The sequence below is a fragment of the Ranitomeya imitator genome, chromosome 9, assembly GCF_032444005.1.
Source record: "Ranitomeya imitator isolate aRanImi1 chromosome 9, aRanImi1.pri, whole genome shotgun sequence".
In the NCBI taxonomy this organism is placed as follows: domain Eukaryota; kingdom Metazoa; phylum Chordata; class Amphibia; order Anura; family Dendrobatidae; genus Ranitomeya; species Ranitomeya imitator.
In genome coordinates this window covers 53893675-54037853 of record NC_091290.1, presented here as the reverse complement: position 1 = coordinate 54037853, position 144179 = coordinate 53893675, and the positions used below count along the sequence as shown (strand labels likewise).

The 144179-nt window shown below is 44.2% G+C and overlaps 1 protein-coding gene across 1 annotated transcript; it reads left to right on the top strand.

The window, feature by feature from the left end:
- Positions 1 to 47322: 47322 nt before the first annotated feature.
- Positions 47323 to 113241, top strand: LOC138648615 (putative per-hexamer repeat protein 5). Its single transcript, XM_069738403.1, has 3 exons — positions 47323 to 47788; positions 77164 to 78042; positions 112157 to 113241. The coding sequence occupies exons 1-3, from the start codon at positions 47323 to 47325 to the stop codon at positions 113239 to 113241; spliced, it is 2430 nt and encodes an 809-aa protein (XP_069594504.1).
- The last annotated feature ends 30938 nt before the right edge of the window (positions 113242 to 144179 follow it).

Below are 144179 nucleotides of genomic sequence, written 5' to 3'. Positions count from 1 at the left end.
GCTGGGCAGAGGAGATGCTGGACACAGGGGCAGAATGCTGGACAAAGGGGCTGAAAGCTGGGCAGAGGAGATGCTGGACAAAGGGGCAGAAAGCTGGACACAGGGGCAGAGGAGATGCTGGACAAAGGGGCAGAAAGCTGGACACAGGGGCAGAGGAGATGCTGGACACGGGGGCAGAATGCTGGACAAAGGGGCAGAAAGCTGGGCAGAGGAGATGCTGGACACAGGGGCAGAATGTTGCACAAAGGGGCAGAAAGCTGGACACAGGGGCAAAGGAGATGCTGGACACGGGGGCAGAATCCTGGACAAAGGGGCAGAAAGCTGGGCAGAGGAGATGCTGGACACAGGGGCAGAATGCTGGACAAAGGGGCAGAAAGCTGGGCAGAGGAGATGCTGGACACGGGCAGAATGCTGGACAAAGGGGCAGAAAGCTGGACACAGGGGCAGAGGAGATGCTGGACACAGGGGCAGAATGCTGGACAAAGGGGCAGAAAGCTGGACACAGGGGCAGAGGAGGTGCTGGACACAGGGGCAAAATGCTGGACAAAGAGGCAGAAAGCTGGGCAGAAGAGATGCTGGACACAGGGGCAGAATGCTGGACAAAGGGGCAGAAAGCTGGGCAGAGGAGATGCTGGACACAGGGGCAAAATGCTGGACAAAAGGGCAGAAAGCTGGACACAGGGGCAGAGGAGATGCTGGACACAGGGGCAGAAAGCTGGACAAAGGGGCAGAAAGCTGGACAAAGGGGCAGAAAGCTGGACATGGGCAGAAAGCTGGACACGGGGGCAGAAAGCTGGACACGGGGGCAGAATGCTGGACACGGGGGCAGTATGCTGGACACGGGGGCAGTATGCTGGACACGGGGGCAGTTTGCTAGACACGGGACAGAATGCTGGACACGGGGGCAGAATGGAGATACGGGGCATGATTGGAGACAGGGGGCAGGATGAAAAACATGGCGGCATGACTGCAGACAGATGGGGCAGGATTGAAAACAGATGGGGCAAGATTGGAAACAGATGGGGCAGAATGGAGACACAGGGGGCATGATTGCAGACATGGGGGCATGATTGGAGACGGGGTAGAATGGTGATACGGGCATGATTGGAGACACTGGGGGCAGGATTGGAAACAGATGGGGCAGGATCATGGGGCAGGATGGATACGTTGGAGACAGATGGGGCAGGATGGGGAGATCATATGGGGCAGGATGGATACTCATTAGGGCAGGATGGGAGAACATATGGCTGATGCCAGGAATGAGACACACGGGGGCTAGGATGGCGAATATTATTACTATAGGGGCTAATTAAGGGATATTATTACTGCAGTGATGTATTTATTTTATTTTTTGAGTATACTGTTTTAAATGGGGGGGTGGTCCTGTTACTGTGTAGAGTGATACTATGTTGCCTTTTTCATGTGTAATGTAGAAGTTGGGAAAATTAAGTAATGTGTTCTGCAAGCGGAGCTCTAAATAACTGTGTTATTTCCTGCAGAGACAAGGCCTGGCTGGATGAAGTGATGGCGATCTCTTCTGGATGAAAGATGAAGGACTTCACCTAGAGACGTCACTGGTGAGTCAGTGTTACCTATACACTGACACTATACACTGTATACTATATACAGAGCTCCTGTGTACAATGCCACCAGTGATCACTGTATTACCTATACACTATATACAGAGCTCCTGTGTATAATGTCACCAGTGATCACTGTATAGCCTCTACACAGACACTGTATACTAAGTACAGATCTCCTGTGAATACTGGCACTTATGGTGATAGTATTGTGGGGTGTTTTTTTTATTACTGATCAGTATTGTAGTATTCAGTCACTATGTGGTGGTAATATGTGGTCTGGTCATGGTGTTGTGGTATTTGTTCCTTGTATTTGATATTATTCGGTCACTGTGGTGGTAATATGTCATCTGGTCATGGTGTGGCGGTATTTGTGCCTTGTAGATAGTATTATAGGTCACTGTGGTGATATGGTGTCTGGTCATGGTGCTGTGGTATTTGTTCCTTGCATGTGGTATTAAAAATAATAAAAATAAACCTAAATTGTATTGCATATATTAACAAATATTTAATAGGTTACAGTAGAGTAGGGCCCGGCCAAAAGTGTCTACCTTGTCATTTTGGTGGCTTAAAAAATCTTTTGGCCAAAACAAAAGCTGCTGGCTATGTATGTGATCTGGTGATGGGAACTGTCAATGTGTAATAGGTGAGAAGTGGAGATTTTCCAAGAGAGAGCGGTGGGACTGCGGCTAGTTCGAGGGGTGGAGCGTGGAGGCGGGGCTATGGTGGAGCCTGGGCGGAGTCTCAAGGGGGCCCCGAATATTTTGCCAGTATGGGGCACTGAAATTTCTAGTGGCAGCCCTGATAGCTTGTGATATAGAAGAAGAAGAGCTGCGCTTACAAGATAGAGCCGTGGGACTGGAGCAGTGCTAAAAAATGGTGAAACGTTGGAGGATGAGTATATAATTGGAGCAGGGGACTTTCCCCCTAAAGCATCACTCCAGTGGTGAAAAAAGAAGCTCCGCTGGAGTGCTGCTTTAATAATTTAATAATAAGTAATTTATTATTATAGTTATTAACGGCTTGGAATAAATGTCTAAAGTCACTTTATGGGAGCTCCTGCTGTCATGAGACACCAACCAATATCACTGGTGTTATCAGGCGGTTGTGCGACCCTGTTTGCTGTGTGCACGTGTCGACTAGAAAGGTTTGGCTTCTCTCAATAAAAGAGAATTGAGAGAAGCCGAGAGAGTGTCACATGACTGCCTGATGACATCAATCAGCGATGCTGGGGCCATTGCTACGGTACATGTGGGGACTCAGAGGACATTATTAACCCCTTACCAACCGCCGATACGCCTATTAACGGCGGCAGTTAAGGGTACTTAAGCCACAGCGTGTGGAGAAAGTGTATAGCGCCCTCCAGAGTCGGAATTTCTCCAGGGTCTCGGTTGCCATGGGTAGCCAAGACACCAGAGAACATGATTCGGGTCAGTTTTTACCGATCTTGGGATTGTGATAGCCGTTATTAACTGTATGATGGCGACCACAAAAAAAGTGCGATTTGCCATTTAATTTCTCTGTCCTCTGATATGATCACACATCAGAGGACAGAGAAATAGGGTCCCCAATCCCCTCGATACTTACCAGTGTCTTTCGATGTCCCTGGGTTCCCTTGCTTCACCCCACGGCAGCTGGCATCTTCTTCCGGTAAGAAAATTGCGGGCTCATGCGCAGTGCGCCCACCAAGATCCGCCGGCCGGCACCTGGCAACAATAGGAAGATTTTTCCTATTGGATCATTTTGGTCACTGTGATAGAACCTATCACAGTGATCAAAATAACAAAAATAGTAAATAACACCCCCCCTTTATCACCCCCTTAGTTAGGGAAAAATAATAAAATATATTTATTTCCATTTTCCCATTAAGGTTAGGGTTGGGGCTAAAGTTAGGGTTGAGGCTAAAGTTAAGGTATGTTTCCATGTAGCGTATTTGCTGCAGATTGGACGCTGCGTACAGCCACAGCTTCCAATCCACAGCATCCAGATGTTACAGCATAGTGGATGGGATTTTATGAAATCCCATATCCACTATGCGTACAAACACGCAGGTGGTAAACATGCATATACGCACGTGCGGCGCGTCTAGACCGCAGCATGTCTATTTATCTTGTGGAGATGCAAGATAAATAGCACCGTTCTATGTATAGGATGCGGTGATTTGGTTGTGACCAGAGTTGTGATTAAGGTTATAGTTAGGGTTGGGATTAGGGTTAGGAGTGTGTTGGAGTTAGGGTTGTGATTAGGGTTATGGTTAGGGTTGGATTAGGGTTATGGGTGCATTGGAGTTAGGGTTGGAGTTAGAATTGGGAGGTTTCTACTGTTTAAGTACATCAGGGAGTCTCCAAATGTGACATGGCGCCACCATTGATTCCAGACAATTTTGGGGTTCAAAAAGTCAAATGGTCCTTCTGAGCTCTGCCGTGCGCCCAAACAGTGGATTACCCCCATATATGGGGCATCGACGTACTCCAAACAAAATTGCACAACAACTATGATGGTCTAATTTCTCCTGTTACCCTTGTGAAAATAAAAATTTTGGGGTGAAAAGATCATTTTTGTGGAAAAAATAGGATTTTTTTTAATTTTCACAGCTCTACGTTATAAACTTCTGTGAAGCACATGGGGATTCAAAGTGCTCATCATACATCTAGATAAGTTCCTTAAGGGGTCTAGTTTCCAAAATGGTGTCACTTGTGGGGTTTCCACTGTTTAGGCACATCAGGGGCTCTCCAAACGCTACATGGCATCCGTTCTCATTTCCAGCCAATTCTGCATTGAAAAAGTCAAACAGCGCTCCTTACCTTCCAAGCTCTGCCGTGCACCCAAACAGTGGATTACCCTCACATATGGGGTATCGGCTTATTCAGGAGAAATTCCACCCAAAAAATTGTGGTTCACTTTCTCTTTTGACACTTGTGAACATAAAAAAATTGGTTCTGAAAAAAAATGTTTGTAAAAAAAAGTTAAATGTTCATTTTTTCCTTCCATATTGCTTCAGTTCCTGTGAAGCACATAAAGGGTTAATAAACTTCTTGAATGTGGTTTTGAGCACCTTGAGGGGTGCAATTTTTAGAATGGTGTCACCTTGGAGTATTTTCAGTCATGTACACCCCTCAAAGTGACTTTAAGGGCCCCTTTCCACTTGTGTGAGAAAAAAACGGTCTGATTTACGGACCGAAAAAACGGATGTAACGTGTGCGATTGTCATGCGATTGTCATGCGAGTGTAATGCGATTTTTAATCGCATCATCTGTTTTTTACATCCGTTTTTTTTCTCTGCAACTATTATTATACAGTCATTTACAGGACTATTTACAGTGTTCTGTGCCACAGAATGGTAAGGTATCCGTAAAAAAAGGATGGAATACGGATGGTCCGTATTCCATGCGTTTTTTTTCTCGCACCCATTGACTTGCATTGGCGAGTCTCGTCCGAGACTCGCAGCAAATCGCAGCATGCTGCGATTTTTTTCTCAGTCCGATTTCGGCAGAGAAAAAAATCGCAGATGGAATGTCACCTATTAAATAACATTGGTCCGAGTGCAATCCGATTTTTTATCGGATTGCACTCGTCCGTTTTCCTCACGAGTGGAAAGGGGCCCTAAATGTGAGATGGTCCCAAAAAAAATGTTTTTGTAAATCTTGTTGTAAAAATGAAAAATCACTGGTCAACTTTTAACCCTTATAACTTCCTAACAGAAAAAATGTTGTTTGCAAAATTGTGCTGATGTAAAGTAGACATGTGGGAAATGTTATTTGTTAAGTATTTTGTGTGACATATCTCTCTTATTATAGGTCATAAAAATTTAAATTTTGAAAATTGCAAAACTTTAAAAATCTTCGCAATATTTCCGTTTTTTTCATAAATAAATGCAAGCAATATCGAAGAAATTTTACCACTAACAAGAAGTAAAATATGTCATGAAAAAAGAATCTCAGAATCAGCAGGATTTATTAAAGTTTCCCAGAGTTATGACAGTGATCAGAATTTTAAAAATTGGCCTAGTCATTAAGCTGCAAATTGGCTATGTCACTAAGGGGTTAAATGTGAAGTGGGCACTTAAGAAGTATTATTGTTTATAGGGGCACTAATACCGTAGCTATCAGGTGTAGAGGATACTGAACCGCGCTGTCAGTCACAGGTCGGGGAGCAGTTACAGCTCCTGCTCTCTATAAACAGAGCGGTGACTGATACCGTGCCTGCAGCGCACCTATGACTGGAAGAGCGAGGCTGCCGGGAGGAATAAGGTTAATTTCCTCCCGGCAGTGAACGTGAACTATTAGGCTATATGCTCATGATTTTTCCGCACCATTTTTGGATTTACTGCGGATTTCCTGTGTTTTTTTTGTGCGGATTTCACCTGCGGTTTTACACCTGCAGATTCCTATTGAGGAGCAGGTGTAAGGCTATGTGCACACGTTTGTATTAACACCAAGCAAATATCCCGAAAATATTTTTTATAAACAAGGACAAAAAACTCTAAAAATCATATCACTTCAGAAAAAATGATGGACATATAGAGTATAATCCTTAAAATTCAAGTTTTTATTAATGAAATACAGAATCACAATTTTGTTAAAAAATTAGAACTACTGGACACCACTCGTCCAGGGACAAAATGTGACCAGCACAACAATTAATGCCTTTTGTATAAATAAGCATAGCAGCAATTACTGTAATCCATCACCTATCAGATGACCCAATATATAATATAGACAATATAAGTCTATCAGTGCAACTCTATGTAAACATAGCAATCTTAAACCTGGTACATATAAAGTGCCTAGTGCATACTATCATATCCAGAATAGACCGCTAAAGTGCATAATCAAATTATAGTTAAGAGGTGCGCATGCGCCGTTACTACAGGATCGATGTGGGTGTTTCTGCGATTGCGCTTCACTTCCTAACAACGAACGGATGTGACTTATTATAGAGGCTTGGTATAGGAAGTCTTGACGAAACGTGCGTTGGGGCGGCAGGGATGACTTGTCACCAGCACATTGCCCGTTTATATCTTGTAAGTATGGCACTTTATATGTACCAGGTTTAAGATTGCTATGTTTACATAGAGTTGCACTGACTTATATTGTCTATATTATATATTGGGTCATCTGATAGGTGATGGATTAATTGCTGCTATGCTTATTTATGCAAAAGGCATTACCGTATTTTTTGCACTATAAGACGCACTTTTTCCCCCCAAAAAATGTGAGGAAAATGGGGGTGCGTCTTATAGTTGGAGTGCAGGCTTACCGGCAGTGGTGTGGCGGCGGCAGAGGTGCGGGGATGATGAGGCGCAGTGAGCGGTATGGTGTGAGCAGGGTCCCTTCCACAGGTCAGGTGACGCATCGGCCCGGTATCCAAGGTAAGCAGCAGAGCTGGGTGAATCATGACTTTATCGGTGGCGGCGGCCATCTTCCTGAGGCCGCGCGTGCACTGATGGAGTGCTCTGCTTCTCGGGGCTTCAGGAAAATGGCCGCGGGATGCCGCCCATGCGCAGATGGAGATCGCGGCGGCCATTTTCCTGAAGCCGAGATCTAAATCTGCGAACTTGGCTTCGGAAAATGGCCACCACGATCTCCATCTGCACACACGTGGCCTCCCGCGGCCATTTTCCTGAAGCACCGGGAAGCAGAGCACTCCATCTGTGCACATGTGGCCTCAGGAAGATAGCCGCCGCCATCGATAAAATCATGATTGACCCGGCTCTGCTGCTTACCTTGGATACAGGGCCGCTGCATCACCTCACCTTTGGAAGGGACCTTGCTCACGCCATACCGCTCACTACGCCTCATCATCCACGAACCTCTGCCGCCGCCACAGCACTGCTGCAATCCCCCCATGGACACCAGGCCGTGGCGTCACCCATCTAAACAGGAAGGGACCCTGCTCAGGTGCACGCCATATCGCCCACCGCATCACCGAATCTCTGCCGAAACCATGCCTCCTGTGACCCTGCTCTGCCACCGCCAGCCCCCAGGTAAAATACTGTAAATACTGTAAATTCGGACAATAAGACGGACCCCCATCTAATACAAAATCTTTTTTTCAGCAATTTTCACTCCAAATTTGGGGTGCGTCTTATGGTCCGAAAAATACGGGAATTGTTGTGCTGGTCACATTTTGTCCCTGGACGAGTGGTGTTCAGTAGTTCTAATTTTTTTAACAAAATTGTGATTCTGCATTTCATTAATAAAAACTTGAATTTTAAGGATTATACTTTATATGTGGTCTTTGTGCACCATTTTTTCTGAAGTGATATGTGCACACGCATTCCGCAATGCTGTGCTAATGCTGCGTATTTTTCCGTGGCGGAATCGCATCGCAGAAAGATATGCAGCATGCTCATTCTTTATGCATTCCGCACACACAGGAATGCATTGAAACGCTCACTTTACGCATGTGGCTATGCCCACCATATGTAAAGTGCGCGCTTCATGTGCGGTGGTACCCGGGTCTGGAGGAGAGGAGACTCTCCTCCAGGCCCTTGGGAACCATATTTCTGTTAAAAAAAAGAATTAAAATGAAAAATATTTATATACTTACCTTCCAATGGCCCCCGGAGTCCTCCCGGCTCTCAGCGACGCACACGGCGGCTTCCGTTCCTAGGGATGCATTGCGTGAAGGACCTGCATAGGCAGCATCAATAGTAAAAAGTTGGTCACACTTGTCAAGCACTATGTTTGACAATTGTGACCAACCTGTTAATCAGTTTTCAAAGCGATGCTACAGATCGCTTGGAAAACGCTAGTGTTTAGCGGGAAAATGCATGCCAATTCTGCATGCGCTATACCTGCGGCAGGGAATTGCAGAAACGCCGCGGAAATCTCCGCGGCAATTCTGCAACGTGTGCACATAGCCTAAAATGATGCGGAATCCGCACAAAGAATTGACATGCTGCAGAAAATACAACGCAGCATTTCCATGTGGTATTTTCCGCACCACGGGCACTGCGGATTTGGTTTTTCATAGGTTTACACGGTGCTGTCAACCGCATGGAAAACTGCTGTAAATCCACAGCGGCCACTCCGCTGCAGATCCACAGCCAAATCCACAACGTGTGCACATACACTTATACTGTGCTTTGGGGGAGCAGTGGGAACATCATTCTATGTATAAGGGAGCTATGCTAGACATCATACTGTATGTATGGGAGCTGCGGGCCCTTCATAATTTGTATAAGGGAGCTGTGGGCCCACCATACTGTGTATAGAGGAGCTGTGGGGGTATTATACTGTTTTTAAGTAGCAGTTGGATCATTATAGTGTGTACAGGGGAACTGTGGAGGAGACCATACTGTATGTATGGGAGCTGTGGGCCCATCACACTGTGTATAAGGCAGCTGTGGGCCCACCATACTGTGTATAGGGAAGCTGTGGGGGCTTTATACTGTGTATAAGGGAACAGGGGGACTGTGAGGGACATCATACTGTATGTACGGGAGCTGTAGACCCACCATACTGTGTATAAAGCAACTGTGGGCCCACCATACTGTGTATAGGGAAGCTGTGGGGGCTTTATACTGTGTATAAGGGAGCATTTGGCTCATTATACTTTGAACAGGGGAACTGTGGTGGGCATCATACTGTATGTACAGGAGCTGTGGGCCCACTATACTGTGTATAGGGGAGTTGTGGACTCATTATACTGTATATAGGGAAGCTGTGGGCCCACCAAACTGTGCATAGTGGAGTTGTACATCGGGGGGACTTAGGGGACATTATTAAATGTTAAATAGGCCCTTAAGCATTACTATTATAGGGGCACTCAGGGTGTTGTGACAATCAAAGTTGCATATTGGGTTTTATTACTTTTTAGGGACAAAATGTGGTGGGCACTAGCAAATTTATATTTTCTAGTGGGGAATTTTACTATCTAGAGTGTTGGCAGTATTATGTGGGGCGGTAAGAGGAGCCATTATTGTACCACACAGCATACGACACATACAGCAGCAGCGGCTCAGTATTGGGGCATCAGCAGAATGAGTAGTTTGGGCAGGTTGGCAATAGATGGGGACAGTGCTGGAAATGTAAAAAGTCAGATGTGTCTCTCTTGTAATCTCTGCAGACGAGTCCTGGCTGGAGAAGTTGTCATGTTGGTCTGGGCCAGATGGAAAAGATGGGAAAAGTGAACGACTCCATCAGAAAGAATGTCAGCGGGAAGTCACTATCTGCAACTGTGGTCACTATATGACGGTAATATCAGTGTTCATTTTTGTATATAGATTTATTTTCAATCACAGCGCGATCACCCGGTGATGTTCCCCTATACTCACTATTAAGGAGCGCCACTGCAGCTGTAGTCAGGATTATCTGGTGAGGGCCCCCACAAGCTGAAGCCCTAGCTACGCCTCTGAGTGTAATTAGCTACATATGAATTGATTACACCTTTATTCTGCTGTATTGTTGCTTGCTGTTAATGTAATCAACGCACTTTGGACTAAAACGGGCACATCAAATTCTGATCTTGGTAAATTCCCTCTTTGGTGTTTTATTACTTAATCTGTATTTTTTTCTAGTTATCTTTTAAAAGTTGCAAAACCAAACACTTGTAACACAACTAACGTACAGACCCCCACACCCATGTCTGCATTTCACATGCAAATGACGTATTTTCTTACCTTGGAGTTTGTGTTCCTTTCCATTTTAAACATTCACCTTTGTGATAGCATTAGCTTTTCCAAAAACATTCAGATTGTAAAGTCTCCAAGATAATATCTTTAAGGACAAAAAAAGACAATTTAATCACAAACTGAACAATCCGAATACCACATTCAATGTTACAATGTTATCTGCTCAGTTTAAGATTTCTGGGGTTTAAAAGATAAATGCAACATATACAGTAAAGTTTCCATTGTAGGCTAATGTTCCTGTTTTTAATGTTTGACCCTTCAGACACCAAGCTAGGACCCCTAAAGAGATATTTCCCAGATAGCAAGTCATGGGGTAGTAGGGTGGGGAATGTTCTGCTGTATTGGCACCAATTCCAATTACATGGTGTACACTGCTGTATTAGGAAATATTGGCCCAATTTAGCTCATGTAAATTTTTAATTTTCATGTTCCAAGGATTTAAAATAATGTGAAGCAAATGTGAGTTCAAAATGGTCCTTACATAATTAATTAATCTAGGCATGGGATCACTTCTGGGGGTTTAGAATACTTTGAGGCAGGGCCAGCGTCAGCAACCGGGCAAGTGCCGGGGCCCTGGCGAGACAGCGGGGCCCATTCAGGGTTGGCATTAGGGGCAGGCAGTTGCCTAGGGCCCTCGCTCCCCCAGGGGCCCTCAGCTAGCGGCACATCAGCAGCCACTATTTGGCCTCTGTGAGGCATGGGGACCCGCCTGTCGCCAGTGCCAACTCCCACACTGCCGCATTGAACTATACCGGCATCTGCCGGTAAAGTTCAAAGCAAATGATGGAGGAGAGAGCATCACCTGACACTCCCTCTCCCATCATTCCCCACTCTGCCTCTGACACTGCCGCTGCAGGTGCGCGATGACGTCATTGTGCACTCACTGTGTGTCAGGCAGTGCAGCAGCAGCCGCCGAGACTGGAACAGGGAGCAGCGTGGGCACGTTGAGAGGTGAGGAGTGTTTTTTTTTTGTAACTATAAGTGAGTACTGGACTATGGGGCCATTCTTGCTGTATACTACATGTCTGTGCTATATACTACATGGGCCGTGTTATATACTATGTGGCTGTGCTATATACTATATGGGCTGTTATATGCTACGTGGGCTGTGCTGTATACTACATGGCTGTTCTTTATACTACGTGGGCCGTGTTATATACTATGTGGCTGTGCTAGATACTATTTGGGCTGTTATATGCTACATGGGCTGTGCTATATACTACATGGCTGTTCTATATACTATGTGGGCTGTTATATACTACATGGCTGTGTTATATGCTACGTGGCTGTGCTATATACTATGTGGGCTGTGTTATATAATGTGGCTGTGCTATATACTATATGGGCTGTTATATGCTACGTGGGCTGTGCAATATACTACATTGCTGTGTTATATGCTACGTGGGCTGTTATATACTACCTGGCTGTGTTATATGCTACGTGGCTGTGCTATATACTACATGGCTGTGTTATATGCGATCATGAATCGTGGTATGTGTTAAAGGGGGTGGCCCAATGGGACTCTTTCGCCCGGGGCCCTCGAAAACCTGGAGCCGGCCCTGCTTTGAGGGTGCAGTTTGTAAAATGGGGTCGTATTTGAGGGTTTTCTAACATACAGAAAAGTCATTTCAAATGTGAACAGGTCCCATAAGGCTAGGTTCACATTGCGTTAGGGCAATCCGTTTAGCGCATAGGCTAACGGACTGCGCTAACGCAATGTCCCAAAAGGGATCGCGTTTGCCAATCCCGCTAACGCAGATGCCCGATCGGCGCTAGCGAGGAACGCGGCAAGCAGCATTCGAGGTCCGTCACTCGAATGATGGCACATTGCTAGCGCACGCCCGTTGTGCTTGCAATGGCGGCGTTAACGGACTACGTTACACCGCGTTATGCCGCGGTGTAACGTAGTCCGTTTAACGGGTTCACACAACGCAGTGTGAACCTAGCTAAAGAAAATAGTTTTGTACTTGTTGTAAGAAATTAAACTTACCACATGAAGTGACTCATATCAAATTTACAAAATAGGGACAGACCGTTGTGTCCATTAACCTCTTGCTGACATTGCCATTTTCCATTTTTGCGTTTCCTCTTTATCCTCTTTTTCTTCAGAGAGCCTTCACTTTTTTCTTAACATATACAACATGTGCCTATATGAAGGCTTGTTTTTTTTTTCTTTGTAATTTTGAATTACACCATTCATTTTATCATGTAACAGACTGGAAAGCGGGGAGAAAATTCCAAGTGCAACAAAACTAAGAAAAAAGTAGTACTCCACATTTGTGTTTGGGGGTTTCTATTTTTTTATGTACGATGTTTACTATATGGTAAAACGGACCTGGCAGTATGATGTTACTATGTAACCATTAGCGTCATTTACATTAGAATGGGATACCATTGTGTTTGCACAAGAGGGCGGAGCTATTACCAATCACTGACCCCTCCCCCAAATGTAGTGTCACCGTCCTACATAAAGAGGCCTCTTCCATCTGCTCCTCACTTCTTACCTGTAGTCATACAGCAGCAGGACCACAATGCAGGCCACTTACCTTCTCCTCCTCTGCTGCGTGACCCGCATATTGTCCGCTCCTGGTAAGTCCAGCTCCATTATGTGTATCTATCCTCTTGTCTTACAGCTTCTTAGAAGATGTAATGGTTATATCATAGTATTATATGCTCTAGTGGTGTAATCCTGTAAGAATAGAAATCCAGCATTAATTATACAACCCTATACACAATGTTCCATTATATGTATGTATTGCCAGACTTCTTATGGTGCATTCTGTGCGGATAAAATATCATTGTTCTCGGCAGCACATGTCCGTTCTACAAAGGATGATGTGCTGCTGAGAATGATTATTTTTATCTTTCAGCGCAGCTTTGACTGCATTGTCTGAATGCAACATAAAAATAATGGGCAAATGTAAGGCTGATCCAGGGGTGGCTGAAAAAAACAAAACAGAACCAGATAATTATTGGTTTTTATATGTGGTATTCTGGGACCCAGTGCTAATTTATAATGGGATCCCAAACTATTATGAGTGATACAAAGGGGCAGATTCATTAAGACTTGTGTGCTCAATGAAGTGTTCATTGGAGCACAATGTGCAAAACTCCTTCAGCCAAACAATTTGCATGCATCTTCTCATGTGTTTCATTTTTGCACCTTACTGGTAATGCGACTCCAGTCAGCGACTGCAGTAACCCTTCTGGCGTAAAAATCACCAGTACTTTTCGTTGACTTCATGGGCAGACATAGCTATACCCTGTCCTACAAAGAGTCCGTCCTAGCTTTGGCTATTTTTGCAGAGCTGATTCAAACTGGTTGGAAACCTCAAAATTTGGAAATTTTTGCTCAAAAACGTTGTGAGTTTTCAAGGAATTTTACACCAGAATTGTGGCATAAGACATTGATGAATCACCTCCTTAGTATTAGTCTCTTTACTAAGCAAAGTATTTAGCTATGAAAATTGTCTAAAACAAGTTGAAGATCACAAGAAAGCTTATATACAGTATATGTCCATGTACACTGGCTATAAGGCGGCATAAGGAACAGAATGGCTGGCTTCTTGCGTGTCTACCATGTTATCACATGCAGCATTGTGATACATTTACTGCAATAAGTGACATTTTCACAAACTAATAAATTCAATCTCTTCCAATATTCTGTTTTATAATCTATAATTTTTACAACATGAAGAATCCCGGCACATTGTATTCCTTAACACACACACAGGTGCTTTGAGACTAAACTGACTGTTATTTTTGCAGTTCTTTTTTTCTGCTGTTTAGTAATAAATTATGAAAGGATGCTAACTACCGATCTTATTTTTTTTTTTAGTTTTTGAAGGATCTGGATTAGGATCTGGCCAGGAATTTGGCATTGCCATCGCTCAAGATGAAGGATCTGGCATTGTAATCTCTCCACAAGAAGGATCTGGTGCAGTAATCGCTCAAGATGAAGGATCTGGCGTTGTAATCACTCCAGAAGAAGGATCTGGTGCAGTAATCGCTCAAGATGAAGGATCTGGCATTGTAATCATTCCAGAAGAAGGATCTGGTGCAGTAATCGCTCAAGATGAAGGATCTGGCGTTGTAATCACTCCAGAAGAAGGATCTGGTGCAGTAATCGCTCAAGATGAAGGATCTGGTGTTGTCATCACTCCAGAAGAAGGATCTGGTGCAGTAATCGCTCAAGATGAAGGATCTGGTATTGTCATCACTCCAGAAGAAGGATCTGGTGCAGTAATTGCTCAAGATGAAGGATCTGGCATTGTCATCACTCCAGAAGAAGGATCCGGTGCAGTAATTGCTCAAGATGAAGGATCTGGCATTGTAATCACTCCAGAAGAAGGATCTGGTGCAGTAATCACTCAAGATGAAGGATCTGGTATTGTCATCACTCCAGAAGAAGGATCTGGTGCAGTAATTGCTCAAGATGAAGGATCTGGCATTGTCATCACTCCAGAAGAAGGATCCGGTGCAGTAATTGCTCAAGATGAAGGATCTGGCATTGTAATCATTCCAGGAGAAGGATCAGGCTTCGGTTTTTTCTCTAAAAAATAACATCAGAAAATCTAATCTCATCCAGGAATTGTGGAGAAGCCCCATCTTATGTTTGTTCGTGTGATTTGTGCCTTTATGTGTTTTGTTTACATACCTAGTTCCACAAATCCTTTAAAAAATTGAAGTAATCCAATTTGCACTATAGTCATGCATTTGTCATGTGCCTTGTTTCAAGTCAACAGTTGAATGAGATTTACAGTAACTTGTATTTTTTTTTAAATAAAATATATATTTTATTTTATACAGCAGTGTAGTTTGCATGTATTGTATTACTGTATATACTTGTGTATAAGTTGACCAGAGTACAAGTCAAGGCACCTAATTTTGCCACGGAAAATTGGGAAAACTTGTTGACTCGAGTATAAACCGCGTATGCATTGTACCTTCATCCCTATCCTGGTGTGCATGGCTCCTCATCCCTGTCCTCCAATACATGGCTCTCCATCCCTGTATGCATAGCTCCTTATCCCCATCCTTGCATGTCCTTGTATGGTTCCCCATCCCTGTCCTTGTATGCATGGCTCCCCATCCCTGTCCTTGTATGTATGGTTCCCCATCCCTGTCCTTGTATACATGGCTCCCCATCCCTGTCCTTGTATGCATTGCTCCCCATCCCTGTCCTTGTATGCATGGTTCCTATGAAAAAAAACAACACATCCTACTTACCTTTTCTGTATGTCCCCTGCATCTCATCCGTGCCAGCAGCTCTTCAGGCCGAGCGATCACATGTCCCCGCTAATTAAGGTAGTGAATATTTACTCCATGCCTGTGGGAATGGAGATAGGTGAATATTCATTACCCTAATGAGCGGGGTATACAGCGATCGCTTGGCCTGAAGAGCTGCTTGCACCGGAACGAGCTGCATGCAGGGAAGGTAAGCAGGATGTGTACTGGAAGCCGGCGACTGCGGCTGTAACTGCGCGGTATAAGGGTGCCGTCACACTAGCCATATTTGGTCAGTATTTTACCTCAGTATTTGTAAGCCAAAATCAGGAATGGAATAAACAGAGGAAAAGTGTCATAGAAACATATGCACCACTTCTGCATTTATCACCCACTTCCGGTTTTGGCTTACAAATACTAATGTAAAATACTGACCAAATACTGCTAGTGTGACGGCAGCCTAAGAGAAATGAATATTTACTACCAGTGCAGTGAATATTCATTTCTCTTTAGCAGTGTGCACAGGCTTTAGCCACAGCTGCCGGCTCCTGTCTCTGTGACCCGCTGCTCCGCGGCTCCCCCTCCACCGCAGTCTTCTGGAACAATGACTCGTGTATAAGCCGAGGAGGACGTTTTCAGCACAAAAAAGTGCAGAAAAACTCTGCTTATCCACGACTATGTACGGAATATTAGAATGAGAAAATTAATTTTAAAAAATAGGGTCCGATTCAGCAATGCTTTAATGCCAGAAATCTGGCATTAATGCACAACTGAAGGCTGTGCAAAAGTTTTGCTACTTTTGGCATTTTTATGCCATTTCTACAAGGGTGGGCAATTCCACAGCCCGTCTTATTCGTGATATGATGTGGCTTTCCTTATGCTAGAAACCTTTCTCCAGGCTTCTCTGAGCACCTGAGTCTAACATGTCCCCTCATTAACTTGGACATGAACATCAGTTTTGAAGAATTGGGGTCATAATGTAAGATCTGCACTGTTGGTGATGCTATGAATACTACTAACACAACAATTACATAAAAAACTTAGCAAAACATCACACTAATGACATTAATCAAGGTTGGTATTTATAAGCCAGTCTTGATCCAGGGTCGGATTGGGTAAGATGCGCCAAATGCATTAAAAGGCACTAAAAACAATTTAACTATTGCAATAAAAACATAGTACCCTGCTAATTAGTCAAGATTGGCGTTTTATAAGCTAGTCTTATTCAAGGGTTTGCTTGCAGAAGATGCGCTAAATGTGTAAAGAAGCACTTGCTTTTAGCGAATTTGGCTCATCTTTCGCTTGCCAGAGTAATAAACTTACTCTAGTAATGGACCGGAATACACTTCTGCTATAATTTACACTACTTTCGGAAACTGCTTAATGAATCTGCACCTAAGAACTCGCTGTGGTTTAACAAAAAAATCTATCTAAAAAAAGGACAGGTTTAATATGGCACAGTGGTGCAGTCTTGTAATATGGCATCATTGCAAATGTATGGAGCTTTATTGTACTTACATATTCTAATTTACAAGGAGGTGTTCGTACCAACTTTTGCAATATTGTTTGGGGGGCAAGATCTGGAGAAAATCTTCACTACCTCTAATCCATTTGCCATTCATATGAAATGATTCCTACGTTCTATGGATTATTCCTGTATTGTGTGGGATGACACCTCAAATATTCCATGAATTCATGACATATTTTAATAATAAGCCGGTAAACGTGACATTGACAGGTAATATTGCTGGTAGGTCTATTGAATTTCTAGATGTGGAAATTGGGGTTCTGGGAGGTGCCATTCACACTAATTGTTATCGCAGACCCACTGCAACCAATTCATTGACATGATTTGACAGCCATCATTTTTATGAGTGAGATCATTAATAAATATGATAAAAAGCGACCCATTTCTAATGGATATTGCCATAAACAGACTAATAGTTAAGTTTAGCAGGAGTAAAAGGCAAGTTAACGCATACACAAAAAGAAGACTGGCTTATTAATTTTAAAAAACTTTACTGAAACAAAATTTTTAATGTAGACACAGCAACTACTGTGATTACCATATTTTGCAGACCAATACGTGAGTTGCCCCACGGGCCAGGGGTTACTCGATACCGGGTCCGGTACTTCACAGGGATGTGTCACGGTGGCTGCGACCCGGTCCATGGCCCAGGGCACCCATGTAAAAGGGAAAGGTCTTTAAAAGGAGAGAGTTTATGTTCGTGACGCCACCTGTGGTATTCGGTCAGGATGACCAATGCTGCTTTAGGGGGTCCGCTGGGGTGATGTTATGGCAGCTAGATGGTATACCTTCCCACAGGTGAAGTATATTCCCAGGGCTTCTCGGTGTGTAGATAGTGATATGGTGAGAGGTCCAGAGAAGAACCAGGACACAAGGATGCAGTCTCTTTACCTTTACTGAAGACTTCAGCATCCACAGTCCAGGGCACCAGATCACAGGGCAGGAAGAGAAGTCCGGGCAGTCCAGAGACAAGCAAATTCCCTTGGGTAAGTCAGGTGGGAGCCTACCACTCTGCGCTTTCTGTCTCTAAATCCCTGCTGCCACTAAGTGTCTCAACAAGGTCTTTTAATCATTCTGCTGTCCTAGGACAGGTACCTGTATGACAGGCAGCTCGGGCTGTGTGAACTGCGGTCTGTTCTCAGTGACTCCAGGCTCCTAGGTGCTGCTGTGCCACAGGTAATTATGGGAAAAGTCCTTGTAGAACAATACCCTCCGGTTCTGCTCTGTGTTTTATAATCCACAAAAGCCTCGGGCTCCCACTACCCGGATTCTTGCGCTGTTGCTCTTCAGAGGCCTGATCGTGGCCCCTTTGGAGCTTTCACTTCCCTCTGTGCTCCACTCCTGTCTGTCCTTGCACACAGACTCCTGCTACAAACTGAGCTGTCTCTGCCTCCAAACCAGGATCTTTATTCAGGGAAGCTGCCCTAAAACAGGGCTTGGAGCTCCCCCTCCTGCCCTGGAAGTGGAAGGTGTTGTGTGTGTAAACCTACGAAAGAAAATCTCACTTGTCTCCAGACATAGCACTATCCTCCACGTGAGGAAGATGGCACTACTTTGGTACCCAAACTCCTGGGGTGCCACATATGCATCGGACACAAATTTTGGTGAGAAAAATAGGAAAAAAACATTTTTGAATAAAATTGTGGTGAGTCTTATAGTCCAAATGTACAGTTACGGTAGCTTATCGGGGGGAATCGGCAGTGAAGCGGTGTCACATGAGGCAAGGTCACTGCTTGCTGCAGGAGCTAGGTGGTGACAGGAGCGGAGAGATGCTGCAGGCCCCAGGCTGGGAAAAAGAGGTGATCCAGCTGTGCAACGCTGCGGGCCGTGAAAATGGTCATCAAAGGCTGAGCATGCGCAGACTTGAATCCCGGAGCCATATCTCAATCTGCGTATGTGTTGCCTCTGGCGGTCATTTTACTGTAGCCAGCCACAAGGAAATCAATGGGGAGTGTGGGGACTTAGCTCACCGACATTTTTTGTGAGCTCAGGACCCACAACCTCACAATGACGAGTCAAACAATCCTCTAACCCGAGGCCCTCAGAATTGCCCCACTCCTGCTGCCAACCTCTTACAGCAGCGACCCTGTCTCCTGTTACACTCCTCCACAATAGCCACCACCCTGAGTAAGCTTGATTCGGCTTAAAAGATGCGCACCTTTTTTCCTCCCGATGGTTATGGTCTGCATGGGGCGCTATCAGGCTGCCAGATGCAGCAGTCAGAAGTGTCTCCCAGGCAGCTGCTCTCCACCCCTCCCACTGCCCCCGGATGGGATACTCTCTGCATTGGCTGTCAAGTTAGCAGCCGACTCAGAGGAGGTCTAAAACAGCAGCTTCCAGCATTCAATTGTACCCTCAACTTTTTTTCAAATACAGTTTCAGCCTTGGCTGCCAACATTTCTGGATAATGGCGGCATCAGCATCGTGATCAGGTCAGCTGATCACGTTGTTGATGTCAGTCCTGCATTGCCCAGGAGTAGAAGGTGAGTATGACAAGAGACAGAATGGGTAGGTAGGGGCGGGGGGCAAATGTGTGAAGTATAAGGGGGAATGTGTGAAGTATGGGTGGAGGAATTGTGTGAAGTATGGGGAGGTGGGAAAATATGTGAATGGACAGTATGGACCATGGGTTGGTGAGGTGGAATGAACACAGAGAGTAAGTATGACAAGAGACAGTATGGGCAAGAGGAAATGCGAGAAGAGACAATATGGGAGGAATGTGTAAGGGGTTAATTATGGACAATGGGGGAATTTATGAGGGGTAATTATGGTGGGAATGTGAGGGGACAATATGGGGGGAAAAGATTGTGAAGAGATAGTATAGGGGAAAAACGTGTGAGAGGGCACAATATAGAGATTGGGTAGCGTGGGGAAGCAGTATAGAGAGGGGATAGTATGGGGGACAGTTTAAGAGCACAGTATTGAAGGGACAGTGTGCAGTGGAGGATCTCAGGAGGGGCACAGTGTAAAGACTGTGCAGTATATGAGATACACGGAGTGAGGGGAAAGTGTGTTCCTCTTATGTGTGGGGGTCACTTTTTATGCAGGGAGCACAGTGATGGGCAATTATTCAGGGGCATAGTGTGTGACATATATTTTTATTCAAGAGCATTATAATGACACATAGTATTAAGGGCACCATGTCTGGATGTGCTGGAGAAGACTAGAGAAGATGGAAATCAGCAGAGACGAGCTGTATATGTGAAAAGTCATCATGGCATCTGGACCCGATGGAGAAGAAAAGAAGAATGACTTCTATAAGACTTCTATGTGTAAATGCTTATTTATTATATTGACTACATCTATTCAATTCTGTGTTTCCTATTTGGTCTGATGATGGCTGAAAAGTTATATCACTTTAAGACGGAAAATCAAAGGAACGAACTGTTTACCTAAAGGACATCATTTACTAGGATATGCACCCTGCGATAATACAGCCCCCAGCCCCACTTAAAACAAATCAACTTCTACAATAAATAGTTGAGTGACGTCAGGCTGCATAAGGATTGGAACAGCTGCAAAACATCTTTTCAAGGTATCAAAAGCCTCCTGGGCCAGACTGGACCATTTGTAAAAGCCCATCCCTTTCCTGGTCATATCCATCAGAGGTTTGGACACTACCGAAATGTTTCCATGATCTTTCGGTAGCAGTTGGCAAAACCCAAAAACCTTTGTATGGCTTTTACGTCCTCAGGATATTCCCAATCCAGTACCGCCCAGATCTTGCCGGATCCATGAGATAAAAATAACTCAGAAAATGGATCTCCTGAACTGAGAACATGCATTTCTCTGGTTTGACAAATAATTTATTGTCTCTGAGTATGGGAAGGACCTGCCTTACATGTTCCTCACTGGGGGGTGAGTGCGAGAAGATGGGTAATTGTGGGGGCTGAAGTGGGGGAGAGTTACAGTGCACTGAGGGTGAATGCGAGAGGATGGCTTATTGTGGGGCTGAAATGGCGACAGGATACTGGGGGTTAAATTTGAGAGGATGGAGTATTGTGGGGGCTTAAGTGGGGAAGGGGGACAGGGCACTGGGGGATGAATGTGAGAGGATGAGGGCATTGTGGGGGCTGATGTAAGGGAGGGGGACAGGGCACTCGGGGTGATTGTGAGAAGATGAAGGTATAGTGGTGCTGAAGTGTGGAATAGGGGACAGGGCACTGGAGGGTGAATGTGACACGATGGGGGTATTGTGGGGGCTGAAGTGAGGGAGGAGGGACAGGGCACTGGGGATTGAATGTGACATGATGGGGGTATTGTGGGGACTGAAGAGGGGGCGGAGACAGGGCACTGGAGGGTGAATGTGAGAGGATGAGGGTATAGAGGGGGGTGAAGTGGGGGAGGGGAGCAGGGCACTGTGGTGTCAATGTAAGAGGATATGGATATTGTGGGGGTTGAAGTGGAGGTGGAGGGGACAAGTCACTGGGGTGGTGATTATTATACTGTTTTGTTATGACATTATATCCAATCTGACATGTAATAGTTATTGTCTGGGAGGCTGGGTATGAGGAGGTCAGGGGCTTTTTATACATACCAGCTAGGTCTCTTACAAGTATTAGTGTAACAAGCCCCCACAGAGTAACCATGAGATGCATCACATTTAAAGCACCATTCCAGGCATTTTTATTTTTTCAAAGCCGGACTGTTGCTTAAATTACAAGACCTCTATGGACTATCTGATACTCACATTCCGTCATTTTCATATATTTTCTACACTGCTCCGGTCCGTCTCCTGCAGTTTGTGACCTGTCCACTGCTCCAGTGTTTCATGGACGTTGAGGAGGTCACTAATCAATGTTTATGAGAGCCTCATCCTGGCCTCGTTCTGGCCTCGTTCTGGCCTCATTCTCGCATTGTTCTGGCGTCGTTCTGTCTCAAACATACATTGATAGCTTGTGACATAGAAGAAGAAGAGCTGCGCTTACATGATAGAGCCGTGGGACTGGAGCGGTGCCAAAAAATGGTGAAACGCTGGAGGATGAGTATATAATTGGAGCAGGGGACTTTCCCCCTAAAGCATCACTCCAGTGGCGAAAAAAGAAACCCCGCTGGAGTGCTGCTTTAATAATTTAATAATAAGTAATTTATTATTATACAGTTATTAACGGCTTGGAATAAATGTCTACAGTCACTTTATGTGAGCTCCTGCTGTCATGAGACACCAACCAATATCACTGGTGTTATCAGGCGGTCGTGCGACCCTGTTTGCTGTCTGCACGTGTCGACTAGAAAGGTTTGGCTTCTCTCAATAAAAGAGAATTGAGAGAAGCCGAGAGAGTGTCACATGACTGCCTGATGACATCAGTCAGCGATGCTGGGGCCATTGCTAGTGTACATGTGGGGACTCAGAGGACATTATTAACCCCTTAACAACCGCCGATACGCCTTTTAACAGCGGTAGTTAAGGGTACTTAAGCCACAGCGTGTGGAAAAAGTGTATAGCGCCCTCCAGAGTCGGAATTTCTCCAGGGTCTCGGTTGCCAAGGCACCAGAGAACATGATTCGGGTCAGTTTTTACCGACCTTGGGATTGCGATAGCCGTTATTAACTGTATAATGGCGACCACAAAAAAAGTGCGATTTGCCATTTAATTTCTCTGTCCTCTGATGTGATCACACATCAGAGGACAGAGAAATAGGGTCCCCGATCCCCTCGATACTTACCAGTGTCTCCCGGTGTCCCTGGGTTCTCTTGCTTCACCCCACGGCAGCTGGCATCTTCTTCCGGTAAGAAAATGGCAGGCTCATGCGCAGTGCGCCCACCGAGATCTGCCGGCCGGCACCTGGCAACAATAGGAAGATTTTTCCTATTGGTTCATTTTGGTCACTGTGATAGAACCTATCACAGTGATCAAAATAACAAAAATAGTAAATAACACCCCCCATTTATCACCCTTTAGTTAGGGAAAAATAATAAAATATATTTATTTCCATTTTCCCATTAAGGTTAGAGTTGGGCTAAAGTGAGTTCAGCTAAAGTTACGGTTAGGGTTGGGGCTAAAGTTAGGTTACGGTTGGGGCTAAAGTTAAGGTATGTTTCCATGTAGCTTATTTGCTGCAGATTGGACGCTGCGTACAGCCACAGCTTCAAATCCGCAGCATCCAGATGTTACAGCATAGTGGATGGGATTTTATGAAATCCCATAACCACTATGCGTACAAACACGCAGGTGGTAAACATGCATATACGCATGTGCGGCGCGTCTTTATAGACTGCAGCATGTCTATTTATCTTGCAGAGACGCACAGTCTCCTCAAGATAAATAGCACCGTTCTATGTATAGGATGCGGTGATTCGTTTTGTGACTAGAGTTGTGATTAGGGTTATGGTTAGGGTTGGGATTAGGGTTAGGAGTGTGTTGGGGTTAGGGTTGTGATTAGGGTTATAGTTAGGGTTGGATTAGGGTTATGGGTGTATTGGAGTTAGGATTGGAGTTAGAATTGGGAGGTTTCTACTGTGTAAGTACATCAGGGAGTCTCCAAATGTAACATGGCGCCACCATTGATTCCAGCCAGTTTTGAGTTCAAAAAGTCAAATGGTCCTTCTGAGCTCTGCCGTGCGCCCAAACAGTGGATTACTCCCACATATGGGGCATCAGCGTACGCAGGACAAATTGCACAACAACTTTTGGGGTCCAATTTCTCTTGTTACCCTTGGGAAAATAAAAATTGGGGGCTAAAAAATTATTTTTGTGGGAAAAAAATTATTTTTTATTTTCACGGCTCTGCGCTATAAGCTTCTGTGACGCACTTGGGAGTTCAAAGCACTCACCACACTTCTAGATAAGCTCCTTGAGGGGTCTAGTTCCCAAAATGGGGTCACTTGTGGGGGATTTCTACTGCTTAGGCACATAAAGGGCTCTGCAAACGGAACATGACTATTCTATCAAAGTCTGCATTCCAAAACATCACTACTTCCCTTCCAAGCCCTGATGTGTGCCCAAACAGTAGTTTTCTCCCACAAATGGGGTATCGGCGTACACAGGACAAATTGCACAACAACTTTTGAGATCCAATTTCTCCTGTTACCTTTGTAAAATTAAAAATTTGTTGGTGAAAAGATCATTTTTGTGGAAAAAATATGATTTTTTATTTTCACGGCTCTACGTTATAAACTTCTGTGAAGCACTAGTTTCCAAAATGGGGTCACTTGTGGGGGGTTTCTACTGTTTAGGCACATCAAGGACTCTGCAAAGGCAACATGATGCCCACAGACCATTCCATCAAAGTCTGCATTTTAAAACGTCACTACTTCCCTTCCGAGCCCCGATGTGTGCCCAAACAGTGGTTCCCCTTCACATATGGGCTACCAGAGTACTCAGGACAAACTGGACAACAACTTTTGAGGTCCAATTTCTCCTGTTATCCTTTGTGAAAATAAAAAATTGCAGCTAAAAAATCATTTTTAAGGAAAAAAAAATATTTTCACAGCTCTGTGTTATAAACTTCTGTGAAGCACTTGGGAGTTCAAAGTGCTCACCACACATCTAGATTAGTTCCTTGAGAGGTCTAGTTTCCAAAATGGCATCACTTGTGGGGGGTTTCCACTGTATAGGCACATCAGGGGCTCTCCAAACGCGACATGGCGTCCGATCTCAATTCCAGTCAATTCTGCATTGAAAAAGTCAAACGGCGCTCCTTCCCTTCCGAACTCTGCTGTGCACCCAAACAGTGGTTTACTCCCACATATGGGGTATTGACGTACTCCGGAGAAATTGCACAACAACTATGATGGTCTAATTTCATCTGTTACCCTTCTGAAAATAAAAAATGTGGGGTGAAAAGATCATTTTTGTGGAAAAAATAGGATTTTTTATTTTCACAGCTCTACGTTATAAACTTCTGTGAAGCACTTGGGGATTCAAAGTGCTCATCATACACCTAGATAAGTTCCACTGTTTAGGCACATCAGAGGCTCTTTAAATGCTATATGGCATCCGTTCTCATTTCCAGCCAATTCTGCATTGAAAAAGTCAAACAGCGCTCCTTCCCTTCCAATCTCTGCCATGCACCCAAACAGTAGTTTACCCTCACATATGGGGTATCGGCTTATTAAGGAGAAATTTCACAACAAAATTGTGGTTAACTTTCTCTTTTGACACTTGTGAACATAAAAAAAATTGGTTCTGAAGAAAAATGTTAAATGTTCATTTTTTCCTTCCATATTGCTTCAGTTCCTGTGAAGCACATAAAGGGTTAATAAACTTCTTGAATGTGGTTTTGAGCACCTTGAGGGGTGCAATTTTTAGAATGTGTCCCTTTGGAGTATTTTCAGTCATGTATACCCCTGAAATTTTACCACTAACAAGAAGTACAATATGTCATGAAAAAAAAACCTCAGAATTAGCAGGATCTATTAAAGTTTTCCAGAGTTATGACAGTGATCAGAATTGTAAAAACTGGCCTAGTCATTAAGCTGCAAATTGGCTCTGTCACTAAGGGGTTAAATGTGAAGTGGGCACTTAAGAAGAATTATTGTTTATAGGGGCACTAATACCGTAGCTATCAGGTGTAGAGGATACTGAACCGCGCTGTTCAGTTACAGCTCCTGCTCTCTATAAACAGAGCGGTGACTGATACCGTGCCTGCAGCGCACCTATGACTGGAAGAGCGAGGCTGCCGGGAGGAATAAAGTTAATTTCCTCCTGCCAGTGAGCATGAACTATTAGGCTATGGGCTCATGTTGCGGATTCGTGTGCGGATTTTTCAGCACCATTTTTGGATTTACTGCGGATTTCCTGTGTTTTTTGTGTAGATTTCACCTGCGGTTTTACACCTGCAGATTCCTATTAAGGAGCAGGTGTAAGGCTATGTGCACACGTTTGTATTAACACCAAGCAAATATCCCAAAAAGATTTTTTATAAACAAGGACAAAAAACTCCAAAAATCATATCACTTCAGAAAAAAATGTTGCACATATAGAGTATAATCCTTAAAATTCAAGTTTTTATTAATGAAATACAGAATCACGATTTTGTTAAAAAATTAGAACTACTGGACACCACTTGTCCAGGGACAAAATGTGACCAGCACAACAATTAATGCCTTTTGTATAAATAAGCATAGCAGCAATTACTGTAATCCATCACCTATCAGATGACCCAATATATAATATAGACAATATAAGTCTATCAGTGCAACTCTATGTAAACATAGCAATCTTAAACCTGGTACACATAAAGTGCCTAGTGCATACTATCATATCCAGAATAGACCGCTAAAGTGCATAATCAAATTATAGTTAAGAGGTGCGCAAGCGCCGTTACTACAGGATCGATGTGGGTGTTTCTGCGATTGCGCTTCACTTCCTAACAACAAACGGATGTGACTTATTATAGAGGCTTTGTATAGCGTTCCTATTGGCCAGACTGTGTATAAATAGCCAAGACCCCCTCCCTAACTTACGCCTCCTGAGGAAGTCTTGATAAAACATGCGTTGGGGCGGCGGGGACAACTTGTCACCAGCACACTGCCCGCTTATATCTTGCAAGTATGGCACTTTATATGTACCAGGTTTAAGATTGCTATGTTTACATAGAGTTGCACTGTCTATATTATATATTGGGTCATCTGATAGGTGATGGATTAATTGCTGCTATGCTTATTTATACAAAAGAGATTACCGTATTTTTTGCACTATAAGATGCACTTTTCCCCAAAAAAAAAATATGAGGAAAATGGGGGGTGCGTCTTATAGTTGGAATGCAGGCTTACCGGCAGTGGTGTGGCGGCGGCAGAGGTGCGGTGGCGGCAGAGGTGCGGGGATGATGAGGCGCAGTGAGCAGTATGGTGTGAGCAGGGTCCCTTCCACAGTTGAGGTGATGCAGCAGCCCGGTATCCAAGGTAAGCAGCAGAGCTGGGTGAATCATGGCTTTATCGGTGGCGGCGGCCAGCTTCCTGAGGCCGCGCGTGCGCAGATGGAGTGCTCTGCTTCTCGGGGCTTCAGGAAAATGGCCGCGGGAGGCCGCACGTGCGCAGATGGAGATCGCGGTGGCCATTTTCCTGAAGCCGAGATCTAAATCTGCGAACTCGGCTTCAGGAAAATGGCCACCACGATCTCCATCTGCGCACTCGTGGCCTCCCGCGGCCATTTTCCTGAAGCCCCGGGAAGCAGAGCAATCCATCTGTGCACGCGCGGCCTCAGGAAGATAGCCAATGCCACCGATAAAGCCATTATTGACCCGGCTCTGCTGCTTACCTTGGATACCGGGCCGCTGCGTCATCTCACCTTTGGAAGGGACCCTGCTCACGCCATACCACTCACTGCACACTGCAGCGCTAAAACATGTAAACTTGAAAACACGAAATTTGAACTGCATTACTGCACTAGAAATATGAAAAATGAGAGCTTTTAGAGCATAAAAATGGCCAATTTTATGTGTACCTGGTAGCCCCTTTACGGCATCTCTCTTATACCAGGTCCTAAACTTGCCTTACCTCGCTGAGAATAAACGTCTCCATCTGAATGGGTACATGTGAAACCTCTTCTTAGACTAAAATTCTCTTTCTCTGTGGAGGGGTATTGGACCTGCTGTAATTAAAACACCTGAAGCTAGGAGGCGGAGTGCACGATCAGAAGGCTAAAGAATACATTTCAAAAACCTGACCGGCACATCCAAACATAGACTAAGTGTGAACAGGTGCTGAACCTAGAGTCGCCAACTCGTATATAGTTAAGTAAATAAGGCAGCACACTGCAGCGCTAAAACATGTAAACATGAAAACACGAAATTTGAACTGCATTACTGCACTAGAAATATGAAAAATGAGAGCTTTTAGCGCATAAAAATGGCCAATTTTATGTGTACCTGGTAGCCCCTTTACGGCATCTCTCTTATACCAGGTCCTAAACTTGCCTTACCTCGCTGAGAATAAACGTCTCCATCTGAATGGGTACATGTGAAACCTCTTCTTAGACTAAAATTCTCTCTCTCTGTGGAGGGGTATTGGACCTGCTGTAATTAAAACACCTGAAGCTAGGAGGCGGAGTGTACGATCAGAAGGCTAAACAATACATTTCAAAAACCTGACCGGCACATCCAAACATAGACTAAGTGTGAACAGGTGCTGAACCTAGAGTCGCCAACTAGTATATAGTTAAGTAAATAAGGCAGCACACTGCAGCGCTAAAACATGTAAACTTGAAAACACGAAATTTGAACTGCATTACTGCACTAGAAATATGAAAAATGAGAGCTTTTAGCGCATAAAAATGGCCAATTTTATGTGTACCTGGTAGCCCCTTTACGGCATCTCTCTTATACCAGGTCCTAAACTTGCCCTACCTCACTGAGAATAAACGTCTCCATCTGAATGGGTACATGTGAAACCTCTTCTTAGACTAAAATTCTCTCTCTCTGTGGAGGGGTATTGGACCTGCTGTAATTAAAACACCTGAAGCTAGGAGGCGGAATGCACGATCAGAAGGCTAAACAATACATTTCAAAAACCTGACCGGCACATCCAAACATAGACTAAGTGTGAACAGGTGCTGAACCTAGAGTCGCCAACTCGTATATAGTTAAGTAAATAAGGCAGCACACTGCAGCGCTAAAACATGTAAACTTGAAAACATGAAATTTGAACTGCATTACTGCACTAGAAATATGAAAAATGAGAGCTTTCAGAGCATAAAAATGGCCAATTTTATGTGTACCTGGTAGCCCCTTTACGGCATCTCTCTTATACCAGGTCCTAAACTTGCCTTACCTCGCTGAGAATAAACGTCTCCATCTGAATGGGTACATGTGAAACCTCTTCTTAGACTAAAATTCTCTTTCTCTGTGGAGGGGTATTGGACCTGCTGTAATTAAAACACCTGAAGCTAGGAGGCGGAGTGCACGATCAGAAGGCTAAACAATACATTTCAAAAACCTGACCGGCACATCCAAACATAGACTAAGTGTGAACAGGTGCTAAACCTAGAGTCGCCAACTCGTATATAGTTAAGTAAATAAGGCAGCACACTGCAGCGCTAAAACATGTAAACATGAAAACACGAAATTTGAACTGCATTACTGCACTAGAAATATGAAAAATGAGAGCTTTTAGAGCATAAAAATGGCCAATTTTATGTGTACCTGGTAGCCCCTTTACGGCATCTCTCTTATACCAGGTCCTAAACTTGCCTTACCTCGCTGAGAATAAACGTCTCCATCTGAATGGGTACATGTGAAACCTCTTCTTAGACTAAAATTCTCTCTCTCTGTGGAGGGGTATTGGACCTGCTGTAATTAAAACACCTGAAGCTAGGAGGCGGAGTGCACGATCAGAAGGCTAAAGAATACATTTCAAAAACCTGACCGGCACATCCAAACATAGACTAAGTGTGAACAGGTGCTGAACCTAGAGTCGCCAACTCTTATATCGTTAAGTAAATAAGGCAGCACACTGCAGCGCTAAAACATGTAAACTTGAAAACACGAAATTTGAACTGCATTACTGCACTAGAAATATGAAAAATGAGAGCTTTTAGCGCATAAAAATGGCCAATTTTATGTGTACCTGGTAGCCCCTTTACGGCATCTCTCTTATACCAGGTCCTAAACTTGCCCTACCTCACTGAGAATAAACGTCTCCATCTGAATGGGTACATGTGAAACCTCTTCTTAGACTAAAATTCTCTCTCTCTGTGGAGGGGTATTGGACCTGCTGTAATTAAAACACCTGAAGCTAGGAGGCGGAGTGTACGATCAGAAGGCTAAACAATACATTTCAAAAACCTGACCGGCACATCCAAACATAGACTAAGTGTGAACAGGTGCTGAACCTAGAGTCGCCAACTAGTATATAGTTAAGTAAATAAGGCAGCACACTGCAGCGCTAAAACATGTAAACTTGAAAACACGAAATTTGAACTGCATTACTGCACTAGAAATATGAAAAATGAGAGCTTTTAGCGCATAAAAATGGCCAATTTTATGTGTACCTGGTAGCCCCTTTACGGCATCTCTCTTATACCAGGTCCTAAACTTGCCCTACCTCACTGAGAATAAACGTCTCCATCTGAATGGGTACATGTGAAACCTCTTCTTAGACTAAAATTCTCTCTCTCTGTGGAGGGGTATTGGACCTGCTGTAATTAAAACACCTGAAGCTAGGAGGCGGAATGCACGATCAGAAGGCTAAACAATACATTTCAAAAACCTGACCGGCACATCCAAACATAGACTAAGTGTGAACAGGTGCTGAACCTAGAGTCTCCAACTCGTATATAGTTAAGTAAATAAGGCAGCACACTGCAGCGCTAAAACATGTAAACTTGAAAACATGAAATTTGAACTGCATTACTGCACTAGAAATATGAAAAATGAGAGCTTTTAGAGCATAAAAATGGCCAATTTTATGTGTACCTGGTAGCCCCTTTACGGCATCTCTCTTATACCAGGTCCTAAACTTGCCTTACCTCGCTGAGAATAAACGTCTCCATCTGAATGGGTACATGTGAAACCTCTTCTTAGACTAAAATTCTCTTTCTCTGTGGAGGGGTATTGGACCTGCTGTAATTAAAACACCTGAAGCTAGGAGGCGGAGTGCACGATCAGAAGGCTAAACAATACATTTCAAAAACCTGACCGGCACATCCAAACATAGACTAAGTGTGAACAGGTGCTAAACCTAGAGTCGCCAACTCGTATATAGTTAAGTAAATAAGGCAGCACACTGCAGCGCTAAAACATGTAAACATGAAAACACGAAATTTGAACTGCATTACTGCACTAGAAATATGAAAAATGAGAGCTTTTAGAGCATAAAAATGGCCAATTTTATGTGTACCTGGTAGCCCCTTTACGGCATCTCTCTTATACCAGGTCCTAAACTTGCCTTACCTCGCTGAGAATAAACGTCTCCATCTGAATGGGTACATGTGAAACCTCTTCTTAGACTAAAATTCTCTCTCTCTGTGGAGGGGTATTGGACCTGCTGTAATTAAAACACCTGAAGCTAGGAGGCGGAGTGCACGATCAGAAGGCTAAAGAATACATTTCAAAAACCTGACCGGCACATCCAAACATAGACTAAGTGTGAACAGGTGCTGAACCTAGAGTCGCCAACTCTTATATCGTTAAGTAAATAAGGCAGCACACTGCAGCGCTAAAACATGTAAACTTGAAAACACGAAATTTGAACTGCATTACTGCACTAGAAATATGAAAAATGAGAGCTTTTAGCGCATAAAAATGGCCAATTTTATGTGTACCTGGTAGCCCCTTTACGGCATCTTTCTTATACCAGGTCCTAAACTTGCCCTACCTCACTGAGAATAAACGTCTCCATCTGAATGGGTACATGTGAAACCTCTTCTTAGACTAAAATTCTCTCTCTCTGTGGAGGGGTATTGGACCTGCTGTAATTAAAACACCTGAAGCTAGGAGGCGGAGTTGTGGGCTCATTATACTGTATATAGGGAAGCTGTGGCCCACCAAACTGTGCATAGTGGAGTTGTACATCGGGGGGACTTAGGGGACATTATTAAATGTTAAATAGGCCCTTAACCATTATTTTTATAGGGGCACTCAGAGTGTTGTGACAATCAAAGTTGCATATTGGGTTTTATTACTTTTTAGGGACAAAATGTGGTGGGCACTCGCGAATTTATATTTTCTAGTGGGGAATTTTACTATATAGAGTGGTGGCAGTATTATGTGGGGCGGTAAGAGGAGCCATTATTGTACCACACAGCATACGACACATACAGCAGCAGCGGCTCAGTATTGGGGCATCAGCAGAATGAGTAGTTTGGGCAGGTTGGCAATAGATGGGGACAGTGCTGGAAATCTGAGAAGTCAGATGTGGCTCTCTTGTAATCTCTGCAGATGAGTCCTGGCTGGAGAAGTTGTCATGTTGGTCTGGGCCAGATGGAAAAGTTGGGAAAAGTGAACGACTCCATCAGAAAGAATGTCAGCTGAAAGTCACTATCTGCAACTGTGGTCACTATATGACGGTAATATCAGTGTTCATTTTTGTATATAGATTTATTTTCAATCACAGCGCGATCACCCGGTGATGTTCCCCTATACTCACTATTAAGGAGCGCCACTGCAGCTGTAGTCAGGATTATCTGGTGAGGGCCCCCCACAAGCTGAAGCCCTAGCTTCGCCTCTGAGTGTAATTAGCTACATATGAATTGATTACACCTTTATTCTGCTGTATTGTTGCTTGCTGTTAATGTAATCAACGCACTTTGGACTAAAACGGGCACATCAAATTCTGATCTTGGTAAATTCCCTCTTTGGTGTTTTATTACTTAATCTGTATTTTTTTTTTCTAGTTATCTTTTAAAAGTTGCAAAACCAAACACTTGTAACACAACTAACGTACAGACCCCCACACCCATGTCTGCATTTCACATGCAAATGACGTATTTTCTTACCTTGGAGTTTGTGTTCCTTTCAATTTTAAACATTCACCTTTGTGATAGCATTAGCTTTTCCAAAAACATTCAGATTGTAAAGTCTCCAAGATAATATCTTTAAGGACAAAAAAAATACAATTTAATCACAAACTGAACAATCCGAATACCACATTCAATGTTACAATGTTATCTGCTCAGTTTAAGATTTCTGGGGTTTAAAAGATAAATGCAACATATACAGTAAAGTTTCCATTGTAGGCTAATGTTCCTGTTTTTAATGTTTGACAATTCAGACACCAAAGCTAGGACCCCTAAAGAGATATTTCCCAGATAGTAAGTCATGGGGGTAGTAGGGTGGGGAAGGTTCTGCTGTATTGGCACCAATTCCAATTGCATGGTGTACACTGCTCTATTAGGAAATATTGGCCCAGTTTAGCTCATGTAAATTTTTAATTTTCATGTTCCAAGGATTTAAAATAATGTGAAGCAAATGTGAGTTCAAAATGGTCCTTACATAATTAATTAATCTAGGCATGGGATCACTTCTGGGGGTTTAGAATACTTTGAGGCAGGGCCAGCGTCAGCACCCGGGCAAGTGCTGGGGCCCTGGCGAGACAGGGGGGCCCATTCAGGGTCAGCATTAGGGGCAGGCAGCTGGCTAGGGCCATCGCTCCCCCAGGGGCCCTCAGCTAGCGGCACATCAGCAGCCACTATTTGGCCTCTGTGAGGCAGGGGGACCCGCCTGTCGCCAGCACCAACTCCCCCGCCGCCGCATTGAACTATACCGGCATCTGTCGGTGAAGTTCAAAGCAATGATGGAGGCGAGAGCGTCACCTGACGCTCCCTCTCCCATCATTCCCCACTCTGCCTCTGACACTGCCGCTGCGGGTGCGCGATAACGTCATTGCGCACTCACTGTGTGTCAGGCAGTGCAGCAGCAGCCACCGAGACTGGAGCAGGGAGCAGCGTGGGCACATTGAGAGGTGAGGAGTGTTTTTTTTTTTGTAACTATAAGTGAGTACTGGACTATGGGGCCATTCTTGCTGTATACTACATGTCTGTGCTATATACTACATGGGCCGTGTTATATACTATGTGGCTGTGCTATATACTATATGGGCAGTTATATGCTACGTGGGCTGTGCTGTATACTACATGGCTGTGTTATATGCTACGTGGGCCGTGTTATATACTATGTGGCTGTGCTATATACTATTTGGGCTGTTATATGCTACGTGGGCTGTGCTATATACTACGTGGGCTTTGTTATATAATGTGGCTGTGCTATATACTATATGGGCTGTTATATGCTACGTGGGCTGTGCGATATACTACATGGCTGTGTTATATGCTACGTGGGCTGTTATATACTACATGGCTGTGTTATATGCTACGTGGCTGTGCTATATACTACATGGCTGTGTTATATGCGATCATAAATCGTGGTATGAGACTCTTTCGCCCGGGGCCCCCAAAAACTGAGACTCTTTCGCCCGGGGCCCTCAAAAACCTGGAGCCGGCCCTGCTTTGAGGGTGCAGTTTGTAAAATGGGGTCATATTTGAGGGTTTTCTAACGTACAGAAAAGTCATTTCAAATGTGAACAGGTCCCATAAGGCTAGGTTCACATTGCATTAGGGCAATCCGTTTAGCGCATAGGCTAACGGACTGCGCTAACGCAATGTCCCAAAAGGGATCGCGTTTGCCAATCCCGCTAGCGCAGATGCCCGATCTGCGCTAGCGAGGAACGCGGCAAGCAGCATTCGAGGTCCGTCACTCAAATGACGGCACATCGCTAGCACACGCCCATTTTGGGTGTGCGCTAGCGATGCGTTCGCCATTGCAAGCAATGGCGGCGTTAACGGACTACGTTACACCGCGTTATGCCGCGCTGTAATGTAGTCCATTTAACGGGTTCACACAACGCAGTGTGAACCTAGCCTAAGAAAATAGTTTTGTACTTGTTATAAGAAATTAAACTTACCACATCAAGTGACTCATATCAAATTTACAAAATAGGGACAGATTGTTATGTCCATTAACCTCTTGCTGACATGGGCATTTTCCATTTTTGCGTTTCCTCTTTATCCTCTTTTTCTTCCGAGAGCCTTCACTTTTTTTCTTAACATATACAACATGTGCCTATATGAAGGCTTGTTTTTTTTTCTTTGTAGTTTTGAATTACACCATTCATTTTATCATGTAACAGACTGGAAAGCGGGGAGAAAATTCCAAGTGCAACAAAACTAAGAAAGAAGTAGTATTCCACATTTGTGTTTGGGGATTTCTAGTTTTTTATGTACCATGTTTACTATATGGTAAAACGGACCTGGCAGTATGATGTTACTATGTAACCATTATTGTCATTTACATTAGAGTGTGATAACATTGTGTTTGCACAAGAGGGTGGAGCTATTACCAATCACTGACCCCTCCCCCAAATGTAGTGTCACCATCCTATATAAAGAGGCCTCTTCCATCTGCTCCTCACTTCTTACCTGTAGCCATACAGCAGCAGGACCACAATGCAGGCCACTTACCTTCTCCTCCTCTGCTGCGTGACCCGCATATTGTCCGCTCCTGGTAAGTCCAGCTCCATTATGTGTATCTATCCTCTTGTCTTACAGCTTCTTAGTAGATGTAATATTTATACCATAGTATTATATGCTCTAGTGGTGTAATCCTGTAAGAATAGAAATCCAGCATCAATGTCTTCAATTAATTACACAACCCTATACACAATGTTCCATTATATGTATGTATTGCCAGACTTCTTATGGTGCATTCTGTGCGGATAAAATATCATTGTTCTCGGCAGCACATGTCCGTTCTACAAAGGATGATGTGCTGCTGAGAATGATTATTTTTATCTTTCAGCGCAGCTTTGACAGCATTGTCTGAATGCAACATAAAAATAAAGTGCAAATGTAAAGGTACCTTCACACTGAACGATATCGCTAGCGATCCGTGACATTGCAGCGTCCTGGATAGCGATATCGTTGAGTTTGAGAGGCAGCAGCGATCAGGATCCTGCTGTGATGTCGTTGGTCGGAGCAGAAAGTCCAGAACTTCATTTCGTCGCGGGATCTCCCGCAGACATCGCTGTATCGGTGTGTGTGACGCCGATTCAGCGATGTCTTCACTGATAACCAGGGTAAACATCTGGTTACTAAGCGCAGGGCCGCGCTTAGTAACCCGATGTTTACCCTGATTACCAACGTAAACGTAAAAAAAACCAAACACTACATACTTACATTCCGGTGTCTGTCCCCCGGCACTCTGCTTCTCTGCACTGTGTAAGCGCCGGCCGTAAAGCAGATTACAGCGGTGACGTCACCGCTGTGCTTTCCGGCTGGCGCTCACAGTCAGTGCAGAGAAGCACAGCGCCGGGGGACAGACACCGGAATGTAAGTATGTAGTGTTTTTTTTTTTACGTTTACGCTGGTAACCAGGGTAAACATCGGGTTACTAAGCGCGGCCCTGCGCTTAGTAACCCGATGTTTACCCTGGTTACCAGGGGACTTCGCATCGTTGGTCACTGGAGAGCTGTATGTGTGACAGCTCTCCAGCGACCACACAGCGACGCTGCAGCGATCGGGATTGTTGTCTAGATCGCTGCAGCGTCGCTAAATGTGACGGTACCTTTAGGCTGATCCAGGGGTGGCTGGAAAACAAAACAGAATGAGATAATTATTGGTTTTTATATGTCCTTATTCTGGGACCCAGTGCTAATTTATAATGGGATCCCAAACTATTATGAGTGATACAAAGGGGCAGATTCATTAAGACTTGTGTGCTCAATGAAGTGTTCATTGGAGCACAATGTGCAAAACTCCTTAAGCCAAACAATTTGCATACATCTTCTCTTGTGTTTGTTTCATTTTTGCGCCTTACTGGAAATGCGACTCCAGTCAGCAACTGCAGTAACCCTTCTGGCGTAAAAATCACCAGTACTTTTCGTTGACTTCATGGGCAGACATAGCTATACCCTGTCCTACAAAGAGTCCGTCCTAGCTTTGGCTATTTTTGCAGAGCTGATTCAAACTGGTTGGAAACCTCAAAATTTGGAAATTTTTGCTCAAAAACGTTGTGAGTTTTCAAGGAATTTTACACCAGTATTGTGGCATAAGATATTGATGAATCACCTCCTTAGTATTAGTCTCTTTACTAAGCAAAGTATTTAGCTATGAAAATTGTCTAAAACAAATTGAAGATCACAAGAAAGCTTATATACAGTATATGTCCATGTACACTGGCTATAAGGCGGCATAAGGAACAGAATGGCTGGCTTCTTGCGTGTCTACCATGTTATCACATGCAGCATTGTGATACATTTACTGCAATTAGTGACATTTTCACAAACTAATAAATTCAATCTCTTCCAATATTCTGTTTTATAATCTATAATTTTTACAACATGAAGAATCCCGGCACATTGTATTCCTTAACACACACACAGGTGCTTTGAGACTAAACTGACTGTTATTTTTGCAGTTATTTTTTTCTGCTGTTTAGTAATAAATTATGAAAGGATGCTAACTACCGATTTTATTTTTTTTTTTAGTTTTTGAAGGATCTGGATTAGGATCTGGCCAGGAATTTGGCATTGCCATCGCTCAAGATGAAGGATCTGGCATTGTAATCGTTCCACAAGAAGGATCTGGTGCAGTAATCGCTCAAGATGAAGGATCTGGCTTTGTAATTATTCCAGAAGAAGGATCTGGTGCAGTAATCGCTCAAGATGAAGGATCTGGCATTGTAATCATTCCAGAAGAAGGATCCGGTGCAGTAATTGCTCAAGACGAAGGATCTGGCGTTGTAATCACTCCAGAAGAAGGATCTGGTGCAGTAATCGCTCAAGATGAAGGATCTGGCATTGTAATCACTCCAGAAGAAGGATCTGGTGCAATAATTGGTCAAGATGAAGGATCTGGCATTGTAATCACTCCAGAAGAAGGATCTGGTGCAGTAATCGCTCAAGATGAAGGATCTGGTATTGTCATCACTCCAGAAGAAGGATCTGGTGCAGTAATCAGTCAAGATGAGGGATCTGGTATTGTCATCATTCCAGAAGAAGGATCTGGTGCAGTAATCGCTCAAGATGAAGGCTCTGGCATTGTAATCATTCCAGAAGAAGGATCTGGTGCAGTAATCGCTCAAGATGAAGGATCTGGCATTGTAATCATTCCAGAAGAAGGATCCGGTGCAGTAATCGCTCAAGATGAAGGATCTGGCATTGTAATCATTCCAGAAGAAGGATCTGGTGCAGTAATTGCTCAAGATGAAGGATCTGGCATTGTAATCACTCCAGAAGAAGGATCTGGTGCAGTAATCGCTCAAGATGAAGGATCTGGCATTGTAATAATTCCAGAAGAGGGATCTGGTGCAGTAATCGCTCAAGATGAAGGATCTGGCATTGTAATCATTCCAGAAGAAGGATCCGGTGCAGTAATCGGTCAAGATGAAGGATCTGGCATTGTAATCATTCCAGGAGAAGGATCAGGCTTCGGTTCTTTCTCTAAAAAATAACATCATAAAATCTAATCTCATCCAGGAATTGTGGAGAAGCCCCATCTTATGTTTGTTCGTGTGATTTGTGCTTTTATGTGTATTGTTTACATACCTAGTTCAACAAATCCTTTAAAAAATTGAAGTAATTCAATTTGCACTATAGTCATGCATTTGTCATTTGCCTTGTTTCCAGTCAACAGTTGAATGAGATTTACAGTAACTTGTATTTTTTGTAATAAATTATATCTTTTATTTTATACAGCAGTGTTTTTTGCATGAATTGTATGACTGTATATACTTGTGTATAAGTCGATAGTATAAGCCGAAGCACCTAATTTTGCCACAAAAAACTGGGAAAACTTATTAACTCGAGTATAAGCCAGGTATGCATTGTTCCCTCATCCCTCTTCTTGTATGCATGGCTCCCCATTCCGGTCCTTGTATGCTTGGCTCCCCGTCCCTGTATGCATGGTCCTTTATCTTCATCCTTGTATGCATGGTTGCTTATCCCCTGTCGTTGTATGCATGGCTCCTTATCCCCATCCTTGTATGCATGGCTCCCCATCCCTGTCCTTGTATGCATGGTTCCTATGAAAAAAAACCTACATCCTACTTACCTTCTCTGTGCACCCTGGCTGCATCTTGTTCCTTGTCAGCAGTTCTTCCTGCCGAGCGATCACATGTCCCCGCTCATTAAAATAATGAATATTCACTCCACGCCTATGGGAGTGGAGAGAGGAGAATATTCATAATCTTAATGAGCGAGGTACATATGATCACTCGGCCGGAAGAGCTGCTGGCACCGGGGAACGAGATGTAGAGAAGGTAAGAAGGATGTGTGCTTGATGCCGGCGACTGCGGCTCTAACTGTGTGCTATAAGAGAAATGAATGTTCACTAGCGCAGTGAATATTCATTTCTCTTAAGCAGTGGGCACAGGCTTTAGCTGCAGCCACTGGTTCCTGCCTCTGTGACCCGTTACTCTGCCACTCCCCCACCACCACTGTCTTCTGGGACAATGACTCGTGTATGAGCCGAGGGGGGTGCTTTCAGCACAAAACAATGTGCTGAAAAACTGTTTATACATGAGTATATATGGTAATATTAGAATAAGAAAATTAATTTAAAAAAAAATAGGCTCCGATTCATCAAGTCTTTATTGCCAGAAATCTAGTATTAAAACTTAGAAAAGTTGCAAAAATTTTTGCCCAACTGAACGTTGTGCAAAAGTTTTGCTACTTTTGGCATTTTTATGCCATTTCTACATGCTACAGCCAGTCTTATTCGTGATATGATGTGGCTTTCCTTATGCTAGAAACCTTTCTTCAGGCCTCTGGGTGCACCTGGGTCTCATGTGCCCCCTTATTAAGTCTGATGTGAATATCAGTTTAGAAGAATTGGGGTCATAATGTAGGATGTGCACTGTTGGTGATGCCATGAGTACTAATACAACAATTATTATTATTATTATAAATTTTTATAGCGCCATTTATTCCATGGCACTTTACACGTGAAAGAGGCAAATATAGACAAGTACAATAAACTTGAGCAAAACAAGGCACACACAAGTACAGGAGGAGAGAGAACCCTGCCCGCGAGGGCTCACAGTCTACAGGGGATGGGTGAGGATACACTAGGAGAGGGTTGAGTTGGCCGTGGGGCGGTTCAGCAGACTAAAGGTACCTTCACACATAACGATATTGTTAACGATATCGTTGCTATTTGTGACGTAGCAACGATATCGTTAATGAAATCGTTCTGTGTGACAGCGACCAACGATCAGGCCCCTGCTGGGAGATCGTTGGTCGCTGAACAAAGTCCAGAACTTTATTTCGTCGCTGGACTCCCTGGAGACATCGCTGGATCGGCGTGTGTGACACCGATCCAGCGATGTCTTCACTGGTAACCAGGGTAAACATCGGGTAACTAAGCGCAGGGCCGCGCTTAGTAACCCGATGTTTACCCTGGTTACCATGCTAAAAGTAAAAAAAAACAAACACTAGATACTTACCTACCGCTGTCTGTCCTCCAGCGCTGCGCTCTGCACTCCTCCTGTACTGGCTGTGAGCCGGAAAGCAGAGCGGTGACGTCACCGCTCTGCTTTCCGGCTCCCAGACAGTACAAGAGGAGAGCAGAGAAGCAGAGCGCAGCGCTGGAGGACAGACAGCGGTAGGTAAGTATGTAGTGTTTGTTTTTTTTTACTTTTAGCATGGTAACCAGGGTAAACATCGGGTTACTAAGCGCGGCCCTGCGCTTAGTTACCCGATGTTTACCCTGGTTACCGGCATCGTTGGTCGCTGGAGAGCGGTCTGTGTGACAGCTCTCCAGCGACCAAACAGCGACGCTGCAGCGATCAGGATCGTTGTCGGTATCGCTGCAGCGTCGCTAAATGTGAAGGGGCCTTAAGGATCACTGCAGGCTGTAGGCTTGTCGGAAGAGGTGGGTCTTCAGGTTCTTTTAACAATTACATTAAAATTAAATTACAATTACATTAAAAACCTAGAAAAACATTACACTAATGACATTAATCAAGGTTGGTGATTATAAGCCAGTCTTGATCCAGAGTCGGATTAGGTAAGATGCGCCAAATGCGTTAAAAGACACCAACAACAATTTAACTATTGCAAAAAGAACATGGTACCCTGCTAATTAGTCAAGATTGGCGTTTTATAATATAGTCTTGATCCAGGGACTGCTAGGAGAAGATGCACTAATTGCATAAAGAAGCATTTGCCTTTTAGTGAATTTGGCTCATCTTTCGGTCGCCAGATTAATAAACTTACTCTAGTAATGGACCGGAATACACTTCTGCTATAATTTACACTACTTTCAGAAACTGCCTAATTAACCCCTTAGTGAAAGAGCCATTTTGATACTTAATGACCGAGCCAATTTTTACAATTCTGACCACTGTCATTTTATGAGGTTATAACTCTGGAACGCTTTAACTGATCCCACTGATTCTGAGAATGTTTTTTCCTGACATATTGTACTTCATGATAGTAGTAACATTTCTTTGATATTACTTGTGATTATTAATAAAAAAAAAAAACAGAAATATGGCGAAAATGTTTAAAATTTTGCAATTTTCAAACTTTGAATTTTTATGCCCTTAAATCAGAGAGATATGTCACACAAAATAGTTAATAAATTTCATTTCTCAAATATCTACTTTACATCAGCACAATTTTAGAAACAACATTTTTTTTGTTAGGAAGTTATAAGGGTTAAAAGTTGACCAGCGATTTCTCATTTTTACAACAAAATTTACAAAACCATTTATTTTAGGGACCATCTCACATTTAGGCCGGGATCACACACATCGAGATACGGCCGAGTCTCGCAGGTTAAAACCAAGCTCTGGCACCGGCACTCCGGAGCGGACTATGCGGTCGCATAGCAATACATGGAGCCGCACGCTCCGCTCCGGAGTGCCGGTGCCAGAGCTTGTTTTTAACCTGCGAGACTCGGCTGTATCTCGCTGTAGTGTAACTCCGACCTTAAAGTCACTTTGAGGGGCGTACATGAAAGAAAATACCCAAACTTGACACCATTCTAAAAACTACACCCCTCAAGCTGCTTCAAACCAAATTCAAAAAGTTTATTAAACCTTGACGTGCTTCACAGCAACTAAAACAATGTGGAAGGAAAAAATGAACATTTAACTTTTTTTTGCAAACATTTTACTTCAGAACCAATTTTTTTTATTTTCACAAGGTTAAAAAGAAAAAATAAACCACAAAATGTGTTGTGCAATTTCTCCTGAATACGCCGATACCCCATATGTGGGGGTAAACCACTTTTTGGGCGCACGGCAGGGCTTGGAAGAGAAGGAGCGCCTTATGACTTTTTCAATGCAGAATTGGCTGGAATTGAGATGGGACGCCATGTCGCGTTTGGAGAGCCCCTGATGTGACTAAACAGTGGAAACCCCCACAAGTGACACCATTTTGGAAACAAAAACCATTAAGGAATTAATCTAGATGTGTGGTGAGCACTTTGAACCCCCAAGTGTTTCACAGAAATTTATAACATAGAGCCGTGAAAATAAAAAAATCCTTTTTCTTTCCTCAAAAATGATTTTTTAGCTTTCAATTTTTTATTTTCTCAAGGGTAACAGGAGAAATTGGACCACAAAATTTGTTGTCCAGTTTGTCCTGAGTACGCTGATACCTCATATGTGGGGGCGGAGACCACTGTTTGGGCATACATTGGGGCTTGGAAGGGAAGTAGTGACGTTTTAAAATGCAGACTTTGATAGAATGGTCTGCGGGCGTCATGTTGCATTTGCAGAGCTCCTGATGTGCCTAAACAGTAGAAACCCCCACAAGTGACCCCATTTTGGAAACTAGACCCCCCAAGGAACTCATCTAGATGTGTGGTGAGCACTTTGAACGCCCATGTGCTTCACAGAACTTTATAATGCAGAGCCGTGAAAATAAAAAATCCTTTTTTTCCTCAAAAATGATATTTTAGCTCGCAATTTATTTTCTCAAGGGTAACGGGAGAAATCGGACTACAAAATTTGTTGTCCAGTATGTCCTGAGAACGCTGATACCCCATATGTGGGGGGGGGGGGCACTGTTTGGGCACATGCCGGGTCTTGGAAGGGAAGTAGTGACGTTTTAAAATGCAGACTTTGATGGAATGGTCTGCGGGCGTCACGTTGCATTTGCAGAGCTCCTGATGTACCTAAACAGTCGAAACCCCCCACAAGTGACCGCATTTTGGAAACTAGACCCCCCAGAGAGCTTATCTAGATGTGTGGTGAGCACTATGAACCCCCAACTGCTTCACAGAAGTTTATAATGTAGTGCAATGAAAATTAAAAAAAAATATTTTTTCCACAAAAATTATCTTTTCACCCCCAGATTTTTACTTTCACAAGGGTAACAAGATAAATTGGACCCCAAAATTTATTGTGCAATTTATCCTGAGTACGCTAATACCTCATATGTGGGGGGAGACCACTGTTTGTGCACATGGCAGAGCTCGGAATGGAAGGCGCGCCATTTTGGAATGCAGACTTTGATAGAATGGTCTGTGGGCATTATGTTGCGTTTGCAGAGCCCCTGATGTACCTAAACAGTAGAAACCTCCCACAAGTGACCAGATTTTGGAAACTAGACCCCCCAAGGAACTTATATAGATGTGTGGTGAGCACTTTGAACACCCAAGTGCTTCACAGAACTTTATAATGCAGAGTCATGAAAATATATATGTATTTTATTTAAACAAAAAAATTTTTTAGCCCCCAATTTTTTATTTTTTACTTTTACAAGGTTAACGGGAGAAATTGGACCGCAAAATTTGTTGTCCAATTTGTTCTGAGTACGCTGGTACCCCATATGTGGGGGGACCACTGTTTGGGTACACATCAGGGCTCGGAAGGGAAGTAGTGACGTTTTAAAATGCAGACTTTGATGGAATGATTTGCGGGTGTCATATTGCAATTTCAGAGCCCCTGATGTACCTAAACAGTAGAAACCCCCCACAAGTGACCCTATTTTGGAAACTAGACCCCCCAAGGAACTTATCTAGATATGTGGTGAGCATTTTGAATGCCCAAGTGCTTCACAGAAGTTTGACGCAGAGCCATGAAAATAAAAAATAATTTTTTCCCCACAAAAATGATTTTTAGCCCCCAATTTTTTTATTTTCGCAAGGGTAAAAGGAGAAACTGGACCCCAAAAGTTGTTGTCCAATCAGTCCTGAGTACGCTGATAACCCCTAACGCTAATCCCAACCCAATCCATAACCCTAATCAAACCCCTAACCCCAAAACACCCCTAAGCCTAATCCCAACCCTAAAAATAACCCTAATCACAACCCTAACGCCAAGACACCCCTAACCCTAATCCCAACCCTAACCCTAATCAAATCCCTAAGCCCAATACACCCCTAATCATAATCTCAACCCTAACCTCCAACCTAACCCAAACCTAATCCTAATCCCAAACGTAACCCTAATGCCAACATTAACCCTAATACCAACCCTAACCCTAGTCCAAACCCTAATCCCAACCCTAAGGCTGTGTACACACGTTGCTGATTTTTTGCGTTTTTTTCGCGTTTTTTCGCTATATAAATGCTATAAAACCGCAAAAAAAACCAGCATACATTATGCATCCCATCATTTAGAATGAATTCCACAATTTTTGTGCACATGATACGCTTTTTTCCACGAAAAAAACGCATTGCGGTAAAAAAACGCAGCATGTTTATTAATTTTGCGGATTTTTTGTGGATTTCCCACTATATAATGCATTGGGAAATGTCCGGAAAAATCCGCAAAAAAATGCACCAAAAACGCAGTAAAAACGCGCAAAAATGCATGCAGATTTCTTGCAGAAAATTTCCGGTTTTTCTCAGGAAATTTCTGCAAGAAATCCTGAATGTGTGCACATAGCCTAACCCTGATCCCAACCCTAACCCTAACTTTAGCCCCAACCCTAACCCTAACTTTAGCCCCAACCCTAAACGTAACTTTAGCACCAACCCTAACCGTAACTTTAGCACCAACCCTAACCCTAACTTTAGCCCCAACCCTAACCTTAGCCCTAACCCGAACCCTAATTGGAAAATAGAAATACATACATTTTTCTTATTTTATCTTTTTTTCCTAACTAAGGGGGTGATTAAGGGGGGGGGGGTTATTTACTATTTTTTTATTTTGATCACTGTGATAGTATCTCACAGTGACCAAAATAAAACAAGAGGAAGAATCTACCTCTGTCGGCTGGCACATCACGGCGGGCGCACTGCGCATTCGCCCGCCATTTTCTTCCTGGAGGAAGAAGCCGGCGGCCAGGAGGGGACGCAGCAGGACCCAGGGACACCGGTAAGTATAACAGGGTCCCGAATCCCCCTATTTCTCTGTCCTCTGATTTGCGATCACATCAGAGGACAGAGAATGACACGCCACTTTTTTTTTTTCTCTTTCTGCGTTCGCCGGTAAACAGTTAATTACCGGCGATCGCAAAACAGGGGTCGGTAAAAACTGACCCCGATCATGTTCTTTGGGGTCTCGGCTACCCCCGGCAGCCAAGACCCGAAAGACCTGCCGGGTGCAGGCCGGCGGGCGCACTGCGCATGCGCCTGCCATTTTTTTGTGGAAAAAGATGGCGGCGCCCATTGGGAGCCACGAGGAGCATCGGGGGAGACGGGTGAGTACCGGGTGGCTATCAGGGACCCCATTTCTCTGTCCCCTGATGTGCGATCACATCATAGGACAGAGAAATTAAATCTGAAATCGCTTTTTTTTTTTGCGGCTGCCGGTAAACAGTTATTTACCGGCGATCGCAACCCGGGGTCGGTAAAAAAAACCCCGAATCATGTTCTCTGGGGTCTCAGCTACCCTTGGCAAAATCCAACTCTGGGGGGCGCTATACACTTTTTCCTTAACTGCCTTAAAAGGCGTATCGGAGGTCGTTAAGGAGTTAATCTTCACCTTAGAACTCACTGTGGTTTAACAAAAAAATGTATCTCAAAAAAGCACTTGGAAAATGGACAGCTGAAATATGGCACAGTGGTGCAGACTTGTAACATGACATCAATGCAAAGGTATGAAGCTTTATTGTTCTGACATATTCTTCTGATTTACAAGTAGGTGTTCATACCAACTTTTGCAATTTTTTTTTTTTTGGGGGGGGGGCAAGATCTTGAGAAGATCTTGAGAATTATTCCTACATTCTATAGATGATATCTTTATTATGTGGGATGACACTTCTCAAATATTCCATGAATTCATAACATATTTTAATAATGAGAGGGTAAACGTGACATTGACAAGTAAAATTGCTGGTAGATCTATTGAATTTCTAGATGTGGAAACTAGGGTTCTGGGAGGTGAAATTCACACTAATTGTTATCGCAAACCCACCGCAACCAATTCATTGACATGATTTGACAGCTATCATTTTTATCATATTAAGGTATCCCTACACTATGGGCAAATTCTCAGATTTCGATGCATAAACAGTCCAGACGAGACCTTTATAGATCAAGCTCGCAAATTGGCAAGTAGATTACACCAACATGGCTTATCCTTTTGGACATCATTCCCAAAAGTATTCAAAAAGCATATAATCAAAAACTAAATTCAATACTTCGATACCGAACAAAAGCAAAACATAAATGGTATGTTATACCCAGTAAACATAGTCCTATGGGCAAATCAGTTAGATCACTAATTAATAAATATGATAGAGAAGCAACCTCTTTCTAACGGATTTTGCCATAAACAGACCAATAGTTAAGTTTAGCAGGAGTAGTAGTAAAAGGCAGGTTAACACATAGACAAAAAGAAGACTGGCTTATTAATAAAAAAAAAACTTTACATGAGTGGAGAGATGCTGCAGGCCCCAGGCTGGGAAAAGGGGGTGTCCCGGCTGTGCAATGATGGGGGCCGTGAAAATGGTTGTCAAAGGCTGAGCATGCGCAGATTGAAATCCGTGAATCAAAATCTTAATCTGTGTATGTGTTGCCTCCGGCGGCCATTTTTCTGTAGCCAGCCACAAGGAAATCAATGAGGAATGTGGGTACTTCGCTCACTGACATTTTCTGTGAGCTCAGAACCCACAGCCTCACAATGACGAGTCAAACAATCCTCCCAACCTGGGGGTCTCAAAATCGCCCCATTCCTGCTGCCAGCCTCTTACAGCAGCGACCTTGCCTCCTGTGATCCTACTCCACCATAGACACCACCCTGAGTAAGCTTAATTCGGATTAAAAGATGCGCCCTTTTTTCCTCCTGATGATTATGGTCGGCAGGGGGGCGCTATCAGGCTGCCAGATGCAGCAGTCTCAAGTGTCTCCCAGGCCGCTAAATTTTACTGCTCCACCCCTCCCACCGCCTCCCGGAATGGGATACTCTCTTCTATTTCCCACCTGGAGAAGGGGACTCTGGATTTGCCTCCAAACCGGCCAGACTCTGCCTGCCCTGTGATCTGGTGCTCTGGACTGTGGACGCTGAAGTCATCAGTAAAAGGTAAAGAGACTGCAACCTTGTGTCCTCGTTCTTCTCTGCACCTCTCACCATTACCACCACCTACACACCGGGAAGCCCTGGGGATATACTTCACCTGTGGGAAGGTATACCATCTAGCTGCCATAACATCACCCCAGCGGACCCCTTAAAGCAGCGTCGGTCACCCTGACCGAATACCACATGTGGCGTCACGAACATTCCCCTTAAAGACCTTTCCATTTTACACGGACGTCCCAGGGCCACGGACCAGGTCAGCCACCGTGACATCAGCCTGTGAACCGCAGGACCCAGTACCGAGTACCCCTCAGCCCCATGAGGGCGATCAAACTTTGGCGTCACGAACAGGATCTACTAAACCCTGTAAATCGGGTCATGTGCGCCTAAAGACTGTGTCAGAACTGTGCCTAACCACGATTTGTGCTAAAAGACTGTGTGACTAATGAACTGTCATATACCGCCAAAGATTCCTGCCAAAACTGCTGCCATTATAACGCCATGCGGCATGCAGGAGGAGTGGAGCATGTCATCGTGGGCGTGGCTTGGAAGAACGGCGTGAAAATGGAAGCCGTCCCCCATAGATACTACTATGTCAGAAGAATACGCCCATCAACCAAAGGGATCCGCCTCCTAGTCTGGGATGGTGGAGGAAGAAAGAACCGCCCTCCAGAAGAGGAGGAGCATGAACCAGAGAAGGAGGCAGACACAACCCTGGTTGGCAAGATGGCGAACGGAGGTCACCAGGAGGAGGGGGAGAATACCCGCATCCCTTCACACAAATCAGAGGCAGAAGAGGCCCTGCCGTCATACATGAACCCAGAGGTTCTTGGCGCAGAGGTCAAGGAGCAATGCCGCCAGCTCTGGAAATCCTGGTACTGCGCAGCTGCCAGCGTCCAGGAGCAGCAATACAGCCAGCCACAGCTTGCAGTGGAGGAGACCAGCATCAGAGATGCTGTGGCCGCGGGTAAGCCTACAGACCCTGCCCCGGTAGCTGAGGACACTGCCCTGTTAGTGCCCGTCGACTCTGCTCCATCACCACCACCTGGATGGGTGTGTAGCCGTTTAGCCTGGGACCGGCTCTGGGAGACCTTGGAGACTGCTGATACCCCGCTGCAGTCAACCAAAAAGGCCATAGACATTCAAGGGGAGTAGGTGACCTTCAGGTGGACCCACACCACCAACAACCTGATCGGGTTCCCTGGGGAGGCTCAGCGAGAGTGAGAGCGGATTGAAGTGATCACCCAGCAGGAGTACTGCCGGCAGCAGGCCTTACAGTGTGAGCAGAGAGAGAGGGAGGAGGACATTGAGCGCCAGGCCGTGCACGAAAAAGACTTACAAGCCAAGGCCCGGGCCCGGAAGACAGGCCATGGAAACCGGGGCCCGCGGAGGTGCGGGACCATTGTGGTGTTTCGCCTCTATTCCGGGTGGTGTTTCATCAAGGAGCCCGATCTGTACCCAGAGGTCTTCGTGAACCGACGTGATGTGGTGGCCCATCTGATGGAGGGGCATCCAGGCCGTGACCTCTACCCTGGTGACTGCGCCACTTATACGTGACATTGGAGAGATAGAGGGTGGTATGCCCTCCACGTGCACAAGAGTGAACTAAACGAGGGAAGACCGCCATCTAGAGGCTCGGAGCCATTGCCACCGGAGGCTCCATATTGCCCAACACTGCCCCACCTGGCCAGGTGAGAGACACATCTACCTACGACAGAACGCCCATTGTTCTGTGTTCCAGATGCACACGGGCTCTAGTGGAACAGAGGACAGTAAGTACGCAGACTCCCATTCGGAGTGCAGACACACTGTATGTGATGCCCGGTAGCCGCCCATATCTGAAGGGACTGCCTTTAGGCTACGTTCACATTAGCGTTACGCTAATGTGCGTCGCTGTTGCGTCGGCGACGCAGCGGCGACGCAGCGGCGACGCGCCCCTATGTTTAACATAGGGGACGCGTGCGTTGTTTTGGTGGCGTTTTTCGCCACGTGCGTCGTTTCCGACGCTAGCGTCGGACGCAAGAAAACGCTACATGTAGCATTTTCTGTGCGTCCGATTTTCGTCAAAAACGACGCACGCGTCGCAAAACGCGCGCGTTTTTCCGTGCGTCGCCGCTGCGTCGCCGACGCAACGGCGACGCTAATGTGAACGTAGACTTACCGGTGCTACCAGAATAAGACACTCGACATCTAAAAATGACTGTATATTGTTATTTAACTCTTTTTGCTACTGTTCCAAGTTTATAACCCTTATCAGGGTTTCCATTTAAAGGGGTCCATTGTTTAAAGAGATCCTTTGTTTACAAGTTGCCTGTTGTTTTGAAAACATTTGAGTCAAGGACAGTGAGTAGCTCACAAACTTTAAAGGTACCGTCACACTAGACGATATCGCTAGCGATCCGTGACGTTGCAGCGTCCTCGCTAGCGATATCGTCCAGTGTGACAGGCAGCAGCGATCAGGCCCCTGCTGGGAGATCGCTGGTCGGGGAAGAAAGTCCAGAACTTTATTTCGTCGCTGGACTCCCCGTAGACATCGCTGAATCGGCGTGTGTGACACCGATTCAGCGATGTCTTCGCTGGTAACCAGGGTAAACATCGGGTAACTAAGCGCAGGGCCGCGCTTAGTAACCCGATGTTTACCCTGGTTACCATCCTAAAAGTAAAAAAACAAACACTACATACTTACCTACAGCCGTCTGTCCTCCAGCGCTGTGCTCTGCACTCCTCCTGCTCTGGCTGTGAGCGTCGGTCAGCCGGAAAGCAGAGCGGTGACGTCACCGCTCTGCTTTCTGGCTGCCCGGCGCTCACAGCCAGACCAGAGAAGCAGAGCGCCGAGGACAGACGGCTGTAGGTAAGTATGTAGCGTTTGTTTTTTTACTTTTTAGGATGGTAACCAGGGTAAACATCGGGTTACTAAGCGCGGCCCTGCGCTTAGTTACCCGATGTTTACCCTGGTTACCGGGGACCTCGGCATCGTTGGTCGCTGGAGAGCGGTCTGTGTGACAGCTCTCCAGCGACCAAACAGCGACGCTGCAGCGATCCGGATCGTTGTCGGTATCGCTGCAGCGTCGCTATGTGTGACGGTACCTTAATTGTAAATAGTTTGCGCCTTCTTAATGGTGCTTCCTACTGGTTTTACAATAAGGAGCTTATTGAAAAGACTGTTCCTGATATTTTGAAAGTTATTATTGCTGCTGTTTTAAAGTTAACAATTGACTTGAATGCTACTTTGCACTACCTTAAAGGGAAAGGACTTGAATCTTGTTTGAACCCTTAAAGAGAATGTTGAATCGTCGCACTTTGCTGGACTCGTGCCTAGAGTTGGTTTATTATGCTAGTTAGTCAGTATATTAGAGAGTTAATACATTAAAGAGTTAACATGGTGAATAATAATAATAATAATAATAATAAAATTGAGATATAGAGTTGAAATGAGATAATCTGATATGATAATGCACTTTGAATAAAATTGAAGGAGCAAGTATAGTAAACCCGTGCGGGTTGGTTGAAACTTTGCACTGTGACTCGAATAAAGTAAATGCTTGATTTTGCACTTAGCAGATAGTATGCCCGTAATGGGTACTTGTGTTTCATAGCTAGTTCATAGTCATCTTATTCTATTTCAAAAAAGTACGAGTACAATGTAAATATGTTTTGTTACATAACGTTCAAGAGTCCTCACCTCCCATAAAGGGAAGCATCAGTTTATATTTATTTTGTTTTACAGCATTTCAAAAATTTGCATGTCTGTTGCAAACTTGTAGCTGATGTTTTCTTTTCCCAGTCCGGGAGAACTGGATTTAACGGGGGGGGGGGGGGGGGGGCGTGTGGCGCCCCAGAGTCCTGGTCATCACAGTGGTATTGCGTTCCTCTCGGGGAGAGTGATGCTATGTTTGGAGTCAAAGAAGGATAACTGCATCCAGGTACCACAAACATGCAACACATTTCACACTCCAGACTACCAGGGGGAGCTTCTGCTCCTATTTATTAGGTCACTCCCTATATATATATATAACTGGTAGTCTGTAGGGGAAGTTAGTCAGTTCCAGACCTGAGTCTGAGGAGGATGAAAGGTTAAAGGAGCTGTGCATGCCCTCAAAGCTGCAGCTCCCAGAAAGAGACATTTAGAAGGCAGAACTGTATTGCAGGGAGCGTGAAGGAGAGGAAGCAAAGGAGAGGATACTAGAAGGGGACCAGCCCTCCACAGGCTGCCTCCTTCTGAGGTGAAGGATCCAGGTAGCCGGAACACCGAGGGAGTAAGGACCTTTATACTTTACTCCAGAGACCGGCAGAACCGCTAATTGCAAGTTACCTGTCCGCACCTATACCCAGGAGGCACGGTTGCACCCCTCAGAGGCTGGGGTGTGCTAGAGTCACTATAAACAGCCTCAAGTCACCAGTCATACGGGTTTTGTCCTATCCGACTATGGGGGACAGAGAAAGACATAACATCTACAACAGTTATGAGGACCTTATGAGAAGCTTAGCAGTAAGGGACTACAACACCACGGCGCTAGAGGAAGGCTTCTATTTCCCACCTGGAGAAGGGGACTCTGGAGCTGCATCCAAACCAGCTGGACTCTGCCTGCCCTGTGATCTGGTGCTCTGGACTGTGGACGCTGAAGTCATCAGTAAAAGGTAAAGAGACTGCAACCTTGTGTCCTCGTTCTTCTCTGCGCCTCTCACCATACCACCACCTACACACCGGGAAGCCCTGGGGATATACTTCACCTGTGGGAAGGTATACCATATAGCTGTCATAACATCACCCCAGCGGACCCCTTAATGCAGCGTCGGTCACCCTGACCGAATACCACAGGTGGCGTCACGAACATTCCCCTTAACCTTCCTCTAGTGTTAACTTTCTGTTACTCTTTCTTATGTTAACGGGTCGGTTTTGACCCGTGTCTTAAATCACCCCTAGGATACCCTAAAAACTGTTATTTATGATCCAATTTGTTTCTTACCTCTTAGTTACCTTGTTAGGGTTTCTCATCCATGGAAGGATTGATTTTAATATTTTTGTTGTGGCCCCCTGGGCCTTTCATTTGAGAGCATACCCTTCATTTTCAATATAAAAATATTGTCAAATGAACCTCAAGAGAATAATATAAACGATACTCTGCAAAGTACCAACTCTAAGCTGATTTGGCCATACATGCCTGAACATGTCCCTAACTCAAGTTGTTGGAGATAGAGCTGGCTGTGGGCTGTTGGTTTATATTGTGTTTATGAGTTCAGTTTTGGGACTTATTATTGTTTTTTTACTCTTATATTAGACCTGGGTCGAAAGTGACCCCAACAACACAAATGTTATAATTTTAATAAGAGCATTTTACAATTTAGTAAAATAGTTTTATTTTATTGTATTTTGTTTAACAATAAGTTCCTGAAAAAGTCAAAATGTCTTGATACAATAAACAAATGTATGTAGAATTTGTATGCATTTAAAACCTAAAACGGGTTGGTCACGACCCTAACACTAGAGGAAGGTTTAAAGACCTTTCCCTTTTACACGGATGTCCCAGGGCCACAGACCGGGTCAGCCACCATGACATCCCCCTGTGAACCCCAGGACCTGTTACCGAGTACCCCATGGGGGCGATCCATATACCTGTACATGCAAAACTCAAGCGACCTGACAAAAGTACCCCAGGCTCAACGGTGCAGAGTCAATACTAATAATAGGTAGTTATCTAGATAATGCTTGTGGTTTGATGACATGGGTATGGACCAACCTAGCGTCGATCAAATTAAAACTGCTCCACTGTCCAGAAAGGCAGAAATGACCATCTTATCTTTGCCAAGACAGACATAATACATGCGGGATACCAACTTAGTTGGTATCCTTAGTTTTCCAGCGGTTGATTAGGGGGAGATATGAAAGAACAAGTACCCACAAAATGACTCTTTCCACCACAGAAAAAACACACTCCCCCTTTAAGCCTAACTACTGTTGGACCAACAGAACAAAACGCCCAACCCAACTGCAAGGGTTCCTCAGTAGACTCAGACCCAAGTATACTTGACTATGGGCCCCCGCAAATCAGAGTGTTTCCTTAAGTCTCTGACAAGGTCAGCAGTCCACATGGACTGGCCAGAGACATTGCCGCCTCAAGGGAGACCAGAGTTATAGGCCAGAGATATACTTGGCTATGGAGTGTGGCATCATTCCACTTAGAATTGATGGACCACCTCTGAAACTTAGGGCGGGTTCACACTGGCTACTAAAACGGACAAATGCAATGCAATTAAAAATAGCATTGCACTCGGACCAATGTTTAAACTATGCGGCAGCTCCCAGCAGCCGATATTTTGGTGGCAATTTTCCTCGGTCCGAAACAACCGCAGAATGCTGCGATTGTCACGGACACTCGGCTGACTCTCGGCTCACTCGCACCCATATAAGCCTATGGGTGCGAGTGAGACAGCGCACATCACTCGGATATCATCCGAGTGATATGTGTTAAACGCTGACCCCGGCAATGGAGGAGATGGAGAAAATAGTTTATCCGCCTCCTTCACAGCTGTGCCCCGATCCGCTCTCTGCGATAGGTTCGGAGCACAGACGCATGACATTTGGCTCCTGCTCGCAGCAGAGCAAGAGGCGAGGGTCATTAGCATATCGCATCCGATGCTCTCGCATCGGATGCAATAATCTACTGTGACTCCAGCCTTAGAGTAATACTCCTCAACCTCAATACTCCTCCTCAAAATAAACTTTAATTCTTGGGAAAACCCTTTTAATGTGACCGTCTTCCTCTGCCTGTAGACAAGTCGCGCATCTGCCGCCGGGATCAGCCGAATGTTTCACTGCACCGGCGCGTAATTCTCGCAGGCATAGTAAATCACACCGCCGCCATCTTAGTGCAGACAGATAGCGGAAGTCACATTAAAACTGCGCATGAACTCCTCCTGTATAAAGATAGCGGCAGTCAGTGAATCGTTCGGCTGATCCCGGCGGCGGCATGTTCACGACGGTGTTCTGCTCGTGGCACTGTGCAAGAGACTGCATGAGTGTGTGAGTATGAGTGTGTGTGAGTGTTAGTGTGAGAGTGTGAGTGTGTGACTGATTGTGTGTGAGTGTGTGAATGTGAGAGTGTGAATGTGAGTGTGTGAATGTAAGTGTGAGTGAGTATGTGGGTGTGTGTGTGTGTGAGAGAGTGTGTGTGGTGCGTACGGCACATAGAGTGTGTGTGTGTGTAGTGCGACGGTGTTCCGCTGGTGGTACTGTGCAATAGGTTGGTACCAGCAGCAGTTTCCATATGGATACATCCATCACTTGGATGTCCCAATATGGCAGTCGGTGAACTTCCTCCACTTGGAATTCTGGAACACGGTGACATTTGGACAGAAAAGGAAATTAAAGCATTACAAGGCTATAATATAGATAGATTGTGAGGGCTGAAGTGGGTAGAGGAGACAGGGCACTGTGTGGTGAATGTGGGAGGGTGGGGGTATTGTGGGGACTGAAGAGGGGGAGAGGGACAGGACTCTGGGGGTGAATGTGAGAGGATAGGGGTATTGTGGGGGCTGAATTGAGGGAGAGGGGACAAGGCACTGGGGTATGAATGTGAGAGGATAGTGGTATTGTAGGGGTTGAAGTGGGGGAGGTGACAGGGCAGTGGGGGTGAATACGAGAGGATGAGGGTATTGTGAGGGTTTAACTGGGGGATGGGGACAGGGCACTGGAAGGTGAATGTAAGAGGATGGGGTATTGTGGGGGCTAAAGTGAGGGAAGGGGGACAGAGAACTGGGGTGAATGTGAGAGAATGGTGGTATTGCCGGGGCTGAAGTGGGGGAGGGAGGATAGGGCACTGGGGGTTGAATTTGAGAGAACGGGGTATGGTGGGGGCTTAAGTGGGGGAAGGGGGACAAGGCACTGGGGGTGAATGTGAGAGGATGAGGGTATTGTGGGGGCTGATGTAGGGGAGGGGACAGGGCACTCGGGGTGAATGTGAGAGGATGGTGTTATTGTGGGGGAGGGGAGACAGAGCACTGAGGGGTGAATGTGAGAGGATCAGGGTATTGTTTGGGCTGAAGAGAGGAAGTCGGCACTGGGGGGATGTAAGAGGATCGGGATATTGTGGGGGCTGAAGAGGGGGAGACAGGGCACTGGGGGGTGAATGTGAGAGGATGGAGGTATAGTGGGGGCTGAAGTGGGGGAGGAGGACAGGGACCTGGGGTTGAATGTAAGAGGGTGCCGATATTGTGGGGGCTGAAGTGGAGGTGGGGGACAGGTCACTGGGGTGGTGCTGATTATTGTACTGTTTTGTTATGATATCATATGCACTCCATCACATGTAACAGTTCCTGTCTGGGAGGCTGGAAATGAGGAGATCAGGGGCTTTTATACTTACCAACTGGGTCTTTTACAAGTGTTAGTATAACAAGCCCTCATATAGTAACCATGAGCTGCATCACATTTACAGCACCATTCCAGCAACTTTTTTTTTTTCACCTGTGGACTAGTGCTTAAAATACAAGACCTCTACCGACTATCCAATACTCACCTTCTGGCGTTTTCATATATTTTCGTCGCTGCTCCGGTCGTCTCCTGCAGTTTGTGACACTACTCCAGTGTTTCATGGAGCGGTGAGGAGGTCACTAATCGATGTAAGTTTATGGGAGCCTCCTGCTGGCCTCATTTTCGCCTCGTTCTGGGCACATTCTCGCATTGTTCTTGCCTCGATCTATCTCTCATAGACATACATTGAGAGCTTGTGACAAAGCTTCTAACTTCTGGCTAGTCAGAAGCTGTGCTCACAAGATAGAGCCGGTGCCAAAAAATGGTGAGACACCAGAGGATGAGTATAGGACCGAAGCAGGGGACTTTCCCCTAAAGCACCACTTCAGCGGTGGAAAAAAAAACCCGTTGGAGTGCTGCTTTAATAATTTAATAATAAGTAATTTATTATTATAAAGTTAATTACGGCTTGGAATAAATGTCTGCAGTCACTTTATGTGACTGCAGAATGTCAAATCATGACAGGGAATGCTTGCTGTCATGAGACCCCAACTAATATCACTGGTGTTATCAGGCGGTCGTGCGACCCCCGTTTGCTGTGTAAACATGTCGGCTAGAAAGGTTTGGCTTCTCTCAGTAAAAGAGAATTGAGAGAAGTCAAGAGAGTGTCACATGACCGCCTGCTGACATCAGTGATGCTGGGGCCATTGTTACTGTACATGGGGGGACTCGGGACATTATTAAATGTCAAATGGGCATTTAAGAAGTATTATTGTTTATAGGGGCACTAATAGCGTAGCTATCAGGTGGGAGAGGGTACTGAACCGGCTGTCAGTCAGGGTCAGGGGTGCAGTTACAGCTCCTGCTCTCTATACGCAGAACGGTGACTGATACTGTGCCTTCCCCCGCCCCTATGACTGGAAGAGTGAGGCTGCCGGGAGGAATAAAGTTAATTTCCTCCTGGCAGTGAGCAGGCCCTGCACGGTGTCAGAACGCTACTAACTATTATACTATTTTTTGGGGGAGCGGTGGGGACATCATTCTATGTATAGGGGAGCTCTGCTGGACATCCTACTGTATGTATGGGAGCTGCAGGCCCTTCATACTGTGTATAAGGGAGCTTTGGGCCCACCATACTGTGTAAAAGGGAGCTGTGGGGGCATTATACTGTGTTTAAGGGAGCGGTTGGCTCATTATAATGTGTACAGGGGAACTTTGGGGAAGATCCAGTGACGGACTGGCCATCGGGCATTTCTGGCAAATGCCAGAAGGGCCGATCCTTGTAATGGGATGTTCGATATATTGCCCCCTCCGCGTTGTCAGCGGGCATTGCAGAGTTCACTTCAGCAGCCAGCACGCCAGGCAGCATTCATTTGCTTGCCTTGCTCACTTGATCGCGCCGCACTAAAAAGGAGGAAGTGGGTGGTCTGATGTTCTGATCACTAGCGCTACAGTGAGGTAACACAGAAACAGGATAGGGGACCGCGCTGTGCTGCTCCAGCCATGCCTCCCACTGCAGCTTGTGATCAGGACATCAGACCGCCCACTTCCTCCTGTCTAGTGAGGCGGCAGGGCATGAAAGTATTTACAAAGTACTGAAGATGTCTCTGATGGCAGTGACAGAACATATGGAGACTGCAGCAGTAAGTTTCTGTGCAATCGGGGACAGGGACGGAGGATGGGTAGCTGCTTGCTCATGGTGCCACTGGTTGGGTGGGGGTGCAAACATTTTTCTATACACTGATATTTTTTTTGCTGTGCTGGGTTCAGCCATTCAAAAAGGGGGCGTGCCGTGCTGGAGAAGAACACTGGCCAATAAGCAACAGATTGATAGAAGAGCTGATTGGCCAGTGCTCCTGTCCTCCTGCACTGCGCGCCTCTGAGGGAGAGAGCCTGCAACCAAGCTCCAGGGTCAGAAAAATCTACCTGTGTGTGCTCCCAGGGACAGATAGAGAAGTAGCTCAATTCCGCATGGTCACATCTTCTCCTGCTCTGGTCCACAGCCCCGACAGAGAAGGAGAGAGCAGGGGAGGTGCTGGGAAAGTGCTTGCTGTGAGCAGAAGGAGCTGCACATGTACACTACCAGACAAAATTTAGGGTCACTTAGAAATTTCCTTATTTTTGAAAGAAAAGCACATTTTTTTCCAATGAAGCTAACATTTAATGATTCAGAAGTACGCTCTATGCATTATTAAACCCTTAATCCCATATGACGTACTATCCCATCAAGGTGACCTGGGACTTAATTCCCAGTGACGGGATAGTACGTCATATGCGATCGGCCACGCTCACAGGGGGAGCGCGGCCGATCGCGGCCGGGTGTCAGCTGACTATCGCAGCTGACATCCGGCACTATGTGCCAGGAGCAGTCACAGAACGCTCCTGGCACATTAACCCCCGGAACACCGCGATCAAACATGATGGCAGTGTGCCAGCGGTACAGGGAAGCATTGCGCAGGGAGGGGGCTCCCTGCGGGCTTCCCTGAGACGATCGATACAAGGCGATGTGCTAACCTTGTACCGAGCGTCTAGTCCTTGCAGGCCCCGGATCCAAAATAGCCACGGGGCTACTTCCGGGTCCTGCAGGGACTACTTCCGGGTCCAGAGCAGGCTCCTGTAAGCAAGGAGCAGGGCACGCCAGATCGCTGATCTGACACAGTGCTCTGCAAAGTGTCGGATCAGCGATCTGTCACTATACAGTGATGTCCCCCCTGGGACAAAGTAAAAAAGTTTAAAAAAATTTTTTTAGATGTGTTTAAAAAAAAATAAAATTCCTAAATAAAGAAAAAAAAATATTGTTCCCATAAATATATTTCTTTATCTAAATAAATAAAAAAAAAAACATAAAAATACACACATTTAGTATCGCCGCGTCCGTAACGACCCGACCCATAAAACTGTCCCACTAGTTAACCCCTTCAGGGAACACCGTAAAAAAAAAAAAAAAACGAGGCAAGGCAAAAAACAACACTTTATTATCATACCACCGAACAAAAAGTGGAATAACACACAATTAAAAAGACGGATATAAATAACCATGGTACCGCTGAAAACATCATCTTGTCCCACAAAAAAAGAGCTACCATACAGCATCATCAGCAAAAAAATAAAAAAGTTACAGTCCTCACAATAAAGCGATGCAAAAATAATTATTTTTTCTATAAAATAGTTTTTATCGTATAAAAAGCGCCAAAACATAAAAAATGATGTAAATGATGTATCGCTGTAATCATACTGACCCGAAGAATACAACTGCTTTATCCGTTTTACCAAAAGCGGAACGGTATAAACGCCCCCCGAAAAGAAATTCATGAATAGCTGGTTTTTGGTCATTCTGCCTCACAAACATCGGAATAAAAAGCAATTAAAAAATGTCATGTGCCCAAAAATGATACCAATAAAAATATCAACTCGTCCCACAAAAAACAAGACCTCACATGACTCTGTGGACCAAAAGATGGAAAAATTATAGGTCTCAAAATGTGGTAACGCAAAAAATATTTTTTGCAATAAAAAGCGTCTTTTAGTGTGTGATGGCTGCCAATCATGAAAATCCGCTAGAAAATCCACTATAAAAGTAAATTAAACCCCCCTTCATCACCCCCTTAGTTACGGAAACATAAAAAAATAAAAAAATGTATTTATTTCCATTTTCCCATTAGGGTTAGGGTTAGGGCTAGGGTTAGAGTTAGGGCTAGGGTTAGGGTTAGGGCTAGGGTTAGGGTTGGGGCTAGGGTTGGGGCTAGGGTTAGGGATAGGGTTAGGGTTAGGGCTAGGGTTAGGGCTAGGGTTAGGGTTGGGGCTAGGGTTGGGGTTGAGGCTAGGGTTGGAGTTGGGGCTAGGGTTGGGGCTAGGGATAGGGTTGGGGCTAGGGTTATGGCTACAGTTAGGGTTGGGGCTAAAGTTAGCGTTAGGGCTGGGGCTAAAGTTAGGGTTGGGGCTAAAGTTAGAGTTAGGGTTGGGGCTAAAGTTAGGGTTGGAGCTAATGTTAGGGTTGGGGCTAAAGTTAGAGTTAGGGTTGGGGCTAAAGTTAGGGTTAGGGTTGGGGCTAAAGTTAGGGTTAGGGCTAAAGTTAGGGTTAGGGTTGGTACTAAAGCTAGGGTTGGGGCTAAAGTTAGGGTTGGGGCTAAAGTTAGGGTTAGGGTGTGGATTACATTTACAGTTGGGATTAGGGTTAAGGGTGTGTCAGGGTTAGGAATGTGGTTAGGGTTATGGTTGGGATTAGGGTTAGGGGTGTGTTTGGGATAGGGTTTCAGTTATAATTGGGGGGTTTCCACTGTTTAGGCACATCAGGGCTCTCCAAACGCGGCGTCCGATCTCAATTCCAGCCAATTCTGCATTGAAAAAGTAAAACAGTGGTCCTTCCCTTCCGAGCTCTCCCGTGCGCCCAAACAGGGGTTTACCCCAACATATGGGGAATCAGCGTACTCAGGACAAATTGGACAACAACTATTGGGGTCCAATTTTTCTCGTTACCCTTGGGAAAATAAAAATTTGGGGGGGCTAAAAAAACATTTTTGTGGGAAAAAAATTAATTTTTATTTTTACGACTCTGTGTTATAAACTGTAGTGAAACACTTGGGGGTTCAAAGCTGTCAAAACACATCTAGATAAGTTTTTTGGGGGGTCTAGTTTCCAAAATGGTGTCACTTGGGGGGGTTCTACTGTTTAGGTGCATCAGGGGCTCTGCAAATGCAATGTGATGCCTGCAGACCAATCCATCTAAGTCTGCATTCCAAATGGCGCTTCTTCCCTTCCGAGCTCTGCCATGCGCCCAAACGGTGGTTCCCCCCCACATATGGCGTATCAGCGTACTCAGGACACATTGGATAACAACTTTTGGGTCGAATTTCTCCTGTTACCCTTGGGAAAATACAAAACTGGGGGCTAAAAAATAATTTTTGTGAAGAAAAAAAATTATTATTTTCACGGCTCTGCATTATAAACTGTAGTGAAACACTTGGGGGTACAAAGCTGTCAAAACACAGCTAGATAAGTTCCTTAGGGGGTCTACTTTCCAAAATGGTGTCACTTGTGGGGGGTTTCAATGTTTAGGCCCATCAGGGGCTCTCCAAACGTGACATGGTGTCCCATCTCAATTCCAGTCAATTTTGCATTGAAAAGTCAAACAGCGCTTCTTCCCTTCCGAGCTCTGCCATGCGCCCAAACAGTGATTTACTCCCACATGTGGGGTATCGGCGTACTCAGAACAAATGGCACAACAATTTTTTGCAGTCCAATTTCTTCTCTTAGCCTTGGGAAAATAACAAATTGGGGGCGAAAAGATCATATTTGTGAAAAAATATGATTTTTTATTTTTACGGCTCTGCATTATAAACTTCTGTGAAGCACTTGGTGGGTTTAAGTGCTCACCACACATCTAGATTAGTTCCTTAGAGGGTCTACTTTCCAAAATGGTGTCACTTGTGGGGGTTTCAATGTTTAGGCACATCAGGGGCTCTCCAAACGCAACATGGTGTCCCATCTCAATTCCAGTCAATTTTGCATTGAAAAGTCAAACGGCGCTCCTTCCCTTCCGAGCTCTGCCATGCGCCCAAACAGTGGTTTACTTCCACATGTGGGGTATCGGCGTACTCAGAACAAATGGCACAACTTTTGGGGTCCAATTTCTTCTTTTTGTGAAAAAAAGTTAAATGTTAATTTTTTTTTAAACATTCCAAACATTCCTGTAAAACACATGAAGGGTTAATAAACTTCTTGAATGTGGTTTTGAGCACCTTGAGAGGTGCAGTTTTTAGAATGGTGTCACACTTTTTTATTTTCTATCATATAGACCCCTCAAAATGACTTCAAATATTGGTGTTGTAAAAATGAGAAATTGCTGGTCAACTTTTAACCCTTATAACTCCCTAACAAAAAAAAAATGTTGGTTCCAAAATTGTGCTGATGTAAAGTAGACATGTGGAAAATGTTACTTATTAATTATTTTACATGACATATCTCTGTGATTTGAGGGCATAAAAATTCAAAGTTGAAACATTGCAAAATTTTCAAAATTTTCACCAAATTTCCATTTTTTTCACAAATAAAAGCAAGTTATATTGAAGAAATTTTAGCACAATCATAAAATACAATATGTCACGAGAAAACAGTGTCAGAATCGCCAAGATCCGTTGAAGCGTTCCAGAGTTATAACCTCATAAAGGGACAGTGGTCAGAATAGTAAAAATTGGCCCGGTCATTAACGTGCAAACCACCCTTGGGGCTTAAGTGGTTAATGTGGTAAATGACTACTCTAACTGCAAATGTCTGGTTTATAATGCAATATCTTCATAGGTGTATAGAGGCCCATTTCCAACAACCATCACTGCAGTGTTCTTATGTTACTTTGTGTTTGCTAACTGTGTAAGAAGGCTAATGGATGGTTAGAATACTCTTGATAACCCTTGTGCAAGTATGATAGCGCAGCTAAAAACTGTTTGGCTGATTAGAGAACCTATAAACCTGACCTTCCTTTGAGCTAGTTGAGAATCTGGAGCATTACATTTGTTGGTTCCATTAAACTCTCAAAAAGTCCAGAAAAAAAACCTTCATGTGAAACTTGACAGTCTATTCTTGTTCTTTGAAATGAAGACTAGTCCATGCGAGAAATTGCCAAGAAACTGAAGATTTCCTACAACGGTGTGTACTACTCCCTTCAGAGGAGAGGACAAACAGGCTCTACCCAGAGTAGAAAGAGAAGAGGGAGGCCCCGCTGCACAACTGAGCAACAAAACAAGTACATTAGAGTCTGTAGTTTGAGAAATCGACGCCTCGCAGGTCCTCAACTGGCAGCTGCATTAAATAGTGCACACAAAACGCCAGTGTCAACGTCTACAGTGAAGAGGCGACTCCAGGATGCTGGCCTTCAGGGCAGAGTGGCAAAGAAAAAGCCATATCTGAGACTGGCTAATAAAAGGAAAAGATTAATATGGGCAAAAGAACAAAGACATTGGACAAAGGAAGATTGGAAAAAAAGTGTTATGGACAGACGAATCCAAGTTTGAGGTGTTTGGATCACACAGAAGAACATTTGTGAAACTCAGAACAACTGAAAAGATGCTGAAAGAGTGTCTGACACCATCTGTCAAGCATGGTGGAGGTAATGTCATGGTCTGGGGTTGCTTTGGTGCTGGTAAAGTGGGAGATTTTACAAGGTAAAAAGGATTTTGAATAAGGAAGGCTATCATTCCATTTTGCAATGCCATGCCAGGACAATGACCAAAAGCACACCTCCAAATTATGCAAGAACTATTTAGGGAAGAAGCAGGCAGCTGGTATTCTATCTGTAATGGAGTGGCCAGCGCAGTCACCAGATCTCAACCCCATTGAGCTGTTGTGGGAGCAGCTTGACCGTATGGTGCACAAAAAGTGCCCATCAAGCCAAACCAACTTGTGGGAGGGGCTTCTGGAAGCATGGGGTGAAATTTCTCCAGATTACCTCAGCAAATTATATACCCCCCCCCCCAAAAAATATATATATATATTTACTAAATAAATAAAATCAATTAAGTCAAATTATTTTATTATCATAAAAGGCAAAATGACACAATATACAAATTAAGACGTAATGTTTGTATTAAAATTAATTAAAATTGATAACAAATAATTCCTGTGTATGGGGGGTGGGGCACGTCAGACTAATTAGAACAAGATATATACATATATAAGATAATATAATATAAATAATAAAACATAATAATCATACAGATTAATAATAGAATAAAATAAATCTCACATGACTGGAATATGAAAAGAAATATAAAATATATAACATTGGTACAAGATCCTCTCAATATTTCATATATAAATAAAGTGCAGATGGTAGTAATAATAGAAGTATATATCAACTGACAAATACGCACAATACAAAGAAATATATATAAAAAATAATATATGAAAAATAATCAAAATCCAATCTTTGAAGTGCAATAGGGAAAAGTGGCAATATAATCAATACTGTGTAAAAAATCCTGTGCAATAAAATATAATAATTGTGTGCAAAATAGTGAATAAAGTGCAATGACAATAGTGCAATGAAGATAATTATTGACAACCAAATGCATTCAATATTAAAAAAAAATTAATAAGTAGAATCCAATCTAAAAGTGAAAATAACAAATAAAGTTGTGCTATAAGTATGCAATAATTTTGAAAACGTGAATTTGTTGGATTATTAATAAAAGTAAAAAAAATAGATACGGTATATAAAAAAATATATATATATATATGTATATATAAATATATATATATATAATATATAGTGGCTACTAATAGTGCATAATACAAAAAAATCATAATAATTGTTAATTAGAAATAATATGTTGTAAAAGACAAATCAATATATATAAAATTCATAGGTGTGATAGTGAATGATATATATTTCTATATAAATATCAAAAGGACATGTAGCCAAAAAGTATATAACCAAAGGCGGAGGAGCAAATAAATTGGTAGAAAATGAATCAATAAAAGACAAAAAAGCCAGTCATGTGTACCAACTAAAATGACGTGCCGCAGCCCCGGCACACACCACTCCAACGCATGTTTTGCAACCGCTTTCGCACCCACTTTCTGCTTGTTATTTGTACATGCTTCCCATGAACCCCATCTGTTCGTTCTATTTAATTTGTTTTTCTATGTAATAATAAAACGTTTTTGCATTTATTTGGTGACTGTCTTAGGCCGGTTTCACACGTCAGTGGCTCCGGTACATGAGGTGACAGTTTCCTCACGTACCGGAGCCACTGACACACGTAGACACATTAAAATCAATGCATCTGTGCAGATGTCATTGATTTTTTGCGGACCGTGTCTCCGTGTGCCAAACACGGAGACATGCCAGTGTTCGTGGGAGCGCACGGATTACACGGACCCATTAAAGTTGTCCGTGTGCAGTCCGTGTGCCGTGCAGGAGACAGCGCTACAGTAAGCGCTGTCCCCCCCACTGGTGCTGAAGCCGCGATACATATCTTCCCTGCAGCAGCGTTTGCTGTAGAGAAGAAATGAATAATTGTGTGTAAAATCAAGATCCAGGTCATCCCTATGGGAGGTGGAGCCGCATATTCATGACTGTAATCGGCGGCCCCACGTGATAGCTCATACAGTACAAGGGCGCACAGGGGGTGGGAGGGGGGTGGGGACCTGGATCTTGATTTTACACACAATTATTCATATCTTCTCTACAGCAAACGCTGCTGCAGGGAAGATATGAATGGGGCTTCAGCACCAGATGCAGGGGACAGCGCTAAACTTTAGCGGTCTCCGGCATGGTGCGTGTGGTACCCAGTGGGCACACGGGCGGCACACTTGCGCCGCACGTGTGCCACACTGATGTGCCACAGAAACGAACCGGCACACGGACACGGATAATTCCAGTACCGATTTTTCCGGTACCGGAATTATCTGGACGTGTGAGACTGGCCTTAGTCGTATTTGTGGTTCCCAGTGCATCTTCCCTATTGGTTTTTAGTTGCGACTGGTCTTTATAATGTCTATGATTGACAGCAAATTAAAGCAGATAACATAGTTTGGATAGAAGGTGATTGAAATAATGCTGTTTTATACCATTGTTTTTCTATATTATAATATAAAGGCTGCAGATGATCAACGTCCTCTGATAGTCTGCAGCGCTTATGTCACATAAACAATGTCATGAGATTGTTGGGGGACACAGCGCTCAAAATGGCGGAGTGTCACCAGTCCAAGTGGTAAGAAAGCATTTTTTATTTTATTGCGTACACTAGGAGCATTCAGAGGGGGCTGTCTTCTAGTGAACAATCTAATGTGAAAACAATGCATTTGGACTGATCAGTGCTGTATTTTTTTAGCAGGCCATCTGTATTGAACTGATGTCTATTCCCCCTATGGCCACTGCAGCTTATATATATGAAGTGGTTTAACACATTTGATTGGTGTAACAAATAAAGCAAAAAAGTCGGCACTACCTGTCAGTGCTCTACGATTTGATTCTACGACACTCGTATGTGGGCTGGTGAATTTTTATTTGTGCCAGGGCTGCTTTTTGGTCCCAGTCCGTCCCTGGGAGATCATACTGTATGTATGGGAGCTGTGGGCCCATCATACTGTGTAAAAGGCAGCTGTGGGCCCACCATACTGTGTATAGGGTAGCTGTGGGGGCTTTATACTATGTATAAGGGAACAGGGGGACTATGAGGGACATCATACTGTATGTACGGGAGCTGTGGGCCCACCATACTGTGTATAGGGGAGAGGTGAGGCATTATACTGTGCATAAGGGAGCTTTGGCCAATTATAATGTATATAGTGGAGCTCTGGGTGACCTAATACTCTCTATAGTGGAACTCTGTCAGCATTATACTGTGTATTGGGGAGCTTTGGGCTCTCCATACTGTGTATAGGGGAGCAGTGGGCTCATCATACTTTGTAGAGGGGAGCTTTGGGCTCATTATACTGTATATAGGGGAGCAGTGGGGACATCATTCAGTGTATAGGGAAGTTGTGTGATCATCATACTGTTTATATGGGAGCGATGGGGACATTATACTGTGTACAGGGAAGTTGTGGGCCCACCAAACTGTGCATAGTGGATTTGGGAACATTATTAAATGTTAAATAGGCACTTAAGCATTATTGTTATAGGGGCATTCAGAGTATTGGGGGTAGCACGGTGGCGCAGTGGTTAGCACAGCAGCCTTGCAGCGCTGGAGTCCTGGGTTCAAACCCCACCAAGGACAACATCTGCAAAGAGTTTGTATGTTCTCTCCGTGTTTGCGTGGGTTTCCTCCAAGTTCTCCTGTTTCCTCCCACACTCCAAAAGACATACTGATAGGGAATTTAGAATGTGAGCCCCAACGGCGATGATAATGTATGCAACCTGTAAAGCGCTGCGGAATATGTTAGTGCTATATAAAAATAAAGATTGTTATTATTACTAGAATATGCATGTCCACATAGTATATTGCACAGCCCACGTAGTATATTGCCCAGCCAGGTAGTAAATTGCCCAGCCATGTAGTATATTGCACAGTCACGTAGTATATTTTCCTGCCACGTAGTATATTGCCCAGACACGTAGTATATTGCCCAGTGACGTAGTATATTGCCCAGTTACGTAGTATATTGCCCAGCTATGTAGTATACAGCACAGAGCCATGTAGTATATTGCCCAGTGATGTAGTATACAGCACAGAACCACGTAGCATATTGCCCAGTGACGTAGTATACAGCACAGAGCCACGTAGTATATTGCCCAGTTACGTAGTATATTGCCTAGTGAAGTAGTATATTGCGCAGCCACGTAGTATATTGCCCAGTGACGTAGTATATTGCCCAGTGACGTAGTATACAGCACAGAGCCACGTAGTATATTGCCCAGTGACGTAGTATACAGCACAGAGCCACGTAGTATATTGCCCAGTGACGTAGTATACAGCACAGAGCCACGTAGTATATTGGCCAGTCACGTAGTATATTGCCCAGCAATGTAGTATATTGCCCAGCCAGGTTTGTCACAGATTAAAAAATAAAAAACAAACATACACTCCCCTTTCCGAGGGCCCGTTGACGTCATGGCAGGTCCTTCCCGCGCAGGCGCGCTGGGCCTGTGATGACATCGCGGTCGCATGACCGTGAAGTCATGGCAGGTCCTTCTCCCATACCTTCTTTGCCACCGGAACCTGCAACCGAAGATGGGGGTCGGCGCGAGCGACTACAGAGGGTGAGTATAGCAGGGTTTTTTTATATATATATATATTTTTAACATTACATTTTTTACTATTGATGCCGCATAGGCAGCATCAATAGTGAAAAGTTGGGGACACACAGGGTTAATAGCGGCGGTAACGGAGTGCGTTACCCGCAGCATAACTCAGTTCGTAACCGCCGGCATTAACCCTGTGTTAGCGGTGACCGGAGGGGAGTATGCGGGCGACAGGCACTGACTGCCGGGAGTAAGGAGTGGCCATTTTCTTCCAGACTGTGCCCGTTGCTGATTGGTCGCGGCAGCCATGACAGGCAGTTGGCGAGACCAATCCGCGAATGAATAACCGTGACAGACAGAAGGACAGACAGACGGAAGTGACCCTTAGACAATTATATAGTAGATTATTATTGTGACCATCAATGTTTCATACTGGGTATTATTACTTTTTAGGGACAAAATGTGGAGGGCACTAGCAACGGGCACTATTATTTTCTAGTGGGGAATTTTACTATCTAGAGTGCTGGCAGTATTATGTGGGGCGGTAAGAGGAGCCATTATTGTACCACACAGCATACGACACATACAGCAGCAGCGGCTCAGTATCTGTTGGTCTGGGCCAGATGGAAAATATGGGAAAAGTGAACGACTCCATCAGAAAGATCGTCAGCGGTAAGTCACTATCTGCAACTGTGGTCACTATATGACGGTAATATCAGTGTTCATTTTTGTATATAGATTTATTTTCAATCACAGCGCGATCACCCGGTGATGTTCCCCTATACTCACTATTAAGGAGCGCCACTGCAGCTGGAGTCAGGATTATCTGGTGAGGGCCCCCACAAGCTGAAGCCCTAGCTTCGCTTCTGAGTGTAATTAGCTACATATGAATGGATTACACCTTTATTCTGCTGTGTTGTTGCTTGTTGTTATTGTAATCAACGCACTTTGGGCTAAAACGGGCACATCAAATTCTGATCTTTGTAAATTCCCTCTTACGTGTTTTATTACTTAGGCTACGTTCACATTAGCGTTGCGCCGCTGTTGCGTCGGCGACGCAGCGGCGACGCAGCGGCGACGCGCCCCTATGTTTAACATAGGGGACGCGTGCGTTTTTTGGGTGGCGTTTTTCGCCACGTGCGTCGTTTCCGACGCTAGCGTCGGACGCAAGAAAATGCAACAAGTTGCATTTTCTGTGCGTCCGATTTTCGTCAAAAACGACGCACGCGTCGCAAAACGCGCGCGTTTTTGCGCGCGTTTGCGCGCGTTTTTCCGTGCGTCGCGCGTTGCGTCGCCGACGCAGGGCGGCGCAACGCTAATGTGAACGTAGCCTTACTCTGTATTTTTTTTCTAGTTATTTTTTAACAGTTGCAAAACCAAACACTTGCAACACAACTAACGTACAGACCCCCACACCCATGTCTGCATTTCACATGCAAATGACGTATTTTCTTACCTTGGAGTTTGTGTTCTTTTCAATTTTAAACATTCACCTTTGTGATAGCATTAGCTTTTCCAAAAACATTCAGATTGTAAAGTCTCCAAGATAATATCTCTAAGGACAAAAAAAATACAATTTAATCACAAACTGAATTGAACAATCAGAATATTGCATTCAATGTTATCTGCTCATTCAGTTTAAGATTTCAACATATACTTTAAATTTTCCTTTGTAGGCTAATGTTCCTGCGCTTTAATGTCTGACCTTTCATCATGTGTACAGACACTGGTCTAGGACCCTTAGGCCGGCTTCACACTTGCGAGTTTTACGGACGTAAGAGCGCAGAAACTACGTCCGTAAAACTCGCAAAACATACGGCACAATTATGCTCTATGCCCCTGCTCCTATCTGCCGTATTAAACTGATCAGTATTATACGGCTTTCTACGGCCGTAGAAAATCGCAGCATGCTGCGTTTGTCACTGTATTGCGCAAATAAAACGTCAATGAAAGTCTATGGAAGCCCCAAAAATACGGATCACACACGGACCAGCAGTGTGACTTGCGAGAAATACGCAGCGGTGTTAGCGAGAAAAGCCGGTAATTCATTGCGGTGTACAGTAAAATCACACTGACAGCTTCCAGTAGAATAGGTAGAATAAATGTGTAGACATAGAATAGGTATATATATATATATATATATATATATATATATGTCAGTGAGACACATATATATATATATATATTAATATTTCTTCCAGCGCTAGACAGCTTTAAAGCCGGTAATTCAATTACCGGCTTTTGCTCTCTCCTTCCTAAAACCCGACATGATATGAGACATGGTTTACATACAGTAAACCATGTCATATCCCCATTTTTTTTTGCATATTCCACACTAATAATGTTAGTAGTGTGTATATGCAAAATTTGGCCGTTCTAGCTAGTAAATTACATAGTAACATAGTAACATAGTAACATAGTTAGTAAGGCCGAAAAAAGACATTTGTCCATCCAGTTCAGCCTATATTCCATCATAATAAATACCCAGATCTACGTCCTTCTACAGAACCTAATAATTGTATGATACAATATTGTTCTGCTCCAGGAAGACATCCAGGCCTCTCTTGAACCCCTCGACTGAGTTCGCCATCACCACCTCCTCAGGCAAGCAATTCCAGATTCTCACTGCCCTAACAGTAAAGAATCCTCTTCTATGTTGGTGGAAAAACCTTCTCTCCTCCAGACGCAAAGAATGCCCCCTTGTGCCCGTCACCTTCCTTGGTATAAACAGATCCTCAGCGAGATATTTGTATCGTCCCCTTATATACTTATACATGGTTATTAGATCGCCCCTCAGTCGTCTTTTTTCTAGACTAAATAATCCTAATTTCGCTAATCTATCTGGGTATTGTAGTTCTCCCATCCCCTTTATTAATTTTGTTGCCCTCCTTTGTACTCTCTCTAGTTCCATTATATCCTTCCTGAGCACCGGTGCCCAAAACTGGACACAGTACTCCATGTGCGGTCTAACTAGGGATTTGTACAGAGGCAGTATAATGCTCTCATCATGTGTATCCAGACCTCTTTTAATGCACCCCAATTAAGGGGTTAAATGGCGGAAAAAATTGGCGTGGGCTCCCGCACAATTTTCTCCACCAGAGTAGTAAAGCCAGTGACTGAGGGCAGATATTAATAGCCTGGAGAGGGTCCATGGTTATTGCCCCCCCCCCGGCTAAAAACACCTGCCCCCAGCCACCCCAGAAAAGGCACATCTGGAAGATGCGCCTATTCTGGCACTTGGCCACTCTCTTCCCATTCCCGTGTAGCGGTGGGATATGGGGTAATGAAGGGTTAATGCCACCTTGCTATTGTAAGGTGACATTAAGCCAAATTAATAATGGAGAGGCGTCAATTATGACACCTATCCATTATTAATCCAATACTAGTAAAGGGTTAAAAAAATACACAAACACATTATTAAAAATTATTTTAATGTAATAAAAACAAAGGTTGTTTTAATATTTTATTGAACGCCCAATCCAATCACTGAAGACCCTCGTTCTGTAACAAAAAAAACATAATAAACCAACAATATCCTTACCTTCCGCAGATCTGTAAAGTCCAACGATGTAAATCCATCTGAAGGGGTTAAAATATTTTGCAGGCACGAGCTTTGCTAATGCAACGTTGCTCATGTCTGCAAAACCCCGGAGAATGTAGGTAAAGTAGGTCATTGAGCTATATTTACCTGCATTTGCGGTGAGGCGCCCTCTGCTGGCTGTTCCTAGATCGTGGGAACTTTCCTAGAAAGCTCCCTGGCTCGAGTTCATATGAGGACAACCAGCAGAGGGCGCCTCACCGCAAATGCAGGTAAATATAGGTCAATGACCTACTTTACTTACATTCTCCGAGGTTTTGCAGACATGAGCAACGTTGCATTAGCAAAGCTCGTGCCTGCAAAATATTTTAACCCCTTCAGATGGATTTACATCCTTGGACTTTACAGATCTGCGGAAGGTAAGGATATTGTTGGTTTATTATGTTTTTTTTGTTACAGAACGAGGGTCTTCAGTGATTGGATTGGGCGTTCAATAAAATATTAAAACAACCTTTGTTTTTATTTCATTAAAATAATTTTTAATAATGTGTTTGTGTATTTTTTTAACCCTTTACTAGTATTGGATTAATAATGGATAGGTGTCATAATTGACGCCTCTCCATTATTAATTTGGCTTAATGTCACCTTACAATAGCAAGGTGGCATTAACCCTTCATTACCCCATATCCCACCGCTACACGGGAATGGGAAGAGAGTGGCCAAGTGCCAGAATAGGCGCATCTTCTAGATGTGCCTTTTCTGGGGTGGCTGGGGGCAGATGTTTTTAGCCAGGGGGAGCCAATAACCATGGACCCTCTCCAGGCTATTAATATCTGCCCTCAGTCACTGGCTTTACTACTCTGGCGGAGAAAATTGTGCGGGAGCCCACGCCAATTTTTTCCGCCATTTAACCCCTTAATTTACTAGCTAGAACGGCCAAATTTTGCATAGACACACTACTAACATTAGTAGTGTGGAATATGCAAAAAAAAATGGTGATATGAGATGGTTTACTGTATGTAAACCATGTCTCATATCATGGCGGCTTTAGGAAGGAGAAAGCAAAAGCCGGTAATTGAATTACCGGCTTTCTGCTATATCGCGCTGGATGAAATATTAATATATATACATATATGTGTCTACTGACATATATATACAGTGCCTACAAGTAGTATTCAACCCCCTGCAGATTTAGCAGGTTTACACATTTGGAATTAACTTGGCATTGTGACATTTGGACTGTAGATCAGCCTGGAAGTGTGAAATGCACTGCAGCAAAAAATAATGTTATTTCTTTGTTTATTTTTTTTTTTAAATTGTGAAAAGTTTTTTCAGAGGGTCATTTATTATTCAACCCCTCAACCCACCAGAATTCTGTTTGGTTCCCCTAAAGTATTAAGAAGTAGTTCAGGCACAAAGAACAATGAGCTTCACATGTTTGGATTCATTATCTCTTTTTCCAGCCTTTTCTGACTATTTAAGACCCTCCCCAAACTTGTGAACAGCACTCATACATGGTCAATATGGGAAAGACAAAGGAGCATTCCAAGGCCATCAGAGACAAGATCGTGGAGGGTCACAAGGCTGGCAAGGGGTACAAAACCCTTTCCAAGGAGTTGGGCCTACCTGTCTCCACTGTTGGGAGCATCATCCGGAAGTGGAAGGCTTATGGAACTACCGTTAGCCTTCCACAGCCTGGACAGCCTTTGAAAGTTTCCTCCTGTGCCGAGGCCAGGTTTGTCCGAAGAGTCAAGGCTAACCCAAGGACAACAAGGAAGGAGCTCCGGGAAGATCTCATGGCAGTGGGGACATTGGTTTCAGTCAATAGCATAAGTAACGTACTCCACCGCAATGGTCTCCGTTCCAGACGAGCCCGTAAGGTACCTTTACTTTCAAAGCGTCATGTCAAGGCTCGTCTACAGTTTGCTCATGATCACTTGGAGGACTCTGAGACTGACTGGTTCAAGGTTCTCTGGTCTGATGAGACCAAGATCGAGATCTTTGGTGCCAACCACACACGTGACGTTTGGAGACTGGATGGCACTGCATACGACCCCAAGAATACCATCCCTACAGTCAAGCATGGTGGTGGCAGCATCATGCTGTGGGGCTGTTTCTCAGCCAAGGGGCCTGGCCATCTGGTCCGCATCCATGGAAAGATGGATAGCACGGCCTACCTGGAGATTTTGGCCAAGAACCTCCGCTCCTCCATCAAGGATCTTAAGATGGGTCGTCATTTCATCTTCCAACAAGACAACGACCCAAAGCACACAGCCAAGAAAACCAAGGCCTGGTTCAAGAGGCAAAAAATCAAGGTGTTGCAGTGGCCTAGTCAGTCTCCTGACCTTAACCCAATTGAAAACTTGTGGAAGGAGCTCAAGATTAAAGTCCACATGAGACACCTAAAGAACCTAGATAACTTGGAGAAGATCTGCATGGAGGAGTGGGCCAAGATAACTCCAGAGACCTGTGCTGGACTGATCAGGTCTTTTAAAAGACGATTATTAGCTGTAATTGCAAACAAAGGTTATTCCACAAAATATTAAACCTAGGGGTTGAATAATAATTGACCCACACTTTTATGTTTAAAATGTATAAAAATTTAACTGAGCAACAAAACTTTTTGGTTTGTAAGATTTATGCATCTGTTAATAAATCCTGCTCTTGTTTGAAGTTTGAAGGCTCTAACTTACTTGCATCTTATTAAACCTGCTAAATCTGCAGGGGGTTGAATACTACTTGTAGGCACTGTATATATATATATATATATAGACAGTATATATGTTTTGTTTTTTTTTTACACATGGATCCCTTGTATGTCCGTATGTCGGTTTTGCAAGCTTGCGATAAAAACACGCAGTACGGATGCCATACGGATTACATACGGAGGATGCCATGCGCAAAATACGCTGACACACCCTGCCTACGGAGGAGCTACGGACCACTATTTTCGGGACTTTTCAGCGTATTACGGCCGTAATATACGGACCTTATTTTCATACGCTGAGTGTGAAGTTTCTGCTGTATTGGCACCAATTCCAATTGCATGGTGTACACTGCTGTATTAGGGAAAAACTGAACAATTTAGCTAACGAAAATTTTTCATTTTCACTTTCCAAGGATGAAAAATAAGGTGAAGGAAATGTGGGTTCAAAATGGTCACTACATGATTAATTCATCTAGACTTCGATCACTTTTGGGGGTTTCTGCTGTTTTGGCACCTAAGGAGCAATGGAAATTTGACATTGTGCCCCCAATCTATTCCACACAAATGTGCCCTCCATAAATCATATGGAGCTCCTTTACATAGTAACATAGTAACATAGTTAGCAAGGCCGAAAAAAGACATTTGTCCATCCAGTTCAGCCTATATTCCATCATAATAAATCCCCAGATCTACGTCCTTCTACAGAACCTAATAATTGTATGATACAATATTGTTCTGCTCCAGGAAGACATCCAGGCCTCTCTTGAACCCCTCGACTGAGTTCGCCATCACCACCTCCTCAGGCAAGAAATTCCAGATTCTCACTGCCCTAACAGTAAAGAATCCTCTTCTATGTTGGTGGAAAAACCTTCTCTCCTCCAGACGCAAAGAATGCCCCCTTGTGCCCGTCACCTTCCTTGGTATAAACAGATCCTCAGCGAGATATTTGTATTGTCCCCTTATATACTTATACATGGTTATTAGATCGCCCCTCAGTCGTCTTTTTTTTAGACTAAATAATCCTAATTTCGCTAATCTATCTGGGTATTGTAGATCTCCCATCCCCTTTATTAATTTTGTTGCCCTCCTTTGTACTTTCTCTAGTTCCATTATATCCTTCCTGAGCACCGGTGCCCAAAACTGGACACAGTACTCCATGTGCGGTCTAAATAGGGATTTGTACAGAGGCAGTATAATGCTCTCATCATGTGTATCCAGACCTCTTTTAATGCACGCCATTTATTTCCACGCCCTGCCCTGTGCCCAAACAGTAGCTTCCAAGCACATACAGGGTACAGCCTGCTCGGTAAAAAAAGTATAACACATTTCTGGGTGTACTTACTTTCTTTACCTCTTGTGGAAATGGAAACAAGGAGGCAAAAGCAACATGTTGGTTGAAAAAAATGAAACATTTAATATTGCTTTTCATTCCACATTGCATTACTTTCAATGAATAACCTGAACAGTTCACAGAAAGAAATTTAGAATACTTTGATTGGCGCACTTTGTAAAATGAGGTCTTATTTGAGGGTTTTCTATGGCTACGTTCACACTAGCGTTATGCTAGTGTGCGTCGGGTTAGCGTCGGGCGACGCAGCGGCGACGCACGCGTCATGCGCCCCTATATTTAACATGGGGGACGCATGCGTTTTTGTTTGTTGCGTTGTGCAAGTTGCATTTTTCTTGCGTCCGATTTTCGGCAAAAAACGACGCATGCGTCGCAAAACGCAGCATTTTTGCATGCGTTTTGCCGCGTTTTTGCGTGCGTTGTGCGTTGCGTCGCCGACGCAGCGGCGCACAACGCTAGTATGAACGTAGCCTAACATAGTCACTTCAAATGTGAACAAGCCCGTGAGAAAAAAGTTTTGTACATTTTGTTGAAAAAAAAAAATGAAACTTGGCACATGAAGTGACTCATATCAAATTTGTAAAATAGGGATAAACCATTATGTCCATTAACCCCTTGCTGTCTTGGCTAGTTTCCATTTTTGTTTTTTCCTCTTCTTTTGCCAAGAGCCTTAAGTTTTTTTTTTATCTCTTCATATATGCAGCTATATGAAGGCTTGTTCTTGCAGGATGAGTTGTATTTGTGATTGACACCATTCATCTTATCATGTAATGCACTGGAAAGCGGAGAGAAAATTCCAAGTGTGACAAAATTGAGAAAAAAAGCAGTATTCCACGTTTGTTGTTGGGTTTTCCTAGTATTTCTATGTACCATGTTTACTATATAGTAAAACGGACCTGGCAGTATGATGTTACTGTGTAACCATTAGCGTCATTTGCATTAGAATGTGATAACATTGTGTTTGTACAAGAGGGCGGAGCTATTATCATTCACTGACCCCTCCCCCAAATGTAGTGTCACCGTCCTATATAAAGAGGCCTCTTCCATCTGCTCCTCACTTCTTACCTGTAGTCATACAGCAGCAGGACCACAATGCAGGCCACTTACCTTCTCCTCCTCTGCTGCGTGACCCGCATATTGTCCGCTCCTGGTAAGTCCAGCTCCATTATGTGTATATATCCTCTTGTCTTACAGCTTCTTAGTAGATGTAATATTTATACCATAGTATTATATGCTCTAGTGGTGTAATCCTGTAAGAACAGAAATCCAGCATTAATTATACAACCCTATACACAATGTTCCATTATATGTATGTATTGCCAGACTTCTTATGGTGCATTCTGTGCAGATAAAATAGCATTGTTCTCGGCAGCACAAGTCTAATTTCAAAGTATGATGTGCTGCCAAGAATGATGATTTTTGGCTTTGAGCGCAACTTTGACTGTATTGTCTGAATGCAACAAAAAAATAATGGGCAAATGTAAGGTTGATCCAGGGGTGGCTGGAAAACAAAAGAGAACCAGGTAATTAATGTTTTTTATATGTGGTATCCTGGGACTCAGTGCTAATTTGTAATGGGATCCCAAACTATTAGGGTATGTGCAGACGATCAGTAAATGCTGCGGGTTGGACGCTGTGTATTTATGCAGCACCCAACCCGCAGCATCCAGTTGTTACAGTATAATCAATGGGATTTCAAGAAATCCCATGTCCACTATGCATCCAAAGACGCCCGTAGTTCATCCGTGGAGACAGATATGCGGTGCATCTTTCCAATGTGTTGGACGCGGTGAATCCGCACAGTTCAGTGATCACATGCGGATTAACCTGGGTTCAATAACTGGCAGTGCTTTGGATGCAGCGAACATGCACTGCTTCCAAAGCACTGGTAGTTCATCTGCACATACCTTTATGAGTGATACAAAGGGGCCGATTCATTAAAAGACTGATGTGGTCAATGAAGCGTTTGCTGGAGTACAATGTGCAAAATTCGTTAAGAGGCGCACATCACTTAAATGGTAACGTGTCTCTCCTCCGGTGTTCTCCTTCTTGCGTCTTATTAGAAATGCTCCTGGCACTTCTGGCGTAAAATCACCAATACTTTTAGTTGGCCAGCCCTACTTATACCATGTCCTGCAGCGAATCCTCCCAAGCGCTTGCTATTTTTGCGGAGACTGGTGGCGTGGAAACATCCTTAGTATTGGTCTCTTTACAAAAGAAAAATGTCAGAAAATTGTGCCCTAAGAGTATGTAGCTATGAAAACTAAATCTTAGCTATATCTGTGACTATATACTACCTATGAGGAGTCAAAAGGAACAGAATGGCTGGCTTCTTGTGTGTCTACCATGTTGACACATGCAATACTGTGATACAATTGCTTGAATTAGTGACATTTTCGCAAACTAATACATTCAATCTCTTTCAATTTTCTGTTTTATAATCTATCATTTTTAATTGAAGAAGCCCGACACATTGTATTCCTTAACACACACACAAGTGCTTTGAAAACTAATCTGCCTGTCATTTTTATGGAATTTTTTTCTGTTGTTTAGTGACTAAGTTATGCAATTGATGGCTACTAACTACTGATCTTTTTAGTTTTTGAAGGATCTGGATTAGGTTCTGGCCAGGAATTTGGAATTGCCATTGCTCAAGATGAAGGATCTGGCATTGTAATCACTCCACCAGAAGGATCTGGTACAGTAATCGGTCAAGATGAAGGATCTGGCATAGTCATCACTCCTGAAGAAGGATCTGGCACAATCATAGCTCAAGATGAAGGATCTGGCATTGTCATCACTCCAGAAGAAGGATCTGGTGCAGTCATCGCTCAGGATGAAGGATCTGGCATCATCATCACTCCAGAAGAAGGATCTGGTGCAGTAATTGCTCAAGATGAAGGATCTGGTGTTGTAGTCACTCCAGAAGAAGGATCTGGTGCAATAATCGGTCAAGATAAAGGATCTGGCATTGTAATTACTCCAGAAGAAGGATCTGGTGCAGTCATAGCTCAAGATGAAGGATCTGGCATAGCCATCACTCCAGAAGAAGGATCTGGTGCAGTCATAGCTCAAGATGAAGGATCTGGCATCATCATCACTCCAGAAGAAGGATCTGGTGCAGTCATCGCTCAGGATGAAGGATCTGGCATCATCATCACTCCAGAAGAAGGATCTGGTGCAATAATTGGTCAAGATGAAGGATCTGGTATTGTCATCACTCCAGAAGAAGGATCTGGTGCAATAATTGGTCAAGATGAAGGATCTGGCATTGTAATCACTCCAGAAGAAGGATCTGGTGCAGTAATCGCTCAAGATGAAGGCTCTGGCATTGTTATTACTCCAGAAGAAGGATCTGGTGCAATAATTGGTCAAGATGAAGGATCTGGCATTGTAATCACCCCAGAAGAAGGATCTGGTGCAATAATTGGTCAAGATGAAGGATCTGGCATTGCTATCAATCCAGAAGAAGGATCAGGCATTGGTTCTTTCTCTAAAAAATGAAATGGTTTAAAATGTAAAAAAAATGTCATAAAATCTGATTACATCCAGGACTTATGGAGAAGCCACATCTAATGTTTTTTCATGTGATTTCTGCTTTTGAGTTTTGTTCCTCTACCTCATTTTTAACATTTTAATTGATCCAATTAACAATGTATTTATGTATTTGTCATGTGCCCTGCTTCCAGTCAACAGTTGAATGAGATTTACAGTTACTTGAATTTTTTTGTAATAAAATATATCTTTTATTATATATAGTCTTTTTTACATAACTTGTTTTAATATTATTACAAGAAAATTAACAAAAAAAATGTAGGGCCTGATTCATCACAACTGTAATGCCAGAAATCTGGCATAAAAAAAACATTTGAAAAGTCACAACATTTTTGCACAACTTAAAGGGAACCTGTCACCTGAATTTGGCGGGACTGGTTTTGGGTCATATGGGCGGAGTTTTCGGGTGTTTGATTCACCCTTTCCTTACCCGCTGGCTGCATGCTGGCTGCAATATTGGATTGAAGTTCATTCTCTGTCCTCCATAGTACACGCCTGAGCAAGGCAAGATTGAAAGAAGAAAACTCCGCCCATATGACCCAAAACCAGTCCCGCCAAATTCAGGTGACAGAGTCCCTTTAAGTTGTGAAAAAGTTTTGCTACTTTTGGCATTTTCATGCCAGTTTTGCACTAAGGGTGTGAGACTCAAATGTATGGGTCCTTTATTGTAATAAATATGGTACTTGTATAATTATTGTAATAATATTACATACTAGCTGAAGAGCTCGGCGTTGCCCGGGCATAGTAACTATTTGTGGTTAGTTATAGCACCTCACTTCTCTCATTTTCCCCCTCATTCCTCTCATTTCCCCCCTAACACCTGTCATTTTGACCTCACACCTGTCATTTTCCAATCACACCACTATTTTACCCTCACTTCTCTCATTTTGCATTCACACCTCTTCATTTTTACCTCACGCCTCTCATTTTCACCTCACCTGAACCAGATTATTCCAGAAAAATAGTTGCTGTGTGAAACTATAACCTGTCAAACATCCATTGATCTAGTCAATTTACCCTTCAGTTAGGAAGAAAAAAAAACAACACAATACTATCACCATAAGTGCCAGTATTCACAGAAGATCTGTACTTGGTATGCAGTGTCTGTGTAGAGGTAATACAGTGATCACCGATGACATTGTACACAGGACCTTAGTGTATAGTGTCAGTGTATAGGTAACACTGACTCACCAGTGACGTCTCTAGGTGAAGTCCTTCATCTTTCATCCAGCACAGACCGCCATCACTTCATCCAGCCAGGACTCGTCTCTGCAGGAAATAACACAGTTATCTCGAGCTCCGCTTGCAGAACACATTACTTAATTTTTCCTAACTTCTACATTACACCACATGAAGAAAACGAGACAACATAGTGTCACTCTACACAGTAACAGGACCGACCTTCCATTTAAAACATTGTCCTCAAAAAGTAAAATAAATACATCACTGCAGTAATAATCCCTTAATTAGCCCCTATGGTAATAATAATATCCCCCATCCTGGCCCCGTGTATCTCATTCCTGGCTCCAGCCATATGTTCTCCCATCCTGCCCTCATGAGTATCCTTTCTGCCCCATATGATCTCCCCATCCTTCCCCATCAGTCTCCATCATATCCATCCCGCCCCATGATCCTGCACGATCTGTCTCCAATCCTGCCCCATGTCTTTCATTCTGCTCCATGTCTCCAATCATGCCCCGTATCTACATTCTGCCCATGTCTCCAATCCTGACCCATCTGTCTCCAGTCCTGCCCCGAGTGTGTCCAGCATCTCTGCCCCAGTGTGTCCAGCATCCTGCCCCAGTGTGTCCAGCATATTGCCCCCAGTGTGTCCAGCAATCTGCCCCAGTGTCTCCAGCATATTGCCCCCAGTGTGTCCAGCAATCTGCCCCAGTGTCTCCATCATATCACCCCCAGTGTGTCCAGCATATTTCCCCCAGTTTGTCCAGCATCCTGCCCCAGTGTCTCCAGCATATTGCCCCCAGTGTGTCCAGCATATTTCCCCCAGTTTGTCCAGCATCCTGCCCCAGTGTCTCCAGCATATTGCCCCCCAGTGTGTCCAGCATATTGCCCCCAGTGTGTCCAGCATATTGCCCCCAGTGTGTCCAGCGTATTGCCCCCAGTGTGTCCAGCATCTCTGCCTCCAGTGTGTCCAGCACACTGGCCCAGGCCCCCCGGATTGCTGTTCGCAGTAAAAAAAAAGTTCTCCTCACCTGTCCGCGCTCCTTCGGCGAAGCTCTCTCCTTGCAGCTGAAGCGCACGCACTCGCCGGCGACTGACACTGACATCAGACGCCGGCGACGTGCGCGCTGCGGCTGATGTCAGCTGCCAGCCTCCAATTGGCTGGCGGCCGTTAAATATTGACATGCGGGAGCGAGCCCTCACATCAATAGCGTTTAACTGCCGCAAGCGTCGGTAGGAGCCCGGTGAGCAGATGAGACGGGGCCCGATGCGAGCCCCCTCTGCCCACCGGGCCCATACGCCAGTCAGGGCAGTAATGCCCTGATGGCGGCGGTCAATCTGAGAAGTTGCCCAGGGCCCCCCCACACCACTGGGCCCTGGGCTACCGCCCAGATTGACCCTATTATAATCCGCCCCTGTAATATAGCGTATACCTATATGTCTTCTACTCCTGTTTACAGTATATACCTGTATCTCATCTCCTCCTGTATTATACCTCGTTCACACGTTATTTGGTCAGTATTTTTACCTCAGTATTTGTAAGCTAAAACTTGGAGTAAAACAATCAGAGGAAAAGTTTATTAGAAACACGTCACCACTTCTGTATTTTTCTCCCACTCGTGGTTTTGACTTATAAATACTGAGGTAAAATACTGACCAAATACTGAACGTGTGAATGTGGCCTTATACACAGCCTCTACCTGCAGTGCCTCACTCTCCTCTATACACAGCCACATACTGCTCAGCACCGCACTGCTCTCATTTTCCCCCTCACTTCTCTCACTTTCCCCCTGACATCTCTATCCATTAGGCTCCTCCCTTTCCCTTGACATAATACCTCACAGGAGCACCTCCATTCTAGACATGACAGAGCTAGATGTGGTCTATGCCTGCTATGTGTAGTGGGCGTGGCTCTTTACATACACACACACATGCATACATTCAACTTTATATGTACTGTATATATCTATAATGTAACGGTAGGAGCGTCACTGTGTCCGAAGCCTTTATAGACTGCGCAAGTGTGACGCTCCTAGCCTTAGATTATAGACACAGTGTCCGTATTCAAGATAAAATGGCGCCGGAAAGCACAGACTGTGCTGGTGCTGAAATCTGTGTCACAATCCCACCCATATCACTTAGTTTCCACCCCCACAGTGTCCCCACGCCCCCTGATTCCGGCCCATAAATGTCCCCCTGCTCCCGGATTCGGGGGGCATGGGGACATGGTGGACACGATCCTGCATTCATGATGTTGCAGCAGGTCATGCCACAGCAATTACCTATGCCCCCTGATTCCGGCGCATGAATGTCCCCCTGCTCCCGGAAGCGGTGCCTGCGCAGTTCACGCTTTCTGGCGCCATTTTCTTGAATATATACTACAGTGTGTCTTCAAGAAAATGGTGCCGGAAAGCGCGGACTGCGCATGCGCTGATTCCGGGAGCAGGGGGACATTTATGAGTAGGAATCAGGGGGCGTGGGGACATGGTGGACACAATCCCTCCCTCATGACGTTGTGGCAGTTCATGCCACAGCAATTACTTTCTTAGGCCCTCTGATTCCAGGGCATGAATGTCCCCCTGCCCCCGGAATCGGCGCTTGCACAGTCCGCGCTTTCTGGCACCATTTTCTTGGATACTGCAGTGTGTCTTCAAGAAAATGGCGCCGGAAAGCGCGGACTGCGCAGGCACCGATTCAGGGAGCAGGGGGACATTTATGGGCTGGAATGAGGGGCCGTGGGGACACGGTGGACACGATCCCGCCCTCATGACGTTACTTACATACATCTGAAGAGACACTGCTGCGCGGACTGCACAGGCGCCGATTACTGCGTCACAATCCTGCCCTCTCATGATGTTGTGGCATTTCCACCCACATTAATGATTTCGTTACAGATATCAGGACCATGTGTAAGAATATCTACACTATACAATACGTCAGCAAATCTACCAAGTAACTTTCTAAAGAATATATAACACACGTCTGTGGAGCAAGGCAGCCACTTTCGACTCAATACCGCCACAGTTTCTGTTGCCATCACTGATTAAAATGGGGCACAGGATGGGAGTAGCACATGACAGGATGGGGACCATATACCAATATAAATGCTCGCCACCCAGGCGTAGAACGGGTTCAATAGCTAGTATATATATATATATATATATATATATATATATATAATATATAGATATTATATATACTAGATGGTGTCCCGATTCTAACGCATCGGGTATTCTAGAATATGTATGTATGTATATGTACGTCGCTCTGTGAGTGGGGGTTAAATTCTGCGCCAATATCGCTGATTGGTCGCGCCCGGATGGCCGATCAGCGAAGCGGGGTTCAAATCTGGTGCCAATTCGCGGCCGGACTGCACCTGTCGCTGATTGGTCGCGGCCGGCAGGGCACGACCAATGATCGAAGCGGTGTTTAAAATACTGCATCAATATCATTGATTAGCAGCTCACGGCCGGCAGCGACCAATCACTGAAGCGGTGTTTAAATCCTATGCCAATATCACTGATTGGTCACGCACGGCTAGCCGCGACCAATCAGCGAAGTGTGATTTACATCCTGCATCAATTCGCGGCTGAACTGCCTATGTCGCTGATGGGTCGCAGGATGTTGGGGGTTCGGGGCGCTGGATGTCGGGGGTTCGGGGTGAAGGATATAGTACAGCCACGTAGTATATAACACAGCCATGTAGTATATAGCACAGCCACGTAGTATGTAGTATATAGCACAGCCACGTAGTATATAGCACAGCCATGTAGTATATAGCACAGCCACGTAGTATATAGCAGCCACGTAGTATATAGCACAGCCACATATTATATAGCACTGCCACGTAGTATATAGCACAGCCACGTAGTATATAACAGCCACATAATATATAGCAACCACATAGTATATAGCACAACCACGTAGTACATAGCACAGCCACGTAGTATATAGCACAGTCACGTAGTATATAACACAGCCCACGTACTATATAACACAGACAGCCACATAGTATATAGCAGAGCCACGTAGTATATAGCACAGCCACATAGTATATAGCACAGCCATGTAGTATATAGCACAGCCATGTAGTATGTAGCAGCCACATAGTATATAGCAGCCACGTGGTATATAGAAGTCACTTAATATATAGCAGCCACATAGTATATAGCAGACACGTAGTATATAACACAGCCCACGCAGTAAATAACACAGCTCATGCAGTATATAACACTGCCCACGTAGTATATATCAGTCACGCAGCCCACGCAGTAAATAACACAGCCCACACAGTATATAACACTGCCCACGTAGTATATATCAGTCACGCAGTATATAACACAGCCCATGTAGTATACAGCAGTGTGGGCACCATATCTCTGTTAAAAAAAAGAATTAAAATAAAAAATAGTTATATACTCACCTTCCGGCGTCCACCGATGCGCGCGAGCGGCGAGGCTGCCGCCAACTTCCGTTCCCTGTGATGCATTGCGAAATTACCCAGATGACTTAGCGGTCTCGCGAGACTGCTAAGTCATCTGGGTAAATTCAAAATGCATCTCTGGGAACGGAAGCTGGCGGCAGCCTCGCCGCTCGCGCGCATCTGTGGACGGCGGAAGGTGAGAATAGCACCATTTTTTTTTTTTTTTTTTACTTTTAACATTATATCTTTTTACTATTGAGGCTGCATCAATGGTAAAAAGTTTGTCACACAGTGTTAACAGCAGCGTTAAAAGACTGCGTTACACCGCGTTATGCCACAGTTTAATGCAGTCGGTTTAACGGACTGCTAAAACGCTATGTGGGCGGAGGGCACTGACTGGGGGGGAGTATGGAGGGGGCACTGACTGCAGGGGAGTAGGGAGTGGCCATTTCGTGGCCAGACTGTGCCCGTCGCTGATTGGTTGCGGCCGCTGGCCGCAACCAATCAGCGACTTTGGATTTCCGTGACAGACAGACAGACAAACAGACGGAAGTGCCCCTTAGACAATTATATATATAGACTAGATGGTAGCCCGATTCTAACGCATCGGGTATTCTAGAATATGTATATAGTTTATTTATGAAGATTTTAGAATTATACATTGAATACAAAGGATTAGGCCAACCGTGACCAATTAGTGAAGCGTGGTTCAAATCCCGCGCCAATTCGCGGCTGGACTGCACCTGTCGCTGATTGTTTGCGGCTGGCCACGTAGTGTATAGCACAGCTACGTAGTATGTAACAGCCCACGTAGTAAATAGCACAGCCATGAAGTACATAGCACAGCCACATAGTATATAGCACAGCCACGTAGTATATAGCACAACCATGTAGTATATAGCACAGCCCACGAAGTATATAACACAGCCCACGGAGTATAAAGCACAGCCATGTAGTATATAACACAGCCCACGGAGTATATAGCACAGTCCACGGAGTGTATAACAGCCCACATAGCATATAACACAGCTCATGTAGTATATAACAGCCCACACACGCAGTGTATAACACAGCCCACGTAGTGTATAACACAGCCCACGTAATGTATAACACAGCCCACGTAGTATATAACAGCCCACGTAGTGTATAACACAGCCCCATAGTATAGAGCACAGACCACGTAGTATATAGCACAGCCACGTAGTATATTGCACAGCCACGTAGTATATTGCCCAGTCACGTAGTATATTGCACAGCCACGTAGTATATTGCCCAGTCACGTACTATATTGCCCAGCTACGTAGTATATTGCCCAGTCACGTAGTATATTGCCCAGCCACGTAGTATATTGCACAGCCCATGTAGTATATTGCACAGCCCACGCAGTATATAGCACAGCCCAAGTAGTATGTAGCACAGCCCACGAAGTATATAACAGCCCACGTGCATAGGCAGCATCAATAGTAAAAAGTTGGTCACACAGGTTTAATAGCAGCGTTAACAGAGTGCGTTACACTGTGGCATAACGCGGTCCATTAATGCTGCCATTAACCCTGTGTGAGCGCTGACTGGAGGGGATTATGAAGCGGGCAGTGACTGCGGGGAGGAAGGAGTGGCCATTTTGCCGCCGGATTGTGCCTGTCGCTGATTGGTCGTGGCTGTTTTGCCGCGACCAATCAGCGACTTGGGATTTCCGTGACAGACAGACAGAAAGACAGACAGACAGAAAGACGGAAGTGACCCTTAGACGATTATATAGTAGATATATACAGGGTGGTCCAAAAGTAGGTGGACAGTATGTGTAATAGGGTTATGAAGGGGGAGATTTATCAACCATGATGTAAAGTGAAACTGACTAAGTTGCCCTTAGCAACCAATCAGATTCCATTTTCATTCTTCACAGACTCTTTGGAAAATGAAAGGTGGAATCTGATTGTTTGCTAAGGGCAACTGAGTCAGTTTCACAGATCCAGTTTTCTCCCCCAAATCTGTTTTTTTTTTTTTTTTTTCAGATAATTCAGATAACCCATAATGGCAAAAAATTTAAATACAGATAAAAAAAAATGGATTTTGAAAGAGTATTGGAAATCTCAAAATGCTGAAACAGTTAGAGCAAATTGAGTTGAAACATTTGGTACTCAAGCCCCAAAGACGCAAACCATTTACCGCATTCGTGACAAATTCGATGCCACTGGCTCAATCCTTAATGCTCCAAAAACTGGTCGACCCAAAACAGCCCGTACAGAAAATAAACAACTTGTTGCTGAAACATTTGTTCAGAGTCCAAAAAAGTCCACCAGAAGAGTCTATTTAGAATTGGGAATTTCACGAGCTTCCATCATGCGAATCCTGAAATCTATTGGGTGGAAAGCTTATCGTCCACGTCTAATTCATGGTTTATTGGAGGATGATCCAGACAGGCGGCTGCAACTTAGTGAGATTATGCTTAGCGAAATTGAAGAAAATCCAATAATTTTAGATAACATTATGTTATGACATTCTTTCAAATTATCTGGCCATATTTACAGACATAATTGTATTTACTGTTATAATGAGAACATGCATTTAACATTAGAGGAACGACTAAATGAGCCTGGTGTCAATGTTTGGGGTGGTATTTCAAGTTTTGGTGTTTTTGGACCTTTTTTTTTTTTTTGATGGAACAGTCACAGGAGATAAGTATCTAGAAATTCTAATGAATCAAGTTGTTCCCCAGTTACAGCAACAGCCTAATTCAAATGACCTTTATTTCCAACAAGATGGGGCCCCTCCACATTATTCAAGAGTAGTCTGCGAGTATCTTGATGAAACATTTCCTAATAAATGGATTGGCCGAAGATACCCACTTGATTGGCTGGCACCGTTCAACAGACTTGACCCCAATAGATTTTTTCTTTTGAGAAGTACTCAAGGACAAAGTTTATAGTCGAAAACCAAAAAGTGTCAGTGATTTGAAAAAGAGATGCATTTCAAGAAATTAATACCCAAAGAGACTTGTGCAAAAATGTTTGTAAGAGACAGACTTCAAAGCTATGTAAATTGTGCTGGAAAACAGTTTGGGCACCTGCGTTGATAAAATTTAAGGGCTTTTGTATCATTGTTCAGAATAAAATGTAATTGTCAATGTTATATAATTGTCAATGTTATGGGGAATATCTAGCACGTCCATCCAGTGTAAATAAAATATCCAAAATTTATTGAAGCATTTTAAAAAACAATATTAAAAAAGAGAGAGAGACTCTCTCTGCCTCAGCGCCATCCATTGCCCAGCCATGTATGTCACAGGTTAAAAAATAAAAAATAAACATACTCACCTTCCGATTCGAGGGCCCCTTGTAGTTCTGTCGCCTGTTTGCCAGCTTCCGGTCCCAGGGTGTGATGACGTCGCGGGCACATGACCGTGACGTCATGGAAGGTCCTTGTCACATACCATCTTTAGCACCGGAGGAGCGAGGCGCGGGAAAGGCGCCGGAGGGTGAGTATATGTTGATTTATTTATTTTTTTTTTTTAAATGGCCCACTGGGCGCGCGCATTCCACACCTGGCTCCAGGCCAGCGAGCCGGGCATGGAATGCGCGCGCCCAGTGGGCCACTTTTGGTAAGCAGAACCGGCGCTGCAGGATGAACCGAACGCCGGGTTAAGGGGCGCCCGATGCCGACGCTCATCAGACCCCAGAAAAGGTGTTGGTTGATATGGACAGCAGGACGGTGGCCATGGAAGTCGGAATCCGCTAAGGAGTGTGTAACAACTCACCTGCCGAATCAACTAGCCCTGAAAATGGATGGCGCTGAGGCAGAGAGAGTCTCTCTCTCTTTTTTAATATTGTTTTTTAAAATTCTTCAATAAATTTTGGATATTTTATTTACACTGGATGGACGTGCTGGATATTCCCCTTTCCTTTCTTCTACTTCAGCTGAAATCACCAGCAGGTACTGCACCCACCAGCTATATTCATTTGCAACGGTTTACAGATGCATGTCTCGGCGTGTCAAGCTCCTAACCTTCCCTCTCCCCCCTCCTCTTTTCTTGAATGTTCACATAACAATATCGTTAACGATATCGTTGCTTTTTGTGACGTAGCAACGATATCGTTAACTAAATCGTTATGCGTGACAGCAACCAACGATCAGGCCCCTGCTTGGAGATCGTTGGTCGCTGGGAATGATGAGGACCTTTTTTTTGGTCGCTGATCACCCGCTGTCATCGCTGGATCGGCGTGTGTGACGCCGATCCAGCGATGTGTTCACTGGTAACCAGGGTAAATAACGGGTTACTAAGAACAGGGCCGCGCTTAGTAACCCGATGTTTACCCTGGTTACCATTGTAAAAGTTAAAAAAAGCAAACAGTACATACTTACATTCCGGTGTCTGTCACGTCCCTCGCCTTCAGCTTCCCTGCACTGACTGTCAGCGCCGGCCGGCCGTAAAGCAGAGCACAGCGGTGACGTCACTACTGTGCTCTGCTTTACGGCCGGCCGGCGCTGACACAGTGCATATATAATTTTATATAGAAATCAAAATAAATATTTCTATTTTCTGTTCACCTACTTTTGGTCCACCCTGTATATATATATATATATATATATATATATATATATATATACTAGATGGTGGCCCGATTCTAACGCATCGGGTATTCTAGAATATGTATGTATGAGTATAGCAGCCACATAGTATATAGCACAGGCCACGTAATATATAGGAGCCATGTAGTATATAGCAGCCACTCAGTTTATAACACAGCCACGTAGTATATAACACAGCCCACGTAATGTATAACACGGGCCACGCAGTATATAACACAGGCCACACAGTACATAACACAGCCCACCCAGTATATAACACAGCCCACGCAGTATATAACACAGCCCATGGAGTATATAACACAGCCCATGCAGTATACAACACAGCCCACGCAGTATATAACACAGCCCACACAGTATATACGCAGTATATAACACAGCCAATGCAGTATATAACACAGGCCACGTAGTATATAGCAGTGTGGGCACCATATCCCTGTTAAAAAAATAATTAAACTAAAAAATTGAGGCTGGTGGCCCAAAAGTGGCATGTATGGTAGAGTAGGACCCATCAGAGGGAGATCACCTTGCCGTGGTTGATGGGCACACATGAATTGGCCAATTTATGCGCTAAGAATCTTCATTTTATCTATAACTGTAAGTTTTATGAAAATAATTTTTTTGAAAAAAAATTTATGAAATTTTTTTTTTGAGAAGTATGATTCATATTGAACATTTGTCTGTGTTTTCACATGGACTAGATTCATGTACATGTGCTGCTGTGTTCTTTTCTATCTAAAATAAAAAATAGTTATATACTCACCCTCCGGCTTCCAGCAAAGCTGTCCCTATGCGCTCGCTGCTGCCGCCAGCTTCCTTTCCCAGAGATGCATTGCGAATTTACCCAGATGACTTAGCGGTCTCGCGAGGTGAGAATAGCAGGTTTTTTGTTTTTTTATTATTTTTAACATTAGATCTTTTTACTATTCATGCTGCATAGGCAGCATGAAGAGTAAAAAGTTGGGCACACAGGGATAATAGCAGCGTTAGCGGAGTGCGTTACACCGCGGCATAATGCGGTCCGTTAACCCTACCATTAACCCTGTTTGAGCGCTGACTGGAGGGGAGTATGGAGCGGGCGCCGGGCACTTACTGGACGGAAGTAGGGAGGGACTAATTCTCGACCGGACTGTGCCCGTCGCTGGCGGCCGCAACCAATCAGCGACGCAGGGTTTCCGTTACAGACAGACAAACAGACGGAAGTACCCCTTAGACAATTATATATATAGATATATACTGTACTGTATATCTACTATATAATTGTCTAAGGGTCACTTCCGTCTTTCTGTCCTTCTGTCTTTCTGTCTGTCACGGATATTCATTGGTCGCGGCCTCTGTCTGTCATGGAAACCAAGTCGCTGATTGGTCTCGCCAGCTACCTGTCATGGTTGCCGCGACCAATCAGCGACGGCCACAGTCCGATTAGTCCCTCCCCTACTCCCCTGCAGTCACAGTGCCCGCTCCATACTCCCCGTAGTCAGAGTCCCCGGCGCCCGCTCCATACTCCCCGCAGTCAGTGTCCCCGGCGCTCGCTCCATACTCCCCGCAGTCAGCGCCTGCTCCATACTCCCCTCCGGTCACCGCTCACACAGGGTTAATTCCAGCGGTAATGGACCGCGTTATGCCGCGGGTAACGCACTCCGTAACCGCCGCTATTAACCCTGTGTGACCAAGTTTTTACTATTGATGCTGCCTATGCAGTGTCAATAGTAAAAAGATCTAATGTTAAAAATAATAAAAAAACAAAAAACCTGCTATTCTCACCTTCCGTCGTCGGACGATGCGCTCGCGCCGGCCGCCATATTCCGTTCCCAGAGATGTATGGCGAACTTACCCAGAAGACTTAGCGGTCTCGCGAGACCGCTAAGTAATCTGGGTAATTTCGCAATGCATCCTGGGAATGGAAGATGGCGGCCGCATCACACAGCTTCGCTGGATCCCAGGGGTGAGTATATAACTATTTTTTATTTTAATTCTTTTTTTTTAACAGGGATATGGTGCACACACTGCTAAATACTGCATGGGCAGTGTTATATACCTATGTGTCTGGGCAATATACTACGTGACTGGCCAATATACTATGTGACTGGGCAATATACTACGTGGCTGGGCAATATACTATGTGGCTGGGCAATATACTACGTGACTGGGCAATATACTATGTGACTGGCCAATATACTACGTGACTGGCCAATATACTACGTGCCTGGGCAATATACTATGTGGCTGGGCAATATACTACGTGACTGGCCAATATACTACGTGGCTGGGCAATATACTACGTTGCTGGGCAATATACTACGTGACTGGGCAATATACTACATGACTGGGCAATATACTACGTGGTTCTGTGCTGAATACTACATCGCTGGGCAATATACTATGTGGCTGGGCAATATACTACGTGACTTGGCAATATACTATGTAACTGGGCAATATACTACGTTACTGGCCAATATACTACGTGACTGGGCAATATACTACGTGGCTGGGCAATATACTACGTGGCTGGGCAATATACTACGTGGCTGGCCAATATACTACGTGGCTGGCCAATATACTACGTGGCTGGGCAATATACTACTTGGCTGGGCAATATACTATGTGACTGGGCAATATACTATGTGACTGGGCAATATACTACGTGGCTGGGCAATATACTATGAGGTTGGGCAATATACTAGGTGGGCTGGGCAATATACTACGTGACTGGGCAATATACTACGTGGGCTGTGCAATATACTACGTGGCTGGGCAATATACTACGTGCGTGGGCTGTGCAATATACTACATGACTGGGCAATATACTACGTGACTGGGCAATATACTATGTGGCTGGGCAATATACTACGAGGTTGGGCAATATTCTACGTGGGCTGGGCAATATACTACGTGACTTGGCAATATACTACGTAACTGGGCAATATACTACGTGACTGGCCAATATACTACATGACTGGGCAATATACTACGTGGCTGGGCAATATACTACGTGGCTGGGCAATATACTATGTGGCTGTGCAATATACTATGTGGCTGGGCAATATACTATGTGGCTGGACAATATGCTACGTGGCTGTGCAATATACTACGTGGCTGTGGAATATACCACGTGGCTGGGCAATATACTATGTGGCTGGGCAATATACTATGTGGCTGGGCAATATACTACGTGACTGGGCAATATACTACGTGGCTGGGCAATATACTACGAGGGTGGGCAATATACCACGTGGGCTGGGCAATATACTACATGGGCTGTGCAATATACTACGTGACTGGGCAATATACTACGTGGGCTGTGCAATATACTACGTGGCTGGGCAATATACTAGGTGGGCTGGGCAATATACTACGTGGCTGGGCAATATACTACGAGGGTGGGCAATATACCACGTGGGCTGGGCAATATACTACATGGGCTGTGCAATATACTACGTGACTGGGCAATATACTACGTGGGCTGTGCAATATACTACGAGGTTGGGCAATATACTACGTGGGCTGTGCAATATACTACGTGACTGGGCAATAAACTACGTGGCTGGGCAATATACTACGTGGCTGGGCAATATACTACGAGGTTGGGCTACGTGGACATGCATATTCTAGAATACCCGATGCGTTAGAATCGGGCCACCATCTAGTCTACTATATAATTGTCTAAGGGTCACTTCCGTCTTTCTGTCTGTCCTTCTGCCTGTCACGGATAGTCATTGGTCGCGGCCTCTGTCATGGAATCCAAGTCACTGATTGGTCTCGCCAGCTGCCTGTCATGGCTGCAGCAACCAATCAGCGATGGCCACAGTCCGACACAGGGTTAATGCCAGCAGTAACAGACCACGTTATGCCGCGGGTAACTCACTCTGTTACCGCCGCTATTAACCCTGTGTGACCAGGTTTTTACTATTGATGCTGCCTACGCAGAATCAATAGTAAAAAACATCTAATGTTAAAAATAATAAAAAAAATAAAAATAATCATCATATACTCACCCTTTGGCGCCTTTCCTGCGCCTCGCTCCTCCGGTGCTAAAGATGGTATGCGACAAGGACCTTCCATGACGTCACGGTCATGTGCCCGCGACGTCATCACACCCTGGGACCGGAAGCTGGCAAACAGGCGACAGAACTACAAGGGGCCCTCGAATCGGAAGGTGAGTATGTTTATTTTTTATTTCTTAACCTGTGACATACATGGCTGGGCAATGTGTGTAAATGGGTTAGTAACTGGCTTAGTGATAGAAAGCAGAGGGTGGGTATAAATGGTATAGTCTCTAACTGGGTCGCTGTGACCAGTGGTGTACCGCAGGGGTCGGTATTGGGACCTGTTCTCTTCAACATATTCATTAATGATCTGGTAGAAGGTTTACACAGTAAAATATCGATATTTGCAGATGATACAAAACTATGTAAAGCAGTTAATACAAGAGAAGATAGTATTCTGCTACAGATGGATCTGGATAAGTTGGAAACTTGGGCTGAAGGGTGGCAGATGAGGTTTAACAATGATAAATGTAAGGTTATACACATGGGAAGAGGGAATCAATATCACCATTACACACTGAATGGGAAACCACTGGGTAAATCTGACAGGGAGAAGGACTTGGGGATCCTAGTTAATGATAAACTTACCTGGAGCAGCCAGTGCCAGGCAGCAGCTGCCAAGGCAAACAGGATCATGGGGTGCATTAAGAGAGGTCTGGATACACATGATGAGAGCATTATACTGCCTCTGTACAAATCCCTAGTTAGACCGCACATGGAGTACTGTGTCCAGTTTTGGGCACCGGTGCTCAGGAAGGATATAATGGAACTAGAGAGAGTACAAAGGAGGGCACCAAAATTAATAAAGGGGATGGGAGAACTACAATACCCAGATAGATTAGCGAAATTAGGATTATTTAGTCTAGAAAAAAGACGACTGAGGGGCGATCTAATAACCATGTATAAGTATATAAGGGGACAATACAAATATCTCGCTGAGGATCTGTTTATACCAAAGAAGGTGACGGGCACAAGGGGGCATTCTTTGCCTCTGGGGGATAGAAGGTTTTTCCACCAACATAGAAGAGGATTCTTTACTGTTAGGGCGGTGAGAATCTGGAATTGCTTGCCTGAGGAGATGGTGATGGCGAACTCAGTCGAGGGGTTCAAGAGAGGCCTGGGTGTCTTCCTGGAGCAGAACAATATTGTATCATACAATTATTAGGTTCTGTAGAAGGACGTAGATCTGGGGATTTATTATGATGGAATATAGGCTGAACTGGATGGACAAATGTCTTTTTTTGGCCTCACTAACTATGTTACTATGTTACTATGTAATATACTACGTAGCTGGGCAATATACTACGTGGCTCTGTGCTGTTTACTACGTCGCTATGCAATATACTATGTGGCTCTGTGCTGTATAATACGTCACTGGGCAATATACTACGTGGCTGGGCAATATACTACGTCACTGGCCAATATACTACGTAACTGGGCAATATACTGCGTGACTGGGCAATATGCTCTGTGCTGTATACTACATCGCTGGGCAATATACTACGTGGCTGGCGAATATACTACGTGGCTGGGCAATATACTACGTGGCTCTGTGCTGTATACTACGTCACTGGGCAATACACTGCGTGGCTCTGTGCTGTATGTCACTGGGCAATATACTACGTAACTGGACAATATACTACTTAACTGGGCAATATACTATGTGGCTGGGCAATATACTACGTGGCTGGGCAATATACTACGTGGCTGGGCAATATGCTTTGTGCTGTATACTACGTCGCTGGGCAATATACTACGTGGCTGGGCAATATACTACGTGGCTCTGTGCTGTATGTCACTGGGCAATATACTACGTAACTGGACAATATACTACTTAACTGGGCAATATACTATGTGGCTGGGCAATATACTACGTGGCTGGGCAATATACTACGTGGTGGGCAATATGCTCTGTGCTGTATACTACGTCGCTGGGCAATATACTACGTGGCTGGGCAATATACTACGTGACTGGTCAATATAGTACGTGACTGGGCAATATACTACGTGGGCTGTGCAAGATACTACGTGGCTGGGCAATATAGTACGTGACTGGGCAATATAGTACGTGACTGGGCAATATACTACATGGGCTGTGCAATATACTATGTGACTGGGCAATATACTACGTGGGCTGTGCAATATACTATGTGGCTGGGCAATATAGTACGTGACTGGGCAATATACTACGTAGCTGGGCAATATAGTACGTGACTGGGCAATATGCTACGTGGCTGGGCAATATACTATGTGACTGGGCAATATACTACGTGGCTCTGTGCTGAATACTACGTCGCTGGGCAATATACTACGTGACTGGGCAATATACTACATGGCTCTGTTCTGAATACTACATCGCTGGGCAATATACTACGTAACTGGGCAATATACTGTGTGACTGGGCAATATACTATGTGGCTGGGCAATATACTACGTGGCTGGGCAATATACTACGTGGCTGGGCAATATACTACGTGGCTGGGCAATATGCTACGTGACTAGGCAATATACTACGTGACTGGGAAATACACTACGTGGCTGTGCAATATACTACGTGACTGGGCAATATACTACGTGGGCTGTGCAATATACTACGTGGCTGGGCAATATACTACATGACTGGGCAATATACTACGTAGCTGGGCAATATAGTACGTGACTGGGCAATATACTACGTGGCTGTGCAATATACTACGTGACTGGGCAATATACTACGTGGGTTGTGCAATATACTACGTGGCTGGGCAATATACTACGTCGCTGGGCAATATACTACATGGCTGGGCAATATACTACGTGACTGGGCAATATACTACGTGGGCTGTGCAATATACTACGTGACTGGGCAATATACTACGTGGCTGGGCAATATACTACGTGAGCTGTGCAATATACTATGTGGCTGGGCAATATACTACGTGGCTGGGCAATATGCTCTGTGCTGTATACTACGTCGCTGGGCAATATACTACGTGGCTGGGCAATATACTACGTGACTGGTCAATATAGTACGTGACTGGGCAATATACTACGTGGGCTGTGCAAGATACTACGTGGCTGGGCAATATAGTACGTGACTGGGCAATATAGTACGTGACTGGGCAATATACTACATGGGCTGTGCAATATACTATGTGACTGGGCAATATACTACGTGGGCTGTGCAATATACTATGTGGCTGGGCAATATAGTACGTGACTGGGCAATATACTACGTAGCTGGGCAATTTAGTATGTGACTGGGCAATATGCTACGTGGCTGGGCAATATACTATGTGACTGGGCAATATACTACGTGGCTCTGTGCTGAATACTACGTCGCTGGGCAATATACTACGTGACTGGGCAATATACTACATGGCTCTGTTCTGAATACTACATTGCTGGGCAATATACTACGTAACTGGGCAATATACTGTGTGACTTGCCAATATACTATGTGACTGGGCAATATACTATGTGGCTGGGCAATATACTACGTGGCTGGGCAATATACTACGTGGCTGGGCAATATACTACGTGGCTGGGCAATATGCTACGTGACTGGGCAATATACTACGTGACTGGGAAATACACTACGTGGCTGTGCAATATACTACGTGACTGGGCAATATACTACGTGGGCTGTGCAATATACTACGTGGCTGGGCAATATACTACGTGACTGGGCAATATACTACGTAGCTGGGCAATATAGTACGTGACTGGGCAATATACTACGTGGCTGTGCAATATACTACGTGACTGGGCAATATACTACGTGGCTGGGCAATATACTACATGGCTGTGCAGTATACTACATGGCTGGGCAATATACTACGTCGCTGGACAATATACTACATGGCTGGGCAATATACTACGTAGACATGCGTATTCTAGAATACCCGATGCATTAGAATCGGGCCACCATCTAGTTCACTATAAGTGTTGACTTACATTATGCCATTATGTTACCCCAGTTGCTTATTGGAGAACATATTCAGCAAGACATTGCATGCGCCTCTTAATAAATTTGGTGTATCTTATTTCTGTATTACCTTCACTAAGCCTGGTGTACAAAGCATTAGTCTTATTTTTGTTCTGTTTTTTTTATTTCTTAAGCAGCAAGACGCTTGCCAACATGTTGTATGTCTGGTGCAGCAGAACCATTTAGGTCTCATGAACACAATAATCTGCCTTTTAACCTGTAAAACATGTACAAAATGTCCAGTATTACAGCCACCTATTTGTGACTGAGGCACTGATTTCCAGATCAAGATTTCTTCTAGAATAGAGAATTCAGCACTTTTGACTCATCGTGTACATGACATGTGATCGAGCATGTTGCAATTAAACACGAACACCAACACAACCTCACAAATCTACCAAGACCCTATTATTATCCCAAATATAGCACCTACAAATATAAATTTGGGCAGGATGTAGAAACAATCTCTAGGTTTGGTGATTGGGTATCTATTCTGTATACAGGAATACACACTTTAGAGGCAGGGGTGTACATAGTAATCACTGGGACCCATAGCAAAAGTTGGGCCGACTTTATACCCCCCCAAAAAAACACAAGTATAATCGACCCCTTAAAGAATGATAACATCTCAGTATGATGTTCCAAATCCTCCCACTATCATGGCCTACTACTCAATACTGTATGACGACCTCTAGAGCCCATCACTTGGTATGAAGGCCCACAAAGTCTCCCACTTAGTATGATGGCCCACAAAACCCTCAGCACACCCCCCATTCAACATGATGACCCCAAACCCCCGTACTGAGCATGATGGTTCCTCCATAGCATCTCACTTAGTGTGATGCTCCAAAATTATGATTCTTCCCACAGCTCTTTACTGAGTAGGATGCACCCTCAACACCTCACTTATTATGATGCCCCCAAAGCATCTTCTAACTCAACAGCTCTTCCACCCAGTATGATGCACCCTACAACCGCAATAATTATTATATGGTCAAAAGGAGGCTAATAACGTGCTGGGAATTGCATGAAAAAAAGAAACAGGAATTGAAGGAACGCTGGTAGTAAGAGTAACAAGAGGGTTGGAAAAAAATAACTGTCAGAAGAAAAAATGCTATCAATTTGCAGGTTAATAGCATGTTATCCTGCCCCACACCAGGACATAACTGAACACTGTGGGAGAAAATTAACTTCATTCCTCTGGCAGCGTTCGGGTTTCAGTCACAGTGGCGGCACTGACAGGGCCATAGCGGCAGCAGATTTTCAGGATTGTACACCTACTGGAGGCGGACACTCAGACATAGTAGATTGCGTTTGAGTGTCTGTATCCGGTAGGCAAAAATTCCCGAAAATAATGCACATTTGAACGCATGTTAACTCTGTCGTCACCATTACAGTCTATGGCCCCATCGGCACATACGCCTCAATCCCATTTTTGCTGGGTTTTCAGACATATGCCCTGGCAGGACCAGCAAACGTGTCCTTAGGTGGAGTGTAAAATCTCTTTAAGTGCAGGGATTTCAGTGTGTGGCGCTCATACTCAATACTGAATAAATAGATATTTTGAAAATTTTGGTTATATTTTTTTTATCATTTACATACCATTACCCTGTTTAACCATCATGTGATTTCCATAATTCCACGACTTTTCCTTCTCGGTGTCGCAATTTCAATGTTAAGAAGTGTAATTTATAGTGCGTAGTGCGTTCGTACATATGAATTGATTGCATCTTTATTCTGCTGTATTGTTGCTTGCTGTTAATGTAATCAACGCACTTTGGGCTAAAATGGGCACATCAAATTCTGATCTTTGTAAATTCCCTCTTTGGTGTTTTATAGCTTATTCTGTGTTTTTGCTCTAGTTATCTTTTATCAGTTGCAAAACCAAACACTTGTAACACAACTAACGTGCAGACCCCCACACCCATGTCTGCATTTCACATGCAAATGACGTATTTTCTTACCTTGGAGTTTGTGTTCCTTTCAATTTTAAACATTCACCTTTGTGATAGCATTAGCTTTTCCAAAAACATTCAGATTGTAAAGTCTCCAAGATAATATCTCTAAGGACAAAAAAAAGACAATTTAATCACAAACTCAAATGAACAATCAGAATATTGCATTCAATGTTATCTGAGTTTAAGATTTCTGGGGTTTAAATGATAAATGCAACATATACAGTAAAGTTTCCTTTGTAGGCTAATGTTCCTGTTTTTAATGTTTGACCCTTCAGACACCAATCTAGGACCCCTAAAGGTAGATAGAAAGTCATGGGAGAAGTAGGGTGGGGAAGGTTCTGTTGTATTGGCACCAATTCCAATTGCATACTGCCTTCTGCTGTATTAGGAAAAATTGGAACAATTTAGCTCATGAACATTTTTCATTTTCATGTTCCAAGGATTTAAAATAATGTGAAGCAAATGTGAGTTCAAAATGGTCCTTACATAATTAATTAATCTAGGCGTGAGAAAACTCAAAGTCGCTTCAAATATGAACAGGTCCCATAATAAAAAATATGTTTTGTACATTATGTTCAAAAGAAAAAAAGAAAATTACCACATGAAGCAACATGTCAACTTTACAACATAGGGACAAACCATTATGTCAATCAACACCTTGCTGACATGTTTATTTTCTGTTTTTGCGTTTTCGTTTTTTCCTCTTCGAGAGCGAGCCTTACATCTTTTATCTTTTTGTACCTATAGCTGTGTGAGGGCTTGTTTTTTTTTTTTGCGGGCCGAGTTGTACTTTTGAATGACACCATTCATTTTATCATATACGAGTAATGTACTGAAAAGCAGCAAGAAAATTCCAAATGTGACAAAATTGCGAAAAAGGTGCAATTCCACAATTGTTTTTTTGAGCTTTTAATTTTTATTTACCACATTCACTACATGGTAAAACTGATCTATTGATATTATTCTCCAGGTCTGTACGATTACACAGATACCAGACATACATTTTTATTTTTTTTAAGTGGTGGAAAAAAATTCGGAAATGAAAAAAAAAAAAAAAAGTTAAATTTGCCGTGTGGCCATTTTCCGACGCCCATAACGTTTTCAATTTTTGCTCAATGGGGCTGTGTGAGGGCTTATTTTTTGAGCCATGAGATTGTTTTATTGATATCATTCTGCATAGATTTGTTTTGATCATACTGTGTCTTATTGCTTTTTTTTTAAATATTGCAGCACTTAAAAAAATGTAATTCTGGAATTTACTTTTTTTTCAGTAAGATCTGGTTAATTAGTTTTAGATTTTGATTGATCAGACTTTTATAAATGTAATCATACCAAAAATGTGTACTTTTATTTCTTTATTTTTAACGGGGTGATTTGAACATTTCCGCATACACATACATGTATGTATATATGTATATATATAGAGATATTTAAATATTTAACATTTTTTAGAAAAGTTTTTTTTTATTTTCACTGTACTTGTTAGGCTACGTTCACATTTGCATTCTGCCGGGCTGCGTCGGGCACAGCCGCTGCGACGCATGCGCCCCTATATTTAACATGGGGGCGCATGGACATGTGTTTGCATGCGTTTTGCGATGCATGCGGTTTTTTTGCCGCAAGCGTTAGGGCGCAGAGGACGCAGCAAGATGCATTTTTTTTGCGTCCAAAATTCGGCAAAAAAGGACGCATGCGTCGCAAAACTATGCGTTTTAGCGTGCGTTTTTGTGCATTTTTGTTTGCGTTGTGCGTTGCGTCGCCGACGCAACATCGCACAACGCAAATGTGAACGTAGCCTTAGTCTCCTTAGGTGACTTGAACCTGCATTCATCTGATTGCTTGTGCCATATACAGAAATACCACAGTATTCCTATCAAAAATCATGGTTTTCTATGAACAGCAGCTAGACACAAGCTTTCATGAGTACCATTGTGACCAGCACAGGGGTCTTCAGCAGGCCCCCGGCTGCTGTGGCAACTCATTTGCAACCCACGATCGCCAATGGTTGCATGGAATGGCATGTTCCCTGACGGCGTTCTTTAAATGCTGCTGTCACAGTTTGATTGGTAAAAGGCTGCGGGTGGATTTCTGCTCCATGTTCGGCTGTTAAGGGCAGATGATGGCTGAATATCATCTGCTGCGAAAGATGCTTGCTCAGTTCCATCAATGTCAGGAAGCCGGCATATGATATAACTGTATGTCATATGTCGGTAAGGGGTTAAAAAAACATTTGTATAGTAAAACTCCTTACAGCTCTAATATGTGGTATCCATCTAAGGCTACGTTCACATTTGCGCTGTTGGGCGCAGCGTCGTCGACGCATACCGACGCATGCGTCATGCGCCCCTATCTTTAACATGGGGGGGCGCATGGACATGCGCCGGTATGCGTTGTATTGCGTTTTACAACACATGCGTCAGTTTGACGCACCAGACAGGGCGCAGAGGATGCTACTTGTAGCGTTTTCCGTGCGCCAAAACTCAGGAACATTGGTACTTTATGACAACGCATGCGTCAAAAAACGCAACGTTGTGTATTGCGTTGTTGGTTGCGTCGACGACGCTGTGCCCAACAACGCAAATGTGAACGTTACCTTAAGTGCATTGTAAGGCATTTATTTAAAATTCTAGTATTGCCATGTTACAACATAAGCAAATGGTCTCATGAATAATGCCAAAGTCCATATCCAGGATAATCAAACCCCACAATATGCCGAACACCAAACCACCCTCTTGAAAAATTAATCAACAACCATGCAGCAATCAATATTCGATGGTCCTCCTTAATCTTTATAACATGGCTTCTTTTCCGTACATAAACTAGAGTAGAACACTGATTCCCCTGATGAAGCAGGGTATGAAACGCGCGTTGGGGTAAAGGACAATGTGTCAGCACATGGCGCTAATGGTGTTTGGTGGGTGTTTGCTTAGATGTGGTGATTCATCGTTCTATAGTAGACTTTTCACCATTACATTCTTTTGAGATCTCATCTAGTACTTGCTCTAGGGTCATGTTGCACATGCCATATGATTTTATGTACCTATAATTTACTAGGATGGTACACATTCTCTATAGGTTACAATTACAAGTACTACTAAAGTCCCACGGTTTGCAATGTGGTGTTTTTAGAGATTACTGACTGTCGCTGTCTTAGATTATTGGTTTTTAATAAAGACGTTTCGGCATTGATTCAGTTGTACAGATGAAAAGAACAGCAGTATTTGTAAAATCTATTGTAATTACTGGGGCTCTTGTTTTGTGGTATATAGGAATGAGGCATAAGATTCAGGACTGGATTTCAATGGGCGTTATACTGTAATGTTCACGAGCCCTGGTGCTTTTTAGCCTAACCCATATTTATTATAATCCTAACATTATACAGATCATTACATTGCTGGCGCTACACAATACATCTCTCTAACCTAAGAAACCTACAAAAGTCACCAACAATATAAATAATATAAATTACTGTACTATATAAATAATAATCTATGACGATGTGTAATATGAAGAGTAAATCCCAGATCCGATGTTACTATGTAACCATTATTGTCATTTACGTCAGAATGTGATAACATTGTGTTTGTACAGGAGGGCGGAGCTATTACCAATCACTGACCCCTCCCCCAAATGTAGTGTCACCGTCCTATATAAAGAGGCCTCTTCCATCTGCTCCTCACTTCTTACCTGTAGTCATACAGCAGCAGGACCACGATGCAGGCCACTTACCTTCTCCTCCTCTGCTGCGTGACCCGCATATTGTCCGCTCCTGGTAAGTCCAGCTCCATTATGTGTATCTATCCTCTTGTCTTACAGCTTCTTAGTAGATGTAATATTTATATCATAGTATTATATGCTCTAGTGGTGTAATCCTGTAAGAATAGAAATCCAGCATCAATGCAATCAAATTATACAATCAAATAATCACGTTCCATTATATGTATCGCCTGACCTGACTTATAATGGTGCATTTACACTAGCCAGTCCATGGCCACTGAACGACTGTTGATCAGCTTTCGATCAGTGGCCATTTAATAGCCTGTTTTAGACGGTCTGACCGCGCTTTCATGCACACTGGATGATCGTTATACCAATTGTTCTGCGTGGATAGAATATCATTGTTCTCTGCAGCACACATCCTTTTTATATAGGATGATGTGCTGCCGAGAGTCTTGATTTTTAGCTTTGACTGCATTGCCTGAATGCAGCTTAAATAAATGGCAAAGCTAAGGTCCAAGGATGAATAGAAGAAAAAACCCAGACATTTAACCCCTTAACCCCCGGACCATTTTCCGTTCTTGCGCTTTCGTTTTTTTGCTCCCCTTCTTCCCAGAGCCATAACTTTTTTATTTTTGGTCAAAATGGCCAAGTGAGGGCTTGTTTTTTCCAGGACGAGTTGTACTTTTGAACGACACCATTGGTTGTAATCATGCACTGGAAAACAGGAAAAAATTTCAAGTGCAGAGAAATTGCAAAAAAAGTGCAATCCCACAGTTGTTTTTTTTACCATGCTCATTAAATGCTAAAACTGAGCTGCCATTATGATTCTCCGGGTCATTGTGAGTTCACGGACACCAAACATGTCTAGGTTCTTTTTTATTTAAGTGGTGAAAAAATATTTCAAAATTTGTTAAAAAAAAACCAAATATTGTGCTATTTTCCGATACCCGTAGCATCTCCATTTTTTCATGAGCTCAGGTTGGGTGAGGGTTTTTTTTTGTGTGCCAAGCTTACATTTTTAATGATACCATTTTGAGCAGATATAATGTTTTGATTGTCCATTACTGCATTTTAATAAATGTTGTGGAAACAAAAAAAATGTAATTCTGGCAATTTCACATTTTTTTTTGTTATGCAATCAGATTAATTTTTTTATTAATAGATCAGGTGATTCTGAGTGCAGCGATACCAAATATGTGCATGTTTGATTTTTTTATTGTTTTATTTTGAATGGGACGAAAAGGGGGGTGATTTGAACTTTTATTTTTTTTGTTTTTTTTATATTTTTAAACAATTTTTTTAACTTTTGGCATGCTTCAATAATCTCCATGGGAGACTGGAAGCTTCAATAATAAGATCATCAAATGGCCTGTATGTAGCAGACATGTTCACTCGCTATGAGCGCCGACCACCGGCAGTGACAACCATAGAGGTCTGCTGGACACCTCTGGTTGTCATGCCAACCCATCGGTGACCGACGATCACATGACTGAGTCACCTATGGGTGTGATTTTTGGTGCACTTGCCGGAAGCATGCGCTAAATGCTGCTATCAGAAATTGACAGTGGCATTTAACTAGTTAACAGCCGTGGGTGGATCATGATTCCACCCACGGCTGTTGCGGGCACTTGTCAGCTGTATATATACTAATGCGCCCAATGTTGAAAAGGGGTTAATGTATTTTTATTGTAACATTCAAGGACACCAATAGATTAAGATTTTTTTGATAATGAGTCTTCATAGAGAAAACATATCTGTGATTGTACCCCCTCCATATACTGTAGATCAGAGGTAGACATACCGCCACTGCAACTGCACTGGAGCCCGAAGGTAGAGGGGGGGCCCTGCAGGTAGCTGCTATGGGGACACTGAGTCAAGATTACGTCATGCAGCATCTGGCCCCTCTCACTCCCTCCCATAATCGTGTGTATACCCAGAGCCAGGGAAAGAGTGGCACACAGAGTGCAGGAGTTCAAAAGGGGGGGTGTCATACAGGGAGAGATGCTGGCCAATGAACGCTTTCTCCACCAGACTGAGGGCGCACACTGTCTCTGTCATCCTGCATGGCGCACCCCAATAGTGAGTACTGACCTGTTCGGGGGCCCGGGCCACACAGCACACTGGGGACAACAGTGGAGGAAGAGAAGGACTTACATTGTGTATTCTGCTCCATCCACTGTTACATTCAAGCAGCATCTCACAGAGAAGAGGTCAGGGGGGGAGCCACACTGCAGGGCAGCAGCAGGGGACTCATTTCTCTCTGCTATGTCCCCATCCCCCACAGTGGGTTCTGCAGCCCTCTCCAGCTGACCTCAGAACTATGTGGCCGACCTCCTCCATGGCTCATCTGAACACCTGAGGCCATAAATTAGTATGTGTATATAGATGTATGAATATGTGTGTATGTACAGTGTATGTATGCGTGTCTGTCTATGTCTTTGTATGTATGTATGTACAGTATATGTATGTGTTTATCTTTGTGTATGTATATATGTGTATTTATGTATGTGTGTGTACATCTGTGTGTATCTATGTATGTGTATGTATGTACAGTATATGTATATGTGTGTATCTATGTATGTGGGTGTACATCTGTATGTTTGTTGTGTATATGGATGTGTGTGTATGTTCTGTATATGTGTATTTCTGTTTCTATTGAATTTATAAATGTGTATCTAAGTGTGTGTATGTATGTACAGTATATACATACATTATGTGTATTTGTGTGTCTAACTACTGTATGTGTGTGTATCTATGTGTGTGTATCTATGTGTCTGTACATCTATGTATATGTGTGTACGGTATTTGTATACTATTTGCATATATAAGTATGTATGTGTGTACATCTGTGTTTGTATGTGTGTGTATTGATGTGTGTGTATGTATACGTGTATCTGTGTGTATATGTACTGCATATGTGTGTATCTAAGTGTATGTATGTACAGTATATGCATACAGTATGTGTATCTGTGTGTCTATCTATGTGTATGTATGTGTCTGTACATCTGTGTATATGCGTATCTATATGTGTGTACGGTATGTGTATACTATAGGCGTATATAAGTATGTATGGTGTATGTACATTTTATGTGTGTATGCATGGTATATGTGTGTGTATCTGTGTGTATGTACGGTGTTGTGAATTCTGTGGCTGAGTTCACTTCTGTGGTCACAAGTGGTATTGCAGTCTCTGGGCTTCCTCCCTCAGGTGTTTTGGTGAGCTCGTTGGCTGCCTTGCTATTTAGCTCCACCTGAGTCTGTCTTCCTTGCTCCTTGTCAATGTTCCAGTGTTGGATCTGAGCTACTGCATCTTTCCTTGGGCCTGCTGCTCTGCTAGATAAGTGCTTCTAGTTTGTTTTCTGTTTTTTCTGTCCAGCTTGCTATTAACTTTTGCTGGAAGCTCTGAGAAGCAAAGGGGTGCACCGCCGTGCTGTTAGTTCGGCACGGTGGGTCTTTTTGCCCCTTTGCGTGGTTTTCGTTTTAGGGTTTTTTGTAGACTGCATAGTTCTCTTTGCTATCCTCGCTCTGTCTAGAATATCGGGCCTCACTTTGCTGAATCTATTTCATTCCTACGTTTGTCTTTTCATCTTGCTAACAGTCATTATATGTGGGGGGCTGCCTATTCCTTTGGGGTATTTCTCTGAGGTAAGTCAGGCTTGTATTTCTATCTTCAGGCTAGTCAGCTCCTCAGGCAGTGCCGAGTTGCATAGGTAGTTATAGGCGCAATCCACTGCTGCTTATAGTTGTGTGAGGATAGATCAGGTACTGCAGTCTACAGAGATTCCACGTCTCAGAGCTCGTCCTATTGTTTTTGGTTATTGCCAGATCTCTGTATGTGCGCTGATTACTGCACGCTGTGTTGCCTGATTGCCAGCCATAACAGTACAAGGAGCCACACCAATGATTTCCAATAGAGGGAAAAAAGAAATCCTGACATCATTTTTTTTTCTTAGCTCTGTCTTCAGTCTTTTTTTTCCCCTAGACATTAGAGTGCTTCAGGACACAGCTGTGGACATGGATATTCAGGCTCTGTGCTCCTCAATGGATAATCTCGTTGTAAATGTACAAAAGATTCAAGATACTATTGATCAGAAATCGATGCTAGAACCAAGAATTCCGATTCCTGATTTGTTTTTTGGTGACAGAACTAAGTTCCTGAGCTTCAGAAATAATTGTAAGCTATTTTTGGCCTTGAAACCTCATTCTTCTGGTAATCCTATTCAACAGGTTTTGATTATTATTTCTTTTTTGCGCGGCGACCCACAGGACTGGGCGTTTTCTCTTGCACCAGGAGATTCTGCATTGAGTAATGTTGATGCATTTTTCCAGGCGCTGGGATTGCTTTACGATGAGCCTAATTCAGTGGATCAGGCTGAGAAAAATCTGCTGGCTTTATGCCAGGGTCAGGATGATGTAGAAGTATATTGTCAGAAATTTAGAAAGTGGTCAGTACTCACTCTGTGGAATGAATCTGCACTAGCGGCTTTGTTCAGAAAGGGTCTCTCTGAAGCTCTTAAGGATGTAATGGTGGGATTTCCTATGCCTGCTGGTTTGAATGAGTCTATGTCCTTGGCCATTCAGATCGGTCGTCGCTTGCGCGAGCGTAAATCTGTGCACCATCTGGCGGTATTGTCTGAGAGTAAACCTGAGCCTATGCAGTGCGACAGGACTATGACTAAAGTAGAACGGCAAGAACACAGACGTCTGAACAGACTGTGTTTCTATTGTGGTGATTCTACTCATGCTATTTCTAATTGTCCTAAACGCACTAGGCGGTTCGATAGCTCTGCCGTTATTGGTACTGTACAGTCCAAATTCCTTTTGTCCATTACCTTAATGTGCTCTTTGTCATCGTATTCTGTCATGGCGTTTGTGGATTCAGGCGCTGCCCTGAATCTGATGGATTTGGATTATGCTAAACGTTGTGGATTTTTCTTGGAGCCTTTGCGGTGTCCTATTCCGTTGAGAGGAATTGATGCTACACCTTTGGCCAAGAATAAGCCTCAGTACTGGGCCCAGCTGACCATGTGCATGGCTCCTGCACATCAGGAAGTTATTCGCTTTCTGGTACTGCATAATTTGCATGATGTGGTCGTGTTGGGGTTGCCATGGCTACAAACCCATAATCCAGTATTGGATTGGAACTCTATGTCGGTAACCAGCTGGGGTTGTCAGGGAGTACATGGTGATGTTCCATTTTTGTCTATTTCGTCATCCATTCCTTCTGACATCCCAGAGTTCTTGTCGGACTTTCAGGATGTATTTGAAGAGTCCAAGTCTGATGCCCTACCTCCGCATAGGAATTGTGATTGTGCTATCGATTTGATTCCTGGTAGTAAATTCCCTAAGGGTCGTTTATTTAATTTGTCCGTACCTGAACACACCGCTATGCGCAGTTATGTGAAGGAGTCCCTGGAGAAGGGACATATTCGCCCATCGTCGTCACCATTGGGAGCAGGGTTCTTTTTTGTAGCCAAGAAGGATGGTTCGCTAAGACCGTGTATTGATTACCGCCTTCTTAATAAGATCACTGTTAAGTTTCAGTATCCCTTGCCATTGATTTCTGACTTGTTTGCTCGGATTAAGGGGGCTAGTTGGTTTACTAAGATTGATCTTCGTGGTGCGTATAATCTGGTGAGAATCAGGCAGGGAGATGAATGGAAAACGGCATTTAATACGCCCGAGGGTCATTTTGAGTATCTGGTGATGCCGTTCGGACTTGCCAATGCTCCATCTGTTTTTCAGTCTTTTATGCATGACATTTTCCGTGAGTATCTGGATAAATTCTTGATTGTTTACTTGGATGACATTTTGATCTTCTCAGATGATTGGGAGTCTCATGTGAAGCAAGTCAGAATGGTTTTCCAGGTACTGCGTGCTAATTCCTTGTTCGTGAAGGGATCAAAGTGTCTCTTCGGTGTGCAGAAAGTTTCATTTTTGGGGTTCATCTTTTCCCCTTCTACTATCGAGATGGATCCGGTTAAGGTTCAGGCCATCCAGGATTGGACTCAGCCGACATCTCTAAAAAGTCTGCAGAAATTCCTGGGCTTTGCTAATTTTTATCGTCGCTTCATCTGTAATTTTTCTAGCATTGCCAGACCATTGACCGATTTGACCAAGAAGGGTGCTGATTTGGTTAATTGGTCTTCTGCTGCCGTGGAAGCTTTTCAGGAGTTGAAGCGTCGTTTTTGCTGTGCCCCTGTGTTGTGTCAACCGATGTTTCTCTTCCGTTCCAGGTCGAGGTTGATGCTTCTGAGATTGGTGCAGGGGCGGTTTTGTCACAGAGAGGTTCTGGTTGCTCAGTGTTCAAACCATGTGCTTTCTTTTCCAGGAAATTTTCTGCTGCTGAGCGTAATTATGATGTGGGCAACCGAGAGTTGCTGGCCATGAAGTGGGCATTCGAGGAGTGGCGTCATTGGCTTGAGGGTGCTAAGCATCGCGTGGTGGTTTTGACTGATCATAAGAACCTTACTTATCTTGAGTCTGCCAAGCGCTTGAATCCTAGACAGGCCCGTTGGTCGTTATTTTTTGCTCGTTTTGATTTTGTGATTTCGTACCTTCCGGGCTCTAAAAATGTGAAGGCGGATGCTCTGTCTAGGAGTTTTGTGCCCGACTCTCCGGGGTTATCTGAGCCGGCGAGTATCCTCAAGGAAGGAGTCATTGTGTCTGCCATCTCCCCTGATTTGCGGAGAGTGTTGCAGAAATTTCAGGCTAATAAACCTGATCGTTGTCCGGCCGAGAAACTGTTCGTCCCTGATAGGTGGACTGGTAAAGTTATCTCTGAACTTCATTGTTCGGTGCTGGCCGGTCATCCAGGAATCTTTGGTACCAGGGAGTTGGTTGCTAGATCCTTCTGGTGGCCATCTCTGTCACGGGATGTGCGTGCTTTTGTGCAGTCCTGTGGAATTTGTGCTAGGGCTAAGCCCTGCTGTTCACGTGCCAGTGGGTTGCTTTTGCCCTTGCCGGTCCCGAAGAGGCCTTGGACACATATTTCGATGGATTTCATTTCTGACCTTCCCGTTTCTCAAAAAATGTCGGTCATTTGGGTGGTCTGTGATCGCTTTTCTAAAATGGTCCATCTGGTGCCCTTGGTTAAATTGCCTTCCTCCTCTGATTTGGTGCCTTTGTTCTTCCAGCATGTGGTTCGTTTACATGGCATTCCTGACATTGTTTCTGACAGAGGTTCCCAGTTTGTCTCGAGGTTCTGGCGAGCCTTTTGTGGTAGGATGGGCATTGACCTATCTTTCTCCTCGGCCTTCCATCCTCAGACTAATGGCCAGACCGAACGAACCAATCAGACCTTGGAAACATATCTGAGATGTTTTGTTTCCGCTGACCAGGATGATTGGGTGTCATTTTTGCCGTTGGCTGAGTTCGCCCTTAATAATCGGGCCAGCTCGGCTACCTTGGTCTCTCCATTTTTCTGCAATTCTGGGTTCCATCCTCGTTTCTCTTCAGGACAGGTTGAGTCTTCGGACTGTCCTGGTGTGGATTCTGTGGTGGACAGGTTGCAGCAGATCTGGACTCAGGTGGTGGACAATTTGACCTTGTCCCAGGAGAAGGCTCAGCTTTTCGCTAATCGCAGACGCCGTGTGGGACCCCGACTTCGTGTTGGGGATCTGGTTTGGTTATCTTCTCGTCATATTCCTATGAAGGTTTCCTCTCCTAAATTTAAACCTCGTTTTATTGGTCCGTATAGGATTTCTGAGATTCTCAATCCGGTGTCTTTTCGTCTGACCCTCCCAGACTCCTTTTCCATACATAATGTATTCCATAGGTCGTTGTTGAGGAGATACGTGGCACCTATGGTTCCATCTGTGGAGCCTCCTGCCCCTGTTTTGGTGGAGGGGGAATTGGAGTATATTGTGGAGAAGATTTTGGATTCTCGTGTCTCTAGACGGAAACTCCAGTATCTGGTCAAATGGAAGGGTTATGCTCAGGAAGATAATTCCTGGGTTTTTGCCTCTGATGTCCATGCCCCAGATCTTGTTCGTGCCTTTCATGTGGCTCATCCTGGTCGGCCTGGGGGTTCTGGTGAGGGTTCGGTGACCCCTCCTCAAGGGGGGGGTACTGTTGTGAATTCTGTGGCTGAGTTCACTTCTGTGGTCACAAGTGGTATTGCAGTCTCTGGGCTTCCTCCCTCAGGTGTTTTGGTGAGCTCGTTGGCTGCCTTGCTATTTAGCTCCACCTGAGTCTGTCTTCCTTGCTCCTTGTCAATGTTCCAGTGTTGGATCTGAGCTACTGCATCTTTCCTTGGGCCTGCTGCTCTGCTAGATAAGTGCTTCTAGTTTGTTTTCTGTTTTTTCTGTCCAGCTTGCTATTAACTTTTGCTGGAAGCTCTGAGAAGCAAAGGGGTGCACCGCCGTGCTGTTAGTTCGGCACGGTGGGTCTTTTTGCCCCTTTGCGTGGTTTTCGTTTTAGGGTTTTTTGTAGACTGCATAGTTCTCTTTGCTATCCTCGCTCTGTCTAGAATATCGGGCCTCACTTTGCTGAATCTATTTCATTCCTACGTTTGTCTTTTCATCTTGCTAACAGTCATTATATGTGGGGGGCTGCCTATTCCTTTGGGGTATTTCTCTGAGGTAAGTCAGGCTTGTATTTCTATCTTCAGGCTAGTCAGCTCCTCAGGCAGTGCCGAGTTGCATAGGTAGTTATAGGCGCAATCCACTGCTGCTTATAGTTGTGTGAGGATAGATCAGGTACTGCAGTCTACAGAGATTCCACGTCTCAGAGCTCGTCCTATTGTTTTTGGTTATTGCCAGATCTCTGTATGTGCGCTGATTACTGCACGCTGTGTTGCCTGATTGCCAGCCATAACAGTACGGTATGTGTGTATGTATGTACGGTATGTGTATCTGTGTGTATGTATGGTATATGTGTGTGCATCTGTGTGTACAGTATATGTGTATATTTAGATATGGTATATGTCTGTGCATGTATGTATGACCGGTATATGTATGTGTATCTGTGTGTGTGTAGGTATGTACGGTGTATAAGTGTATGTATGGTATGTGTGTGTATACATGGTATATGTGTGTGTCTCTGTGTGTATGTACGGTATATGTGTGTATGTACAGTACTTGTATGTGTATCTGTGTGTATGTATGGTATATGTGTGTGCATTTGTGTGTGTACAGTATATGTGTGTGTCGATATGGTGTATGTCTATGTGCATGTATTTATGACCAGTGTATGTATGTGTATCTGTGTGTGATAGAACAGATAGAACTTTTGCTATGGGGCCCTCTGATTGCTATGGATGCTTCTGCTTGCAGGGCAGTAATAATGCTTATTATCTATTGCTGCGATGTCGTGATTATTACCAGAGGTCTATAGTAGTACCATAGTATGAAGTTCCTGGGCAATGGTGCAAAATGTGTAGTGGGACCCAAACTACTATGTGGAATATAAATGGGCTAATTCATTAAAACGCATGTACGCAATGAAACGCTCGCTGGAGTACAATGTGCCAAATACATTAGAAGGCTCATGTCACTTAATGAATTTCGTGCATCTCCTCTGGTGTTCTTTTTGCACCTTACCAAAAATGCTTACCGGTCGTACTTTTGCTAAATGTGATGATAGGAAAACATCAAAAATTGTAAAAGAAAAAATTGCGCAAATCTGCATTGTGCAAAAAATTACTTTTTAAATAATTTTACGGCAGTATTTTGGCATTAGCAACTTTGAATCGCCTTATTAGTATTGCTCCCTTTGCTAAGCAAACTCTCAAAGAATGGAGTCCTAAAAGTGTTTAGCTATAAAAACTTGTATAAAACAAGTTGAAAAGTACAAAACAAAGCTTAGATATATCTGTGAATGTATACTATGAGATGACATAAGGAACAGAATGGCTGGTTTCTTGCAAGTCTACCATATTGTCGTATGCACCATTAATACATTTATTGCATTTAGTGACATTTTTGCAGACTTGTAAATCAATTCACTACGATAATTTACATAAATTTCCCCCATTGATCTGTTTTATAGCCTTAATTCTTCCCACATGAAGCAGTTGCAGCACATTGTCTTCCTTAACACACAAGAGACGCTCTTAGACACTAATCTGCCTATTTGTAGTCCTTTTGTTTGTGCTGTTTAGTACCTAACTATGAAATTGATGGCTGCTAACTATTGATCTTTTTTTATATTTTTAGTTTTTGAAGGATCTGGATTAGGATCTGGACAGGAATTTGGCACAATAATCGCTCAAGATGAAGGATCTGGTGTTGTCATCACTCCAGAAGAAGGATCTGGTGCCATAATCGCTCAAGATGAAGGATCTGGTATTGTAATCACTCCAGAAGAAGGATCTGGTGCAATAATCGGTCAAGATGAAGGATCTGGTGTTGTAATCACTCCGGAAGAAGGATCTGGTGCAATAATCGGTAAAGATGAAGGATCTGGTGTTGTAATCACTCCAGAAGAAGGATCTGGTGCAATAATCGGTCAAGATGAAGGATCTGGTGTTGTAATCACTCCAGAAGAAGGATCTGGTGCAATAATCGGTCAAGATGAAGGATCTGGTGTTGTAATCACTCCAGAAGAAGGATCTGGTGCAATAGTTGGTCAAGATGAAGGATCTGGTGTTGTAATTACTCCAGAAGAAGGATCTGGTGCAATAATCGGTCAAGATGAAGGATCTGGTGTTGTAGTCACTCCAGAAGAAGGATCTGGTGCAATAATCGCTCAAGATGAAGGATCTGGTGTTGTAATCACTCCAGAAGAAGGATCTGGTGCAATAGTTGGTCAAGATGAAGGATCAGGTGTTGTAATCACTCCAGAAGAAGGATCTGGTGCAATAATCAGTCAAGATGAAGGATCTGGTGTTGTAATCTCTCCAGAAGAAGGATCTGGTGCAATAATCGGTCAAGATGAAGGATCTGGTGTTGTAATCACTCCAGAAGAAGGATCTGGTGCAATAATCGGTCAAGATGAAGGATCTGGTGTTGTAGTCACTCCAGAAGAAGGATCTGGTGCAATAATCGCTCAAGATGAAGGCTCTGGTGTTGTAATCACTCCAGAAGAAGGATCTGGTGCAATAATTGCTCAAGATGAAGGATCTGGTGTTGTAATTACTCCAGAAGAAGGATCTGGTGCAATAATCGGTCAAGATGAAGGATCTGGTGTTGTAATCACTCCAGAAGAAGGATCTGGTGCCATAATCGCTCAAGATGAAGGATCTGGTATTGTCATCATTCCAGAAGAAGGATCAGGCATTGGTTCTTTCTCTAAAAAATAAAATTATTTAAAATGTTTGAAGTGAGCAAGAAATCTGATCACGTCCAGAAATTATGAAGAAACCCCATCTAATGTATGTTTGTATTATGTTTTTATGAAAAAAAAAAGGCAAACGTAATTCAATCTTCACTGTATTTATGCATTTATCATGTGCAGCCAGTCAGTATTTCAATAAGAATTTCAGCATCTTGTATTTTTTGTAATAAAATTTAAATAAAATTTTTTTAATAAAATGTTTTAATATACTGTATGTACAGCATTTTATTTTACATAACTTGTAATATTAGAACGAGAAAATTGATAAAAATGTTTTTAATTTATTACATTGAGGAGTAAACCTAGGGCCCAATTCAATAAATCTTCTGTGTCAGAAATCGGGCATAAGAACTTTGATAATTTGCAAAAATGTTGCACAACACAGGGTCTTGCAACAGTTTGGCAACTTGTCTCATTTTCTTATCAGCTTTGCCCACCTCCGCCTAAACAGGCGGACCTGGTGCAGGACCGGTGGTCATATACATGAAATGTGATGGTGCATGCTGCAATTAACCAACACAGCCTCGCAAATCTACCAAGGCCCCGTACTATCACAAATATAACACTCCTGAATATAAATTTGAGCAGGATATGGGAACCCCGGGGCGGGTGACAGGGTATTCATTCTCTATACCACCCTAGGCAGGGATGTATGTAGAAATCACCTGGAGTGGACCCATAGAAAAGATGGGCCCTCCCTCATTGCTCCTAAAAATATTTTGCAAAGTAGGCCTGGTCATAGTTCAAAACTTTTATAAACTGGGTTCAAGACATGTATTTTGGCATTTACAAAGTAATTATGCACATGTGATACCCTATGCATAGTATGATGCTCCCAAAAAATGCCCCTATCCACACACGGGATGATATCCTCCTTGTTAATTCCCCCCACAATTTCACCTCACATTCAACTCACACATACAGCAGGAAGGCCCCATTACAGTATAGTACCCCCATAGCATGAGGTCCCAAAAGTGCCACCCCCACATCATGATGTCTCCATAATTACACATAGTATCACAGCCCCACCACAGGCAGGCGCCGGCGAGTCATTAAGTGGTGAGTGGGGAGAGCACCTTATCACCGGGCACGCCTAAGGTTACTGGAGAAGAAGTAACGGAAGAACAAAGAATCCAATACTCATAGAAAGGCGGAAACGTGATGTATAATTGCGCTGTTGAAGGGTGCAGGTGCGGGATTCCGGGGATCGCCACTACAGGTCACAGGGTATATTGACGCTGACGGGAAGGGGCTGATATGATAATGCAGACTGGAGGCAGAGTTTTCTTCCAGGCATCGCATGCCCCGGAGCCTGGAAGAACTCATTACCATAACAGAATAAAAGATGATTTCTCCATAAGTATACTGCTGATAAGAGGCATACAGGTATGACTTTGTACCATTTTATCACCTGTATGCCCGTATTAATAGGTTAAAACTTCCCAGGGGGTGACATATTCCCTTTAATCTCATGTTAAAGGATTTTTTCCATTTATACTTTTATTTTTTCTAATTTAACATGGTTGTGCTAAAAATAATAAGATCATCTGTTATTTATCTTCTCCATGTCCAATGCTGCCTCTGTGCTCAGCATTTGCAGGCTGCAGTGTTGACGTCTGGTGCTGCAGTCCATCAGCGGCTCTGCCAATCTAAGTATCAGCTGATTTTCTTATTTTTAGCACAGTCACAAACTAGTTAAAGTAATAAAAAGGAAAACTTTCCTCATGGGCTATGGTAAGGACAGGCCATATTTGCTTTTACCTATGAAGTCTTCATAAACCTTCAATTCTCATTTTTTTAATCGTGCACTACATTCCTCTCACAGCCAGTAATAGCAGCCAAGGTTGTAAGTGCAGGGATTTCGGTGCATGACATTTTTAATTGATATCGAATAAATAGATATTTTGCAAATTCTGTTTCAATTTTTTTCATGGTTTCCATTTCAATACCATGCCTATCCACCCTGTGATTTCCATGATTCCTTTTCCTTCTTGAGGTTATAATTTCAATGTTAAGTAGTATAAATGTATATATATGAACTGATCACAACGGTAATATGCCTTTTGGGATATATTCAGAATAGCTTTTTATGTACGACAGAAGCTTTGTGTCATATCACGCATTTTTGAAAGTTGCTATGTTAATCTATAGCACACTCTGGACTAAAAGACTTTATTTGTTTCTGATTGTCTTTTAACAGTTCTAAAACCAGGAGTGTCACTAGCATCAAATATACAGTTTTTAACCAGTGCCAGCATGGGTTTGTTTCAAATAAGTCATGCCAGACTAATCTAATTTCCTTCAATGATGGAATCACTGACTGGGTGGATCAGGGAAATGCGGTATAGTATTTCTCGATTTCAGCAAAGCATCTCATAAAGTATCTCATAATATCCCTATTGAAAAAATGACCATGTATGGGATTGACAAGGATATGGTTAGGTGGATTCATAACTGCCTCAGTGATCATACTCACAGAGTGGTAATAAATGGTTGTACATCTGATTGAAAGAATGTTTCAAGTGGGGTACCGCAAGGCTCTGTCCTGGCCCCAGTGTTCAACATATGGCCAGTGGTAAATACCAGCCCTGCAGAACATATAAGAGATCACAGCACAGGTGACTCACCGCTGATGTTCTTTCTGATGGAGTTGTTCACTTTTCCGGTCTTTCGCATCTGGCCCAGACCAACATGAAAACTTCTTCCACCCAGGACTCGTCTGCAGAGAATACAACAAAGACACATTTCATGTCTCATATTTTCAGCATGTCACCATCTATTCCCAACCTGCACAAACTCCTCATCCTACTGGTACCCCAATGCTGCTGCCTTATGTGTCCCTATTACTGCACCTGCTGTGTGGTTCACTGTGCCCTCTAAATTCTAAAGCAATCATATAGAACAATGTTCCCCAACTCCGGTCCTCAAGAGCCACCAACAGGTCATGTTTTCAGGATGTCCTTAGTATTGCACAGGTGACGGAATTATTGCCTGTGAAGGTCATGCAATTATCACCTGTGCGATACTAAGGAAATCCTGAAATCATGGCCTGTTGGTGGCTCTTGAGGACCGGACTTGGGGAACACTGATCTAGAATATAGTAATGCCGGGTGCAAGTGCCCTAGAAAACAGTGCCCACATTTTGTCCCGATTCTCCCCCCTGTACAGCTCCCCTATACACAGTATGATGCTCTCTTATAAATAACATGATTCCTCCTCACTCTAATGTACCCCCACACAGTATACTGACCCCTTAGTAGCCCCAAACTGCTTGATGGCCCCAACACTGTGGTGGCCCCTTCACTGTAATCCCCACACTTTATGATGGCCTCCTAAATAGCCTCCATATAGTATAATGTGCCAGATAGTCCTCAATCTATACATATAAAAATGAATGTATGTGTGTGTGTGTGTGTGTGTGTGTGTGTGTGTGCGTGCGTGCGTGCGTGCGTGCGTGCGTGTAGGTATGTATCGGCAACCAATCACTAAGCATGTGTGTGTGTATCAGCCACGCCCACTCCACATAGCAACCAATCACTAAGCATCTTTCATTTCACCAGAGCTGTTTATAAGAAGCTGAGTTGTGATTGGTTGTTATGAGCAACAGTTTTCCTTGTAGACAGTTGTGGTAACTGAGGCCTATTATTCTTATCACTAGATGGTGGCCCGATTCTAACGCATTGAGTATTCTAGAATATGTATGTATATATGTATATAGCAGCCACATAGTATATAGCACAGGCCACGAAGTATATAGGAGTACTACGTGACCTGTGTTATATACCATGTGGCTGCTATATACATGCATACATATTGTAGAATACCCGATGCGTGAATATAGGCCACACAGTAAATAACACTGCCCACGTAGTATATAACACAGCCCACACAGTATATAGCAGCCACGCAGTATATAACACAGCCCACATAGTATGTAACACTGGCCACGCAATATATAACACAGCCCACGTAATATATAGCAAAGCCCACATAGTATCTAACAGTGGCCACGTAGTATATAGCACGCAGTATAGAACAGCCCACGTAGTATATAGCACAGCCATGTAGTATATAACGCAGCCCACGCAGTATAGAACACAGCCCACATAGTATCTAACACTGGCCAGGTAGTATATAGCAGCCACGCGGTATCTAACACAGCCCATGTAGTATATACAGTTAGAGCCAGAAATATTTGGACAGTGACACAAGTTTTGTTATTTTAGCTGTTTACAAAAACATGTTCAGAAATACAATTATATATATAATATGGGCTGAAAGTGCACACTCCCAGCTGCAATATGATAGTTTCCGCATCCAAATCGGAGAAAGGGTTTAGGAATCATAGCTCTGTAATGCATAGCGTCCTCTTTTTCAAGGGACCAAAAGTAATTGGACAATGGACTCTAAGGGCTGCAATTAACTCTGAAGGCGTCTCCCTCGTTAACCTGTAATCAATGAAGTAGTTAAAAGGTCAGGGGTGGATTCCAGGTGTGTGGTTTTGCATTTGGAAGCTGTTGCTGTGAGCAGACAACATGCGGTCAAAGGAACTCTCAATTGAGGTGAAGCAGAACATCCTGAGGCTGAAAAAAAAGAAAAAATCCATCAGAGAGATAGCAGACATGCTTGGAGTAGCAAAATCAACAGTTGGGTACATTCTGAGAAAAAAAGGAATTGACTGGTGAGCTTGGGAACTCAAAAAGGCCTGGGTGTCCACGGATGACAACAGTGGTGGATGATCGCCGTATACTTAATTTGGTGAAGAAGAACCCGTTCACAACATCAACTGAAGTCCAGAACACTCTCAGTGAAGTAGGTGTATCTGTCTCTAAGTCAACAGTAAAGAGAAGACTCCATGACAGTAAATACAAAGGGTTCACATCTAGATGCAAACCATTCATCAATACCAAAAATAGACAGGCCAGAGTTAAATTTGCAGAAAAACACCTCAAGAAGCCAGCTCAGTTCTGGAAAAGTATTCTATGGACAGATGAGACAAAGATCAACCTGTACCAGAATGATGGGAAGAAAAAAGTTTGGAGAAGAAAGGGAACGGCACATGATCCAAGGCACACCACATCCTCTGTAAAACATGGTGGAGGCAACGTGATGGCATGGGCATGCATGGCTTTCAATGGCACTGGGTCACTTGTGTTTATTGATGACATAAGAGCAGACAAGAGTAGCCGGATGAATTCTGAAGTGTACCGGGATATACTTTCAGCCCAGATTCAGCCAAATGCTGCAAAGTTGATTGGACGGCGCTTCATAGTACAGATGGACAATGACCCCAAGCATACAGCCAAAGCTACCCAGGAGTTCATGAGTGCCAAAAAGTGGAACATTCTGCAATGGCCAAGTCAATCTCCAGATCTAAACCCAATTGAGCATGCATTTCACTTGCTCAAATCCAGACTTAAGACGGAAAGACCCACAAACAAGCAAGACCTGAAGGCTGCGGCTGTAAAGGCCTGGCAAAGCATTAAGAAGGAGGAAACCCAGCGTTTGGTGATGTCCATGGGTTCCAGACTTAAGGCAGTGATTGCCTCCAAAGGATTTGCAACAAAATATTGAAAATAAAAATATTTTGTTTGGGTTATGTTTATTTGTCCAATTACTTTTGACCTCCTAAAATGTGGAGTGTTTGTAAAGAAATGTGTACAATTCCTACATTTTCTATCAGATATTTTTGTTCAACCCTTCAAATTAAACGTTACAATCTGCACTTGAATTCTGTTGTAGAGGTTTCATTTCAAATCCAATGTGGTGGCATGCAGAGCCCAACTCGCGAAAATTGTGTCACTGTCCAAATATTTCTGGCCCTAACTGTAGCAGTGTGTGCACCATATCCCTGTTAAAAAAAATAATTAAAATAAAAAAATAGTTATATACTCACCCACCGGCGGGATCCAGCGAAGCGAGCGCAGCTGCCGCCATCTTTCGTTACCAGGATGCATTGCGCACTTACCCAGAAGACTTAGCGGTCTCGCGAGACCGCTAAGTCTTCAGGGTAATTTCGCAATGCATCTCTGGGAACGGAAGCTGGCGGCAGGCCGGAGCGCATCGTCGGACTACGGAAGGTGAGCATAGCAGGTTTTTTGTTTTTCTTATTATTTTTAACATGAGATCTTTTTACTATTGATGCTGCATAGGCAGCATCAATAGTAAAATCTTGGTCACACAGGGTTAATAGCAGCGGTTACGGAGTGCGGTACCCGCGGCATAATGCGGTCCGTTACCGCTGCCATTAACCCTGTGTGAGCGGTGACTACAGGGAGTATGGAGCGGGCACTGACTGCGGGGAGTATGGAGCGGGTGCCGGGCACTGACTGCAGGGGAGTAGGGAGGGACTAATCGGACTGTGGCCGTCGCTGATTGGTCGCGGCAGCCATGACAGGCAGCTGGCGAGACCAATCAGCGACGCGGGATTTCCGTTACAGAAAGACAGAAGGACAGAAAGACGGAAGTACCCCTTAGACAATTATGCAGTATATATAGATTTCTATGGTGTTATCGTCCTTCTGTAAAGCTGGAAATAGCATAATTTATTACCATGCCGACACAGACCACCTTCTGACAGAAACTGCAGGGGGAGCCCAGTATCACACAAGATAGGATTAGATACACGGCTCAGCAGACTGTATCACACAGGATAGGATTAGATACACAGCCCAGTATCACACAGGAGAGGATTAGATACACAGCCCAGTATCACACAGGATAGGATTAGATACACGGCTCAGTAGACAGTATCACACAGGAGAGGATTAGATACACAGCTCAGCAGTCAGTATCACACAGGAGAGGATTAGATACACGGCTCAGTAGACAGTATCACACAGGAGAGGATTAGATACACAGCTCAGCATACAGTATCACACAGGAGAGGATTAGATACACAGCTCAGCAGTCAGTATCACACAGGATAGGATTAGATACACAGCTCAGCAGACAGTATCACACAGGATAGGATTAGATACACGGCTCAACAGACTGTATCACACAAAATAGGATTAGAGACACCGCTCAGCAGACAGTATCACACAGGATAGGATTAGATACACGGCTCAGCAGACAGTATCACACAGGATAGGATTCAATACACGGTTCAGCAGAGAGTATCACACAGGATAGGATTAGATACACAGCCCAGTATCACACAGGATAGGATTAGATACACGGCTCAGTAGACAGTATCACACAGGAGAGGATTAGATACACAGCTCAGCAGACAGTATCACACAGGATAGGATTAGATACACAGCTCAGCAGACAGTATCACACAGGATAGGATTAGATACACAGCCCAGTATCACACAGGATAGGATTAGATACACGGCTCAGTAGACAGTATCACACAGGAGAGGATTAGATACACAGCTCAGCAGACAGTATCACACAGGATAGGATTAGATACACAGCTCAGCAGACAGTATCACACAGGATAGGATTAGATACACAGGTCAGCCGTCAGTATCACACAGGATAGGATTAGATACACGGCTCAGCAGACTGTATCACACAAGATAGGATTAGATACACGGCTCAGCAGACAGTATCACACAGGATAGGATTAGATACACGGCTGAGCATACAGTATCACACAGGATAGGATTAGATACACGGCTCAGCAGACAGTATCACACAGGATAGGATTAGATACATGGCTCAGCAGACTGTATCACACAAGATAGTAACATAGTAACATAGTAACATAGTTAGTAAGGCCGAAAAAAGACATTTGTCCATCCAGTTCAGCCTATATTCCATCATAATAAATACCCAGATCTACGTCCTTCTACAGAACCTAATAATTGTATGATACAATATTGTTCTGCTCCAGGAAGACATCCAGGCCTCTCTTGAACCCCTCGACTGAGTTCGCCATCACCACCTCCTCAGGCAAGCAATTCCAGATTCTCACTGCCCTAACAGTAAAGAATCCTCTTCTATGTTGGTGGAAAAACCTTCTCTCCTCCAGACGCAAAGAATGCCCCCTTGTGCCCGTCACCTTCCTTGGTATAAACAGATCCTCAGCGAGATATTTGTATTGTCCCCTTATATACTTATACATGGTTATTAGATCGCCCCTCAGTCGTCTTTTTTCTAGACTAAATAATCCTAATTTCGCTAATCTATCTGGGTATTGTAGTTCTCCCATCCCCTTTATTAATTTTGTTGCCCTCCTTTGTACTCTCTCTAGTTCCATTATATCCTTCCTGAGCACCGGTGCCCAAAACTGGACACAGTACTCCATGTGCGGTCTAACTAGGGATTTGTACAGAGGCAGTATAATGCTCTCATCATGTGTATCCAGACCTCTTTTAATGCACCCCATGATCCTGTTTGCCTTGGCAGCTGCTGCCTGGCACTGGCTGCTCCAGGTAAGTTTATCATTAGGATAGGATTAGATACACGGCTCAGCAGACTGTATCACACAGAATAGGATTAGATACACAGCTCAGCAAACAGTATCACACAGGATAGGATTAGATACACGGCTCAGCAGACTGTATAGCACAGGATAGGATTAGATACACGGCTCACCAGACAGTATCACACAGGATGGGATTCAATACACAATTCAGCAGTCAGTATCACACAGGATAGGATTAGATACACGGCTCAGTAGACAGTATCACACAGGATAGGATTAGATACACGGCTCAGCAGACAGTATCACACAGGATAGGATTAGATACACAGCCCAGTATCACACAGGATAGGATTAGATACACGGCTCAGCAGACAGTATCACACAGGAGAGGATTAGATACACATCTCAGCAGACAGTATCACACAGGAGAGGATTAGATACACGGCTCATCAGACAGTATCACACAGGATAGGATTAGATACACAGCTCAGCAAACAGTATCACACAGGATAGGATTAGATACACGGCTCAGCAGACTGTATAGCACAGGATAGGATTAGATACACGGCTCAGCAGTCAGTATCACACAGGATAGGATTAGATACACGGCTCAGCAGACAGTATCACACAGGATAGGATTAGATACACGGCTCAGCAGACAGTATCACACAGGATAGGATTCAATACACGGTTCAGCAGTCAGTATCACACAGGATAGGATTAGATACACAGGTCAGCAGACAGTATCACACAGGATAGGATTAGATACACAGGTCAGCCGTCAGTATCACACAGGATAGGATTAGATACACGGCTCAGCAGACAGTATCACACAGGATAGGATTAGATACACGGCTGAGAATACAGTATCACACAGGATAGGATTAGATACACGGCTCAGCAGACAGTATCACACAGGAGAGGATTAGATACACGGCTCAGCAGACAGTATCACACAGGAGAGGATTCAATACACGGTTCAGCAGACAGTATCACACAGGATAGGATTAGATACACGGCTCAGCAGACTGTATCACACAAGATAGGATTAGATACACGGCTCAGCAGACAGTATCACACAGGATAGGCTTAGATACACGGCTCAGCAGACTGTATCACACAGGAGAGGATTAGATATACGACTCAGCAGACAGTATCACACAGGATAGGATTAGATACACAGCTCAGCAGACAGTATCACACAGGATAGGATTAGATACACAGCTCAGCAGACAGTATCACACAGGATAGGATTAGATACACAGGTCAGCCGTCAGTATCACACAGGATAGGATTAGATACACGGCTCAGCAGACTGTATCACACAAGATAGGATTAGATACACGGCTCAGCAGACAGTATCACACAGGATAGGATTAGATACACGGCTCAGCAGACAATATCACACAGGATAGGATTAGATACATGGCTCAGCAGACTGTATCACACAAGATAGGATTAGATACACGGCTCAGCAGACTGTATCACACAGAATAGGATTAGATACACAGCTCAGCAAACAGTATCACACAGGATAGGATTAGATACACGGCTCAGCAGACTGTATAGCACAGGATAGGATTAGATACACGGCTCACCAGACAGTATCACACAGGATGGGATTCAATACACAATTCAGCAGTCAGTATCACACAGGATAGGATTAGATACACGGCTCAGTAGACAGTATCACACAGGATAGGATTAGATACACGGCTCAGCAGACAGTATCACACAGGATAGGATTAGATACACAGCCCAGTATCACACAGGATAGGATTAGATACACGGCTCAGCAGACAGTATCACACAGGAGAGGATTAGATACACGGCTCATAAGACAGTATCACACAGGATAGGATTAGATACACAGCTCAGCAAACAGTATCACACAGGATAGGATTAGATACGCGGCTCAGCAGACTGTATAGCACAGGATAGGATTAGATACACGGCTCAGCAGACAGTATCACACAGGATAGGATTCAATACACGGTTCAGCAGTCAGTATCACACAGGATAGGATTAGATACACAGCTCAGCAGACAGTATCACACAGGATAGGATTAGATACACATGTCAGCCGTCAGTATCACACAGGATAGGATTAGATACACGGCTCAGCAGACTGTATCACACAAGATAGGATTAGATACACGGCTCAGCAGACAGTATCACACAGGATAGGATTAGATACACGGCTGAGCATACAGTATCACACAGGATATGATTAGATACACGGCTCAGCAGACAGTATCACACAGGATAGGATTAGATACATGGCTCAGCAGACTGTATCACACAAGATAGGATTAGATACACGGCTCAGCAGACTGTATCACACAGAATAGGATTAGATACACAGCTCAGCAAACAGTATCACACAGGATAGGATTAGATACACGGCTCAGCAGACTGTATCACACAGGATGGGATTCAATACACAATTCAGCAGTCAGTATCACACAGGATAGGATTAGATACACGGCTCAGTAGACAGTATCACACAGGATAGGATTAGATACACGACTCAGCAGACAGTATCACACAGGATAGGATTAGATACACGGCTCAGCAGACTGTATCACACAGGAGAGGATTCAATACACGGTTCAGCCATCAGTATCACACAGGATAGAATTAGATACACTGCTCAGCAGACAGTATCACACAGGATGGGATTCAATACACAATTCAGCAGTCAGTATCACACAGGATAGGATTAGATACACGGCTCAGTAGACAGTATCACACAGGATAGGATTAGATACACGGCTCAGCAGACAGTATCACACAGGATAGGATTAGATACACAGCCCAGTATCACACAGGATAGGATTAGATACACGGCTCAGCAGACAGTATCACACAGGAGAGGATTAGATACACATCTCATCAGACAGTATCACACAGGATAGGATTAGATACACAGCTCAGCAAACAGTATCACACAGGATAGGATTAGATACACGGCTCAGCAGACTGTATAGCACAGGATAGGATTAGATACACGGCTCAGCAGACAGTATCACACAGGATAGGATTCAATACACGGTTCAGCAGTCAGTATCACACAGGATAGGATTAGATACACAGGTCAGCCGTCAGTATCACACAGGATAGGATTAGATACACAGCCCAGTATCACACAGGATAGGATTAGATACATGGCTCAGCAGACTGTATCACACAAGATAGGATTAGATACACGGCTCAGCAGACTGTATCACACAGAATAGGATTAGATACACAGCTCAGCAAACAGTATCACACAGGATAGGATTAGATACACGGCTCAGCAGACAGTATCACACAGGATGGGATTCAATACACAATTCAGCAGTCAGTATCACACAGGATAGGATTAGATACACGGCTCAGCAGACTGTATCACACAGGATAGGATTAGATACACGACTCAGCAGACAGTATCACACAGGATAGGATTAGATACACAGCCCAGTATCACACAGGATAGGATTAGATACACGGCTCAGCAGACAGTATCACACAGGATACGATTAGATACACTGCTCAGCAGACAGTATCACACAGGATAGGATTAGATACACTGCTCAGCAGACAGTATCACACAGGATAGGATTAGATACACGGCTCAACAGACTGTATCGCACAGGATAGGATTAGATACATGGCTCAGCAGACAGTATCACACAGGATAGGATTAGATAAACGGCTCAGCATACTGTATCACACAGGAGAGGATTCAATACACGGTTCAGCCATCAGTATCACACAGGATAGAATTAGATACACTGCTCAGCAGACAGTATCACACAGGATACGATTAGATACACTGCTCAGCAGACAGTATCACACAGGATAGGATTAGATACACTGCTCAGCAGACAGTATCACACAGGATAGGATTAGATACACGGCTCAACAGACTGTATCGCACAGGATAGGATTAGATACATGGCTCAGCAGACAGTATCACACAGGATAGGATTAGATAAACGGCTCAGCATACAGTATCACACAGGATAGGATTAGATACACGGCTCACCAGACAGTATCACACAGGATAGGATTAGATACACGGCTCAGCAGACAGTATCACACAAGATAGGATTAGAGACACGGCTCAGCAGACAGTATCACACAGGATAGGATTAGATACACGGCTCAGCAGACAGTATCACACAGGATAGGATTAGATACATGGCTCAGCAGACTGTGTCACACAAGATAGGATTAGATACACGGCTCAGCAGACTGTATCACACAGAATAGGATTAGATACACAGCTCAGCAAACAGTATCACACAGGATAGGATTAGATACACGGCTCAGTAGACAGTATCACACAGGATAGGATTAGATACACGACTCAGCAGACAGTATCACACAGGATAGGATTAGATACACAGCCCAGTATCACACAGGATAGGATTAGATAAACGGCTCAGCATACAGTATCACACAGGATAGGATTAGATACACGGCTCACCAGACAGTATCACACAGGATAGGATTAGATACACGGCTCAGCAGACAGTATCACACAAGATAGGATTAGAGACACGGCTCAGCAGACAGTATCACACAGGATAGGATTAGATACACGGCTCAGCAGACAGTATCACACAGGATAGGATTAGATACATGGCTCAGCAGACTGTGTCACACAAGATAGGATTAGATACACGGCTCAGCAGACTGTATCACACAGAATAGGATTAGATACACAGCTCAGCAAACAGTATCACACAGGATAGGATTAGATACACGGCTCAGCAGACAGTATCACACAGGATAGGATTAGATACACGGCTCAGCAGACTGTATCACACAGGAGAGGATTCAATACACGGTTCAGCCATCAGTATCACACAGGATAGAATTAGATACACTGCTCAGCAGACAGTATCACACAGGATAGGATTAGATACACTGCTCAGCAGACAGTATCACACAGGATAGGATTAGATACACTGCTCAGCAGACAGTATCACACAGGATAGGATTAGATACACGGCTCAACAGACTGTATCACACAAAATAGGATTAGATACACGGCTCAGCAGACAGTATCACACAGGATAGGATTAGATACATGGCTCAGCAGACAGTATCACACAGGATAGGATTAGATAAACGGCTCAGCATACAGTATCACACAGGATAGGATTAGATACACGGCTCACCAGACAGTATCACACAGGATAGGATTAGATACACGGCTCAGCAGACAGTATCACACAAAATAGGATTAGAGACACGGCTCAGCAGACAGTATCACACAGGATAGGATTAGATACACGGCTCAGCAGACAGTATCACACAGGATAGGATTAGATACACGGCTCAGCAGACAGTATCACACAGGATAGGATTAGATACACGGCTCAGCAGACAGTATCACACAGGATAGGATTAGATACACGGCTCAGCAGACAGTATCACACAGGATAGGATTAGATACACGGCTCAGCAGACTGTATCACACAAAATAGAATTAGAGACACCGCTCAGCAGACAGTATCACACAGAATAGGATTAGATACACGGCTCAGCATGCTGTATAGTACAGGACAGGATTAGATACACGGCTCAGCAGTCAGTATCACACAGGACAGGATTAGATACACGGCTCAGCAGACTGTATCGGATAGGATTAGATACACGGCTCATCAGACAGTATCACACAGGATAGGATTAGATACACGGCTCACCAGACAGTATCACACAGGATAGGATTAGATACACGGCTCAGCAGACAGTATCACACTAGATAGGATTAGAGACACGGCTCAGCAGACAGTATCACACAGGATAGGATTAGATACACGGCTCAGCAGACAGTATCACCCAGGATAGGATTAGATACATGGCTCAGCAGACTGTATCACACAAGATAGGATTAGATACACGGCTCAGCAGACTGTATCACACAGAATAGGATTAGATACACAGCTCAGCAAACAGCATCACACAGGATAGGATTAGATACACGGCTCAGTAGACAGTATCACACAGGATAGGATTAGATACACGACTCAGCAGACAGTATCGCACAGGATAGGATTAGATACACAGCCCAGTATCACACAGGATAGGATTAGATACACGGCTCAGCAGACTGTATCACACAGGAGAGGATTCAATACACGGTTCAGCCATCAGTATCACACAGGATAGGATTAGATACACGGCTCAGCAGACAGTATCACACAGGATAGGATTAGATACACGGCTCAGCAGACAGTATCACACAGGATAGGATTAGATACACGGCTCAGCAGACAGTATCACACAGGATAGGATTAGATACACGGCTCAGCAGACTGTATCACACAAAATAGAATTAGAGACACCGCTCAGCAGACAGTATCACATAGAATAGGATTAGATACACGGCTCAGCATGCTGTATAGTACAGGACAGGATTAGATACACGGCTCAGCAGACAGTATCACACAGGATAGGATTAGATACACGGGTCAGCAGTCAGTATCACACAGGACAGGATTAGATACACGGCTCAGCAGACTGTATCGGATAGGATTAGATACACGGCTCATCAGACAGTATCACACAGGATAGGATTAGATACACAGCTCAGCAAACAGTATCACACAGGATAGGATTAGATACACGGCTCAGCAGACTGTATAGCACAGGATAGGATTAGATACACGGCTCAGCAGACAGTATCACACAGGATGGGATTCAATACACAATTGAGCAGTCAGTATCACACAGGAGAGGATTAGATACACAGCTCAGCAGACTGTATAGCACAGGATAGGATTAGATACACAGGTCAGCAGTCAGCATCACACAGGATAGGATTAGATACACGGCTCAGTAGACTGTATCACACAGGATAGGATTAGATACACAGCTCAGCAGACAGTATCACACAGGATAGGATTAGATACACTGCTCAGCAGACAGTATCACACAAGATAGGATTAGATACACGGCTCAGCAGACAGTATCACACAGGATAGGATTAGATACACGGCTCAGCAGACAGTATCACACAGGATAGGATTAGATACACGGGTCAGCAGTCAGTATCACACAGGATAGGATTAGATACACAGCTCAGCAAACAGTATCACACAGGATAGGATTAGATACACGGCTCAGCAGACTGTATAGCACAGGATAGGATTAGATACACAGCTCAGCAGACAGTATCACACAGGATGGGATTCAATACACAATTCAGCAGTCAGTATCACACAGGATAGGATTAGATACACAGGTCAGCAGTCAGTATCACACAGGATAGGATTAGATACACGGCTCAGCAGACTGTATCACACAGGATAGGATTAGATACACTGCTCAGCAGACAGTATCACACAGGATAGGATTAGATACACTGCTCAGCAGACAGTATCACACAGGATAGGATTAGATACACTGCTCAGCAGACAGTATCACACAGGATAGGATTAGATACACGGCTCAGCAGACTGTATCACACAAAATAGGATTAGAGACACCGCTCAGCAGACAGTATCACACAGGAAAGGATTAGATACACGGCTCAACAGACTGTATCGCACAGGATAGGATTAGATACATGGCTCAGCAGACAGTAACACACAGGATAGGATTAGATACACGGCTCAGCATAGTATCACACAGGATAGGATTAGATACACGGCTCACCAGACAGTATCACACAGGATAGGATTAGATACATGGCTCAGCAGACTGTATCACACAAGATAGGATTAGAGACACGGCTCAGCAGACAGTATCACACTGGATAGGATTAGATACACGGCTCAGCAGTCAGTATCACACAGGATAGGATTAGATACACGGCTCAGCAGACAGTATCACACAGGATAGGATTAGATACACAGGTCAGCAGTCAGTATCACACAGGATAGGATTAGATACACTGCTCAGCAAACAGTATCACACAGGAGAGGATTAGATACACGGCTCAGCAGACTGTATCACACAAAATAGAATTAGAGACACCGCTCAGCAGACAGTATCACACAGAATAGGATTAGATACACGGCTCAGCATGCTGTATAGCACAGGATAGGATTAGATACACGGCTCAGCAGACAGTATCACACAGGATAGGATTAGATACATGGCTCAGCAGACTGTATCGGATAGGATTAGATACACGGCTCAGCAGACAGTATCACACAAGATAGGATTAGATACACGGCTCAGCAGACAGTATCACACAGGATAGGATTAGATACACGGGTCAGCAGACTGTATCGGATAGGATTAGATACACGGCTCAGCAGTCAGTATCACACAGGATAGGATTAGATACATGGCTCAGCAGACTGTATCGGATAGGATTAGATACACGGCTCAGCAGACAGTATCACACAAGATAGGATTAGATACACGGCTCAGCAGACAGTATCACACAGGATAGGATTAGATACACGGCTCAGCAGACAGTATCACACAGGATAGGATTAGATACACGGGTCAGCAGACTGTATCGGATAGGATTAGATACACGGGTCATCAGACAGTATCACACAGGATAGGATTAGATACACGGCTCAGCAGACAGTATCACACAGGACAGGATTAGATACACGGCTCAGCAGACTGTATCGGATAGGATTAGATACACGGGTCATCAGACAGTATCACACAGGATAAGATTAGATACACGGCTCAGCAGACTGTATCGGATAGGATTAGATACACGGCTCAGCAGACAGTATCACACAGGATAGGATTAGATACACGGCACAGCAGACAGTAACACACAGGATAGGATTAGATACGCATCTCAGCAGACAGTGTCATACAGGATAGGATTAGATACATGGCTCAGCAGACAGTATCACACAGGATAGGATTAGATACACGGGTCAGCAGTCAGTATCACACAGGACAGGATTAGATACACGGCTCAGCAGACTGTATCGGATAGGATTAGATACACGGCTCAGCAGACTGTATCACACAGGATAGGATTAGATACACGGCTCAGCAGACAGTATCACACAGGATAGTATTAGATACACGGCACAGCAGACAGTAACACACAGGATAGGATTAGATACGCATCTCAGCAGACAGTGTCACACAGAATAGGATTAGATACATGGCTCAACAGACTGTATTGCACAGGATAGGATTAGATACATGGCTCAGCAGACAGTATCACACAGGATAGGATTAGGTACACCGCTCAGTAGACAGTGTCACACAGGATATGATTAGATGCTCAGCTCAGCGGACTGTATCACACAGGAGAGGATTAGATACATGGCTCAACAGACAGTATCACACAGGATAGGATTAGATACACGGCTCATCAGACTGTATCACACAGGATAAGATTAGACACATGGCTCAGCAGACTGTATCACACAGGATAGGATTAGATACATGGCTCAGCAGACAGTATCACACAGGATAAGACTAGATACATGGCTCAGCAGACAGTATCACACAGGATGGGATTAGATACACGGCTCAGCACGCAGTATCACATGGGATATGATTAGATACATAGCTCAGCAGACAGTATCAGGCCAGTTTCACACGTCCAGATATTTCCGATAGCGGAAGAATCAGTACCGGAGATATCCATGTCTGTGTGCTCTCGTGGTACACCAGTGTGGCACACATGTGGCAGCCATGTGTCGCCCGTGTGCCACATCAGGGACGGCCACTGGGAAGCAGCGCTAGAGTAAGCACTGTCCCCTGCTTGTGGTGCTGAAGCCGGCTGTCATCCACTCTCCCCTGCTCGGCCGAAAGCAGCGCGAGCTGGGGAGAAGTGATGAATGAAAAACTAACGTGGGGTCCCCCCTATATTTTCCAACCAACCCGGCAAAACTCACAGGTGTGAGCTGCTATTCTCAGGCTCGTAAGGGGCCATGGATATGGGCTCCCTAAGCGTAAAGAAAGCAGCCTGCAGCTGCCCAGAAAAGGCACATCTATTAGATGAGCCAATTCTGGATCTTTGACCGGTTATTCCCACTGCCCTGTGGCACTGGCATATGGGGTAATGAGGGGTTAATGTTACCTTCCTATTGTAAGGTGACATTAAGCCGGCTTATTAATGGAGAGGTGTCAATAAGAAACCTATCTATTACTAATGCCACAGTTGTTCAAGAGTTACTAAAACACACACACTAAGAAAAAAAAGTATTTTAATGAAATAAAACAATACTCACAGTCTTTCCATATTTATTCTTCTGCCATTCCCATGAAGCACTCGTTCTCCTGTAAAAAATCTTAAAATAATAAACCAACAATATACCCATACCTGTCCACCGTACAGTCAAGTCCCAGTAATCCATATCTGGGGGCATTTACATTTTACAACCGGGAGTGCTGTTAATGCGGCCACTCCTGGCTGTAAACGACTGGGGAATGAATGAAATGCAGGGAGCGGAGCTTCGGAGACTAGCGGTGCCGTCACTGAAGCTGAGCCCCTTGGCGACATCTTTGCGACATCGAACAAAAGAAGAGGTCTAAGTTCCAGAGGGACCTCGAGGATTACGAACTGGACAGAGTATATAGATGGCAAGACAAATCGACATCCAAAAAGTCCTACAGACAAGAAAGTTACCGATCCTCCATGGAATACACAACATCCGACTTCGACCATGGGAGACCAGAAAGATATTCCAATCTGGGACATTTTTTAGGCAGAAAGAGGCGATCGGGAAGAAGAAGAGGACCAGACGCGGATCCGCAGGACAAAGGAATATGGACCTTGTATGAGTGACTCGTTCTCAGGTACGCCCTCATTTGGTAGTCAATATCTCCTGTGTCTTACAGAAGGGCCTATCCTATTGCCCAAGTTACAGAAATGACACCTTCAGATTAGATATGGACCTACAAAGATTTTACAGGACATTAAGATTAAAATTATATTTTGCTGAAACAGATACAACTGTTATTGCTAATCCACAGACTACGTCTTACCAAAAAAAACTAATCCATAAAACTATATTATTTTATTAGAAATATCTAAAAATTAAACTAACCTAAAAAAACCACACCAAGTCTCAATTGTTAACCCACCATGCTAGACAGTGTAAATACTCAACGGTAGGATGGGGGATTAGTATGCCTATTGTACCCTCTCTTCCCCTAACTGATCCCTACCTATCTGCGGAGGTTGGCACCCTCTTGGACGCAATATGGCGCCCCCGCTCCTCCTCGATGGCTCGCCCTCCTATCCCTAGGAGTCTCTAGTAAAAACACCAATAGGGGATTTCCGGATATACCCCTACAAAAATAGATACCATACACAATCTAACGTGGTGTCTAAATAATAAACAAACAATAAAGAAATATATATAGGCCAATTTATGCGCTAAACGCTCTCATTTTTTCATATTTCTAGTGCAGTAATGCAGTTCAATTTTCATGTTTCATGTTTGCATGTTTTAGCGCCGCAGTGGGCTGCTTTATTTATTTGACTGTATACGAGTTGGTGACTCTAGGTTCAGCACCTGTTCACACTTATTCTATGTTTGGAAGTGACGGTCAGTTTTTGGAAATTTGTATTCATTAGCCTTCTGACTGAGAACTCCTCCACCTCTTAGCCACAGGTGTTTTAATCGCAGCAGGTCCATTACCACTGGACGGAGAGAGAGAATTTTAGTCTAAGAAGAGGATTCACAGGTACCCATTCAGATGAAGATGTTTATTCTCAGGGAGGAAAGGAAAGTTTAGGACCTGGTATACAAGAGATGCCTTAATGTGGCAGCCTCAAAATCTTAATAATTTAGAGATGATCCGCAGAGGAGTGGACCAAAATTCCTCCTGACATGTGCGCAAACCTCATCCTCAACTACAAAAAATGTTTGACTGCTTTGCTTGCCAACAAGGGTTTTGCCACCAAGTATTAAGTCTTGTTTGCCAGAGGGATCAAATACTGCAAATACATTTCTATAATTTAAACAATGTGATTTTCTGGATTTTATTTTTGATATTCTATCAATGTTAAAATTAACCAACCCTTAAAATTATAGACTGTTCATGTCTTTGTCAGTGGGCAAGATAACAAAATCAGCAAGGGACCAAATACTTATTTCCCCCACTGTATATATTTGGGGCAGTGGGGATATCATGCTATATACAGGGAGCAAGAATACTACATATACTGTATGGTGCAGTGGGGTCATCATACTATATATGTTGGGCAATCACACTTTATAAGTGAGGTCATTATACTATATTTATGCGGCAGTGGGACCAGAATACTGTACATATTATTCCCTGTCCCTCCAAGCAAGAAGGGCACAATGAGGTTCAGGGACTAGTAGCCTCCTCTTGCCGAAGTCAAAGGAGACCCAATCTTGCTCCCAGCATCTGCCAGAGTTCCCACAAAAGCGAGAAATGGGAATCACTGTCGATGTCCCTCCCAAGAGAAGAATGTCAGGGTATTGCAGAGGTAATGGAATCTGATGGTCACACACTCCCCCCTTCCAGACCGTTCAGGAGGAAATTCATAAGGAAATCGCATCCTGAGAAGGGCTTGTGAAGGACACACAGTGAAAAAAATAAATTAAATAAATTGATGTAACAGTTAAAAGGTCAGTCTTATCTGGGGATGTGCTCAGACCAATTTGTATGGACATTTGAATGAGCCCTCCACCCATGGCTGCATTTCAGATGCAAACGATGTAATGTTTTCTTTCCTTGGGTTTGTGTCTCCTTCAATTTGAAACAGTCACCTTTGTGATAGGATTAGCTTTTCCAAAAACATTCAGGTTGTACTGTCTCCAACATAATTTATTTAACCCCTTAGTGACGGAGCCACATTTTTGAAATCTGACGAGTGTCACTTTATGTGGTAAGGGTACGTTCACACTAGCGTTGCGCCGCCCTGCGTCGGCGACGCAACGCGCGACGCATCGAAAAACGCGCGCAAACGCGCGCAAAAACGCGCGCGTTTTGCGACGCGTGCGTCGTTTTTGACCAAAATCGGACGCACAGAAAATGCAACTTGTAGCGTTTTCGTGCGTCCGACGCCAGCGTCGGAAACGACGCACACGGCGAAAAACGCAAACAAAAAGACGCACGCGTCCCCTATGTTAAACATAGGGGCGCGTCGCCGCTGCGTCGCCACTGCGTCGCCGACGCAACAGCGGCGCAACGCTAATGTGAACTTAGCCTAATAACTCTGCCATGCTTCAACAAAGCCAAGTGATTTTGAGACTGTTTTTTCGTGACACATTATACTTTATGATAATGTTAACTTTAGGTCAATATGTTTTGTGTTTATTTATAAAAAAATATCAAAAATTTGAGAACAATGTTAAAAAATTAACAATTTTCTAAATTTGAATGATTATCCCTTTAATCCAGATGGTCATACCACAGCAAACCATTAATAAATAACATTAACAAAATGTCTGCTTTACATCAGCACCATTTGTAAAATGTTATTTTATTTTGTTAACATTTTAGGAGGTTTAAAAATGTAGCAGCAATTTTTCATTTTTTTCCAGGAAATTTGCAAAATTTATTTTTTTAGGGAACTATCCATGTTTGAAGTGACTTTAGGGGTCCCATATATTGAGAAACCCCCAAAGTGATACCATTTTAAAAACAGCACCCCTAGACATATTGAAAACTGCAGTCAGGTAGTTTATTAACCCTTCAGGTGCTTTGCAGGAATTAATGCAAAGTGGCATGATAGAAATGAAAATGTGTATTTTTACCACCTAAATGCCTCTAACTTCTGAACAGATTACTACAGCTGTCAGACGCTAAGGCCGCTATTTGGCCGTGACTTGCCATGGCAAACATCAGGACCACACAATCATAATCTGAGGGCACCAATTAGGATAAAGAGGAAGCCCCCACACTCTGTTAATAATAATAATAATAATAATCTTTATTTTTATATAGCGCTAACAAATTCCGCAGCGCTTTACAGTTTTGCACACATTATCATCACTGTCCCCGATTGGGCTCACAATCTAGAATTCCTATCAGTATGTCTTTGGAATGTGGGAGGAAACCGGAGTGCCCGGAGGAAACCCACGCAAACACGGAGAGAACATACAAACTCTTTGCAGATGTTGTCCTGGGTGGGATTAGAACCCAGGACCCCAGCGCTGCAAGGCTGTAGTGCTAACCACTGCGCCACCGTGCTGTTAACCATTTATAATGATGTAGTCACTATTGACAGCAGCATCTAAGGGGTTAAACAGATTTGGAAGGTGCAAATACTGATCGTGGCTGATGCAGCATGTTGTCAGCTATTGTGCACAACCGACAGCTTCTGGATTGTTACCTGTATGGGGAGGCTATACTCTAATATCTCAGGTCAGTTAAAAAACGTATTGGCGGTCACACAAAAAAAACACTAGCAATTAAATCTCAAATTAAACAAAAGATAAACTTAGAAAATAACATCCACTGTTAGGCTGCTTTCACACATCATTTTTTTGCCATCAGGTTCAATTCGGCGAATTTAGAAAAAAACGGATCCGTCGCAAATTGTAAAAAAACGATGCGACGGATCCGTTTTTCACCGGATCCAACTAGCTGATCTGGCTAAATAGATCCTAAGGGTATGTTTCTGGGAGAGAGAGACCAGAATGGAAAACGCTACTGCACATACCCTAGAAAAATCAGAGCATGCTCAGTTTAAAAAAATGGAAACCGTCGCCGGATTCCATCATTTGACAGATCCGGCGCCATAGGCTTCCATTGTAGCAAACGCCGGATGGTGCCAGATCCATCGCTGTCGTTTTTTCAACAGACACAAAAAACGTTCCTCTGTGTGTTGTCTCTGGCCACCAGACCGACAATTCTCAATGGATCCGGCGAACAACAGACGAAACGTGAGGCCATCCATCGCAATCAGTCACTAATACAAGTCTATGAGAAAAAAACGGATCCGGCGGCGTCATTTGCTGGATCCGTTTTTTTCAAAATTCGCCGGATAGAGCCTGATGGCAAAAAACTGATGTGTGAAAGCAACCTTATATGCTCTGTCAGTATGTCCATTGTTTTAATAAATGATTGGCAGTAATGTCTAGGCTGGGACAAGGTACTTTGGTGCCCTAGGCAGATGGAGCTGAAGAGCCTCATTCCCCACCACATGAACCCTCAGCCCCCATGTAATAGAAAGCGTCAGAGACTAAGGCAACTGGACCCCTAATGCACCCCCCTCCGATGTTCAGGTAACAAGCTCTGATGACCACTTTCAAAATTGTTACCTGTTTCACCAAAAAATACCTGCAAAAGTAGAAAACAGTGGTGTTCTTTAGAAGTGAGGCTCAACGGGAATGGGTTTTCATACTTAGATATGGAATCACTCATTGCTTGCAGAACATTTACACGATACCAGAGATATTCGTGCCTGACAACCTATATTTTAAATGTCAAACCCTAGGACAGTCATGGAAACTAAAATTACTTAATGATAATTGGGGCTGTTTGGTGTCAATTAAAGGGAACCTGTCACCTGAATTTGGCGGGACCGGTTTTCGGTCATATGGGCGGAGTTTTCGGGTGTTTGATTCACCCTTTCCTTACCCGCTGGCTGCATGTTGGCCACAATATTGGATTGAAGTTCAATCTATGTCCTCCGTAGTACACACCTGCACAAAGCAAGATTGCCAAACACACCCCTAACCCTAATCCCAATGGTAACCTTAACCACACCTCTAACCCAGACACACCCCTAACCTTAATCCCAACCCTATTCCCAACCGTAAATGTAATCAAAACCCTAACCCTAACTTTAGCCCCAACCCTAACTTTAGCCCCAACCCTAACTGTAGCCTTAACCCTACAGACCCCACCTCGTCAGGGTCCCGGCTCCTAAGTGCCACAGCTCAGAGCCCTGCCTCCTCAGTGCCACAGCACATTGCACACCTCCTCAGTGACACAGCTAAGGTCCCAACATCATTAGTGTTCAAGCTCAGGGCTCCTCCTCTTTTGTGTCACAGCTTAGGGCTCGCCCCCTCAGTGTCACCTTCTTAGTGTCAGATCTCATGGCCCCACCTCCTGAGTGTCACAGCTTAGGGCTCCATCTCTTCTGTGTCAAAGCTCAAGGCCCCGCCTCCTCTTATTGAAGGTAGTCTTGAAGAGGCCCTACATGATGTAACCGAAATGACATCAAGCAAGAGACAAAACCCCAACAACGCCAATCAAGGTCCCGAGCCAGACTACACCAATTGAGGCCCGAACTCTAGACCTGCACCAGTCAAGATCCAGTGCTCAGATGACGCCAGGAAAAAGCCAGAGCCCAGATCTGAAAGACATCCACATCAAGAATTGGATGCCTGCGGTCGTAGAAGGAAGACATGAGTTCGCTTCCAGCACAAGTGTACAGTACAGGGGCTGCCCTGGACAACAGGTGGTGTAAGGGCAGTGGGATCAAAGGAAGCTCAATGTGCGTTGGTAGACTTTGCTCCTGGTACTCCAGGAGCCAACATAGTAGTTCTGGCAGGAACGTGTGTATCATCCTTGACAGAGGGACACAAGTATAATCTCTAAGAAACTCTGCTGTCACTCCGATTGGATTCTAAGATCTATTATATGTTTCATAGTTTATCATTTACTTGTGTCTGCGCTTCTTCATATTGTTAGTTTCCTAAACTTTTGTAAGTTCCTGTCATATCAGAGGAAATAGTTTGCTGCCTGTTCCTGTCTAGTGCCCATCTGTGCACTGCATCCAGTCACCTGCTTTACACCTCGGTTCCACAGCTCAGAGCCCCACCTCCTCAGTGTCACAGCTCACGGCTTCGCCTCTTCAGTGTCACAGATCAGAGGCCCATATCCTCAGTGCCACATATTAGAGCCTCGCCTCCTCAGTGTCACAGATCAGGGCCCCGCCTCCTCAGTGTTACAGCTCATGGCTTCACCTCCTCAGTGTCACAGATCAGAGCCCCGCCTCCTCAGTGCCACATAATAGAGCCCCGCCTCCTCAGTGCCACATAATAGAGCCCCGCCTCCTCAGTGCCACATAATAGAGCCCCGCCTCCTCAGTGCCACAGGTCAGGGCCCCGCCTCCTCAATGCCACATATCAGGGCCCCGCCTCCTCAGTGTTACAGCTCATGGCTCCACCTCCTCAGTGTCACAGATCAGAGCCCCACCTCCTCAGTGCCACATAATAGAGCCCCGCTTCTTCAGTGTCACAGATCAGGGCCCCGCCTCCTCAATGCCACATATCAGGGCCCCACCTCCTTAGTGTTACAGCTCATGGCTTCACCTTCTCAGTGTCACAGATCAGAGCCCCGCCTCCTCAGGGCCACATAAGAGAGCCCTGCCTCCTCAGTGCCACAGATCAGGGCCCCACCTCCTCAGTGTCACAGCTCATGGCTTCAACTCCTCAGTGTCACAGATCAGAGCCCCATATCCTCAGTGCCACATATTAGAGCCCCGCCTCCTCAGTGCCACAGATAAGGGCCCCACCTCCCCAGTGCCACAGATCAGGGCCCCGCAACCTCAGTGCCACAAATCAGGGCCCCGCCTCCTCAGTGTCACAGCTCAGAGCCCTGCCTCCACAGTATCACAGCTCAGGGCTCTGCCTCCACAGTGTCATAGGTCAGTTCTCCGCCTCAGTGCCACAACTCAGTGCCCCACCTCCACAGAGTCACAGAGCTCAGTACCCTGTCTCCTCAGTGCCACACAGCTCAGTGTCCCACCTCCACAAAGTCACAGCTCAGTGTACCGCCTCTGCAGAGTCACAGCTCAGGGCCTCGCCTCCACAGAGTCACAGCTCAGTGCCCCGCCTCCACAGAGTCACAGCTCAGTGCCCCACCTCCACAGTCACAGCTCAGTGCCCTGCCTCTACAGAGTCACAGCTCAGTGCCCCACCTCCACAGAGTCACAACTCAGTGCCCCGCCTCCACAGAGTCACAGCTCAGTGTCCTGCCTCCACAGTCCTACAACTCAGTGCTCCATCTCTTCAGTGCCACAGCTCAGTGTCCCACCTCCACAAAGTCACAGCTCAGTGTCCTGCCTCTGCAGAGTCACAGCTCAGTTTCCCGCCTCCACAGTCACAGCTCAGTGCCCTGCCTCCACAGACTCACAGCTCAGTGCCCCGCCTCCACAGTCACAGCTCAGTGCCCCATCTCCTCAGTGCCACAGCTTAGTGCCCTGCCTCCTCAATGTCACAGCTCAGTGTTCCACCTCCACAAAGTCACAGCTCAGTGCCCTGCCACAGCAGAGTTATCGCTCAGTGCCCCGCCTCCACAGAGTCATAGCTCAGTGCCCCGCCTCTACAGTCACAACTCAGTGCCCCGCCTCCACAGAGTCATAGCTCAGTGTCCTGCCTCCACAGAGTCACAGCTCAGTGCCCTGCCACTGCAGAGTCATAGCTCAGTGCCCCGCCTCTACAGTCACAACTCAGTGCCCCGCTTCCACAGAGTCATAGCTCAGTGTCCCGCCTCCACAGAGTCACAGCTCAGTGCCCTGCCACTGCAGAGTCATCGCTCAGTGCCCTGCCTCCACAGAGTCACAACTCAGTGCCCCGCCTCCACAGAGTCATAGCTCAGTGCCCCGCCTCTACAGTCACAGCTCAGTGCCCCGCCTCCACAGAGTCATAGCTCAGTGCCCCGCCTCTACAGTCACAGCTCAGTGCCCCGCCTCCACAGAGTCACAGCTCAGTGCCCTGCCACTGCAGAGTCATCGCTCAGTGCCCCACCTCCACAGAGTCACAACTCAGTGCCCCGCCTCCACAGAGTCATAGCTCAGTGCCCCGCCTCTACAGTCACAACTCAGTGCCCCGCCTCTACAGAGTCATAGCTCAGTGTCCTGCCTCCACAATACAAAATGTATTGCTGTTTATTTCTCCATATCATAATATAAACTTCACAAAACACTTCAAAGTCCTTTTTCTTTTTTCTCCTGTAGAATTCACTGACATTTTTTATGCCAAATACATTAAAATGGGTTCATGAATTTTACGTAAAATAAAAAAAAAGCTCTTTATTTTTGCCTTTAACTTGTTTTGCAGTCTTTTGGGGCAAAAAGTTGCATATTTGGCTAAAATGTTGCAAAATGTATTCAAAAACTGCAGGTGTATATAAAAACACTCCAGGGGTGACCGCGGTACATGTGCGCGAAGTATTAGCAACTTTTTAAAAAGACACAAACTATGAATTAGGGAAAAATATCTGGAAACCCTATACTTCGCCCACATTGGGACATAATTGCGATAAGGCATCCATGCAAGTACAGTGGACCCTTAATGTAGCTCTGCATGCTTCTGATTTCTTAAGAATGATTGCACTACATTTAGGGGAGAAAATCTGATCACACTGATCATAATACTCACATTTGCTTTTACTTTGTTGGTAAATGTTATCTTACACTGCCCTCTACTGGCAGATATACAAAACAAAACAATGTATTATGTGGCAAATGGCAATACGTTTCTATTAGGCTACTTTCACACTAGCGTTGTTTGCTGTACGTCGCAATGCGTCATTTTGGAGTAAAAACGCATCCTGCAAAGTTGCGCGCAGGATGCGCTTTTTCTCCATAGACTTTCATTAGCGACGCATTGCGACGTATCGCCACACGTTACATCCGTCGTGCGACGGATGCATCGTGTTTTGGCAACCCGTCGGCACAAAAAAACGTTCCATGTAACGTTTTTTGGTGCGTCGAGTCCGCCATTTCCGACCGTGCATGCGCGGCCGGAACTCCGCCCCCTCCTCCCCGGACCTTACAATGGGGCAGCGGATGCGTTGTAAAACTGCATCGCTTCCCACGTTGTTCTTTTTTTCGCAGTTTGCATCGGTACGTCGGGCCGACGCATGGCGACGGCCCCGTACCGACGCTAGTGTGAAAGTAGCCTTAACCAGGTCAAAGCCAGCCTATTTTCCTCCATTCCTGATCAGTCACATTTTTGTTTGCTTTTTCATAAATACTCTTTAGGGTATGTTTCCACGTTCAGGAAACGCTGCATTTTTGACGCTGTGTTGAGCCGCAGCGTCAAACACGCAGCGTCCAGATGTTACAGCATAGTGGAGGGGATTTAAAGTGAACCTGTCACCCCGTTTTTTGAGATTGAGATATAAATACTGTTAAATAGGGCCTGCGCTGTGTGTTACTATAGTGTATGTAGTGTACCCCGATTCCCCACCTATGCTGAGAAATAACTTACCAAAGTCGCCGTTTTCACCTGTCAATCAGGCTGGTCAGGTCAGGTGGGCGTGGTGACATCGCTGGTTCTTCCTCAGCTTTACGTTGGTGGCGTAGTGGTGTCTGCATGTTGAGGTGACTAATCCACTGTGGGCACGTGAACAAGCAGCGCGCAATCTGCGCTGTCATCCCTTTCGTCGGTGGGGGCGGCCATCTTCCTGGGGCCGCGCGTGCGCAGATCGAGTGCTCTGCTGCACGGGGCTTCAGGAAAATGGCCGCGGGATGCCGCGCGTGCGCATTAGAGATCGCGGCAGCCATTTTCCCAAAGCCGAGATGCAATAAAATAATAAAAGCTTCAACCTAATCTACAAAAAGGCAAGTCCCCACTCAGGTCCGTCATCTGTTAATGGAAATATAGGGGGCTTCCACGTTACTGGCAGTACAAAGGCTCTGGAAAAGCGAAATGGCTCCTCGACCCCCAAAATAAATTCTGCGCTCCCAAATCCAAATACCTCCTCTCCCTTCTGAGCCCCAGTATGCCTAAACCACAATTAGCCTCCACATGTATGCATTTCAGTAGCGATGAGAGCCCACCTAACTTACAGGTGCATATCTCCAGAACCACGGGCTAGGCATAACGTAATGAACACTACAACATACTTGGCACTACAATGTACGGGCACTACAATGGCAGATTTGCAATTTTCACTGCTGCTTGTTTCTGGAAAATACCCATTGAGTCAAATCATCACTACACCTGTAAATAAATTCCCAAAGGGGTATAATTTCCAAAATGGGGTCACTTGAGGGGGGATTCTGCTCTTCTAGCACTTAGGAGCTCTGTATATTGAGTCTACAAACTATTCCTGGAAAACTTGCGCTACAGGAGGCAAATAGCACTCCATCCTTCCCTAGTCTCACTGTGTGGCTAAGCAGTACTGTGCAGCAACATATGGGGTATTACTACGTTCAGCAGAAATTGTGTGAAAATTTTGATGCCTTTTTTACTCATTTCCCCTTGTAAAAATGTAAAATCCAGGGCTAAAACAACATTTTTGTGGTAAAAATTTAATTATTTTTTCTTCACTGCCCAATAGCATAAAATTCTGTGACACACCTGTGATGTCAATATGATCTCTGCACCCCTAGATGAATTTGTTGAGAGGTGTAGTGTGTAAAATGGGGTCACTTATGAAGGCTTCTGCTGTCCTGCACCTCAGGAGCTCTCCCAGTGGGTCACGGCATCTGAAAACCATAACAGTAGAATCTGTACTATATGGTGCTCCTTCCCTTCTGAATTTGGCACTGTGCCTCCTAAGTAGTTCCTGATTACATGTAGGGAATTGGCGCACTCAGTAGAAATTGCACAACAAACTGAGGTCCATTTTTTCCTATTAGCCCTTATACAATTAAACATTTGGGGCTAAGCAACATCTACAATGCCCAATGCAGTAGCATAGCTACCGGGGGGGCAGAGGGTGCTGGCGCCCCTGGCCTGGTGCTCAGAGGGGGCCCACCTGGAGCTACGATACTGTAACTCCATCTGACGTCACTGACTCAGACACTGACAGCGGGCGCGATGATGTCACTAACCGGTGCCCGCTGTCAGTAGATGAGTGGGAGCTTGGAGCAGCGGACGAAGCAGGAGGAAGAGAGGTGAGTATTGAATTTATGTTTTGGGTGTACATCATGTTATAGAGTCTGCCTATGGGGGGTGCAATATACTCTAGAGGCTGCATATGAGGGTGCATTATGCTATACAGGCTACCTATGGGGGTGCATTATACTATGTATACAGGCTGCATATGGGGTGCAATATACAATACAGGCTGCATATGGGGTGCATTATACTATACAGACTGCCTAATGGGGTGCATTATACTATGTATACAGGCTGCATATGGGGGCAATATAGCATGCAGGCTGCATATGATGGTGCATTATACTATACAGGCTACCTATGGGGGTGCATTATACTATGTATACAGGCTGCATATGTGGTGCAATATGCTATACAGGCTGCATATGGGGGTGCATTATACTATGCAGAGTACCTGTGGGGGTGCATTATACTATGTATAAAGGGTGCATATGGGGGTGCATTACACGATAGAGGCTGCCTATGGGAGGTGCATTATACTATAGAGGCTGCCTGTGAGGGTGCATTATATTAGGGGCTGCATAATACTATAGAGTCTGCCTATTGGAAGTGCATTATACTCAAGAGTCTGCCTATGGGGAGTGCATTATACTATAGAGTTTGACTATGGGGAGTGCATTATACTACGTGGAGGCCTATGGGGAGTGCATTATATTATGTTGAGGACTGTCTGGTGCGTTATACTATATGGAGGCTGTCTAGGGGGGCATCATACAGTGTGGAGATTAGTGTTAGAGCTATCAAACAGTTTGGGGGATACTAAGGGTTCAGTATATATATGTAGTAAGGCGGCATTAGACTGTA

Excerpts from the sequence above, each read along its gene's own strand:
- LOC138648615 (XM_069738403.1), top strand. The coding sequence starts at position 47,323 with ATGCGGCATGCAGGAGGAGTGGAGCATGTCATCGTGGGCGTGGCTTGG. Across the intron at positions 47,789-77,163 it reads CAGAGATGCTGTGGCCGCGG|TTTTTGAAGGATCTGGATTA; the intron begins GTAAGCCTACAG and ends TGATCTTTTTAG. Across the intron at positions 78,043-112,156 it reads CAATCCAGAAGAAGGATCAG|TTTTTGAAGGATCTGGATTA; the intron begins GCATTGGTTCTT and ends TTATATTTTTAG.